General features: G+C 39.6%; 5 protein-coding genes across 15 annotated transcripts; 1 reads left to right on the forward strand and 4 right to left on the reverse strand.

The window, feature by feature from the left end:
* Positions 1 to 11,011: 11,011 nt before the first annotated feature.
* adra2a (adrenoceptor alpha 2A) lies at positions 11,012 to 14,182 on the reverse strand. Its single transcript, XM_079689971.1, has 2 exons — positions 13,077 to 14,182; positions 11,012 to 12,925 (listed from the first exon to the last, which is right to left on the reverse strand). The coding sequence occupies exon 2, from the start codon at positions 12,718 to 12,720 to the stop codon at positions 11,461 to 11,463; it is 1,260 nt and encodes a 419-aa protein (XP_079546097.1). The 5' UTR covers positions 12,721 to 12,925; positions 13,077 to 14,182; the 3' UTR covers positions 11,012 to 11,460.
* Positions 14,183 to 18,091: 3,909 nt separating this feature from the next.
* shoc2 (SHOC2 leucine rich repeat scaffold protein) lies at positions 18,092 to 36,622 on the reverse strand. Of its 4 annotated transcripts, none has more exons than XM_079664685.1 (9): positions 36,510 to 36,622; positions 27,162 to 28,235; positions 26,509 to 26,646; positions 26,269 to 26,399; positions 25,715 to 25,903; positions 24,816 to 24,938; positions 24,227 to 24,364; positions 23,575 to 23,692; positions 18,092 to 22,578 (listed from the first exon to the last, which is right to left on the reverse strand). In XM_079664685.1, exons 2-9 carry the CDS (start codon positions 27,862 to 27,864, stop codon positions 22,370 to 22,372), a joined length of 1,749 nt encoding a protein of 582 aa, XP_079520811.1. In that variant the 5' UTR covers positions 27,865 to 28,235; positions 36,510 to 36,622; the 3' UTR covers positions 18,092 to 22,369. The 4 variants fall into 4 exon arrangements, with proteins under 4 accessions (XP_079520811.1, XP_079520814.1, XP_079520813.1 ...); XM_079664688.1 differs by lacking the exon at positions 36,510 to 36,622 and adding an exon at positions 36,377 to 36,498; XM_079664687.1 differs by lacking the exon at positions 36,510 to 36,622 and adding an exon at positions 36,046 to 36,179.
* bbip1 (BBSome interacting protein 1) lies at positions 36,109 to 40,354 on the forward strand. 3 transcript variants are annotated; one of them, XM_079664745.1, is made up of 4 exons: positions 36,113 to 36,247; positions 37,816 to 37,922; positions 38,918 to 38,982; positions 39,595 to 40,354. In XM_079664745.1, the coding sequence occupies exons 3-4, from the start codon at positions 38,937 to 38,939 to the stop codon at positions 39,750 to 39,752; spliced, it is 204 nt and encodes a 67-aa protein (XP_079520871.1). In that variant the 5' UTR covers positions 36,113 to 36,247; positions 37,816 to 37,922; positions 38,918 to 38,936; the 3' UTR covers positions 39,753 to 40,354. The 3 variants fall into 3 exon arrangements, with proteins under 3 accessions (XP_079520872.1, XP_079520871.1, XP_079520873.1); XM_079664746.1 differs by lacking the exon at positions 37,816 to 37,922 and having other exon boundaries at positions 36,109 to 36,247; XM_079664747.1 differs by lacking the exons at positions 36,113 to 36,247; positions 37,816 to 37,922 and adding an exon at positions 37,964 to 38,150.
* Positions 40,355 to 40,471: 117 nt separating this feature from the next.
* On the reverse strand, positions 40,472 to 48,114 carry pdcd4b (programmed cell death 4b). 2 transcript variants are annotated; one of them, XM_079664724.1, is made up of 12 exons: positions 47,969 to 48,114; positions 47,421 to 47,510; positions 46,758 to 47,072; positions 45,377 to 45,471; positions 44,887 to 45,000; positions 44,529 to 44,750; positions 42,620 to 42,717; positions 42,224 to 42,338; positions 41,582 to 41,689; positions 41,332 to 41,442; positions 41,089 to 41,228; positions 40,472 to 40,983 (listed from the first exon to the last, which is right to left on the reverse strand). In XM_079664724.1, exons 2-12 carry the CDS (start codon positions 47,458 to 47,460, stop codon positions 40,923 to 40,925), a joined length of 1,419 nt encoding a protein of 472 aa, XP_079520850.1. In that variant the 5' UTR covers positions 47,461 to 47,510; positions 47,969 to 48,114; the 3' UTR covers positions 40,472 to 40,922. The 2 variants fall into 2 exon arrangements, with proteins under 2 accessions (XP_079520850.1, XP_079520851.1); XM_079664725.1 differs by having other exon boundaries at positions 47,421 to 48,019.
* A 521-nt stretch (positions 48,115 to 48,635) lies between these two features.
* rbm20 (RNA binding motif protein 20) lies at positions 48,636 to 99,608 on the reverse strand. Of its 5 annotated transcripts, XM_079669333.1 has the most exons (15): positions 94,688 to 94,708; positions 92,147 to 92,231; positions 65,443 to 66,472; positions 64,038 to 64,102; positions 63,590 to 63,699; positions 62,584 to 62,684; positions 56,394 to 56,522; positions 55,752 to 55,883; positions 55,582 to 55,661; positions 53,969 to 54,671; positions 53,782 to 53,868; positions 53,105 to 53,663; positions 52,494 to 52,559; positions 51,035 to 51,156; positions 48,636 to 49,620 (listed from the first exon to the last, which is right to left on the reverse strand). In XM_079669333.1, exons 2-15 carry the CDS (start codon positions 92,158 to 92,160, stop codon positions 49,552 to 49,554), a joined length of 3,267 nt encoding a protein of 1,088 aa, XP_079525459.1. In that variant the 5' UTR covers positions 92,161 to 92,231; positions 94,688 to 94,708; the 3' UTR covers positions 48,636 to 49,551. The 5 variants fall into 5 exon arrangements, with proteins under 5 accessions (XP_079525459.1, XP_079525461.1, XP_079525458.1 ...); XM_079669335.1 differs by lacking the exons at positions 92,147 to 92,231; positions 94,688 to 94,708 and adding an exon at positions 99,404 to 99,608; XM_079669332.1 differs by lacking the exon at positions 92,147 to 92,231 and having other exon boundaries at positions 94,688 to 95,186.
* Between the last annotated feature and the right edge of the window lie 25,187 nt (positions 99,609 to 124,795).

Raw genomic sequence — 124,795 nt, forward strand, 5'->3', positions numbered from 1 at the left:
TTTTTATGTTATACAGTTCAGCTTTGATTCATCATCTCATTAAACCTTGTTTAAAAGTATTATTTTGTTCTGCGAAGGGATGTATGCACTGTACTTCACTTTAATTAATAGTGTATGCTGCAAAGCGTATATATTACTGCAGGATTTTTTGTTGAATAGATTTGAGTGGTTCAAAATTTCGGGTCGCGATCTATTGACTACGGAAAAAGTGGGTCCTGAGGCCTGACCAGTTGAGAACCACTGCTGTAAAGCACATGTGTTTAAAAAGCAGAAAATAAAAAAAGAACTCACCTTGTGATAAACCTGCAAGAGAAAAAGCATTTGAGCTCCATACTGTTTCAGAAATAATCTTTGATGTGTTTTAAACAGGATGGCGTTTTATCACAACCAAATTTAACTTTATCTCCGGTAGAATTCTGATCAGGCATTAGCTCTGCCTCCTCTTATTTATTTTTTTCAAGCTAAGGACCCAAAATATGCGTTTCTCTAATAGGGCTGCAAAGGAGGGTTTGAGCAATATGATGCATGGCTACAATGTGTGATCTGTTTGGTATTATGAAAAAAAATACAGACATGTTTTATATAGGTATGGCCCTACAATATATTTTTCAAATATAGCATGATAGGTCCACTTTAACATAAGGCGATATAGGGCACATAAGGATTTAAAAACAAATGAAATCAGTCTACGGATGATCGCGTAATATGAAGGAAAAAAAATTGTGAGTTGCCCTAATGTGGGACACGCCCTAATGTGGGACACCTAAGCTCAAATGGGTGTAGGTCTTCTGCAAACAAATGAGAGTCAATGAAACTATGGGTAAACATAACACAAGCTGTGATGTCATGCGATCAAAATCACATGACTTCTCAAATGTCCAATCACAGATGAGGCTGGGAAAACATTCAAACAGGAAGTACCCTGTGTGAAGACCACCCAAAAGGTCAGTGACGTAGTGTTTTGACAAATGTAATGTTAAGGTTTTAAATTTCGTTTAAATAAAACAATCTTGGAAGTTTTTAGCAGGATGTGTTTATGATATGTTTGTTCATCAGAACATATTATAATATGGTGTAAATATACTCTATATTTTTTATTTCAATCAAATGTTCCATCGTCCCACTTTAGGAAACATGTTTCGCAAAGTGGGACAGTATGATTTGCCTAATGTGGGACAGTTCTTCAGTTAGGCACAAATGTGTGGAGGGGCATGGATTTTGCAAGAGCAATGGTTATTTACAGGGTTTTAGTCTTCTAATTATTTTAGATATTTAAGGTGATGGGCAAATTATATTAATAATTGGGGGTCTGTTAAAATGGTATGACAAAGTCAGGGAGAATGTTAGGGATAAATGTCTGAGTTTAGAAGATGGCAATGAATTTAAGCCAAATATTCATAGTAATTTAATAAATCCTTCCAACACACGTTTATTCTATGCATTTTAATGATGAATTGAATGCATTTTAGATCACAATGGCAAAGGAGAGAAATAAGATCGGGACAGAGTCGCAGACACGGAAAAAGGCAAAGCAGGCAAAGAATAATGGAGGAAAGGAAGGTCAGGGAAGAAAACTGAATCAGTGGAGGCAGGACAGGATGAGGGCAGCCATAGAAGAATATCGACAGATCATTGAGGATGGTGGGGTTCCTCAGCTGAGGCTGTTGGCCAGGGCCTGGACCGTTCCTAAATCCACTCTCCAGCACAGGGTAAAAGGCAATGGTCACACCATGACATGATGTCCTAATGATTTTAGATTTCAATAACATTTTAACTTTTGTAATTAACAGCAGCATGTTGTAAGCAATTTTTTTACGCAGGTTTAGGTTTTATGTGTTGCCTCAATGTTTGATATGTTGCCTTCAAATACACCTGCAGTTGTATGTGTTCCCTGTGAAATACAATTCAATGATTTTTGAAAACTATTAGAATCTATTGTTGTTTGATGATGTTTGATTTTGTAACAACAATAACATTATAAATAGTAAAATAGCGTACTATATATACTAGTACTGATATGTCTACTATTTATTTTATGAGTGTAATATCTGCATTTTCTCTTTTGGTTTGATTAGGACACATCCTGGGTATTTCAGAATGGTACTGGATGTTGATTTAGGTATTATTCAACGGCATGAGTGTGGAGGACATTATGCACGGTGTCTTGGTCCAGGCCAGGCCGCTTCGTAAAGTTTTATCTCTTGGACATGTCTGACTCCTTCTCGTCTGCTGTGCTTGCTGGCGCAACACAGCACTAGTGAGGGGGGGAGGGCTGTGGGTCAGTAGGTATCTGATCCCCCTCTCCCCTGGACATAATGCACTTATGTTTTTCCCATGCTCCTTGGGGACCCGTGGAACATGGTGCGCAGAAAGCCCCAGGCGGGGCTGGAAGACTCTCCTCGCCTGCCTATGGGCAGGGGGGGAGAGCCTTCCTCACTATTTTTTTCATGCACACTCTTCACGAGTGTGCTCTACCAGCCAAGTAATCTGCGGCCCTGTCTTCTCCACGGTCACAACTGGAGGAGAGGGAGTGGCGGCGCAGTGGCTGTTAACCAAAAGCCGGTCAGGGGCAGTGTGGGGGGCCGATGTTGTTGGACGACAGCGCGTTTATGCATCAGGGCTCCGCCCACTGTACCCATAAGGCTTGTTTGAGACGAGCGAGAAAGACGCAGACCTGCGCAATTGCGATCGCCGTCTTGCTAGTGCGTTGCATGATGGTTAGTCATTTTGTCCGACTTGCTTTGGAGGCTCGCCTACATGAGACGTTGAAATCTCGCGGGACAAAGACGCCCGCAGACTTGAGAGCGAGGCGCGGCGACACGCCGCAGTTCCTCTCCACGAGCAGCAGAAGTGAAAAGGCTTGTTTGAGACGCGTTGCGGCTCGCCTCGAAAGTAGACGAGAATAGCCGATCGCAGCCGGGTGAGGTCTCATAAAAGCTCGCCTGAAGTCGGACAGCTCCGAGTCGGCTTCTTCTTCTTCTTCTACTTCTTCTCATTATAAAGAATGCACACATGTGTTTAATCGTTAATGTCAGATATGTACTAAGTAAATACATTTGTTCCTGCTCAAGATTAGATTCAACTTTATTGTTATTGCACATATTACAGGTACTGAGACAACGAAATGCAGTTTAGCTTCCAACCAGGAGTGCAACAAGCAGTAAAGTGAAAAGTAATGTACACAATCTATAGAATAAAATATAGAATGAATTGAATGATGAATAAACAGTGAGGGGTATGAATACACTAGATATACACAGCAGCCTGTGAGCAGTATGAACAGTTTGTATGAATATGCTAAGATATATAAAGTATGAAAACGGTAAGCAGTGCAAGTATAGTATAACCTATATAGATATTAATTTCATGATGATAAACATTGTGGAACAATGATGAAAAATGTGAATGGAAGTGGCGACGTAAAACTGACACAAAACAACAACAAACTTTTGCCGAGCCAATGGAGAGCTTCATCAGCAGCACTGGGTAAAAACCACCAATGAGCGCTCAGCTCGAGATACCAGCGAGTCGTTTCCCATCAAGCATTTCGCCTCCGCAGCCCGTGGAGAGGAACTGCGGCGCTTCGCCGCGCCTCGCTCTCAAGGCTGCGGGCGTCTTTGTCCCGCGAGATTTCAACGTCTCATGTGAGCGAGCCTCCAGAGCAAGTCGGACAAAATGACTAACCATCATGCAACGCACGAGCAAGACGTTGATCGAAATTGCGCAGGTCTCGCTTGTCTCAAACAAGCCTAAATGCTTGATGGGAAACGACTCGCTGGTATCTCGAGCTGAGCGCTCATTGGTGGTTTTTACCCGGTGCTGCTGATGAAACTCTCCAATTGGCTCGGCAAAAGTTTGTTGTTGTTTTGTGTCAGTTTTACGTCGCCACTTCCATTCACATTTTTCATCATTGTTCCACAATGTTTATCATCTATGAAATTAATATCTATTTATTTTATACTATACTTGCACTGCTTACCGTTTTCATACTTTATATATCTTAGCATATTCATACACACTGTTCATACTGCTCACAGGCTGCTGTGTATATATAGTGTATTCATACCCCCCTCACTGTTTATTCATAATTCAATTCATTCTATATTTTATTCTGTAGATTGTGTACATTACTTTTCACTTCACTGCTTGTTGCACTCCTGGTTAGAAGCTAAACTGCATTTCGTTGTCTCAGTACCTGTAATCTGTGCAATAACAATAAAGTTGAATCTAATCTTGAGCAGGAACAAATGTATTTACTTAGTTCATATTTGACATTAACGATTAAACACATTTGTGCATTCTTTATAAATGCAAACCAAGTCAAGCCGACTCCGGAGGTGGCGGTATGCACCTTAAAGTGGTTTGCAATCCTTCAAAGAACCGAGAGAAGAAGAAGAAGATGAAGAAGCCGACTCCGAGCTGTCCGACTTCAGGCAAGCTTTTTGAGATCTCCCCTGTCTGCAATCGGCTATTCTCGTCTACTTTCGAGGCGAGCCGCAGCTCGTCTCAAACAAGCCTAGTCTCTGTCCTATACCGCTCGCTGAAGAGGGTGTAAGATGACGGTCCAGAGGCGAGGCCACCTTTTATATGATGTGATTGCGCATGCATTCAGGTAGGCCCACCCCGGCGGCCTACAGAATAGGTGTAATTAACGCTATTTGTCTTTCTAGTCGGACCCATTAGAGCAGGGGTCTCCAATTCGCCGATCGCGAGCTACCGGTATCTCGCAAGCCCTCAATAGCCCCCACTTTACAAATATGTTTATATTATTTTTTTAACGCAAGCCGCCATCGCCACGGAGGAGCACACAGCCTCTGTGAGCGAGACAGACAGAATGAGAGAGAGAGAGGGAGCACACCTTTATCTATTTAATATAATTGTAAAAAATAAAGTAAGAAATAAAGTAAAAACAAGATAAGATAAGAATAAACAAGTTTAAATGATTTGTTATTGGTTGTGATCATATTCTAAAGATGTTTGGATTATTGAAAAGTATACAGCTCCCTTTCATCTGAGTGTTGAGAGCTGTATCCATAAATTCATGTTGTGCTCAAAGTGCACCAGATTGATGCATTTAACTTCAACATTTAAAAATCTTCCCGGGAGTGCATGCCCCCGGACCCCCCTAGAGGATGTGAGGTCCACCCCAAATAAAGCAGGTCTAAATAATTCAATTGAATACATGTTCTTTTAGTAACACTGAAACCGGTTCCCACAGACCCAAACAGCACACAAAGGTTAAAGGTAAGCATGTAATAATGTGTAATGAAACAAATACCAATAACTTTGCATTGTTTTCTTATGCGCAATTACTTCATACTGTCTTTGTCTTTTTCGTCTTGCATTTATTGTGCCCCCCTCAGAAAATAACTGGCCCCAGCCTGGCCCCCCCCAGTCAAATTGGTCTAAAACCGCCTCTGGAGTCTGGTAGAGGGCTAGGGTTACAATAGAGTGCCACAGTGACGCGTCCTAAAACCCGGAAGTAAATTAGCTTACTTTTATAACTTTTATAATTTTCTTATCATAAATCTATCGATCATAAATCTATCGATTAGATTTATGATTTGAAAATGATAAAAGTAGGGTAGACATGTGGATATTATCTGGCTGAACAAAACGTGATCTGTCTCCAAAATCCTATGGAGAAATTGCTACTTCCGGGTATTAGGACGTGTAACTGTGGCACTCTATAAGTAACCCCTCGTTTTTACCGGGTGCAAAACATCAACAAAAAAACCCTAAATGGTTAACCACTATTTATGAATGCTCATTATAGTTATGCAGCAGACACCAATACACAAGCATTTTTATGCAGCTGTAAACACATTATACATTTAGGCAAACACAAACTGAAACAGTCAAAGTGACACTGGATAAACAAACTCCAGAGTTGCACTATGAAATATTCAAAGATAAACATCACAACAATTTCACGACAACACAACAGGCTGCTATACAGCAAGCAGCCAAGTCCCTATCATTAAGGGCCGCGGAGATGAAACAGCTGAGTGCTCAGGTATAATCTCCTTCAAACGCCCACCGGCCAGTCCATCAGCGCACACTAGACAGTCATTACAGACACTACAGCTGCCCACTTCCACTGTCCTCGCTGCCTCACGCTGACTCTGCTGCTCCCGTGTCACCAAACAGATATTCTTCTCTGCTGTCCGTCACTCGGGGAGAGAAGGGAGTCCCAGCACTTAGAGCGAGAATAATGGAGAGCTCTACTCTTTGTGGCTTTTATCTGCGCTAATTACAAAACTCACAGTTTGCCAGGAGATGGAAATGTTTCTGTTGTTTTTTTAAACTTTCACCTCTCTTAAATGCTCTCTTGTTATACTCTTTTAACCATCATGCCCACTGGGATGTTTCAGCAGGTTGACTCGTGATTGATGTGTGACGGCTGTGTGCCCATCATGGAGATTGGCTTTTAACCAGAAAGTTCTCCTGGGACACAAATCAGTTTAGTGCTGAATGGATGGCTCAATATATCATTAAGTCAATTGACAGACAATGAATGTTATAACATATGGCTGTTTTCTTGAATGTTTAGTGTGCTTATTTATTTTATATGTATGCATAATCGTTGCTTTCCAATGAAATCGATATGTGTAGATAAATTGAGGGATTAAGTGTTCCTTTACAGAAAAGCACTCACCTACTTATTAAGCTTACTCCTCCAATTATATCTAATTTTATTATCTGGAGAAAATCGTTGTCATAAACCTGACAAAATATACTTTTCCTTCAGCTCATGAAAAGTTTACTCTTCAGAAATATATGGACATCGGTGTGAGTGGTGTCAATATGTGTTGTCTATACATTGATATATGTGTATGTTAATGTATGCATAACTTTATTTAAATGTATTTTTTATAGCCTCCTACTCTTCATATATACATATAGAGTCAAAGTAATTATTTGTTTATTTAAGCAAAATGCTAGACTGTTACTCTGTTCCTAAGTTTCTCCATTTCATTCATATACGAAATTGAGTCCTTATTGCTCCAACTCCACTAATGTTTTTTATGCAGGGCAGCACAACGTCAAACCCTGCACTGCCTCCTTTCTTTAGCAACAGCAAATTACCTCACAGGTCTAATAATCACCTCGTATAATGCTGTGCGGTCTCTGGGACGATAGGATGTGATTGCTCTCGATCCTAATGAGCTCCTGCAAAATAGATTTGTCTCGACAAATTATTTCCCAGGGAAATATCCACTGCCCAGCGTTATTTGTGTCTCCAATCAGACCCAGAGGCCTGACAGCTAATCAGCTGTCATTAATGAGTCTGGGGCACTTTTAGGAGCTGACAGGCAAAGAATAGCCGAATGTTAGAAAATGTGATCCCACTTGAATAATATGTTCTTGAACAGTGTAAAGTGTACTTTAGATGACAAATACAGACCTGTTGAATTGCCGCATTGAAGACAAATAGCAAATAGCAAATAACATTTGAGAAAAACAACAGTGAGTCATCAGTGACGCGGTGAATAATCCCCTACGCTGCAGCCACCTCAAATAGGCGGATGTCACAGTAAAAAATAAAGGAAAGACGTACAGGTGGGAGCATGAGGGGGCCTCCATCAACACTCATAGTCATCATGACCTCTTCAACCCGGCCACCTACATGTGCACAACATAAAACACGCCCATCCTCCCACATCAACACACACACAAACGCATACTGTCATCTCAAATTGCAAGGATGAAACTTCATCCCTCCACAACGCCCACATCCTGCAACTGCAAATTATTGTTTGTAGAGTATGATTTTTTCGCGGCTGCTGACAATTTATCCATGTCTCTATGAATGGTAGTTGCACTTGGCTGCCATGGTTAGCATTTTGAAGATGGATGTGCACTCTATCCTGATGATAGATGCCCCCGATTCCCAGTGTGTGTGTGTGTGTGTGTGTGTGTGTGTGTGTGTGTGTGTGTGTGTGTGTGCTTGCGTGCGTGCGTGCGTGCGTGCGTGCGTGTGTGCGTGCGTGCGTGTGTGTGTGTGGCTCTTTCTAATAAGCTGTCAGCAAGCACATCTGCCTAACAATATCACCGCTGCTTGTTGATGTGGGATGTACAGAGAGGCAACAGAGAGGAAAAGGAGGGCAGAACAGGGGGGGAAAAAAGCATATGTATCACTAAGAGTCCAATGTCAAATGTTCCTGTTCTGCTTTACATTTTGAGAGGACACGTTTTTTCAAATCCGTCCTGAAGCTATACCGACATGCCCATATGTAGATGGGAAGAGTTATTGCTATTACACCTGTCATTGCTGGCCTTGTAAGATCCCTTCTTAGCTCAATTCCAATGAACGTGATATAAATCCACAATCCTTATGTCCCTGTGCCACCACTCAAAATGGAAACCATTTCAATGGAAGCTAGATACCACTTTAAATGAGCTTTTTCTATTAAAGCATTCCTTTTGAACATTTTGATAGACAGGGACCACATTGTCTTGATGCTGGTAAATGGAAAGTAAAAGGTATGACAAGAGACATTAGCTGTTGGTCATAAAGCATTAAACCAGTATTCAATTAATGCAGGGTGATTTGAATTTGAAATAAAAAAAATGTTTGCACTCAGGAGAGATTTCTCGATTACACTAACCAATGACTCTTTAAATGTACTATAAATAAGGGCATGTGAGTATTGTGTCATGAATCATGATATACACAAAAAACGTTAAACTACCCTTAAACGACAGCTTGTCAGTGTAAAAATCTCCTAGTTCGTTTTTTTTATGGGGATGTTTCCCTGCTGAACATCAATCCCTATTCTCTCTATTCAAAACCACTCCTAATGTTTGGAGTGAGTATTCTTGGACACTAAATGAACGTGGAACATCAGCACGGCTGCAGGCTTGTCTGTCAGTGGGAGTTCACCCCATGTGCTTATATGCGCTGCAAACACACGCATATTCCCACATACACAACCTCTTTCTCACAGACTCAACCACTTTTTTAATCGTGCTGGGAAACACTCCACTGACTGAATATACTGGATATACTGTCAGAGAAACTCCCAGGAGGACTATTCAGCTTTCAGAGGATAGCGCTGTTCCCCTGCCTTCCTGAATGTCAAAACAAATGCATTTACTTACCGGCTGTTGAAGAACATTTTCTAAAATAGTTTGTTCTCTTAAGAATCACAGACTCAGTGTGATGAATCAAATCTCTTCACTTCGTGTAGCATAGAGAGAAGACCCATGTGCTCTGAATTACCTTTAGAGCGTCTTGCTTTATGTTTCAATAGTTAAACAATGATACCCTCATGACTAGGGTTGGCATTTGGTACAATGGCTTTTTAATGTTACCTCTCAGTTGACTGTTAGCTGACTCTCATCTGATCACCCTACTACTTAGACACAGTGAATAACATAAGCATCAACGACAGTAATACATTTAATATTACATCTGAAAAGTCCATTCCCGCAACGCCCTCCGCTGGGAAAAGCTATATTCTTTGTTTTGACTGCACGGATGATAGTCACTCTTTTGTTTAATACACACATCTCTCAGACTTGAGCAGCGAGAGGGAGAGAAAGAGAGAGAAAGTAGTCAATCAGGTTCTGGTTTAACAGGCTCCATGTCTTCACATAAAGGTCCCATGACATGGCCATTTCTACTGATCATAATTCCCCCCCTCCCCCACTGTGCTCTGATTGGTCAGCTCGCCCACTCTGTTCTGATGAGTCAACCACCGTTAGGGCTGATCATCAGTGTTTATGTGTTACAGTGACGTTTGCTAGCAACCAGAAAATGACAACAATAATGACAAACAGATGAGAATGCTTCATGAGGTCTGGGTGCCATGTTGGCGGGACGTTGCGGGGCTCGCTGCTCCACCCTTTGAGGCTCGAGGAGCGGACAGTGTGAGCTGGATTACTGGTGTCGTTTCCTGGTTGCTGCGTGGGGTCTGCGAGACAGCGAGACACGGTGAAACTCAGCCTGAGCACACACACACACACTCACAGCCTGAGCTCTGAGTGTGTGTGTGTGTGTGTGTGTGTGTGTGTGTGTGTGTGTGTGTGTGTGTGTGTGTGTGTGTGTGTGTGTGTGTGTGTGTGTGTGTGTGTGTGTGTGTGTGTGTGTGTGTGTGTGTGTGTGTGTGTGTGTGTGTGTGTGCTCCGCAGCGTCACTATGACCAGGAAAAATGGAAACGAGGCGTTCTGGGGGAGCATGGACAGGTATTTTCTGTGTTAGAGTTTTACTCGCTACAGGGTGTACTTTGAGGGTTTGTGACTTTTAAGACCGTTTACATTCAGAAAAAGCTACATAACACACAAGGGGATGGGAAATAACCGGAAAAGCATGCCATGGGACCTTTAATGACGCATACCATGTAACACAAAGCAGCAAATTAACCGTTACTTCTCCACTTCCCGTGCCTCACAATGGAACTGCATTCATCTAGCATCCACAATTGATTCATAAACTGCCCTTGATAGCCTTAGCAAATACACAAGATTTAAAATATCTTTGAAAAAATGTTATTAATATCATTTGGAGAATCTGACATCTCGGAATGAAGACCTACATGATTAATCTGAGGACCAGAGAACATTTGGACATCGAGCTCCTTTTTAATCTCTAGCAAAGGTCAGATTCAACAGACCGTTGTATTTGCACTTTTCTGTCAGAAAGAAACTCGAGGGCCAGCTCTGGTCTACAATTCTCTGAATGAGAACACCTTCACATCAGCTTTGCATTTTGGGGCATCTTAACACCTGATACCTATCTGAAAGCAAATTAAGACTTATTCCTATAACTGATTCTGCTGATGCCTAACATACTGAAGGTATTGTAGCGCGTGTGTATGTGTGTGTGTGTGTGTGTGTGTGTGTGTGTGTGTGTGTGTATGTGTGTATGTGTGTGTGTGTGTGTGTGTGTGTGTGTGTGTGTGTGTGCACGTGCATGTGCATGCGTGCGTGCGTGTGTGTGTCAAGGCAGTGTAAAAGAAAAAATGAAATGAGATAACCTGATGCTTTACCTTTTCATTAAGAGCAGTTCAAGAAAGAGATTTTATTATTTAAAGATCGAGGATTAATCCCAAACGTTGTCATTACCATCGCTATCTTTATCATCATCTGTACCATCATCGTTGTCATTATCATCATATCATACAAAATGACACAATTATGGATCCATAACAAGGACAATAAAGATATATTTTCAGACACTACATACTCCTGTAAAGAACAATACATATCATGACTTCACTTTGGTGGATTCCTTTATAAAAAATAAAAATGACATTTACGATAAAAGCATGTTTTTAACTGTGTTCTGTCTCGACCTCTCTGTGAGGATGATTGACTCTTTGATAAGACACTGTAAAGCCTTTCCAAACATTTAAACACCTAGAGTGTACAAGCCCATGCACAATGGTCTATTAATTTAATAACTTATGTACAATAAAGTAAAAAAAGAAAGTATATACACAAAGTCAGAGTCCATCATACATATCTTCTAGTGTCTCTCCTGCACAGTATCTTTTTAAACGATCTCCTAAAGTCATTGTTGAAGATGGTGTAAATAATGGGGTTCAGAGCACTGTTACAATAGCCAAACCAGAAGAAGAATTTGAACAGGGTGTCGGGGACAGGGCAAGACTCGCACAGTGTCATCAGCATGTAGGTAAAGAAAAAGGGAAACCAGCAGATGACAAACCCTCCGATGACCACGGCCAGAACAAAGGTGAATCGTTTCTCGCGGTTCTGTCGACCCTTCCAGCGGCTACCCTTAGAGCTCAGCGCCCGCCTTGGGACGCCATCATCCCCCGGTTTGATTTGGCTAAGTTTGGTTTTCCCCTTGGACGCTTTCTTTTTGATGGAGCAGGGATTTTTTACATTGTGGTCAGATGAGGACGAATCCTCAAGGTCTACCCCGTTGACCTGGCCCTTCTCCTCATCTGCTCCTTTCTCTCCTCTCACCATCTCTTTCAGCTCTATGTCCTGCTCGCCGTTCAGCTTCTCGTGGCAGAGGCGTTCCTCTGCTCCCACACCGTTGGCCTTCTGGTCGGCTGCAGCCACAGTGGCCGTCTTTGGCATCTCCGTCCGCTTCCTGTCTCCCGGTGGGGCCCGAGTCCTCTTTTTGGCGATTTGGTAGATCCTCACGTAGACAAGGACCATGATGACGCAGGGGAGGAAGAAGGAGCCGATGCAGGAGGAGATGACGTACCATTTGTCGTTATTGATCTTACACACAGGGTCCTCCACGCGATTTTCCTTTTCCATGGTGATAAGAGGAGGGAAGGAGATAACCGCCGCGATGACCCACACGATGAAGATGATGCACTTGATTCGCCGCGGCGTCCTCTTCAGGTTGTACTCGATGGCCTGTGTAATGGACCAGTAGCGGTCTAAACTTATGGCGCAGAGGTGGGCAATGGAGGCGGTGCAGAAAAGTACATCAAGAGCCAGATATATCTCACACCACACCTCGCCAAAGTACCAGTATCCCATTAGCTCATTGGCCAAGGAGAAAGGCATTACGAGGGTAGCTACCAAAATGTCCGCCGACGCCAGAGACACCAAGAATAAGTTCTGGGGAGCCCTCAGGGCCCGGCTTGTAAACACAGCAATGACCACCAGCACATTGCCAAACACTGTCAGCATGATCATGATCCCCACCAGCACAGTGAGCGGCAGCGAGATCCGCAGGCTGTAAGGGGCGACGGCTGGCAGAGTCTGGTTGGTGTCGTTGTCAAACCCCATTGGAGCAGATGTGCCCACTTCCTGTTTGAGTTTACCTGGGTTTAACAAATATCATCACCAGGAAGTACGGAGCTAGTAGCTCGCAGCAGGGCTGAAAAAGGAAGGGACTGAATGACTCCTCTGAGGCTTCCCAGATTTCTTTCTTTCATTATGTGCACGCTCCTCAGGGAGGAACCTCTTAGTATTCATAAGGCTGTCAGTTCATCTGTAAATGTGACAGAGCAATTAGATTAACTTTTCAATCAATTATGAAATGTGTTTATAATTATTACTATAATAACTAACTTAAGCATTATGTCATATTCCTGATTAATAGAGAGGACAAAAAAGACACATAAAGTGCGAAGTGATCTTACCTGAGGCAGAAAGCGGTGGCACAAGCTGTCCAGCGCCAGAGACGCAGGGACATTAAAAAAGCTGTCAGCGGGTAACTTCTTTAAGCAGATCAACAGGAAGCAAAGAGGATCCATGTGGCGGATGAAGCGAGAAGTCTTCTTCCCTCCGCGGCGCCTCTCCCTCCCGACACAATGATCTGGGCTCAGTGGCGTACCTAATGGAGAGCTAATCATGTTATCCGGGCTGCTGTCTGTGTGTGGGGAGTCTCTCTCCTCAGTCTGTATGAGTCTCTCATCGGTGTGTGTGGAGTCTCTCTCCTCTGTGTGAGCCGGGGCGACACTCCCTCTCTTTATAGCTCGCACGCTGCAAAAGGTGTCTCGCTGCGGGGGTCACTGCGCGTTCACTGAGTGACAACAGACATGTGTGATAACAATAATCCCGTAAATGTTCAGTAGGTCGGTAAAAAACTGCATTAAAAAAATTAATGGAAATGTGTTCCAAATAATAGATGAGCACTTATAATAATAAATGCCACATAATCTGGATAATACAAATACATTGCCTTTAATCATTATGTCGCCATTGTTCAGTTTGCATGAAAGTCTTTCTGTTATTGTCTTTCTATTCTTCTTCCATTGTTTGCCAGACTTTTATTATGATCATATAGATTAAATAATAAAAGGAGGTCTCATCGTGGTCATGGCGAGTTTTCTGAACACACACACATCAACATGCTTATCTTATCTTTAGAGGATGACAACAAGTTACATTCAAAGACACAGGCAAAACATATTGAAAGACCAGTAGGCCTAGTTATGTATAAAAGTGCTTTAGAGAAATTAATCATTTATAAGTAAGGAGAACTGCAATGTTTTTATTTAGATTTGACAGAGGGTACATTTGTGCTGTATTTAAGATGATGCAGAAGTTTTATAAAAAAAACAAGTTGGTTGGTTTCATCTCTACATCCTTGTCTTTAATTTAGTTTTCCACCAAAAATTGTGGTAGAAAACAACTTTTTTTTCTTACACTATCTGTTATATTTGTAATTTCAAACAGTTTCTGACTCTGAACTGAAACAGTAAACACACGTTGAGAGACGTATAGAGAACAGATTGTTTTTACAGAGTAAAGTGAAGCCCCTGCAGTGTTGGACATTTCTTGCAGTGCAGCTGTAGACTCCGTTGCTAAGCAGCAGCCAGAGCCACACCACGTGGATGTCAACAGCGATTTATGACTTTGTCCAAACCTATGGTCCAAACTTAATCAATTTAGCCAACTTTCACATGTCATGTCCAACATGAGGGAGTCGTCGAGCTTAGTGAGGAGCAGACTGATTCACAGACCTGGGAGGCTGATGGGGATTTTCAAATAAACATCTGGCCAGGTGTTTACAGATGTGATTTGGGAGCAGCGATGCGTGCAGGCTATTAGTCAGCCTCACTGTATGGCTGAGTACAACAAATTATTTACTTCTTTTTTAGGCAGATTTGGAGCTTCCCTTTTTGTTTTTTGTTACTTTGCGATCTTAACATTCCCTAAATGGGCATGTTGACCATATCTGCACATTTGTGGATAATGATAAAATATGTGTTTACCTTGTATTTTTTAGAATTAATATAAATACATTTAATTAAGCACCTTGTGTCTTAAGTCTTTTGTGTCTCAGGAACAGCTGAAGATGCCTTACATGATGTGTGTTTGTTTAGTTATTTTTGGGGATATAGCACAGCCAAAGAAAGTCAAGAAAGGGGTAGAGGATGATATGAGGCAAAGGTCAGCAGGCCGGACTTGAACCCGGGTCATTGCGGTTAGGACTGAAGACAACCTGTGTCAGTTAGCTGTTTATTTAGATGGCATTAAGCTGTCAGATTAATCATGTCCGTGAAAAACAAACTCCATCTGGTTTACTTTCTCCGCGTTCATGAGGTGTGGCATGGGATGGCAGACATGCACCAATTCACTCTTCAAAACAAGTTTTTACAGTAACAGTGTTTTTCAGTGGATGGATTCATTGGACTAACACTAGCTATATACATCTTAAATACACAAGCAGCAAGATAATGTGTTTACAGAGAATGTACTTACGAAAAAGTATTTTTAACTCATCAACAGTTTTATCAGTGATAACAACTAGCCTATGTGCCATACTAATAAAGAAATGTGGAATGCCCGTTGTCCAAATAGTAACTTTTAAATTGTAATTTTAAAAACACAAAATTGCAGAAAGTACAGAACATGCAAATACTAAATTGGACCCTTATTCCTTTCTTTTTTGTGGATAGAGTACACTGATGGTTATTGATGTGTCATTTCAACAAATAAACCAAAAGGAAACCACACTTCTTCAGATTTCATGCATCAGGGGATTCATCATCATCCAAACTCTCAGTCTTCCTGGAACTGAGGCCCCATCTTACCACAAAAGCTCTCACTCTCAGTCGTACAATTCGATGTGCTGTTTGGGCTCCACTTCTGTGGTGCATTTAAGATCACTCTGGGAGGAGGAAATTCCAGAGGAACTGTGGGAGGAGGACGCGGCGTACACTGGTCGTCATCTTCCTGTGCTGGACGTGCTGTACACGACTCAGTGCCGTGCACTGCATCAAAGTGCACTCGTGTTCTGTAATGACATTGAATCAAATGTTTCTGTCCACATTGGTGTCCTGTCACAGTCCAACCTAATACATTTGCAACATTTCTAAAGAAGATTTATTCGTGACTACTGCAGGTGTTACTGCTGCTCGCTCTGTTTGTAGAGGAAGAATTTTCACAATCTGAGATTCAGACCAGAGGGATGCGCTTACTTCTGTTTGGTTCTATTTCTTAAAAGCATGTTAGCTTCAAATAATGAAGTATTACATTACTTTTAAATATATTTATGAGTCTTTGATGTTACATTTACTCTGATGTTTTTGTTCAATCTCTTTTCAATATTCAATATGCTGTCGTGCTGTAAGTATAAAGTTGAATAATATGAAGAAAAGACTCAGCTTTTTAGATGTTGAGTGCAATTTCTACTTCCACTTTGGAAACTCTTCACTTAACAGGTCCTTTCTTTCCAAATAACTTGCAAGATGTTTCCTGGAAAAAGATACTGGTAAGTCATTTGTTGTTTATTATACACAAAATAAGGATGTGTTCAGTTGAGACTATACCACACATTTATTTATACATTTATATTTTCCAATGAACTGTCAATAAATACTAGTTTTCTTTGTCAATTGATTATGGAGTTTTTCCTTTCAATGAAATTCATATTTTTCCTATAATTCGTCATTCTAGGAAACTTGGGACATAATAATAAAAATAAAACCAGTAAAATAACGCCTAAACTATAACTCTTATAAGAATAGCCCAGTGTATATCATATCATATTATATATCTCTGGGGGTTACTGTCATGTTGTTATTTAAAACATTGTATAATGACTTTTTTACTTTACATTTTGAGTTGTATGAATAGCTTTACACAATAATGTGTAATATCTACAATAGGGTGAGATGTAGATATTGTTTAAAGTGCTGTGCGTGCGTGCGTGTGTGTGTGCGCGCGTGCGTGCGTGTGTGCGTGTAAGAGCGTGACTGACCCCGTTCTCTCCGACTGATATATGGACTTTTAATAATAAATAAATCTGTATTTGACATGCATTAACACTTGGCATGCAATAATAGACTAATGGAGCATTTGGACAAAAGCTATGCGTGAATGTGTGAGGCTTTTAACGGGGACTGACTGTGAATATGCAAAGCACCCACAGTGTTAATTTAATCGTCTTGATAATCCCGTTTTTCCAGGCTGTGGAGAGAGCCGAGCCTGCTCACTGTTTTGGGGTAAACAGCACTTTGTCGTGGCGCTGTCGGTGCATGAGGGCGAAGACGAAGCGCAAGGATACAGTGACACCTGTCGTCTCTTGCAAGAGCCTCCCGGTACTAGAAGGATAAAACAACACTCTTGACATGTATAGCTATGACAATTGAAAGGACAAAGAATTTGAGGTTAGTGCGCTCAGGTTTCTTTTTTTTTTTTTATAACTCACCTACCTTTCTTTTACACAAGATTTTGCTTAGATAGAGCCCCTTTGGGGACAAGGGCGGGAAAACAGGTGGGGAGATAAATCCGCAACTGCACACAGTTTAATAAGGACACCATTTAAAATGTTAGACTTTATTTGCCTGACAAATGTTTCTTCCGATGGTTGTGTTATAATGTTCATTTAGAGTCTAATATAGTGGGTAAAGCTCTATTAGAGAACGGTACGGCTCAATAATAGTTAGACATTCATTTACCAGCAGGGGGCCGTGTTGCACTGGATCAGAGACACCGGCTCAGCCACTAAAATAAAAACTAACAGAGTAAATATTTAAACTGTGTCCCACTTCTCTTGAAATAATATTTTATATGTGATATAGGAAGATTACAAAGTTAAAACATGGTGTAGAACAGGATTATCGACGGAAAGAGTTACCTGCTCTATGACCAGGTTTGAAAAGAGGAGCAAAAAGTAAAAGTATAGGACAGACCTATTATTGTAGGATTGTTGACCTTTTTTGATTTTATATGAATATGTCTGGGAACATGAAGCAGTTTCTTTTTTTGAAAAGTCTAATTTGTTTTCAAGAGCTTCCGTATATGTAAACTAGTGTCTCCAAATCAATGCAGCATTGTAATACTACACTGACATCCTTTTTATTGGATTTTTGTTTTTCTTTAGGATAATTGTCAGACTCAATCTTACATTTATCGTTTGTACGTTTTTCTTTATACTTTGAAATAATTGTTTCTCCACTGGAGATGTAAGGACAGCTAACTAAGAATTGAAACTGTGAATCTATCCTCTGAGGTTTATCACAAAAAGCTTTGAAGATGTTTTTTGTATGGGTCAAAAGGCTTTCTAAAAGGGAAAAATCAAAAGCACTCAAATCCATTCGTGATCAAATCCTTATACTTTTAAATAAAATATCTACCTAATATCTGTCAAAATATAAATGTTGCTTTGTTCTCTTTTTATCGAAATTAATAAACAGACGCATCATAAATTTGTAAATATTTATCGGTTTATTACAGTTAAAAAGATGTATGTACATACAGAACATCACCAAACATGGTAATTTTCACTCATTTGCAAAGTAGCACTCTGCAATAGTTGGTTTCAGGATAACTGTCTTACAATGGGGCGGCATTGATAGAGTTTGTCATTTACAACCAAGCACACAATGTTCCTCTTTTTCATTTGCCAAATAATACTTGTATAGGCGTAAAACCAAAATAAAACAACAAAAGGATGCTAAGTAAAGCAAATTGTGGTTGAATTGCTAGTCCAAATCGAAATTCCTGCTGCCAACACGCAACTTTGTATGTACACAGGTAGAAACACCTCAGACTGGATCTTGGTCGCTGCGGTTAGCAATGAAGACTCACATAGAGGTAGTCATGTCTGCATCTGCTCGTCCAGTCAAGAGACAACTGACACAAAACCTTTGCTTTCAACATCTGTTCAATCTGTAGACCCAGATCCCTTTACTGACATTAAAGAAAGAAAAGAAGAAAATAGATTATTTTTCTTTGTAGTTTAAATCAAATTGTCATCAAAGTTTTGCTTGGTGCGCATAAGGCGGTCAAGCAAAAGTATGGAGATACAATAGAGAGGGTACTGGCGGCTTCCCATTAAAAAGGGCCTTTCCACCAAAAGTGACTTGGTTTAATTACAAAAAGCAGATGTTTATTTAGTAATGTGTAGTAACTTTTACTTCCCTTGATCTTTATTACTCAAACCTGATATGACTTGCTAGGAAAACATAAATCCTGTTAACTTCTGGTGAAAAAGTCTACCTTTTGCAGAATAATTGCAAGCCAGTTTTGGTGGAATTCCTCTTGAATGCCAAAGACAAGTGAGACGCAAGCTAATGCAAACTCACTGCATAATGGCATTATCTTCCATTGCAATGTCTCTTTGTAAAACTCTCATCACATTAAACATTTTGTAGTCTACCGTAATTTCAGATTACTGTACAGAGTAAAAGGAAAAAAACAAGACAGAAAGAAAGACCCAAATGTACATTGTAACGACCAGTTGCTTGTTATCAAGTACAGTCAGCGGCCATAGACACAAGGAATAGCCAAACGAACACATAAAAAGGACCATTAAGGCTGCTTGTCAATGTAGATTAAGTAGGATAAGAATTGCCACACAATGCTTCGATACCCTTTGCAATATACAAAAAGGGAGCATTTGCAGATACACCAAATAGCCACTAAATCCAAGTCCTATATGCAAAAAACGCCCGATTCTGACCCAGACAAATGTGTTCAACATGCTTGTTTCCTGTACAAAATAACCAGGCAAAAAAAGGACATGTTGTATGATCCCGAATAAAAAGCAAAATGAGAGAAATTACTTTGATCTGCGATGCTTTCCATGGCCTAAAAATCACAGACGATAGAAAAATAAACACCAATTATACTCCAAATATTTTGGATGCACCAGTATGCAATACGTTGTCATAATTTTTGATATAACAAGTCAAAACTGAAACTGAATGTGCTAGTCGGTGATCTCCGTCTCCTACACAGCACATTAAAACTACATTCCAGGATCTGATAAATGTTCTCCGGTTCATTAGCCTAGTTCAGTTTGTGCCCCCACCTCCCATCATCCTTTGCATCTTCATACACATGCAGGCCACCTCAACCTTGCAAAATGGCACATGATAAAAACGCAAAAACCACAGACTGAATGTAAAAATGGGTCACAGCACTCTCGCTGCATACCTAATGCACGTCTCACTTTTGAGTACACGTTGAAGGCATTTTTCACACAATTGTTTACAGCTAAAAGTAAATACACAAAAAAAACAACTTCCAAAGCTTTTATAGAAAACCCAGGAACGCAATGCCTCCGGTGTGTTGTTGAGCGTGAACACAGAAAGCCCTTTTTACAATTTGTTGTTGTCTTTTCCGACAGTCTTGTACTGTAACTGCGTATAGCTCAAATATGCACCTTGTTGTGCCGTATCATCGTTGTTTCCGAACGATTTGATCTGTGAGAAAAGCCACCGGGCCTGACACCAAATCAAAACGGTCAGTGGATTTGTGCCTCGTCAGGTTTGTATCAGTTTTTGGAGTGGACCGCTCCCCGCCTCCTGCCCCCCCGTGTTGTACAGCATATGTTTCAGTCCACGAAAGCAGCAACAGATTCTGCTGGTAAATCAGAAGCAGCGGCACATCACTCCCCACCCTAGAGGAGACGAGCCAAAGCCAAGTAAAACACACCAAGCTGCTGCAAAAAGTAGACCCACACGTTTCAATACAAAACAGAATCATGATTGAATATAGAGCAGGGATGCAACACGTTTTCATAAAGAAAAAAAAGTTTGGTTTGATTACCTTTTGTTGGGATTTTTAATGTACAGTCACTTGAAATAATACTAACTAAATACACATTTCATCATTTAGAAAAAAGAACACACTCAATGCAAATTGATTTCAAATAAACAATGCTGATCTGAACTGCAGTAAGCCTTCACTTGCAATGGAGAAAGCAGGATATGGGAATCTTAAAACATCTCATAGCCACACAGACCCTTTTAAGATTGACAGGATACAACTTCCCCAAAGAAAGTTACTAGTATATTCTGAGCCCGCCAAACTCAACATTTATGTTCAATTGATACAAATTTACATGATAAACCGTTTAAAACAGATAAAATACTTTATGAAACAAAATGCCCCCATTCAAAATAACCAATGAGAGGCTACTGTGTGTTTTTTTTTTTTTTTTAATATAGAGGATGCCAATGTCTTTTTAAAAAAGTGCATAAGAGCAGCAGCATTGCTGGGACAGTGTGGGACAAAAGAAGATATTTAAGAAAAAAATATATATAATTACATAAGGAATCTAAATCAAGGGAACATTTTCCATCATGTAATTAAGATTTGTATGCGACCCTGTCAAAAACAAAAAAATACTGAGGAATTAAGGATATTACCAATAGGAAGTGTTACCTGTCAATGATTTATTATCAAACTGTTTTGAAGCTCTGATACACTCGCCACAGCGCAAGACACCAAGATAAGGTCTTTTTCAAAATGCTTAAATGTGTGTCAATGATCAATTGAATGATAGCTATGCAGCCCAACACTGAAGATAATATCAAACCAGTAAACAGAACTAAAATTGCACTCAAGGCAACAACCAGGATTTGTATACATGTATAAAACATCTCGTCATTTATCCCATCACCTCTGTAGGTTTGACTTTTTTCCAAATAACTTTTTGTCACAAAAGCAATATTGATGGGGGTCACCACCCGCACGGGAGAAAAGTCCATCTTGCTTCTTTTTTATGATTGGCATTTCTCATATGTATACGTTACTAGCTTAATGTTTAACAACTGCTGCTGTTATTTGTTAAAAAGATCTCCAATTACCCTATTTGACTAATTTTATCATTTGCTTTAACAGATTGATTCTACAGCAAAAAACGCAAATCAAAAAAAAGTTAAACTAACTTAAAAACAGCAGTAATAAAAAATGAATTATTGAAATAATTTATATCTTTGTATTCTCATGGACAATTGTGTCTAGAAATGAACCACTGGATCACTCTAAACATAGGCACAGTTTTTGAAAATAACAAAAACAGGTAAAAAAAAAATACAAAAAGATATTATAAACATGCCATCATTAGACCTTTGTTCTCTGTGGTCAAGAAGCCGTTAACATAAGTTATCTGGAGCGAAGGTGATGTAAAAAAAAGTGAATATCAAAAGAAAATATAACAAGATGACAACGTTAAAATTACAGCAGCAGCAGTAAATGTTCCAAAGACTTTTTTTGTTTGTTTTTGCATACAATTGTATCCTTGCTCACATAATAGATGCGTGTAATTACTGTAAATACATTGGCAATGGGAGCACGGTTTATATGGTTAAAAGATTTGCCACTTAGCTCACAGTTACTCAATATATATAACTTTATATATCTTCAGTTTTGGCAAAGAGATGGAACCTTTTCCTCTGATAGGGAATGAAACATGAGCAGGGGTGGCCGGGGTCCGAAAATGACCGTGATAAACTCTGGAGTAAAACAGAAGTCAAGTCTCAGACGATTCGCCCCGTTCCTGCCCGAGGATGGTGAAAGAAACATCAGCTTGTTCTCCCTCTTCCTCCATGTGTTCGCCCCCGACATTGATTGTGGCGAGTCGGTTTTCTTTACAGTGTATGATACACTTAATGGGGGCGGGCAGGCGAGAGGGTGCAGAGCAAGTGGAGGGTTTGGAGTTAAGTAGGACTGGGAGTGAGCTGCTTTCGGCTCAGACCATGGCACGGTACGGTCCCTGCATCTTGAGGAACTGGATGATGAAGGAGGGGCCCCCTGCGACAATCTGGGGCGGCAGGTGGCTGAGGGGACAGTTCTCGATGCTCATGATGGACAGCTTGCTGCAGAGGGCCAGCTCGAACGGGAGGCTGCGCAGGTTGGGGTTGTCGTTGAGGTACAGCTCCTCCAGGTTCTCCAGTGTACCTGAGGACAGACGTGACCGTTAGAGGAGGCATGAACCGAAGCTGGTGCTGTCATCAAGGGAGGCGGGTCTGAGAGCCTCGAAAATAATCGTGATTATGATGTGTGCCATAATCGCACAGCCCTAATTCAGATGCATTTGCTTCCACTGGAATCCAGTCTGAAAACTCTAAAAATACACCCACCGTCAGCTACTTTCTCCACCCGTTTTAATCTTTGGCTAAACTCTTAACCTCAGCGGTCACCAGCCAATCACACGCAGGAAGAGTCAAAGGTGTTAAGCTCTCAAATCCGATTGGTTAAGTTGATATTTTTTCAAGGAAACAAAGTCACACTTTAAATAGGATGAAAAGATAAAACTAATTTATAAAGTTACATTTTAAGAACACGGAAACAACACCATAAAAAGACATAAGTTGTTCTTTACATCTGTGATCTTGTCTATTCTACAGTACTGCAATACTACCTGGTACAAGTCAACAGCTTTAAAATCAAAACTGCTCCACCTGTTAAAAATCTGCTCAAAGATTGTTGGTCACCCCTGTCAGAGACTCTATGACTCCGCCTATCAAAATAACCTGGTGAGGCTGTCCAACAACATCCTCTGTGACCCAAACCATGTTCTGAACAGTGAATATGATCTTCTACCATCTAATCGGAGATACAGGATCCCACGATTCAATAAGGTCAGACTGAAGCACTCCTTTGTGCATCAGTCAATCCTCACAGTAAATACAGAGCTAAATCCCAGATCGAATGCACGCTAAAGGGTCATGAAAAGGTTTTCTCTCAGTGATTGTGATATTTTGTTAAATGTTCGTTGTTTGTGTTTCATGTATTGTGTCTATGTGTCTATGTGGGTGTTGGACATGGAGCTGCTGTGATGCAAGTCAAATTTCAGACTTGATCTGACCAATAAAGTGTTATCGTACCGTAACCCTTTACTAAGAGACACTAGTTTCGCATCGTCAGCGAAGAATACTCAGTTGACGTACTTACCTATTTCCTCTGGGAGGTGTTGCAGCAGGTTCTCCCCCAAACCCAGATGAGTAAGGTTGGTGAGGTGGCCGATGCCTCTGGGTAACGTGGTCAGCTGATTATTTGTCAACACCAATTTCTAATGAGAGAGAAAGAGCAATGTTTATAATGTGCTCTAAAAGATGGTTGAATTAGAATGACATAGCATACACCCTTTATCACCCAGTTATATTGTCTGCTGTCATCACACAACTGATTATCTGATAACCTGTTCCTTAATACAAAACTGTCCTACATATAGCCAATGATAAGGCTCTAAATGTTTACGTTTATTCTTATGATTGATTGTTCCTCAGTTTGATATTTCAACACAATAAACAAAGATTGAGTATTGTTTGAACTGTGTAAATACCAAAAGTGTTTTTGCTTCTTATGGTACTCATTAGTTCCTGGTTCTAATAAGCCATATTTATTTAAAGCAATTCAACAGCCATACTATAGGAATGCATCACCATCTCCTGCAGTGTGTTTTATTACAGCAGGATTTGCCAAAATCAGATTTTTTACAAAATGTTCCTATATAAACAAATACAAACCTATACAGCAACAATCTGCAACAAACAATAAAGAGCTTCAGGTATAATGGAGAAAAGTGCATTTTAGGAAAACATACCTGTATATCTTTAAGATAAGCAATTTCATTGGGTAGAGATTCCAACTTGTTTTCCTCCAAGTCGAGCTCCCGCAGCTTTCTCAAATTCCCAATACCATGTGGTAACTTCTTGAGAAGATTATTGGACAATATTAACACCTGTGAAAACAATGACAAGTTGATATACAACAAGAAACAGGGGAGATTGCTTCACTGTTTCAGTAAAAACATGTCAAACAACACATGAAGACATTTGGATATTTGTGTTAATAATAACTGAAACATCTTGTGAAAAAAGGTTTGTTTGACTTTTTAGCCTGTACTTAGGTTACTTCAGTATTGAGGAAATTGGCATGTGCAGTACTTTTCAACCAAACCCAAAACGTAATACCATGAGTAAGAGTTGCTTAGTAAAGCCCTTTGGCCCTTTTGCTATCCATATATGTCAAACAAGGCAAAAATGCCTCAACGATTTACTCATAAGATAAGGGCTGTAATGTCTGGACATATTGGCTCCAACACTTCTATTCATAAAGGATACTCTTTGTACTTGATAAACTTACTTGGTATTGCACAAACTCAATTCTGACTGTGTAAATGCAAGACCCACCTCCAGAGAGACTAAACCACAGACGTCCTCTGGGATCTTTGTCAGCTGATTGGTGGCCAGGTTAAGCTCGACCATGCTCGTCCATGTGCCAAAGTCCAACGGCAGCGATGTTAACTGGTTGTCCTGAAAAGATAATGGCATACCTTTATTAGCAAAGGTGGTGTTGTTCAGGCAGCCTTAGTTCTGAACAACACTATCAGCAAACTGGAATTTATGTGATGCAGCTCCATCTAAGGTGTTGTATTATAATATCGGCATATGTAATTAAATAATATTGATGTAGATATTGGCCATCCCTACCTTCTATAATAGGCGTTATAAAAATGTACGCACAACTAAGATCCTTTAAAACAATTAAATAATTACATTGTTAGACCTTGTTCACTTTTATTAAATATTTATATCCACCTTTACTGTGAGGGTTCAGTTTTATTATAAATGTAGCAAAGTCAACGATTCAAAATGCTGAAGACTGTACTGCTACAAGTGGATTATAGATAATTTGTTAAGATTTAAAACCTTGTATATTACCGATGTACTTATCGTTTAAACACAGTGTCGCTCAGGTAGAAGGTCCAATTCATTCTCACGGTCTAGCTTGATTTTTTACTGAAAATATTTAGACAGGTTACAGCATGAAATTCAGAGGTGTCCATAAATTAAAAAAAATAATCATGGCTGAATTTAGCTAATACCGTTTCAGGGTTTCTGGCCCATTGCCTCACTGTCAAGACTTGATGGGACTTGAATAGAACACAGCCATCTTTAGTGTTATTGGAATCACTTGTTTTCCACATTTCAAAAAGTAAAATATCTGAGGTGAAAATAAATATTCTGAATATCATTCAATACTTTTTCGACACTTTTAACTACAGGCAAACATGTATAATCAAATATACCTTCATGTTAAGCTTGCTTAACACTTTGGCCCTGGAGAAAATGCCAAAGGGGATTTTGTTGATGCGGTTGTGCTCCATGTTGAGGGAGTAGATGGTGGAGAACTGGGATGGTCCCCCCACAGGGTACGACTGGAAGCAGTTCCTTGCCAGTGTTAGACTGGTTAGGTTGACCAAACTCGAAAGTAGGCCCTAGCCAAGCACAGCAAGAGACATGACAAACCATAAGAACAGGACTCTAACAATGTAGGCTACGGTCTTTACTTGGAATACATTAGTGGATCTCGGTGATACACAAGAAATGAAGTGGTTAAGCTCTAAACAATGCAAACAGCAGCTCTTTTGGAGACTTCATTTCAGAGAACAGCGCAGAGGGCTCAAGGCATTAACATGTATCTGTTGTTTGTATCTTTGATACTTTTTGACCTGCAAGATCATTGCAGAAAATATTTGATGTTAGTATAATGCAAATTACGACTGCAAGTGATAATTATTATTATCATTTCTTACAATGTTATTTTTATTCAAATCAACATTGTGTATTTGGTTCCACTTACTTCAGGCAACACCGAAATGTTGTTGTTTTCCAGGTTTAGCTCCTCCAGCTCTCGGCATTGGGCTAATGATCTGGGGATCGCTGACAATCTATTGTATCGCAGCCCTAAGCGATTTATGCTTGCAAGGTTGCCTACAACGACAAAAGACACATTACAACATGTATCAAATCTAGTTGGTGCCACAGACAATAACTTTGCTTTTGAGTAATAATTAAGTACTATATACTGTACTAAATGTACCTATAGTCTCTGGTAGGTCCAAGAGCTCATTGTGCTGCAAGTCGAGGTTGGTTATCTGTGTGCAATTCCCGATCTCCTTCGGTAGGTGTTCTAACTGGTTATGTGCCACATCCAGAGTTATGAGATTGCATAGCTCCCCTGCAGAAAGATGTACACAAAATTGGAATCAACTTTATTCAAGATGAAAGTATTTATAGTAACCCACTCTCTGCTGCACTGAGGAAATCTATCTTTGTCCATCCTTTAAAAAGGTCAGATGACTTTTGTGCATAGCTTAAGTAACTAGCATGTTTACCTAGAACTCTATATTAAAATCACAAAAATACAGCACACAAAATACAATGGGCAGCTGGATTCCCCGCTTTAACATTCAGTAAAATATGTGATTTTGAATAGTAAGATATGTTTTTATGTTGGGAGCTGAGGAAGGGTGCTATTGGTGCTTTTTGTTTTTAAAAATATAAGATTTTTAAAATATTCTATCCACACATATCATTTGGGTGGAAATGAACACTGGCTTAATGCCATAAACCCAATGGTATGCAGCTACCATTATTGGATTTCTCATGACCACTAGACTTCAATTGTGTCTTCTTGATTTGCCTACATTTGGGGATTTTCATTCCCGTCTTTAAAACACAGATGTTGCTCACCTATCTCTGCAGGCAGCTGTTTAATCTTGTTCTCCCGAATGCTGAGCATAGTGAGCTTGGAAAGGTTTCGGATGTCCTTCTCCACGGTTGTGATGCGGTTGAAGCGCAGGTACAGCGTGGTCAGAGATGTTAATCGGTAGACGACAGCCGGTATCTCTCTCAGCTTGTTGTGCCGGAGGTCGAGCATTCGAAGCTTCTTAAGGGAGTCCAGGGAGTCAGGCAAACTGGTCAGGGAGTTCTCGCTCAGGGCCAAAGTGACCAGGCCGGACAGGCAACCAACCTCAGCCGGCAGGCTCTGCAGCTTGTTGCTGTATAAGTAGAGTTCAGCCAGCTGCGTCAACTCCTTAATGGAGGTGGGCAGCATGTGAATGGACCGTTTAGATAGGTCCAGTCTCATTGAGTTCTCCTCCCGGCACTTGTTGAGCTCTTTGATCACCTCGGCATTGCTGGACTTCTTGCGTGTACCTGCTGCCGGGTTTGGCCGCTTGATCGTATTGTCAACCGAGAAGGCAACACCCGGTGTTGAGCTGCTGGTGTCCTTCTTTCCATCTTTGGCATCTTTCCCTTTGGTCTTCGTTTCTTTACCACCATCTTTGACTAAGCCGGCTAGAGCCTTGGCCTCTTTTTCCCTTTCTTTCCCAGCTGGACCACCTTTGGGGTCCTTTTCTTTCGAATCTTTTTCTTTGCCTAAAGTACTACTCATGTCGACGTTATCGAGCCTCCTGCAGAGTTGCTCATGGGAGTCTCTCTTATTAGGTTACTTATTCGGGAAAAAAGGGACACATACAGTCAAGTAGGCTTTTAAAGAAAACATCCCTGTACAGGTCCACACATTTATGATTATCCTTGAAATAAATGCCTTGTGATCCAAAGGGTTTTTTGGATGCTTTTGAAACTTTGTTCCTATGTTAAAATTCCAGGGGAGAAAAGATCCTTTGAAGTAGCAGGACTGTGGCACCCATGGGCCACATGCTTAAGTGTTCGAACTGCATACAATCCCAGGACCTTGGATACAAGTTATTTCGGGCTGCAAAGGTCATCAAGGTTTTTTTTTTTCAATCCTTCGAAGGTTTGCTGTTAGGGAAAAAGAAAAAGAAAATATGATCATTTTCACACGTTCAGATCAGAGTGTGCTTCTACTGCCGTAAAGTGAGGGGACATTGGGAAATGTCTATATCCAGGGGTGCACATAACTGGTACGCAGGTACGCATGCGCGGCATGCATATTGTCTGATATATATATTAGAGATGTCCCGATCCGATCACGTGATCGGAGCCGATTACGTGATTTTCAAAAGATCGGAATCGGGGATCAGGATTTTTTATTTTTATTTATTAATGTTACAAAACAAAAATGACCATGTTCAAGTCTTAAAGTCATCCTGAGGCCTTAGTTTTGGTTTCAAATTACACAACATAATGTACAGTGGGGCAAAAAAGTATTTATTCAGCCACCAATTGTGCAAGTTCTCCCACTTAAAAAGATCAGAGAGGCCTATAATTTTCATCCTAGGTATACCTCAACTATAAGAGACAAAATGAGAAAAAGAAAATCCAGAAAATCACTGTCTGATTTTTAAATAATTTATTTGCAAATTATGGTGGAAAATAAGTATTTGGTCACCTCCAAACAAACAAGATTTCTGGCTCTCACAGACCTGTAACTTCTTCTTTAAGAGCCTCCTCTGTCCTCCACTTGTTAACTGTATTAATGGCACCTGTTTGAACTCGTTATCAGTATAAAAGACACCTGTCCACAACCTCAAACAGTCACACTCCAAACTCCACTATGGCCAAGACCAAAGAGCTGTCAAAGGACACCAGAAACAAAATTGTAGACCTGCACCAGGCTGGGAAGACTGAATCTGCAATAGGTAAGCAGCTTGGTGTGAAGAAATCAACTGTGGGAGCAATTATTAGAAAATGGAAGACATACAAGACCACTGATCATCTCCCTCGATCTGGGGCTCCACGCAAGATCTCATCCCGTGGGGTCAAAATGATCACAAGAACGGTGAGCAAAAATCCCAGAACCACACGGGGGGACCTAGTCAATGACCTGCAGAGAGCTGGGACCAAAGTAACAAAGGCTACCATCAGTAACACACTACGCCACCAGGGACTCAAATCCTGCAGTGCCAGACGTGTCCCCCTGCTTAAGCCAGTACATGTCCAGGCCCGTCTGCAGTTTGCTCGAGAGCATTTAGATGATCCAGAAGAGGATTGGGAGAATGTCATATGGTCAGATGAAACCAAAATAGAACTTTTTGGTAAAAACTCAACTAGACGTGTTTGGAGGAGAAAGAACGCTGAGTTGCATCCAAAGAACACCATACCTGCTGTGAAACATGGGGGTGGAAACATCATGCTTTGGGGCTATTTTTCTGCAAAGGGACCAGGACGACTGATCCGTGTAAAGGAAAGAATGAATGGGGCCATGTATCGTGAAATTTTGAGGGACAACCTCCTTCCATCAGCAAGGGCATTGAAGATGAAACGTGGCTGGGTCTTTCAGCATTACAATGATCCCAAACACACCGCCCGGGCAACGAAAGAGTGGCTTCGTAAGAAGCATTTCAAGGTCCTGGAGTGGCCTAGCCAGTCTCCAGATCTCAACCCCATAGAAAATCTTTGGAGGGAGTTGAAAGTCTGTGTTGCCCAGCGACAGCCCCGAAACATCACTGCTCTAGAGGAGATCTGCATGGAGGAATGGGCCAAAATACCAGCAACAGTGTGTGAAAACCTTGTGAAGACTTACAGAAAACGTTTGACCTCTGTCATTGCCAACTAAGGGTATATAACAAAGTATTGAGATGAACTTTTGTTATTGACCAAATACTTATTTTCCACCATAATTTGCAAATAAATTCTTTAAAAATCAGACAGTGATTTTCTGGATTTTTTTTTTTCATAAAAAAAATAACCTTAAGGGACAACTTGAATGCTTTTTTTCTCTTAATGCATTGCATAAAGATCGGGAAAAATCGGTATCGGCAAATTGTCAAAATCCAATAATCGGAAGCAAAAAAAGGTTATCGGGACATCCCCAATATATATATATGTATTAGGGCTGGGACTCGATTAAAAAAATTAATCTAATTAATTACAGGCTTTGTTATTAATTAATCGCAATTAATCGCATTTTTAATCACATGTAAATATTTGACCTGAGAACAGTGGATTTATAACACATGGATTTTAGTATACCATTGAATAATGACTGAATACATAAGCTTAAGCAACAAAACATTGTTTATTTTTTTCAAGGTGGTTCTTAACCAAGACAAACAAAAAAAGTGCAATTTTTGCCATAAAGTGTAGCAATAGCATATTTAGGAATATAGTACATTTCAGAGATTCAGGTAGCCTATAGGTAGGTAGACCTTCTGTAAACTATAACACTTTGTTTTTTAAGTATAACACAATACTTTCAAGTACATTCAGAACATTGGAAACCCTGACTATTAGAAAACATCTCTCTGTTGCTTCAGAGGCCATAACAGACTTTGTTGATTTACCAACAGTTGATTTAAAAAATCGAATCAATTTCAGTCCAACTCTCTCAATAACCTTGGCCAAAACAATAAACAGTTCAACATAAAGTGCCAGTTGCACCAACAACATAATAAATAGTTCAACATAAAGTGTACTGTACCATTTAAAATAAAAAAGTGCCAGTGATTGACCTCAATCCCTCCTATTCTTCCAATATCCTGATGAAAAATAAAATCTCTCTGTTGCATAGGCCACTGTTTGATCAACGCGAATTGGGTGTGGGTCCTTGTACTCCGAGTCGGGCTAACTTCCACGCTAGCTGCTATAGGTTTTGCATTGAGGTGATACTTGAGGCTTGATGTGCTGCGGTGATATGCAAATTCCTTCTTGCATAATTTGCAAACAACCGTGCTCTTATTGACGCTTCCATCCGTCCGTTTTTTTAAAACAAAATGTCCCATCCACGGGGCCAACCAAAGCGGTCTCATCAGCTTGTTCGTTCATGTTTGACTATTGTTCACTGTGGTTTGTTGTTGTTTGAAGTCATGAACGTTAGTTGGTGCTCCAGTATAATCGGTACCCTTGAAACTCATCCAGTGAGAAACGTTCTGCGGTGCAAAAATAAGTGCGATTAAAATGCGTTAATTTTTTTAACGCGTTAATCTTTGTGTAATTAATTAATCTTAATTAACGCGTTAAAGTCCTGGCCCTAATATATATATATATATATATACATATATATACACACACACACACCTGTATCTCTGTTATTGATCCAGCATTTAGAGTGAATATATTTAACACTGCTAAAGATATTTGGAGAAATAAATCACTTCTTGCAGTTGCCCTAAAGCAAGGACCTTTACGGTCATCATTACAGAGTATGAACCTCGTCTGCAGGACCTGAATAAATCATTTTGATTGATGGGATAGTATAGGCCAGGGGTCTGCAACCCCTGGCACGCGTGCCACCGTAACCAGTGGCACACTAGGAATTAGTGGAATAAGTGTGCAAAATATTAACATTTTATGTTAGGGGTCGGCAACCCCTGGCACGCGTGCCACCGTAACCAGTGGCACACTAGGAATTAGTGGAATAAGTGTGCAAAATATTAACATTTTATTTTTCGGATCCTGAACGAGACCGCCGCCAGAGCGCGTCTCCCCCCGTTACCTGCAGAAGGAAGCCATGCACGCAACGCAGCCCCGCTCTCTTTAACTCCAGGTGACTTTCTGCCGCTTTCCTCCGTGGTGCAGTGCTGATCGTTTCACCACGGAGGAAAGCACTTCACAAATTGCAGTACCCATAAGGAGCTGTACAAATGCCGCAGTTTTTGCGTGGCTGTGTCTTTAGTTGAAAGCCCAGAGGCGATCTGCTCATCTCTCATCGAAATAACATGCTACAAAAAGGGCGGACTGGCCATCTGTGTGTTCTGGAGAATCACAGAACGGACGATGGTCCTTATTATTATGCCGTTTAAACTAATTATTTAACTTTGTTTGTTAAATTCGGCATCATGTAAGTTGCGCTGACAGGTCCACACACTGCTTCCCCGCAGCGAGGCTCCCCTCGCCCTCCTGTTGACAGTTCACGCGCATCGAGCTCCGTTAGCACCATGTCAGGGTTTTGGTGGATTTAATCAAGTCTTGGATTGCAGAGTATGAATGTCCTCTTGCTATTTTCAGTTGATAAATACATGTGTAAAGTTTGGGAAGCCAGGAGGAAAGCTTTCGCAATCACCTTCTCCTCTCCGTTCCTCCAAACCCCTCCCTGAAAATATTGAGTGACAGGCTGATAGTAACCTAATAGAAACATTATTATTCACTTAATCAGTGATTGAGATATGATTAAGCTAACTTAATCTCATACATTCATGGGATTTACGTAACAGTAAGACAGAGAATAAGTACGCACCCACATGCAGTATTTTTGTTTTTATATGCTGTTGTAAATACTCCTGTTGTCTGCTGTGTTCAGACTCAAGTCATGTTAGTGATGCCACATTCAGGACATTCAGTGTCCTTTTGTTAACAGAAGACAGTTGCTAGAAGCTGCAGAAGCATTAGTTTTTAGTTTTTGAGGATGGAACAATTTCCCACACAGATATAGGGAGGCTAGAGCTATACAATTGGTTTATTTAGGTTTATAATTTAATGTCAAGACATTTATGTTATTGATTTCTGACGCACTTTCTAAATAATAAAAAGGGAGTTCATATTTATCTTACTGCATGTATTCATTGATGAAAAATAAGCCATGTGCAGTAATATAGAAAATTGAGGATGCAACGCATTGGTATGCATCGTGATATCGAATCGTTGACAGGATAATCGTAATCGAATCGTGAGACCAGTGCAGATGCACAGCCCTACCATAGACTGTATAAAACATGGATGCTGTGAAACTCAAAATAGCCTTGTTTTCCTTTTGAAATGGGCGATTTATAAAAAAGTCAGTGTGATAATTTGGGGAAAAAACAGAATGATATTCACCCGGGAAGCATTCAAAAGGTGTTCCGCTTTAAAAATGGGCACTGCTGGCGATCACAAACACGTAAGCCAGTAATGCATGCAGTGAACAAAAAAAACATAGGCAATTCCCTCATTTTGCGCATTTTTCTGCAACATTTTGCAGGTTAACCACACATCTGAAGAACTGCTGTTAGTTGAAAACGTTTTCATGCTGGAAAGAAAGTCTGAAACACAACCTATCCACGCCTTCCTGCCACAACCGATCCACACTGACACACTTCTCTAAACAGATATAACTGCTAGAAAAAAGTGAACGATAATATACAAATGTCAATAAACCATCATTTGAATTTATGTTATGTTGTAATGATTATGGTGCGATGTAAGCTGCTTCAAGTGAAAAGAGTAAGTACAATAAAAAAGGTTATGATACCCTCACAATATGCTTCCTTATTCATGAGACAAAAAACCGCAACACTTCAACAGGTTTATTTGGTTGTCAGTACCATGATGTGCCACTCCAAACAAATCTGTTGAACGTACAGAGCATAACCTCACACCAACTTACTCCTGCTAAACAAACATGGCCGAGAGGGTGTTGACATTACTGTAAGCCGACAGCCCCACCTAAACATGCATTCGGCCATCCACTATAAAGCATGAAACATAATAGTCACACTGAATATTTACATTTAAGAGACATACAGACCACATTCTCTACTTGTTGTATCTTTGCATGACAGACTGAGCCATAATGTCTTCTCTATTGCTACTTTGTCTAAAGCTGTCTTGCACTAGTAAAAGCAAAAGCCATGGTAAAAAAGAAAGGCAGTTTTGGCTCAGGACCAGAGCTAAGTGAAAAGGTTAGTACTGCCAGAGAAATCTTTAGAAGTGGCCTTCAAAGCATGAAGTCTCCACAACAACAGGTCATATGACCTTTTGGGTAAAATAAATATTGGGTCAATAGCAGCCCCCTAACATGATAGAATGTTTGACAGTGTGTTCTGTACATAAGAAAGGTATCTGCTGTTCTTTTAGACCATCATAAATAAAAGGGTAAAAAAGCAACAGTGATTGTAATAGGCATAACTGTGCACAAAATAAGTATTACAATTACATGAAAATATCCAGGCCAGCGCAACTGCAAGAGACATCTCAGTCTAACTGTGCCAGCAACTTCCTTTTATGGTTATACTCCCTGGTCGGTTTATAACAAACCACATGTAAACTTGTGATTGCATATAGATGTATCCCTGCATCTAAAAGACTTGATGTTTTCTGCTTGCACCGAATGAAGACCAAACAAGATCAGAGGAAAAGTTGGCAATCCCATAGAGCAAATTCATTTCAGCTCATTAAAAGAAAATATATAAACCAAACCAGGCATGCTCATGGTTGGATTTTTCAAATGTACGCAGGAGTTTCGGCAAAACACAGTGGTTTAATACCAATAGCGATAGCTGTTATTTAAAAAAGGGGGTTCGGGATGTAATGTGCAGTCCGAGCATTAAGTAAAGTGTCTTTTATTTTAAAAACTCAACTATTTTTGGATGCTCTAAATCAATTTCCAATCTTTACATTGGCCTTAACAACTGTCTAGTATCCAGATGTGGGGGACTTATTTAAATATGCCCTTGTGGCATATGTTGGCCAAAAGCATTGGAAAATTTCAATTTAACATAGCAATTTCTCACGGACCAAACCTGCAAGCAGCATAGGGGTCCCCGTTATTCAATATCACTCATTCAGTAGATATACATATTAGGTCACACATGTACACAGCTTTGGATCAAAGCTAACGCATGTGCATCAGCAAACACACAACACCACCATAAAGTGCCACTACATATTTCATAGCACTTGCAAACCACATCGAGACTCATGAAGTTTCCATTAGGAACTGACAATGCCAGAGCATTTAGGCCTTGGCAGAACAGTTTGCTGTTCTCATGCTTTTGTTTGCTCCTTTTAATGCCTTTTGATTAAATAAGAAATGCAGCAATCAGAGAATGCAATTAAACAAATGTAACGAATGAAGTGCTTTTATATAACAACATGTACTACAGATTTCGATTCAGTATGCGTCTAAAAATCAGCTCCTGTGTTCATGTTGACAGTGTGCTACTACCAAACACAAAAATAACAAATACAAATAAAAGCATGAATAACCCTGCCTGTCAGTGACATGGTTATTTGTGTAATATATGGAAGAAATATCAAACGATGTGATGTGGCAGATATCAGCTACTGCTACTACACAGGACTCCACAGGACGCAGCTAGCCTGATGGCTAACGTACGTGTGCCAATGACAAATCCTTGCAAACTGATAACTGACAAAAACTGTACAGGTCAGGATGTGAAGTCACAGTTAGAGATTCATTATTGTACATAATATGGATAATTACGATAAACCCACTTTGTGTTTTGGCACTGATCATTGGTGTGACGTGAACAGTTGTCATGCTAAACCTTAACCCAACATAAACTAACGTTAGCTAAATAACATCGATAGTCGTTACCCAATATGGGTAGGCTAAACTGTCTAATGTTAACCAAACCAACATTTTAAAGTGTTTGTGAGATAATATCTACAATATAAATATTCATCAAGAAATCTTTAAAAGAGGAAAACATTGTAGCTTAGCCGACTAAAACGACTGACAACAAGGCAGGAAATAAAAGGAGCAAAGCTAAACGTCAACAGCAAAGCAAACGTCAGTTATGCCCAAACGCTAACGTGCTAACGTCAGCTAGCGAGCAGGTTAGCCCAGCAGCTAGCAGCATTTTAGCGAGCGACATTAAGACTCAAACGAGTAAAAGTAACGGCAAAATGTAACATTATAATACCAAGACCCATTGTTACGCAAAAAGCACGTTACAAATGGGTCGGTGATTTGCCTGACAAATTAACTCACATCCAGCGGTGAGCTTTTATCCAAGCAAAGCTAGCTGTGTGTAGGCCCGAGCATAGCGGCTGTCGGACCGACCCGTCCGCCGTGAGTCTGACCGAGAGAGAAAGGTCTGCTGCGGCCAGCTGAGCGGGCAGAAGACACCCAAAGAGAACAGCCGGTAGAGGCAGGGGGTATTCCATGAGAGCAGCCATTTAAGAAACACAAGGTAAAAACTAACTGTAACATCGTATATACAACCCGTTCCCGTGTTGAATATTAGCTAAAGAAAAAAAGAAAACACTCTGAAAAACAGCGGCCATTCCGAAGCTGAACAAAAGAGTGCGTTCGTACTCACCAGCTCAAAATGACACTTAAACCATAAACACGCCGCAGCGAGAGACTGGAGGGTGTGCTATCCCTGGCATGATGCGAAACCGTGCTGTGGGGCTAAAACGACCACTGTTAATGTGATAATATAACTGTTTTACCTTCAGAGGTGTGACTCCGCCATCCTTGCTGCTTCCTCCTCTTTTCCTACACTGCTGCTCGGCTCCCCTCCCTCCCTTGCCACCAAACTGCGTCATTCGCACGCCTAACCAATGTTATCACGAGACTTTGAAATACAATCAAATATTCCTATAAACATTGACTTCATTTACATAAACATGCTACACAAGTAAAATACTTGTTTGTATGTGTTTTGTAATAAATAATAAAAATTACACTTGTATTCCATTACAACAAGTAAAAACCCCACAATACAAATGGTGTTTAAACATCCCCTACAGGGGGATGATTACTGGAAAGTAATTACATTTACTTGAGTATTTTTATATTCTGCTACTTAATACTTTTATTCCACTATTTCTCAGATGCAAATGTTTTAGTTGTATTCCACTACAACATAGCCATTCAATTAATGATGACACTATTATATCAAAGAGGCTGCTAATCAGCAGTTTGTAAAGTAATATCAGAATCAGAATCGTTTTTATTACCCACTAAGTTTAAATACATTAAATAACGAAACAAGTATAATGTTCTCCACGTTGATCAGATAGAATATCAAAGATATCAACCCTCAATTATTGTCATCCAATATTGCCTTCCTGTATACAATGTATAATATATCTAAGAGCATATTGATGCCTTTACTCTTTTTCTTTTTCCTAAGTGAAGTTTAAATGCAGAACTTTTAGAACAATGCTCTGAACAACTTTGTGTTTGCTATGATTTCCCCAAAGAATCGAAAAATCCAAGTTTATACGAATATTATACAAATAATTCTAATTTGAAAGTAGAACCGCTGGATCCAGAATTTCTCAAATTTCAAACACAAATATTAAATTTAAGCTGCATGTTTACTGGGAGTTTCACTATTCCTTATCATTTGGGTAAATGAATACATCTCGGTTGGCTTCAAAACTAGATGTACTTGTATGTACACACCTTAAACTAATATTTAAGATAATCAGAGAAACTTTCCTCCTTCAGCAGAGGAGTATGAAACCCACATTGTGGAGTTACAATGTTCACATATGCACAATAAAACGGAAACATCCAAGTAAAATAACAACTAGCACATGTATTACATACTTTTCAGCCACTGTGAACTAAAGATATAAAGGAGTAGACAGTAGGCCTACATGTTGTCATCTATAAAACAGTGGAATATAATAATACATGGAAATAAAGCTGTTAATCTCTAACTACATTCACGTCATGGAAGATATTACTACAACAATTATGCAAAACGTTTACATTGGGACATATCGTCCGCTGTTCTGCCTGCAGGTGTCAGTGCAGCGCTGTGCCTGATAAATAAGAGGCGAAGAACGTCACGTGATTCTCACGCAAGCGTTGGCTTGACAACCACCGTAATCTCTTCCTGTTGCTAAAAGGTGGGCTTTTTTTCTTCCAATTTGTTATGATTTAAATGTGTTCACAAACGACACAGTAAATATAAATAGGCCTAGGTGTATTGTCAGCTTTAATAATTGTATTTGACTGGTAGTTTGATAAAAGAAAGATACCGCTACTATAGCTGGGCATATGTTGTGATAGTACGTACTAAAGCTAGCTAGTGTTTTGAGCTAACGTCGGCTGTTATCCTATACTTTACGGTGTCGGTAAGTGTCGGATTTTAACTCGTCGAACAAAATTACGTAACATCGGAACCAAGGTGGAAATTGGGGTCGAATAAAAATATAAATTACAGATAAAATATTGAAACAGCTACGTATCAGAATCAAAATACCTTTATTCGTCCGACAGAGCGAACATTTACTTTGTTACAGCAAAAGTGAAGAGGCAAAATATTAAATAAGAGTCATGCATACAATCTTAAAGATAGCAATTACACAAATTACAATTCACCAAGGTACCCATTTAAAATAAATAGATACATTAGTGTAACATGTACATGTGATGTGATAGCAGCCAGATAATAGCATTGAAAGTAAAAGTATTTGCACGGTTATTACAGATTTTGTTACATTTGTTACATGTTAAATGATTATTATTTCCTACAGGATGGTTAAGTGTTTTCTTTGTCTGAGTTTTACTTTGTTGTATTGCCTTACTGATGTTACTCTGTTTACATATACTGATATTAAACTAGGTAACTGTTGTAACTTATCACTGCGAAATACATTTAAAATGTTATCTCACTATCCTCCGTGTTCTGCATTAAAAAATCCACTAAAGAATACCCAGCAACATTAACAGGTATCCTGATGAACCCAGTGTCACATTTTTAAATGTTTGTCTGCTCTTTTTTAACCAGAGCTGCTTGCATTAGCAGACACTAAGTTCAGTGCCAGTAAAACCTTGGTTTCATTCATGTATGTAAGATAAATCTGGTTACATTTAATAAACTTAAATGTTTACCTTTCAGCAAGCCACAAGAAGACACAATGCCAGAAGTCAAGTCAATATTCAGAGAAGTTCTGCCTAAACAAGGTGGGTACCACAGCAGCTAGCTATTTGGACAGCAGCACTTACAAACAAAAGGCTGTCTGCGAAACTCAATACATGTGAACTGTTTAGAAATGTGCAAAAGCTTGCAAAATTAGTCAGTGATGCTCTGTGCCCGCTCTTTACAGTCTCTCTTACAGCTCAAAACCATTGACATTGTTGCTCTACAAAAAAGTATATAAATGAATTGTAGTTCATGGCGTTAAAAGTGCCATAATTTCTCACAAGTAATTTATGGGCAGACCGACAGATATGTTACATTTCCAGATGTTTTAATGAGTGATGCAAAACTGACCATCAGTGTAAACATTTTATAAAAACATCAGCAAACAATTATGTAATGATTCACAACTGCAAATATCATGTGGTCCTTAAAATACTAAGGGTTGGAGGCTCCTTGAGTGACACAATTTAACTGCAGACCTGTTTGCCAGTGATGCTTTCACATTTGTAATTTATTTAAAAGTTTTTAGGTAGAACTTTTTCACTGCTTCTTTGTGACGGACTACCATCCAGCCAAGTCTTAATATGTTTGCATTCAAGCCAAGATTAGTTGTTGATAATTGATGTTGTGTTCTATTTTGGCAAACTCCACAGGGCAACTTTCCATGGAAGATGTGCCTACCATGGTTTTGTGTAAGCCAAAGCTGCTCCCACTCAAATCAGTCACACTGGAGAAACTGGAGAAGATGCAGATGGAGGCTCAAAAGGCTGTCAAGCTGCAGGAACTGGCAATGAAGGAGCAGAATCAGTAGATGACTGATTGGAGGACTCATAACAACATGAATGGTCAAACTGGCAGGAAGTCCCTTCAGATGGATGGCACAAACCCAGATTTTTACGCACAGCAAGAAAATGTTTTTGTTAGAACAGTCAAAATGTCAAGAAATGTGTGATGTTTGGCTTCACAAGGTAGATAAGCTTAGAAGGGAGTAGCAACCTGAGCTTAAAAGGTCCTTTGCTCTTTGAAGGTCTAAATGTTTTATTGTTGATTGATCTTCTGCATGTCACCGTTAAGGATTACATCTATCGCACTTATTGTAAGTCGCTTTGGATAAATGCAATGTAATGTTATCGCTTGCCAGTGTGGTTGGCTATTAAGACCTGTGCGCTTCATGAGATTTTCCATGTGTATTACTGCATCTGTGATTTGACATTAACAAGAACATCTTCCTTATCGAGTGAATGTAGAGCAGTTTATTTGTCAGATCATAGAATAAAGCTGTAATACTTTATATTGTGTCAATTACAAATACAGCCTTAGGTTGTTGAATAGTGATTTAATGAACAAACAAGGAGCAATATGTGGTACATTTCACTCCCCAGTATAGGTATAAAAATAAACACTGAAACACAATTTTGTGAAGTTATTTCACTGTTATTTGTTTTTGAAATGTACTCGTGTCTTGATACCTTCAATTAAAAACATCTTTGTGTGATTGAAAGGGTAGAAAGAAAAAGCCAACACAGCATAGAAACAGCAGCTAAATAGGGAGACAGTATTGCATTTTACCAACGTGCTCCCCTTTCTTTATTTTTTGAATACCCTTTTATAAAGCTTTTGACACAAACCAGTCATCTTTGTACAAACACTGCTTTCTACAAAACACAAAAGGAGTGGCAGTGAACTTATAAGAAAATACTGTACAAAACAACATGGAATGACTGACACTGCAAGGTGTGGCACTTTAAGGGTTAGCTTATGTAAATGTTTGTATTGAAACACCTTGAAGACAGTGCTCTACTTCAGGGTCAATCAAAAGTGCAGTCGTTTTTTTAAACACCCCACCTCAATTTCAGAAATGTACATTATTTTGACTGTTAGAAGGGAACAATTCACACCCAACTATTTGGGAAAATATGCACGTAAAAAAGGTAGCTCTATCCTCCGCTTTTCAGGACATACGGCACATGGAAATGGCTCCTCAGTAACTTTCGTGTTTCACAACACCACCATCTCCCTCGCTGACAAATCTCTTCCGGCCTCTGACAAAAGACAAAAATAATCAACATTCAGTTATAATTTCTCTATTTTAAACAGGAGAAAAGTTTTAAGTGTGTGTCTGAGAAAAAACAATAGGCTGCACTTACCGACAGGGACAAAGATCTCTTAACTTTACATCAATGATTCCCATAACGAAGCTCTTATCAACAAATTGCTCCAGGATGTAGTATGCGCGAGGGACATCAATGTTGATTTCAGCAATGTCCATATAAACTCTTTCAAAGCCCTAAGAAAAAAATACACTATTTAAAACAGCATCTTCCAAGGATAGCAAACAATGAGCTGCTACATGGTGCAGTGCATCACCCAGACACCAGGTGGCGCCTTACCCTTCTCATTTGGTCCACAGTGATGACGGAGGAAGCAGAGAGAGACTTGAGAAGCTGCAGAACCATTCTCAATGTTTTCTCTCCTTTGGACTCCAACACCAACACTATCGCCTGAGAAAAATAAAAGTATCCACAGCCATGCATTAGTACTAAAAACATTGGCTAATATCCTATATGCTCGTGATAGGTGATGCTTTAAGGACAGACTGAATGTGGGCTGTTCTGTCTAGAACTAAAGCAAAGTGTTTACCTCATAGACAAACTCATGGTGGAAATGTGGGACCTCCAGATCCCTCAGGCACCTCTCAGCCTCCTTACTGTCCCCAGACAGGATGTACTCCTTCAGCAGCAGGTTCACCTGACAGGACAGAGGAGAGGACATTATTTATAACTCAAATTATGTTTTAAACAAAAAAGCAATCAGTCGTTATTGTAAGGAATTCTTGGACTTTATTTTGTGATAAGGCTCTGTTGGAAAAATAGATGTTCATGAAGCGGATATCACACCTACTTTTCTTAGAAATACCCATCTCAACAGAAAGTAATACTGACATCTACATCAAGAGTGTTTAAAATGTATTATTGTGTCTTCTTGAGCATTTGAAAAAAAGACCATGTTCTTTTTTAGTAACAGGGATTCACATTGACATGTTAGGGCGGAAATATTTGCGAAAAATTGTTAAATTAAGAGTTCTTTGGAATAAATGAAGAGTGAGCATTTTCAACTGTGTGCTACTTTTCACCTGGCCATCAATACGTCTTTCTTATACTGTATATGTTGCCCTCGTCACTGTGGTGAAGTTACCAAACCATTTAAAGCTTTATAACAGAAAATGTTTACTTTCCCATACAGAAAATGTCCATCATCTGTGTGGTTGCTTTTGTAATGTACCTCTTTGATAAGCTGTATGACAGGCCTCTGGCCCCCGCCGGCCCCCCACTGGTTGTCTATGCGTAGGCCCCCCCTACTCATCTTCAGCAGCACTGCTGCCCGGTCGAGTGATGCTCTGCAAGACAAAAAAAGTTGTTTGGGCCGAGTTGTCACACTGCCTTTCATTCTTTACTGTCCCACTTCTCCAATCTGCTCATGATCACACTGTTCTCCACTTGTATACAAAAACGCAAACAGAGAAGCTTTACCAGATCACATTGTTGTTTTACTGAAAAACACGTTGGGTACGACTTGATTCCTTTATGTGATCTAGAACTGTTTGAAACCCTGACATAATGTTGCAGGATTTCCATGATAAAAAGAGAAAAGTTACTCATGGCAGTTACAATCACATACCTTGTGTATTGACAGTCAACTCTGCCTTTGAAGCCCTCGATGTAACTCTTGGATAATATGTTGTCGCTCACAGCACGTGCAATGAATTGGCCCACCAACTGGAGAATTAACACAAAAGGGAAGTGTGTTAACAAAACAAAACAAATTTCAAGGCAACATGTTAAAAAAGGCTATTTATAGAGAACTGTTATTCTGTTAAAGCATTTCCCCTTTAATGTGAGTAAGGCAAAAGGTGACAGATAAAGACTGTAGATTAAAGTAATGCACTTCGTGTTCACATATGACTGACCCTTGTACAGGAAGTGTTCAAGAACAAAGTGAGGAGCGAACATTTTGTTCAGAAAGACACTTCTGTTTGAATGGCTCACTATTTTAGTCTGCAAGTCATATTTAAAAATCATTGATTATTTTAGTTTTATTTACTTACTTAAGTACATATGTCGTTCTACCACAGTAAATATAAAACAGCTTTGTTGCATGGGAAAGCAGGACATTTTATTCACAATGACTTCTTTAATAAAAGTGAAAAAATGTTGTTACTCATTGTTTGACCAAAATCCCTAAATACTTTCATTTTGAAGAACTAGGGGTCCAACAAAAACATGCCATGCTCGATGACTGGCAGTCACGCGTACATGTTTGTTTACAGTAGTGCGAGCGCATGATTCGGGGAAACGAAAGAGCTGTCTTTGCTCTTCTGGCCACCACTAAGCCTACGCTCATCACTGATCATTGTTCCCTTTCAAACAAGAGGCAGCTCAGTCTCCTTTGACCCGTGGCTGTGGCTAGACTGGCAGGCACATGAGGAGAAAGAGAGGAGTGTGAAGTGTGTGTGTGTGTGTGAGTGTGAAACCGAGAAAGAGAGTGAAAGGGGTGAAGGGAAGGAGGTTGGGGGCAGGGCAGAGACATAATGCCCCCTTAAACCCACAGAGGAGGGACAGAAATGACGAGTGAGCCCCAATGAGACGGTGACAGGAGGGGTTGGGCGACCAATAACCCTTTGCCGTCCTATGCTGAGCTTGCATTTTGCGAGCGCAGACAGACAATGGACAGAGATCTCATGTCTATGCAACACACACACACACACACACACACACACACACACACACACACACACACACACACACACACACACACACACACACACACACACACACACACACACACACACACACACACACACACACACACACACACACACACACACACACACACACACACACACACACACACACACACACACACACACACACACACACACACACACACACACACACACACACACACACACACACACACACACACACACACACACACACACACACCATTTGAAAAAGGTAGTGCAACAAGCATTTGATATATATGGTGGTCTATATCACCCCTTGCTGCTAAATACCAATCAACTATGTGCAATATGCGTTATATGTGCAATATATATGCCGTTAATAACTGTGTAATTTATAACTGGCTGCTAAATCCCTAGAACCGTTACAAGGTGTGTTTTTTTGCATTTTGTATCTTGTAAATTGGGTAACTTGCTGCAGTTAAATACCATCATACTATGTGCAATATGTGCTATATGTGCAATATATACATTATATACATATGCCATTAATAACTGTGTAATATATACCTGGCTGCTAAATCCTAAGAACTGTTACAGGATTTGTGTTTTGGAAAGTATTTTTATTTTACTTTTATTTTTTATATTATATGTTTTATTATATCATAACTTAGTACTTTTTTCTTAACATAGGTAACATTAAGCTGTCTGTGGCTCTTTCCTGCTGTAACGATGCAAATGTCCCCTCTGCGGGACTAATAAAGGTATTCTGATTCTGATAAATGGCTCATTGAGCTACATACTGTATGTACAAACGCGTATCTCTTAACCCCTCAGAAGGCTCACCTGCGGGGCTCCGGGTGTGTCCAGCACCAGATCAGGCAGCTGTTGGAGCAGTTTGTCGAAGGAGTTCTCCATGTCGCTGTGAGACAGCACCGGCCCACACAGGTCGGCCAGCAGCTTGGAGGTGAGCTCCCGCTGGCTGGCCTTGGCCTCCAGGGCCAGCGACACGGCCAGCGAAGGAACCTCGCTCCGCATGGGACCCAGGTTCAGTCCGGCAAGCATCTCCTGGAGGGGGAGAGGGACGTCAGCAAGGCAGGGGCTTCAAGGTTGTGTTAATGTCAATTCTTGTTATTCTTAGAGGACTGTTTATGTACACTCTTTGAGCACATTTTACCTACAGGTGGTTTCTCTGCACACTTACCGCTACTTCATTCGTGTCTCCATGTTCAAAGTACTCTTGCACTATAGGGGTGACCGTCTTCTGGAAGTCCTTCTCCTCCAGCGGGGGAACCACAGTCTCATACACACAGTTTTCCTGACCAAATACAGATACATTGCCAGTTAAATGTTTCAAATATGAAATAAGGATGACCTGCCAAGTATGCTGACAATTGTTATCATGCATTAACATTTACTTCAGTTTTGAGTATTTAAATGATTATTTTATCCACAAAAACAGAAAGATTTGGAAAGCGTACACTATCATGCATGTTAGCACAGATACATCACAAACTGCGGCTTCAAAAATTACCCCATAACAACAAATTCTCAATAAAATAAAAACGCACAATTTCTTTCTTTTTGTTTTGCAGGACTGTGAATTGGATTACATTGGATTTAACAAGTTATCAGACTATTCCAAACGTGACATTGATTAGGAAAATGTACAATATCAACGCCTGCATCAGTACCTGAGCTTCGTCGTAGTTGGGGTCTCTCTGATCAACCACCTCCCGTCCATAAACTTCCCCAGATCGGCCCCAAACACCTTTTCCTCCGGCCCCTCCTGTGGACAAAGATCGGTGATAATGTTAGACATGAAACATCTGTATGCGTACATGCACTAAAACCTATATCTAAAAAATGTTAACCCAAGGACCAACCATGTGTTGAAATAATCCCTCCATCTGGGCAGGTGATGCCTTTTTATGTGTTACACAAAGAAACATGCAAAATCTTAGGTCAGCACAAACAGATCGAAGACAGTTCAAGATGTACCAGAAGCTTGTGTGCTTTAAAACCGCTATTCGTTCAAAATGTGGCATATGAAATGCCACTATATTTAGCACAGCCCACACTGGTTTTGAAAATCGGCTCTACTTGTGCACTAAGACATGGCAGATGCCAGTTTGCTTTCGCCAACAAATTCTGCACATGGGGTGCAATAACAGGATTCCACTGGCGTACCAGTTCTGTTATGAAACCAGAAGAACCAACAGACATCATGCCAAGAGAAACTACACTTGCTATAGTTCCACTGCCCATCAGGAAGAAAGCGAATAGACTAAACTGTCCTGCAGACAAAGAAGTGGGCATTGCATGCTTTCAACACGGAGTGAGGACGCACAGTGTGAGACAGCTGGACTATCAAAAGATTTTGGCACTTACTAAATTCTGTTCTGCTTATACATTGTGATGTTACTTCTAGAATATGGTCAAATGTAAGGTAGTTTAGAGCAGCCATCTTTAGTTTGATGAATATATTGGATAAACAAAGTAAGTCATTATGCAACATCAGGTAAATACTTCAGTAGGGTCCCCCATTACTAGACAGTGCACAAAGACACTTAGCAATCTCATACAGTGGGCCATCAACCTTATAAATGTCACTTTATAATAAACTGTTCAAATAAAAGCCAGCTGTCTCTGTACACAATCATGGCAGTCTAAAAGGTTTTATACACATCCAATGACATACCAATAATAATAACAGGAATCTTCTGTTACACTAAAACAAAGGTTACCATGTTACTTCTATACTAAGTATTGCAGAGCAGCCGGTAAAAAAAAAACGTACTTTTAAATCGGCGTGACCTTTTTAAAACCACCAAGCCATTTGTGTACATGCTAATTAGTTTATGGCTCATAGATGAATGCCAACAGATGATAACAAGTAGTTCACACAGTGATGATGATGATGCCGCCCCCCCATGTAGAACTGCAACACCAAAGGCACTTTTATTCACTTTTAGTATCCTGTGTAAATGACCAGCAAAAGGTTATTCTTTGAAAAAAAGAGAAACTGAGACATTTGATCTATTTAGCAGCACCACATCACCATTTCCTACATACCTTTCTTTGGCAGGCCTCTGCCCTTGCCCAGTCGGGACTTCCTGTCCAGCAGCTTGCTCTTGGGGCTGGTGGGGGCCACAGAGGTTCCCCGGACAACTTCCCCATTATCGCTGAGAGAGTCCCCCCGGCCTGAGTCCCTGGAGGAGTTCTTCCTCAATCTCCGCTTGGCCTTCGCCTTGAGACGTGCTTCGTGGATGCTGTTGCTCGACGAGGTCAACCAGTTGCCATTTATCTCATTTTTTATGTTTTTGTTGACAACCAACCCCGCATTGTCTTCTTCTCCAGATAAAAAAGAGTCACTCAGGTCATCTGCCTCTGTTGGATTTCAAGGAAAATATGGGGTAAAGTTAATGTTAATAACATATGAGAAAGTGGATCTCAAGCTGAAATACATTTGATTCTTTCTTGTTTTACATTCCTAGGGGTCATGTGCATACACAATATACTCAGGAAAAGACGCTTAATATTCAAACTTATGTATTGTAGTCAACTTTTATCTGCTGACACTCACAATATGTAGGATGAGCGACAACATGCAATCTATGCCAAAACCTGCAGGCAGTGCAAGAAAAATACGCACTAAAACCCACTTCCGCACGAAAAAGCCCCATTGCCCCATCTCAGACACAGCGGATGAGGCATTTTAATCGTCGTCACACTCACCAATGGGGTTTGCGTTGAGCCAGGCCTCGCAGTCAGTCATATTTTACAATAGAAAAGAGATTTTGCAGAAGAATAACGTGCAAATGATACCTGCAACGTATAACAATACACATCATTGTTATATGCAGAAAATAGTTATAACATGCCCAGACATGTTGCAAGGCAGCAGCCTCCCCTCCCCCGTTCATTCAAAGTCACTGTTGACAAACAATGGCTAGCGTTGCGCTAGCTTCAATGTTGCCTGTCATGATAAAGAGCTGCGTCAAAAGACTCCCGAGTATCTGACTACTCAAATACAACTATTACCACTCAAACATTATATGCTAATCAGCAGTTAAGACTTTATTTAATGTTCGTTTATATCGCTGATTCGACGCTGTTGTTGTATCGGCAGTAAAAGACAATATCTAACTAACGTCAACTGTCCTTTAGCTTGCGACAGCGATAACAAATACCTGTATCCTTCATGACCATGACATATAAAATATGCATTTCAATCTCCTTTGATTTGTCGATCGAATATCTCAGAACAAATACAAATCACTGACCGTCTGTTGCGTCCAAGCCTCAAACTCTGACACAGAGCTTTCCTTTTGTTTTTGTTTTATCTACCCAGCAACGCAGGCACGGAGGGCTGTGTTTTCCTCTTCGGATTGGCTGGAGGTGTGTGGGCTTTTAAACATACAACCAATGGAAATGCAACACGGGATTTTCTTCAAGCATTTTCCGTGTTGTTTAAAAAGTGCTGCCCTCTAGATCTGGTGCTGCAGAACAGCTCTTACTATTTTTGGGACTGCAAAGTTCAGTGTTTTATAATGATGGCGAGGATGATATTGATGAGAAATTGAGAATTATGAGTTTTTAGGAAGTTACCAATTAAGTAACACTGGAAGAGGTTGAACCACAGCAAAGCTAGAGAAATGTAGTTTGGTTTACTATTTCAAATGACTTTAAGTAAAAAGACTAAATGAGTGACAACGACAATTAAAAAAAAAAAAACTATCAGGGTTGATGTTACCTTTCCAGAAAATCAAGAATATCAAACTAAGTTTAAAGATCTTAAGACTCACACATTTAGTTAAAGCACACCGATGGTTGTTCTGCCTCACCACTTGGAGGCACTCTTTTACAACTCCTTCACTCAAGTCTTAACCGTAGCTGATTCCCTGTTTTATGATGACAGTATACTACTATGCCTAAATAAATACAAAAATATGTTATATTCCACACAATTTATTCACGTTTTTCGCATCAAAAATCATATGAAAAGTTTGTCAAACAAAACAACACTATCATTGATGTCACAGGATCAGTATTCACAGTATACAAAAACAGAGTATGGCATGATAACCCTTTCTGAACAAGTCACGGTAAACATTGCATGATTGACTCTAATTAAACACATGGTCCAGTTTAAGGTCTCCGATATAAAGGCATTTACATATTTGGGCAAATATGACTGGGATTGTCTCATGATTTTCAACTCAAAATAAAACGTCACAAAAATAAATATATTATGATATAATATTTCGCAACATTATCAATCCAAATGGTTTACATTTTATTACCTTATTTACCATTGCGCTATTTGTGCGCAAACTGGCACCAAGACTCTTATATAAATACAAATGTAATGTTGTTTTCTAAGCTATACATTACAATCTATTAAACAGATACAACAAACCTGAGAATCAGTCTTAGTTTTTTAACTGAATAAAATATGACTTGCCACATATTTTAAGTCATTTAACAGATGTAAATGTTTAATCGTAGCTAACATTTAAACTCAGAAAATGGACTGAACATTTCCATTATTACAAATAAAAACATTTTATCACACACAATCCAATAAAGTAAGCTTTAAGGAAATGAATAAACCAAATCAAATCAAATTAAATATTGTAGCCTCACTTTACATTACACATCAGGTATGTACAAATTTGAGAGCACATGTGGGGCTGGGATTGTCAGTGCCATCAAACATATTTAGACATTCCTTCTCCCAAAATATCAAAACCAGTGCAATTGTCCACTTCCTCTGCAATTGTCCACTTCCTCTGCAATTGTCCACTTCCTCTGCAATTGTCCACTTGCTCTGCAACACACACACAAATCCTTCGACTGTGAGACGTCACTGTGTAGCGGAGGGTTCAGAAAGTAAGCCCGACAGACCGTCCTCTGCCAGCTGGGACAGGTACTTCTGTGAACCAGAGGAGAAATTACAATCCAAAATAAATATATATAAAAAATGTGGTAATGTTTTCCCCAAATTACAACCCAGACCAAAACATCCATATAGAGGCTCCACAGGGAGGAAATATAAAAAGCAGCGTCTTGCTAAATATCAGATTTATAGTCTGACAACCAGACAAGCTTTTTGGAAACCAGCATGTTGTATTTTACTAAACATTTTTAAAGTAAAATTAAACATTTAATAAAAATGGTTTTCAGTTTATTCATCTGAAGTGAATTGCAGTCAAGAATACTTTTGAAAGGATTTTCCGCATTTTAGTCTTTAAAATGAAGTATATGAATATAAAACCAGCAATCACCAGTCAGTAAAACTGCATCCGATAAGCTCGACTCAAATATCTGAGGATGGGAGCCTAGATTTATCGGAGGCGGCTTTTTTCTCATCTGTTTTTTTTTATTTTACTGCATTTAAATATTTGGGTGAAAAGCTGTGCTTAATGATGTGTTGGAGTTTAAATTGAATTAATAATAATGTATACAAAAAGTTACAAATATCTGTTAATTGATATGTTAAAGATGTCTTTAGATGAGTAAAGTAAAACAAGAATCCTATGGTAAAGAAGGACCAAAAATAATGTTAAACCATTTTAATAGCAGAACACAAACGGAGAATCTTGACGGACAGCACATGTGTTAAAAAAAAATGTTTTCCTCTTGGAATGTAATCCATCAAAGGTTTGAATCCCTGCTCTCCGGCTTGCCTCAGCTGTGCCGCTGGGATGAGAAACGCAAGAAGGCTCAGTGCTGAGTAATCAGAAACTTAATACAGTTTCAAGTTTACGTGCAATGTGTATGTTCTTTCGTGTGTATGTTCTATTTTCTGTGCTCATCCTAATGCCTTCAAGGCCTTTCTTTTGGATTAATCCGTTCATTTTCTTTTCAATTAAGTGTTAGGCTCGTATATTTTTTTTCTTGATTTAAAGAGTTAATCAATTATCAAAACTAACATTATTAGTTTCTTTGTATATTCATTGTTTTTTGCACTGCGGTTTTTAAAACACTATACTTGATTTAAGTAAGATCTATCCCCAAAATGTGACGATCATTGGAACGAAAAGGAAAACAAATAATGTAACATGTGCATATGCTGCATGCGTGTGACGTAATAACTCACCAACTCAACAACAGGTGGTGTAGTCTTTTGTAATCTTGTGAATTTTGCTACTAGACCACACTGACTTTGGACCACACCAGCAGTGTACAGTGTGGGCATACTTTCATTTTAGCAGACACTAACTCCAGCTGGTATAAAAGGTGCGACAGTATATGCACAGAAAATATACAACATATCTACATAAACACAATATGCTTGCTCGTATAATTCATGGACATTTAATTCATCACCAAAGTGCAGTGTGTACCTGGAGGTTCCTGTAGTGCACGGTGCTGCGGCAGTGTGTACTCTTGGCCGTCTCCTCACTGTTATAGAACAGTTCACAGAGCTCACAGTAGAAACCCATCCTCGGCACAATGAACTCCACTCCTGTTAGACAACAAACACAACTATAAGCTTCGTCTGAATTTATCAGCGTTTTGACATTTAAATGATATAGTTAAATAGTACTTTGCAACCGCATCATACAGGGATTCTGCAGGAAAAGTACAATTTAAGAACTTTTAAAGATTTTTAAGATCGTAGCGATTTAAATGTCATACCCATTTGTATTTTGTATACTATCAGAAGTATATTGGAAAATTAGAAGACCTTGAAAGAAAATGAATCCCGGAATTATTTAAGTACTAGAACACGTTAAATAGTACAATAGTGAAATATAACCGCAATCTAAGTCTAAATCTAGTTCAATGTAAAATATTAAGGAGTGCTTGTATAGCATAAAAACACGCTTCAGGGATGTGTTTGAGTAAATTCAATGAATAAACTTCATTTACCCTCTGGAATTCTTTTTTTTTGATGACCAACTTCATTATTTTTTGTTTAACAGAACTATGAACTAATACAATTGTACTTGAGAGAAAATGCACATTGACAATTGAATGTAAAACTTTTTAAGGATCACGGAAACTTTGAACAATGAACAGAGACCAATTATAGTAAAAAGGAAAGGATATTAATCTCTTACTTAATACTTCATATTTACGTTCACAGATAATACATAAAAACTATAAGTTCTACAACATCATTTTATAGCATGTTATTTTCACTCTGTCTGAGCACCAAAGTCTATTTGAACAAAACACATCTGACCGTGACAGTAAGTAAACAAAAACAAAATTGCAACAACAACAACAACCGGATGAGTCATCTTTGTTAAATTTGTCTCAGACGTGCTGTCGATGGATACAGTTTGCTCTGCACACACAAACAGAGACAGCCGCTCGTGAGTCTGTACTGCGGTCTGCTGCTGATACCCGGCTCCACGGCTTACGTAAGTCTCCATGCAGCAGGCCCAACGCTGGCCGTGTCATTCTAGCCGTAATGATAATATAAATACTCATCTCTCAGGGGTGCATTGCACAAACTGCTCACGGAAATAGGTCAGCAAGTGTCCAAGCAATTCCAATCAATTAGAGTGCTAATGCAACAGGTTGTCAGTGCACTTATTAGTTGGCTACATGATAAGAGTTTATCTTTAGGACTTAAACCAAAAGACTCAACGTAGGCTACTTGTCTCTGTGAAAATAAGTCAATACAGACCTGGGCGTAATCCAGCCAGAGTAATCCGAGACCTTAAACTTGACATTTCTGACAGATTAAATAAAGTCACCAAGGATTTCAAATAAAGTGCATACAGTTCTCATTTGCAGTGTATTTTTAAACATTCAAGTTCAAATCAGAGGAGTTATAAAACTTGTGCCTACCCAAAGGGATGCTGTGTTCACTGACAGCTTTGTCTTGCTCACGAGACGGCGAGGGAGCCTCAATATCTGTAAAAGGCATATTAATTATGAGAATGGCAGGACGCACAAAACATCACAAATTGTGCTTTTTGGGGGCGTGATCAGAGAGATCACAGTATTTTAGTTTAGGACACACAAATCCATTTTTCTTTCTTTTTCTTTAAAAACAATCTAATTTCTCATACCTCATATCTTACGTTCGATAAACTTGTCATTCACTTTTACATACACTCCTTTTTTTCATCACAGTGCTATATTTTTATCTCATCATACGTCTTATTGACATTGTATCGTTTTATGATGTGTAAATATTTGAAACTATTTCCTTTGGAAATAAAAAAGACTGGTTGCAACAATAACTCCTGTTTGGAGTATAATCTATAGTTGTGATAAAAACTGCAGCCTTGTGTGTGAACTAGAGACAACCGAAACATAAATACTTAAATGATTGATTCATTATTTGACAAACTCTCTCCTATTTAGACTCTAAAAACGTAAACCATCCCAAATCTGATCACTGGATCTCACTTTGTTCTGCTGTAAACATTTGGCTTCCCTTATCTGAAAAGTACCTTTTTTTAGAATGCCGTCCTTGTGATGAACCCCATTATTGATTTTTTCTGGGACCTTTCCTACTTCCACGTTTTTGCCATCTTCTGATACGTAAATAAGATTTTCCATCAGCTCCTCTGAAGGCCCACTGCGGGTCACTTTGTCCTCTAAACATGTCTCCTCCAGGGCAGCTTTGAACTCCTCACTGGGGAAGTCACTGAGGTCAGTGACTGGTAGCTCAGGAGGCGCTGCACTGAACATCTGCTCTTCAGGACTGCTTGCACTTATAACATCCCCTTGCTTTTTGTTCACAGATGTTTCTTCTGGATGTCCAATATCCCTGCTAGATGTTTCCTGCACCTCCAAGGAGGAGGGGGTAGGGGGTGGTATGCACTCCTCTGCTGCTTCTTCACCTGTAGGCTCTTGGGGGCGGGATACAAACTCTTCCAGCTCGGGAAGGTCGGGCTCAACTATGGAATCATCTTCTCCTCCAACTTCATCTACAGTGACCAGTTCCTCCATGTTCTTAGGGTACCAACAGTCTCCATCAGTATCATCTCCACTTTCCCACTCCTTCACCTTAGAGATTGGACCAAGAAAAGAGTTGATAATACTTCTATTCCAACTGAAGTAGAATTAACCTTCAAATTGCGGCATGAAGGAGTTTGAATGTGTAATAAATCAAATCATCACTTACAGTATTTCTTTCTTTACTACATTCTATCGTCTCTTTTGGCATGTCGCTTTGCTGAGGCGAAAACGATTTTTCTTTTGACTGGCATTCCTGGGAAAATAAATGATTAAGAAGGTAGAAGGATGTCCAATGTGAAGCAGTTTTACACACAACACTCTTACATATAGATATGATTCAAAAAGTTACTCACAGTATTTTCAGTAGCATTTTCTTTATCGTGTTTGTCTGTAGTGGTGTGCCTCCTGCTTGTCTTTTTGCCCCTGGCCCTGTCTGGTGAACCCGGCCTCTTGTCCTCTAGTGTTCTGCGAAGTGGCTCCTCAGTTATCTCAAACACAGAATGCCTCGATCTATTATGGTAGTCGCCTCCATCTCTCCTCTTGGGCTTTGTGTCGTGCCTCTGGTATGGAGGTCTAGGCGGCTTGTCTGACTTGTACATTTGTTCCTTCATGTAGATGTCATCCTCCATGTTCCTGTACGAGTTGAAAGACATGCCTTGAGGGCTGCCTCGCGGTTGCCAGTCTCTGTTGCCCCTGATCCCTTCACCTCCGCCGCCTCCTCGCTCATCTGCAGATCTCGAGCTGATATGATCCAAGGGTTTCTGGTAAACCTTCCGGCGGTCGGCTGCTCGTCCACTAGACCGATCATCATCCACGCTTCCCTCATTTCTCCATGGGTCTTCCCTTTCCCTGTCGTCCTCACCCCTTCTCAAGTGTGACGACCGATCCCAGGAACCCTGGCGGGGGCCCAGGCCATTACTGCCTCTTTCCGGACCCCTGCAGGATGCGCCCTGGGGGCTGTGGGCTGAGCTGCATGATGTAAAACTTGGACTGTGGGAATGAGGGCTGAGGGATCGGCTGATTGGGCTGCGGGAGCGCGCTCTCTCTGGGATGTAGCTGCAAGGAGATGATGGAAAGATTACATGGAGAAATCCCATAAATCTGCATTTTGTGTTGCTATACATATGTACAGTATATATATATCACACTAACTCAACTTAAAGTGGACCCATCATGCTATATTTGACAAATATATTGTAGGGCCATACCTATACAAAACATGTCTGTGAAGTTTTTTTTTCAAAATAACAAACAGATCACCCATTGTCATTGTCATTGTCATACTGCTCAAACCCCTCTTTTGAAGCCCTGTTAGAGAAAGGCAGATTTTGGGTCCTGAGCTTGAAAAAAAGAAAGAAGAGGAGGCGGAGCTAATGCCTGATCAGGATTCTACCGGAGATAAAGTTAAATTCGGTTGTGATAAAACGCCATCCTGTTTAAACCACGTCAAGGATTATTTCTGAAATAGTATGGAGCTCAAATGCTTTTTCTCTTGCAGGTTTATCACAAGGTGAGTTCTTTTTTTATGTCCTGCTTTTTAAACAGTACAGGTTAGCTCTGAGTGTTAGCGAGGCTTGCTAATGTAAAAAAAGTCGAGATTACGTCCAAAACACGTCAGGCATTGTTTCTGATGGCAACTTTCTGACTTTCTGTGGGTCCGCCACCAATTATTCCGGGATGACGTCAGCTCGGATGGAATCTGTATCCGCTCGTTGTACACCCGTTTTTAAAAGATTTGGGTACGGAGGAAAAGAGAGGGTTTTATATTCTGACGCTGCGTGAGTTCCCCGACGCACCGGGGACACATATTTATGAATAAAAGACATCACAAAGTGCATTTTGCATGATAGGTCCCCTTTAAGTTATAATCAGTGACATTTTCTACTCAATGATTTTGTATTTGCTCTTTTAGTGACTCTCAGTAAAAAGTATTCAAGATTAAGAGTCGAAAGAGAAGTGGCCTTACTGTTCGTGTTCTTGCATCTCATCCCTTTCCTGCTGAGAGGTGATGTCGTGGATGATTGTTTGAACATCTTTACCTGGTTTCTAAACAGAAAGGAAATTCACATTTTTACAATTTCTTATTTGGCAGCCTATAACTTGTGTTAGCTGTTTACTTTGTTCATTTAGTCTTACCTTGAGTTGCAGCTCCTTGTATCTCTTAGACATTCGTATGAGAAGTTTTTGATTGTTAATCGTAGCTGGAGTAAGTTGATAGTATTGAACCATGGCCTGAGCGGCTTCAACATATGCCATCTCAAGAAATGCCTGAAGGGAGAACAGAAAATTGCTCAAACAATATTCCATTATATAGTTGTACCCTGTACAAACCTGTTTAATATCTAGGATTTGAGACTGGATTCAAGCTAATGTTTGAAAATCATCATCACAAGTTAACACATTTCCACGCTATAATAAATCACCAGAACAGTTACTTAAGTGCCTGTAACCAATACCACGATTTTTGTTTAAATATGATAGGGGTAATATTAATGACGCGGCAGCAAGAGAGTGAGCTGTCATGTTCTGGTAGTTAAACTGCCAGTAAGATATGGCAAAATATATGATATCACACAACAGCTGCAGAAAAACTGTTGATAATCGCACATTGATACTTTGGTTATTGACAAAAATAATTTCAAATTTAAATATTTGTTCAACTATGTTTTTCTTACTCGACAGGAAAGAACTCTGTTGAAGCCCTGAGAGGTAAAACCTATAAATATGCATTGGTTTATATGAATAAGAAATTAACGATGAATAATAATGTTCTTGTACCTGATGGGTGGAGCGCATGAGGATGTAGTTGGTGACTTTGCCAAAGGGTATTCCCAGGTGGATGACATCATTCTCAGTGCAGCTGCCTTCAGGGAGGTTGCAGATGTGAACGACCCGCCCTATTGTTGCCTGTATGGGTGGAAATGGCTGCAATTAATGGGACATTTATAACCATACATCACACTGATCTCTGAAAAAAAATGTATTGAACATCTGAAAATAACTGTTGTTCAACTGCAGTTCATCTATTGGCCACGTATGGCTTGCTCCAAAAGCATGAAATTCCCAGTGTTAAAACGCAGTGTCTGGCTCACGTCTCTTAGTGCATGTCTGCAAACCATTTGGAGCTGAATCTGACTAGAAGACTATCACCATCAGCGTTTCTGTTGTTTCCCCGGCTCACACTGCAAGGAATCTGGGTGTGACACTGGATGACCAACTGTCCTTTACTGCAAACATCATTGCTACAACCCACTCCTGCGGATACACTCTCTACAACATCAGAAATATACTTTGCCTACTGACCCAGAAGGCAGCGCAGGTTCTGGTCCAGGCTCTTTTCATCTCACGCCTTGATTACTGCAACTCACTCCTGGCTGGCCTACATGCAAGTGCCATTCGATCCCTGCAGATCCTCCAACATACAGTAGCCAGACAGGTCTCTAATCTACCTAAGTTCTCTCATTCATACCAGCCAGTCACTGCTCTCGCATCGGGCAGTTCTACCCCGCAAGTAGGACGCTAGTACCCCTCCAGAAAAACACGGTTGTTTTCTATCCTGGCTTCAATATGTCCAAACAAGCTGCTCCTTCATATTATGACGGCTGATAGTCTACATATCTTGCGTCACAGACTGAAAACCAACCTGTCACGACTGCTCATTGGCCATTAAAAGCTGACACAAAAACTGTGTAGTATTAAAAAAAGGTTTGGAACTAATGAGCCACTAACAGCCCCTGCCGGGCCTTGTCATGCCCTAGCTCCACCCTCTCAACCAAATATGGTGACTTCTTGCTCTGAAAAACAAAACAATATGACTACATCCAACATCTCAAACTAGAGGCTTCAAAACAGGAGCCCAAAACCCAATGGTTGATGTCACAGTGACCAAATCCACTTCTTAATATGGATAACACTTTACAGTCAAAAAAGTATACATATAAAATTGTATATGTGATCTCTCAACAATCTTTGTATTACATCAGAATGATCAGACTGTAAGAAATAAATCTGTCTAACATCAATGTAACACTATCACACAGTATGTCATGTCATTTTCCCTCCTTGATGCAACCCATCTCATTTCATCTATTAATAGTTCCTTGGCAGTAGTGCAGTGGCGATAATGGAAGTATACTTGTTTGGATTTAGAGACTTGTCAGCTGACAGGCCCCAGACATTTCACACATTTGATACAAATCCCTCATGGCTGCCAACTATAGCGACCTGCATAGCTTTTTAACTTAAAGGAGAGTGACTAAATTAGATGGTAAAACTGATACAGACCCATTTGGATATAGATATGTTATATCACTATTTGTGCCTTATTATTTACTCTTAAACTATATATTTTATATTCTATAAGGAAGACAATGTTAAGATTTTATAGTCTTGCTTTCCTTGTGTGCGAAGATCTTATTAAGGTAATAGATAATGTAGAGAACTACATGGCAGGGACTGTGGATGTTGTGGAGAGGAAGACTGAGGTCCATCATGCATTGTAAGCATGCTAATAGTGGTTGTTTCACCGCTCCTATTAGTTTTGCTAGATCATTTACCTACAAAATTACTAACTTTAAAAATGAAAAGACAAGTACCACCTACTGTTTATTTATCATCTAACTAACCGGCGCACATACCGCTTGACACTTTGTGTTCCTCTAACATCATAGCTATAAGAGGTTGTAAATTCAGCATGTCATGTCTAGGAGTCTGATTTCTGCAACCATTGAGCTGCAACTGCATGTTTTGCAGTGCCCCTCCTCCTCCTCCGCTTCCTGCTTCTCCAGCTCACAGAGCTGACTGACAGTTCCATGTGTGTGTCAGACTGGGGTCCTAACTCGGACCAGCGACCAGAGTCTCTGTTTTTATAGGGAACTTGTTCAGGGAAAACCCAACACCAACATAAACTTCACACTGGGTCCAATGGCTGTAAAGTGTAGAATGTATAAAGGGGAGGAGAAGTCACTTTACTATGCATGTTGGAACATAATCAGTGTGTCAGTATTCAAAACATACATGAAGCGCTGATCACATATAGTCTATCAATAACATGTGATTTTATCTGAGAGAAACCTGATAACAGAGTACTCCGACTTTTATTTAAAAGGTTACTTTTTTCACAAGTAGGCAACCATACCCATGGGTTTTGGACGTCCCCTTAACTAAGAATGTTTTGGGATAAAGAATGTGAGGCCCTTAATGAAGTGTTCCTCCAACATGTCACACTAAGGTGGCACTACTAGGAGTCATAACATAGGGCTTCGAGGTAACAGCTAGGAAATATCTTTTGCAAATATTGCTTTTGCTAAGTGGCTTAAACCAGACAATACAATTGTTGGACTGAAAAGGTGTGGACAATCTATCAGATGGAACAAATGTTCAGATTCTCTGAGAATCCAGACATAAATATTTTTTTAAAAGATGGAGTCCTGCAATTACTGTGCTGATCCGGTAAGTTGGTTTCACCACACCTTCTGAACTATTTCAGTGTGTCAACTTCCCAATCGAGGTGTATCTGGCGGCGGTGGCCTGCACATTCACACACTTACATGGGAGTATTATCTGTATTCTTTCCTTTAATGTTATCTTTCTTTGTATCGGCTTTGTGGATACAGCTGAATGGAAATGGAAAAAATAGTTGACAAAAGATTGAATATGTTCTCGAATAGAACTGTAACTGAAATAAAAACGTTAAAACGTTAAAAATACTTTAAGCTCATGACACAATACTACACATTTGAGAAAGTCTTGATTTTTGGAAAGTTCTCTTTTTTTTACATAAATCATGAAAAGCCATATTGCCAATCAACCCCAATACGACCCAATCAAAACAGGATCTGGATGAGCCAGATAATTGAATTACTGAGCCACAAATGAATAGCTTCTGGCCAGCGAGCTGACATCAGCAGCTTCAGATGATGAGTGATAATTCCATTAGCAGCTCTGTGCCACGACCAAGAACACACAAAGGTCAGTGCAGGTTGGGCTCAATAAACACATCCAGAAATAGGCTGTTTATGTCTTTTGAATATTAGAGAGAATAAAAGGCTCTCTGACAGCACTCACTTATGTCTGACCTGTAAAATGTCGTCTGTGTCTGAAAGCTCAGACAGTTTGAACACAGGCTCATGCGTAGAACGGTAGCGGTTTCAGTTAACAGAGGCCGAGGGCTATGCCATGTCACTGCCTACTCTCAAGGAGACACTACACACTCTGCAGGGGACTATAAATGGTTTAAATTGCAGTATAGACTTTTAACATTAAATAAATAAAAGTAATGACAACTTTGGTTGAAACACCTTATCAAAACAATGTCACATCTTTAGGCCTTAATTCACACATACAAAACAGGTTATAAACTAAAATTCCCCAAAACATTAAAGAACACTGCTACAGATATAAATAAATAAGAGTAAACATAGTCAGTCATACTGAGGCCAATTTGCCAAGTCGGCTCTACAATAAATATATTTTAATCGAGCTTAAATTCTGAAGTTAAAGGTAGGGTAGGTAAGAATGGAGAAACCAGCGTAATGAGAGCCAATCTGCACCGCCCGACCCACAGAAAATAGTCATTATAAACTAACAGGATCCGACCCGTAATTCATCAACATTAAGCATTTCAGTGCCATTGTGATACATTTGGACTGAGTTGAAAAGTTTTCTGTTTCTACTTTAACATTGAGTGAAGTATAGCTTGTTCATTTAACAAATTAGCTTCATAACACATTTACATTTTTACATTTGAGTTGTCATTGTAAAAATCCATGGTATTTTACTTGTTCATATTTCTGCAGAAATCTACTTTACACTACAGTCAATAGAGGTGAAGCTCTCAACACCATGACATACTGAACTAGAGCTAAATGGTGTAAAGATAACGACCATATCGCACTGCACTGCTTTACTCCTTACACTGAGAGCGTGTTGACTGACATTAGATGGAATCTCTAATAAAGACATGTTTGTTTATTTGTACAAAGGAAGATCCATGTTGGAGGATCCAGGGAGATAGTCAGTCTGGTTTCACAGTTTCTCCCCACGTTCCTGTGTGAGCTGCTCGCACGCCAATCCCTCAGATAGCTTTACTAGTCTCTCACCAGTCTGAAATGTTACACCGCTGCCTGGGGGTGTGACCCATGGGTCTTAAGGTCTGTGCTCCTCACAGCAGTTAGCTCTAATCCCTTGTTTATCTCAGCTTGAGTTCCCTTATCACGTAAAGCTACTGTGTTATTTCAAGGTGGGATGCTGGAAACTCCAGTCGTGGGCTGTTGTGCATCTGGTATGTTTGTATGGGCGAGTTTTTCTGTACAGGATGTAGACTCTGGTAGTATCGTTAGATCACAGATAACCTATTGATTATTTTCAATTAAAAGTTTGGAGTCTTAAGTTTTGAATATCCAAACATACACGTATTAAACCTCTGAACAAAACTTCACAAATTAAAACTGCATGTGGTTGTGTGTGTGCATTTGTGCTCTGAGTTCACCACAGGGTTTAAAGCCAGTAAATCCCCACCTGTTCTGCTTCGACAGGTGTGTGTTTATAGCAACCAACATTAGCTCATGTAGCACAGCCTTCACATATTTCCCCACTCATACAATAAAAACCCATTGTTATTAACCAACCTTTGAGGCATATGACTTTCACACTACTGATGTTAGGCTCCTTTTAAATTGGCTCCCCGGACAATGAAGAGAAGAACAAATGGCTGAAAAAAAAAAGTCATGCACGTTTGTGGGAACTGAAGAGGGGGTTTGACAGTGGAAGAGATGTTGTTTAACAAAATGCAATTCCGTATTCTCAGATATCCCTTAGTGCCCGAGTATTTTAATAATTGTCTTTACTATAATAATATTTTACTATAAACTACTATCTTTTTATTTTAGTTTCTTATGTCATATGTACAAATGCATGTGATATGTATGTACAATATTTGTATGCCTTTTAGATTTCTGAGAAAATCCCAAAATGTGTCCAAAGACATCATATACATCAGGTTGAAATATACACCGGAAATCATGTGAAAATGTTATGAAATATTAATTAATTTGAATTATTTGTAATGCAACATTAAAATTGCCCAAATTGTTTATACTGTGACTTTATTAAAAACGGAATGACTTTTGTAAGAGGTTGCTATATAAACCATAATGTACATTGACTACACTGTGTATCTCTGTTAAATATAACACGAATCCCCTCTGACAGAGCTCATTTTCACCTCGCTTATTATCTGCACTGTGCTTTCCAAGAGACCTGCCTTTGTGATGGTTGTCTATGAACAGCTGCAGGTTTTCAACCTCAGTCGAGAGCCAACACTTTTGGCCAGGAAAACTGAGTGTAGCGCATCAAGTGCTGCTATATAAACTCTGAGAAATACTGATATTTATTATAAGCCAAAGTCAAGTTGAGGCGATACCATATCTTCCTCTAAAGTAAGCTTTTATTTCATATTATGTCATATATCATGGGCTAGATAATCGTACATTTCCATACATAGTTTCCAGCCACCATTTTAATGACACACTTTACCAGGCTATAGAGTTGTCAAGCCCAGACAAAGCCTTCTGTCGCCCCAGCAGTTGTCAACAAGAGGATCTGTGTCAATTCATTAAGCAAAAACCTTCTGGTTTCATTCATCACACACCTTATACACCATTTAAAGTATTTAAAAAAACATGGAAGAGCGTAATCGTATTCAGCAATGAAGAGATACTAACATATAGTATTACTCGGCACAACCCCCCTTCCCTCCATGATGTGTTATAAAAGTAGTCATTAATTTTAAGTGAAATATTAATCTTTAATCATTTTGAACATTTCCATGAAACATGATATAATTGGATGTGGCTGGATTCGTGTTGAAGGATTACAGCTGTTCCTTATTATTTCCTGTCACAACATTTGATTTATATGTCTAGGGCAAACTCTAATAATCCTGCAAAAATAACATAGTTTGTCTGACCTTTGACTCTGGCTGATGCGAGGAAAATCCCGTGTCTGACGTGGGATAAGTCTTCATGGCTGCAGCAGGCAAGTATGATGCATTAGCTCCAGTGGATACATCTGTGGAAACCATTAAATTCAAAATTGTCTGCATCAGTCATCAAGTGCTCGATAAAGTTACATTTGTTGACTTCAAAGCTCCATTTTATAAATATTACCCACAAAGTGTATAATTTGAAATCATTATTAGACATGGTTGCTTTCTAGTTGTTCAATTTGTACTATTAAGGAACTAGAAAGCACTAGGTTGGAATAACAGAACTCAAAACATGCCAAATAGCTAACAACTGACATCCAAGAATATTTGCTTTACTATATGGACGATAAAGACAATGTCTTTGGTATTGTTGGTCTTTACAGTGTACAGTTCCTTATGAAATGGGTTAGAGGTATGTCTTTCTCATACAAACAAATATTAAGATTATTATTCATATTCTATAGACATCATTTGCATTTAACCCTAAAACTAGTTGAATGTACTGTCATTTTAATGATATGGCCCATGCTGCTGGATATGTAAAATAGTATAATGGGATTGTTCTCCTTGTTTCCAAACACTACATTCTTAACTGAAACAAGAATAAACATAAAGTTACATTTGTACCAGTAACTATAGGTTATCTGAATGAAGAGACAAACTCCAACTAAAGGCTTCTCAAAAAGTTAGGCATCTCTTCAAGCTGTTTGCAGCCAACTATAGGTAGTTTGTCTTAAACCAAAAGGCAGTTGCCCTCAAAAGCATATTAAGATTTGGCTTAGTGTTGCTGTGCACCATATTTTGGATACTCTAAAAGCATACATCAATGTGCGAAAATACACTGTGTCAAGTAATAAAAACATGCCGCCTCACATAACTCTAGAAATACTCCCTGACCACCTATCACTCACGTGTTTTTGCAAACAGAAAACATCACTAACACTGAGAACAAAAAGAGAAACATGTGATGACAAATATTTTATCCTACCTTGACTTGCAGAGGAGTATACCATTGAGTTCGTCCCTCCAGCGTTCAGACCGCCATCAGAAGGCCTACCGACAGAGTAGTGAACAGCTCCAGCTGATACCACTGCGGAGCTGCAACAATCAGAGAAGGCTGATTTTAGCTGCCTCTCCCCTGCCTTGCGCACTCATATCTTATGACAGAGCTCATATTCATAGAAAGATTAAGACTGCTACATATAGATCAAGGAAAAGCAAGATAAAATCCTTTCAACACTTGCTATAACAAACACATTTAAACACGAGCAAGGGGGGAAATGAAAAAAACATGGCCATGGATAACAATTAAAAACATGTTCACGTATTATTATCTTGACGAAAAAAAAAAAAGTGAAGTCATTTGCTTTGAGATTATTTTACGTTGCCAATCAGGAGTAAAACCAACATTTTGCAATTACAACCAAAAAACGCACCTTTCATTTGCGTACAAGGTTCGGTTCTGTAGGTGTAGTTTTCCCTTCACGTGCTGGTCCCAGTCCTAAAAAATACACGCACACACACCATATAAACAAAGTCTCAGAAAGCTTGGACAAACTGGAAGCTCGCTACGATGGTGGCTCTACCCTGTTGTATTGGTTATTGTATTTTATTTGTTTAATTATTTCTCTGTACAGCATTTTGGTCTGGAGGTTTAAAAGTGCTTTACAAATAAAGCTGAATTGTATTGTAATTATAGAGACAACATCTTGGATTTACTTACTTAGTAGCTGCCCCTCTAATCAACCATTTAGCTGTGTTTAGATATGTTCAGGCTGAAATGCTAGTTTCTTTCAAAGGACATTTACCATTTACAGTTATGTTTACAAATCAACCAAATCCTCATTCATTTACGTCCAAGCATTGAAATGTCTATTGATTAGATTAAATTACTTTATTGTCATTACATACATTTCATTACAAGCAGAGTTTTATGAAATTAAGAGGGTCTGACCAGAGTGCAAACAGTCAGTTATATACAGTGGTGTAGTGGGGATATTTTTACTGGGGCGAGGGGGGGGGTGGACGGAGACACAATGTATGGACGCGCTCGTGAACTGTCAACAGGGGGGGGGGTACACTGTGTGTGGACCTCTGTGTCGCCTGTCAGCGCAAATTACATGATGCCGTTTAGACAATATAATAATAAAGGGCGGTACCGGCCCTAACTGTCACTCAAATGCGGGAAATACTCTCAATTTGTGGGATGCGGGACAAATAATAAAAATTCTGTGTGTGCACAGTGCAGGACACCTGGTCACCCTACACACACCTACACCTACACCTACACACACACACACACACACACACACACACACACACACACACACACACACACACACACACACACACACACACACACACACACACACACACACACACACACACACACACACACACACACACACACACACACACACACACACACACACACACACACACACACACACACACACACACACACACACACACACACACACACACACACACAAATGCTTGAGCTACGTTTTTATTATAATTACTTTGAAATATGCCTATTATGTTTTCGTCATTATTACAACAAATACACACTTGCAACTGATAACACTGGCAATTATTTTGTACTTATTAGACTATTAAAAAAAAATCATGCTTCAAATAAGTGGGGGTACGGCGTACCCCCGCATCTAACGCCCACTACACCACTGGTTATATACAGATCTATCAGCAGTCTGTACAAAATAAATGCACTATACAAATATACAAGTAAAGGTATATAGATGTAAGATGTATAAATACACTGAGGCGTAAACACAGTATATACATCAGTATATGTGCTTCAAGTGTGATGGGTCCACTCACCTTGAGGTTGTAGACCTTCTTGTCACAGATGCTACACTGGTGTGGCAGTTGAGTGGGTGTGACGGCATGGTAATCATTGACTTGGTAAGGCTGAAGTGTCCTGGTACCTGAAGATAGGGTTTCATCATTTCCATGCAGGGGTTGGTAGCCCCCAAATCCCTGTGTACCACTTGAAGAAAAAGAGGAAACTCCACTAATGTGATTGAACTTTGGGTCAGGGGTGGGCTCCTCTGGGTTATACAGTTCTGTTCTGGACCAAATTGGCTGCCCAGCTGCTGTCCACATGTTGGCGGCATTAGGAACAATATCCACCTTTCCAGTGTGACTCAAGTTAGCCGGGCCCTTCCATTGCTCCTTGGAGTTATAAACATTCACCTTCTGGTCATTGACACTAAACCCAGCTTGTTGCCCCAGCATATCATGCCCATAGAAATCTCTCTGAAAACCAACATTGCTCATGTTTTTTGCCTGTGTGTTGATCATTGTGTATTGTCCATCACCAGCAGTGGCTGATGCTGTAGATGTCGCTCCACCTAAGTTGTACTGAACACGCCGGTCAGTGTCAGAAGGGTAAGTTGAGCCTGACGTTTTACCATACTCCGCACCCTGTTGGCCCACTGTTCCCCCTCCACCAGGATGGTTCAGTCTTACATTTCCTGGGTTTTGGTTGAATCCCCCACCCACCAAGGCTCCCAAGCTTGTATTTGAAGAGGAAAAACCTAGCACCCCAGTAGGAAAGCCACCCTGAGGGTTTCCAACCATACTTGAAGTCCGTAGCTGATTGAACAGGGGTTGGGACATGGCGACATTGGAAAGAACCTGATTGAGAAGAGTAGCTGCATTGGCTGAATTACCCCCCTGAGCCAGTTTCAGGCGATGGAGGGTAAACTGAGCTTGGAGCTGAGCAAGCTGGAGGCTGGCTGGTGTCAGGAGGAGCTGCTGGTTCTGCTGGTGTGGCCCCGAATGCACACCGCTGGCCCCTACCTGGAAACTCTTCTTTTCACCGCTGTCCAAGGGCAGTGCATTGATGCTTTGAGAAAAAGAAAAAAAAGAAATCACAATTCACTCAATTAATTATAAAGTAAAAAAACAGATGAAAATTGTGACCCTAAATAAATGTCACATTGAGCAAACACGCTCTTCAATTATAAATCAAACCATATGGCTTCTCTTCATTCTCAGTATAGATTCAATGCAGATTACAGTTTTCTCAATTGCTAAACCCACTATTTAGAATCAAAATTAATTTCTTCAAAACAAGAACATAGCCATCTAAACAGAAACACACTTGCCATAACTCTGAATATCTTTTGCAAAATGCACTTACATGACCAAAACTGAAAATACTGGTCACAAAAAAGAATAAGTCGATCGAAACAGAACAAATTGTCCTCTAATGAGACAAATGTGTTTTCATAACTGAAACTCCGGTCACCATAATAACCCATTCTACCATAACAATATACATTTCTTGCAAAGTGCTCTAAGGCACTCAAAACTAAAAATACCCCTTCCAAAACCAGATACCTTCTCCAAAAACAAACATTTGTCAGCTCATGAGAAGACTATTTGAATAGTCATTACTAAGTGGCACACTAAATACTGAATACAATCATCAATACACAAACCTTAAGCTATCGATATTGGAAACTGAACGGAAAACTGACAAGTTGGGAGAAACAAACTTACATATAGGAAAAACAGTGTGTTACTGTAACTATGTCATTGTTTTTATGTCTCATTTTCAGTAGAGCACCGTAACAGAAACAAAAGATGAATAGCAATACACTGGAAAAAAAAGATGTAAATCATTAGTAAAGCAGACAATGAGATCTATATAGCTTTACTGATCTGCTCTTTGCCGTCTGTCTGGCCACATAGCCTCATCTACGTCACAGCGTATGTCTTCCCTTGCAAGGCAGCGTGGGAAATATCTCCTTGCGTGTCGACACCACCCTTGACAAACATCTTACTGAAGTGAGGGAGGTCTTTTATAGGATTCTCATTACAGTAATTACAATTACTATAGGAAATTCATTGATGTCAGCTGTGAGCAATTCATTTACATGGAAGTGAAGTACTCAATTCACCCCAATACAAAAAAAAACATTTCTCAATGTGCAAAAAGGAAAAGACCACAATTACTGACTGTAAAAATGTTGGATCAGCTATAGCTAATCCTCCCCATATGAACATCTCAAAGAGCTATGCAAGTCATATCAACACTATTATAGCTTTACCGGCACCATTTAAAAAAATATTTTAAGTACACTCATGCAAATTCTATCATGTAAATGTTTTCAATGTAACATCATTACTGTAAGGTATACAGTACATTCCATGGAGTTACCTTTTTCAATGGGGTGATTGACTGATAACAAGTGTTCATATTTTGCACATCAAGTGTCAATTAGTGTAGCTATGGTCTAAGTTTATGAGGAAGTGTTATCCACTGTGAGAAGATTATTTTTGTTTTGTAGACATGAGTTACACAAAAGATTTTTGATCTTTGTGTAGAGAATTGTAACTTCAGTTAGAGAATTGTGTGATCTGTTTTGCAAAACACTGCTTAGCATCTGCATTTTGTGTGATATCAATGATAAATGGTATACTGTTGTAGAGAAATGGTTTACTGTTTCGATGGCTGTGCTGTTGGTTTGATGAAAGGAATTTTGATTCTAAATAGTGGGTTTAGCGATTGAGAAAAACTGTAAGTGTGCAACTCAAGTTTGATATACCAAGCTAGTTGCATGGATCCAAACAATTCAAACTGGAGAATAAAAATGAGTGCAGAAACAATGTCAGCAGGAACCGATGGGACCAAGGTATTTGGGGCTAACAATTAAATACAAGCCATTTAATAACAGTCCTTTGAAAGGCCGCGAGAAACAAGAGAGGCAGCCATTAACCCTCGAAGAAAACCCCATAGCTGCTTTCAGCGCAAAGCTATCCCCCAATTTATGCTGAGGAAAGAAAACAGATTATATCATCTAAAGTCAACAGCAAATTGTTAAAATTATAATAAATCATTGTTATGCTTTCAGCTAAGTCAATACAGTTTTAAATCATTAAACTATTTGAATACCGTCATTGACTCCTAATGTCAGACTACTTTCATTCATCTTTGAACTACAGAAAAAAATATATATTACTGGAGACAATACTGGACACTACCCATAATATCAAAGATATCTTCATTTATTCATTATACGTAACACAGCATTGCAAAAGGATAACACAAGGCCAATTATTGTAGTTCAAATGTAATTTAAATTCATTAAATCAGAATATATAATAATCAGAAGGATATCTGCCTACTTCCTACAACACAAACTGCTAATAAAACCACTAAAACCATATCGCCCACTGGTGCTGTGACCCTGTTTGACTGGCCTGTCCCTTTCTGATGAATGCTCTCCTCTCACATGCTGTCTAAACTTAGTCGACTTAACTATTCATCACATTATCTGTATAAGCATTTGACACTGCTCTATCTAGAAACTCCTTCTACCAACCGTCAGCCATGGAGTTGTGCATGCAGGGATACCGATGTACTCAATTATGGTGTGTGTGATAATGTTTACACAAATCCTTCTTTCAAGGTTGTACTGCACATGCAGGGAAATGGCTTATGGTTGTGGCAGTGCTTCTAAGTACAAAAAAAGTTCATGGGACATTTTAATATGAAATTATGCAACTGAATCTTGTGGAAGATTATCACCTCCAAGTTTGTGTTCCTCCTGGCTTATGTAGTTGGGATGCGGTCATGCGATTACATTGCCACATCATAAACTCATCATATTACAACCATGACTTATACTCTAAGCCATACAGATCTATAAACTCTGACGCTGTAGACATATGTTCCCCAAATCCCACCCTGGAGATTAAATATAAAAAAAGAAAGAATTTTTAGAAAGCGGAAAAACGTAACACTGCCTTACAGACATAATAACAGACATAATATTAACATATTATATTAATTAATACGTTTTTAAGGTTGTGCAATTGTAGTTGATCTATACAACTCAACTTTACAATGTGATATAATGGCTGGCAGTTAAGAGATATCAAAGCAATTCTAAAACCTCAGTAGAAGCAAATGAACCAAAATTAGTTTGAATACAACTGATAATGGATCAGCTTTGCATCGAACATGTTTTCTTTAGAATAATTTCTCTTTGCCTTTAGCATACTTGAACCATTTAAAAGTTATACCTCATATTTATTCATTCTATCAACTACTGTATGAAAGAGACTGGAAGTCAGGCCGCTCACCACTTTAAACTTAAAAAAAGCTTATTGTACTTTGAAAAGTCTGACAGCCTTCAATTTAAAATAACAGAACAGCTCTGTTCTGGACCAAATTGGCTGCCCAGCTTCTGTCCACGTGTTGGCGGCATAAGAAACCAATAAAGGTTATTGAGAGTTTGACCTAATTATAACATATTAATCTTCAAGGGCAACATTGGATATTACATTCACTGAAGCTGCTGTATTCATATCAAATCTTACACTCTTATTATTTATCTGGAAAAAATTTAAAAACCATTTTATAACTTTCATGTAGTGTTGCTCAACAAATTCCACACATGGAAGATAACATTGTTTTTAACATCACAATAAGGGCAACATTATTCAATTAAATTGTCACCAAAAACTAAAAAGCTATTCAAGGTACTGATGTTGGAGTTTTTAACAATCAGTTTGCTAGGTTTGCACTTCTTCCTCTTGAGCACTTGCTGAACATTTTTGGCAGTGTTGTATACAATAAAAGTTATGTTATTATACATTTTTAGAACAACTTTGGGCAAACTAATTTGCAATAAGATGAAGGGATTACATACTATAGGTGTTTTTGCTTGGTTTAGGATAAAATACAAAACAAAAACATAAAGACACATTACAATTGCATCCCACATTCGAAGGAGTTACACATGTAATTAAGATTATTGACTCACTTTTGACAATTGACAGTTCCAAGTTTCACGGCTGATTGTACACACTCTTAAGTGAGTAAGCATGCTGATGGACAGATACACTTACACCATTCCAGCTTATGACTCAGAGCTATAAATACAGGAGTTGTCCTTTGCCTTCCTGACACACACTGTCCTTAATAGACTAATAAGGACTCTTGGGCTACTGGCACACTGTGCTAAACACTTCATATCTATCTTGTGATGAAGATAGACACAAGAAGTGTCAAGGTGGATGGCAAGAGAGAAGCCTGCTAATGAAATCATTGAGTAAATTAGTGAAACTGTGTCTTACTATGATTAAATCTTATTTTGCAAATGTCCACACGACCTGGGGACATACCTTCTAAAACTGCAGTGGAATTTAACTCTTTGAAAGAACATAATAAACCTTGTGTTAATACAATTACATTATACAGTATAAACTGAAATAGTTGCTCTTGGTGGAAAATGGCAAATTGATCAACTCAAGCGATTATGTCATTGGTAAAACCAAAAACAAGGAGCGTCGTTTGGTGTCTGCAGAGAAGTAACATGTCATTTAGGCATCATCTACTTTTTTTTTTAACATGCATTCAACTGGGGAAAAAATTGCATTTTAAAAGTGTAATGAAAGATGTGTCATTTATTGAGCAACCCAGACAGTTTACTTTCAATAATATGGAAGACATCTTTTTTAAATCTTGCGGAAAACATCCAATTCAACAAAACTCCAAGTTGTACCAGAGAGTTCACATTGTAATATATGAGTGTGTAAGTTCCCAGTTTGTTGCAGTTACACTTTTGTATTGTTGCATCACAAAGAAAAACTGTTAAATATTTAACATTATGTACGAGATAAGAATATGCAGATCTTATTTATAGCTGTGATGTTTAATACCAATCTGTTTTTCATGTGTAACTATTGCCGTGGTTTTCTGGAATGAAAAATCCTCTTAACGTCAAGGCCATGTCACAGCAGAGTTAGCTCATTTTAAGAATAGCTTCATGTGGTCATTAAAAGTCTCCTGCATTTTAATGACTATCAATTGGTTCAATACAAATGGTACCAATTGATAGTAAAATGTACACTATCCACTTTAAAATAGTGAGTGGTAGAATTTGCGTAATTTGTAAATCATCTGTAGGTTTCAGATTACAGCTAACAATGTATAAACCTGCAGCTTCTGAGGTTCAGAAAAGAAAATACTATAGTCAAGTCATATTTTCCATAGATTAATCTATTTTAGTTTCAAACAAGAATGTACATCTGTCCATTTGAGCGGAGTGACATTTTATGTTCTTTATGATTAGTCTAATTTTATTTTACCCAGTACAGACAAGCAATGCAACTTCTGTTGTTGCTAAATATACCTGTTCAAACTTGTTTTCTTTTTCTTTGACCAAGTATTTACTACAAGAACATTGTAAATTGTAAATGCTTACATTGCTTTGATAATATGTCAGCTCCTGCATTTGAACTCAACTGTTCAGTGTAGGTCTAGTTATACATTTATGCAAACCCAATTATAATTGAACTTTCAATACATCTAAATAATTTAAATATCATGAAGAAACGGCTGCAATATTTAAAATTACTCCTAACTCCAGTCTGCTCCCGAGAAGCAGTTTTGTCATCCAAAACCAAGTCCGAGGTAGAAAGCCTGACAAGAAAATTGCCTTAGCATATTCTTATGCCTTCTAAATTAATGTCCTAATCAAAACAACACAAAACTAGTGAATACAAGTTATTATGTCAAGACTCAAGACTCCACCCGACTAAAGGTAACAATATTAAGTGAACATTTACTGGAAACAATTGGCAATTAATACAGACGTGGCTTACTGCTGCATCATTCGGTTGGGAGAAAATGAAATTCTTTGGGATTAAATACAGACTAAGTGTAAACAATAAAATGCTCAAATTAACACCAAAACATACTGATGGACAATGGTTTGTTGAACAAGTCTTATTCTAAGCCACATTGTTTTGATCAAAGTAAAATAGCCACCCGCCCCACATGCACACACTCACTTTGACAAAGCTCAAAGACAGCTCCGTAGTCACAACAAAACACCACATGGGCCCAATCAGTCCTCAGAGCCTCATTGTAGGAAGTAACAAATTAGAAGTAGGAGTTGAGTCCTGCTACAGGATGGCCCTCCATCAAAAACATCCAACAAAATATTCCACAGTCCAAACACGCTGCAGCACCACAGACGGCTATAAATCCTGCCTCTATGCAGAACCCCCAACACAGCACAGCTGACAAGACTTACCAAGAGATACACTGAGCGAGGTCCCCATACACATCTGACTCTAAACTCTGCACTGCTTTTGCCTGACCTCTGCCCAGGAGCTGAGTATGACGTATATCTCTACCCTCTAACAGGACGACTAATGCTAGCACATGTACAGTAGCATAACATCCCTGCTAGCGATTTTCACCCGATTTTGTGTGGGACTTTGTTCCCCTGTGTGACTGACCACTGGAGAGACAGAGGAGACTCATGTGATGAAAAGTCACAAGTGGTCAGCATGTGTGTGTGAGGACGGGGGTAGATATTTACAGACGAGGCCTTAGGGTAATGCTGTGCAACCATGAAGCTGTTACTTTGGCCCCACATAAAGTTTAATGCAGAGTCGCCTGTCAAGTTCAAGGCAGTAGAGAACGGCAACTATGTAGCAAAATTACCAAATATATACCATACCAAATCCATCTTTTGAAGTAACACATTTAATAAAAAATCTCATCCTTCTTCTAAAAGCCATAACATTGAATATTACTTAAAGAGCAATCACCAATATCCTTCCAAAAGCCCATTAAGTTAGTGAGATAAAATTATGTTTAGGGGATTGTTCCTGCGCCGAGATAAAAAAACAAAAATCCTCAGAATGCCTGGTGAGTTTTTTGACACAAAACATAATGTCATGTCCAACCGAAGTACAAGCGGCTTCCTCTTTACTCTCACCAAAAGGGGAAATGTAAAGAGGAGTTCCCCGATGACTGGCACAAACTTAACAAGTTATACTGACTTTACTCTGCCTAGTTTTAAACAACTACTATGAAATGTACATCTGAAATGTATTAACTTGCAAAACACTGAGTGTTTGAATCTATTTAACTTACTGAGGTTATAGCTAAGATATCTTCTAAAGTAAACTTGTTCAAGTTTCAAGTCAATATGTGAGGTTTCTGTGCTTTTAATATTTCAGTAACACTTTCTATGACGCCCATGTCTATGACACATTATAAACACATGTATTACTTATTGTACTTTTATAGCACTGTATACATATTGTCATTATCAATCACAAATATGCACAATGCTTTATTTCAATAATACAACTACATAATGTATAAGGAGGATTATGAATGAGTGATTATAACTTCTATTATACATTGGGAATCGGACAATATGTTTTACCAACATTTCGGATATAATTTATAATATCAAGAAATCTGTCCTTCAGTTAACTGTATATCACTTTTCTTTAAAGATTTAACACATTCAACAATTTAAAATGAATTGTTTAAAATACCAGACATTATTTAGTTACAAAAAGGGTATTTTGAAATTCTAATATTTAACACACTCATTTCTAACACACAAGCTATGATGAACATATTTGGTTGACTAAAAGATGTATTGTGTGTTTCTGTGTTCTTAAGTCCCTTATTGCCTTGTGTATATTAATTTAGCACATTGAATAGAACTTTTTTTATTTTACCGAAAGAATGTCATCTTTTTTATTGACAACAGGATATGATGCAAATGTTCCGATTAAAAATAATAAAATAAAACCATAATGATGTCATTTGTTAGCAAAATGTGCATTAACCAACATTTTAAATACAGAATAACTTATTTTAATTTGTGGCGTGCTTCTAAATAGCTCCATCTGTAGATTTTAGCAATCGTAAATGAGCGCTTTACCTTATCACACAAGCATTTATCTCACTGTGACAGATTTACAGTCAGTCCATCTGTTAATATCACACCCAGTCGGCAAAGAGAGAACAAGATGGTTTTTATCCTATGCCAATACCATACTTAAACGATAATCATAAGGTTTTTTTATATGCATTTAGTTTCTGTTATATTTTCATTCTTTATTTTTCTAAAGAAAAAAAGAAAAAGTTGGAAATGTTGTAGAATTAAAATGTATTGTCTTATAGTCTATTGTACAGTGGCTGAGAGGTGCAATCGACAATTACAAAGTGTGAAACACTTTAACAAAGCTTGAGACAAATTTACATTCTATAAAACACATTTACATTTTATAAAACAAATGTATATTTTATAAAACAAAATTACATTTTATAAAACAAAATTACATTAGCAAAACACTTTTACCAAAGAAAAAACTATTTAACATTAACAAAAACAAATTAACAAAGCTAGAGACACATTTACAAGTGTCGAAACACTTTAACATTTCCCAAAACACTTTAACATTTGCCGAAACACTTTAACAAACTAGAGAATCAAACCAGAAAGGTAATGCCCATCATACCAGAAGTGACGTGCAAGTGATTGACACAAACGTAAGTTTGCTTTGGGGGATAGACCGCGAGTACCTATGGACCTTTTGGTGACATGGTTTTGCTCATCACGATGTACTTTCTCTTTCGCAAGAGACACGTTCTCGTGCACACAAGAAAGTTATAGGTTCGCCAAGTAGAAAGAAAGTATACCGTGATGAGCAAAACCATGTCACTTGGCCCAGTTGGTTTCCACAGAACGGACAAAACATGTTTAACGACCATAAACACACTCCTACCGTCCATAGGTACTGGCGGTCTATCAGCCAAAACAAACTTAAGTTTGTGTCAATCACTTGCACGTCACTTCTGGTATGATGGGCTTTCCCTTTCCGGTTTCATTCTCTAGTTTGTTAAAGTGTTTCTGCAAATGTTAAAGTGTTTCGGGAAATGTTAAAGTGTTTCGACACTTGTACATTTGTCTCTAGCTTTGTAAAAGTGTTTCGCATCTTGTTAATTTGTTTTTGTTAATATTAAATCGTATTTTAGTTTGGTAAAAGTGTTTTGCTAATGTAATTTTGTTTTATAAAATGTAAATTTGTTTTATAAAATGTAAATTTGTCTCAAGCTTTGTTAAAGTGTTTCACACTTTGTAATTGTCGATTGCACCTCAGCCACCGTACTATTGTCTTGACAAATGAATCCTCTTTTTGTAAGCTGCCGGGAGTTAATTTCTTTTTATTAAATTGTATTGATCTAAAAACAAGAAATATCAGATTCAGAGATATCACTGGTCTTTACCTAAAAACTCTTTTTAGATTTCCCTCTATTTAGCTGTAGAATTATTTTTTGTACATTCATGGCTTTGTTCTTTTGTTGATTAGCCAATCTGCTGTTTTCCTGCCACTGGTAGGAGAGGAGAGTGTATATTCATGGGAAGGGACAGAACCACAATGCAAAGGTGTCTGACAAAACTCTTATTCCATGGCCCACTAGGTGGGGCCACAATGCCATTACTGGACCTGGCAGGTCTGACAGAATTGTACTGCCTGCCATAGGAGGGCAATATACTTATTTTAAATGAACCGCTTCTATCCAGCCTGAGAATGGGATTCACAACGCTTAACTTTTTCATACTGGGATTAGATACTGTGATTTATAATGTAGTGTTACTTTGAAATAATGAACGTGCTTAAGATATAATTTTAGCCATTTCCTTATAAATAGTTGGCTTCAACTTATACATGGATCGAGTGCTCATTGCAGACAACAAATGGACAGACAAATGTAAGAGAGAAACATGCATACAATTTCACATGAACTTCAGAATACAGTATGTGACTCAAGACACAAATCAAGAGGACACCATGCAACTCTAACTCTTCCCAATTATGGCAAAACAGTTACTGACATTCCAGATCCTTAATTTAACTTTTCAACAAATCAGACACGTAGCTGTGCCTGCATAGTCGACACATCATGCCATGAGGGATGGTTTCATGGGGCGAGGTATGGGTGAGGAAGCAGGGTCAGCTTGCTCCACATTTGGCACAGTTGCAAATGGGAGGTCCCTGATTTATGGCACTCTAGCAATGGGTGAGGTATCTTAGGGAAACACGGTCTGGCCCCTCATGACCACCATCAGGTTGGCGCATGAACATTAAGGCATCAATTTGATTCTTCTTATGTTTCTCTGATGAGGGCTGTAAAATGGTCAGATTTATGACAGGGATCAGTCACAGGTTTTATATGATATTAAAATTTTGTGAGGCAACTAATCCTGGCCTTGGCCTATCACTGTCAAATAAACCTATAAGTTTACATGTCTCACATTAAGTAATTCATCAACTTACACACAAAAACAGGTTAGACCAAGATACTTGAAATTACATCCAAAGAGGCTAAGATGGAAGTATTTTTCTCCTTTAGTGTCTCGCTTACATATGGTAGCTGTAGGTGATCTTGTTTCAACCATTAGGACAGCGTAACATGGGATATTGGGGTCACAGAGAAACATACAGGTCAAAGAAACCTACTGACTTGGCAGCTGCCGCCCAACTGTGAAACTGTAAAAGCATTCCAAAAAAATATGTACCCTAGCAGGAAATCTGCTATTAGTCTATAACGCTCTGCTGACACAGTGCCCACGTCAGGACTTTAGAAAGACACCTGTTATACATATTATAGTGTCCAACACACAATATGTAGTGTTTTGCCTGGATTGAAAATGTGCTCACCGTGGACTTTTCTAAGGTAAACCATCATAGCCTTCATGTCACCCATAAATTCCAGCACCCGTTTTTCTGACAGATAATCATCACTAGCTCCTCTATTCAAGCCTATCAGGTGTTCTGTGGTCAGTTTTAAGATGAGTGTGCTGACAAAAGCTAAGAAAAAGCCCTCCAGTTACCTGGGATCTGCTGACATTGAGTGTCAAACTGGGTGCTGAGAGCTGGGGGCCAGGTGACTAAGTCGATGAACAGTTTTCTTCGACTAGACAGGGTGACATCAGAGAACCATCTGGCTTGTCAAAAATGCTGCCAGCAAAAAGAATGATGGCGACCTCACAGGCGGAAGGGAAAGATTACACCCACGACATCTAAAAACTCATCACAGCAGCTGGAAAAAAATAACAGTCCCTTTATCTTCTAGTCATCAAAAGAAATTGGCAACAGGTAACGTCATAAAAGGGATAATTTCAGGAAAAATGGTGAGCCTATACAGTATATAAATCATCTAAAGAAAGAGAATTTAAAAAAAGAGAATTTCTCAAGCAAATTAATGGTCAAGTTGGAGTATTTGCCAGGTAGGGATTCAAGCACAGGAAGCGTCAAACCCAGAGGTGAAGTAATATTGGGAATAGGGGAGGGATTTTGTCGGCTTTGACAACTGAGCCTGACCAGCCATTTTTCTTGCTGCTCTGAAATAGTTATTTATAGCACTGCCTGGGTGTAGACATACATTTATTTTTCATTACTGGCTGCTGTGCAGTCCAGTGACACAATCAAAATCTAACATTTTGTTTAAGAAATCCTGCAATTAAATATATATTCACACAATCAATTACATCTTCGCAATGATACTAATTTGTTTTATTTGCGAGCAGCTGCAGGGTACAGTAAGAACACCCAACGGGAGTCTTCCCAAGCAGTGGTTAGCAACATCGGAGCTATATTGGTGTACAGGGTGACGTTGCAATGATTTCCAAAACCCCTCCTACAGTTCTTCTTCCCTTCCTTCCTTTCATATGCCCCTATCTCCATGTTCTTACCTCACTTTCACACATCTCCGTCCAAAGCAAGCATTGCATTTTACCATCTGTCACTGCTGTCATGCATTCTCATACCAATCAAACCTAGTTGTGTTATTCCTCTCACTGACTTTCCAGCCAATAGCAGTATGACTCCCTTCTTGCCTCCAATCATTTAAAAAGAGAAAAAAATGCAATTAATTTAATTAAAGAAAAATTTCGGCTAACCTTATTGTTTCCTGCCCTAAATCAGTTGTCAAACTAAACGCATAGTTTAGCTTTTTATATATCTGAGAATATAGTGTTTTACTTGCATGGTATTATTTTGGTACCTAAGGTTCAACAAATAGAGTCAGCGCTATACTTTATGTTGAAAACTACATCTTGAACATCACATTTCTACAATTTGTATGCATGTTCGTCTACAATATTGGTCCAATGCAAACTGGTCTAGATGAAGATAAGTAAAAGGATGAATGGCCTATTATTGGCCAATTATTGATTTACATACATTATTCAAGTTCCATATCTGAGACATTTAGGTGACTCATATTCAATATTGAAAGAGCAGAGGTTATGAGAGTAAATAATACATTTTCTAATGCTTTTATTTTAGAATAGGTTGGATTGGTAGTACATTTTAAAAGCATTTTAGAGGTTTGTTTCTTCTAATAGTGAAGACTGTCAGTAAAGATGGATTTCACCCAAAATGTGTTTAGTATATTTCAGTAATCTTAAATTAACAATGAGAATGGATTAGCATGGTCGTCTACACCATGTCTCATCCCAGGAAACTGCCGGCATCACAGACTGCTCAAATATCCATTAGTGCAAATTACCCAAACAATGGAAGCGAATTAACTCAGGGACATTTCCAACAGATGCACAGCAGATCCCCCAAAATGACGCAGGTGGAAAAAGGGAAAAAGAGAAAGTCATCCAGCCAAGAGAGAAATCCGCTTGAAAGCTGGTGGACAGAATGGGTTGGCTATGCCCTGATTAATGACCATCGAGGGATTTATCTGTGCATAAATAATACACATTCATAGAAAAGTAACAATAAAATGAGACTGCTCATTTAGTTTTATTTTATGACTACAGAGTTACGGTTTTAGAATCTAGCTCAACTTTCATACACTGATAATTCCAAACTTAGCTCAAATTAATTATTTTTCCACGAAGAAACTGGGACTGGTGGAAACTGCCATAGCTGCCACGGATAGGGGGTTAGGGGTTTTGTGTCAGATCTGAAGAAAGATTACATGGTAGGATTTTATTTTTTTTACACTATTTATTTAGGAAGTGCTCATGCATTTAATGGCAGGTTTCTGCACTGCCTGTGCACGAGAACACAGAGCCGATCTGGATGAAGAAGTTTTATCATCAGTTTACTATCTGCAAGGGGGAAATGGTCACATCTTGGAGGAAGAAATACATTTTTAGTACACCATGATCTTCAATTTTCTTATTGATGAGCCATTGTCAGCTGTTCTAGACCCACACATAAACTTTTTTTTTTAAATGTTCCGTGTCGTGTTCATTGCCTTTACCGGTTTAATACAAAACTACTTGTGTTACTCAGAGAAAGGTGGAAGGGAGAGAACATATTCATAACGGCAGTACAGTTATAGCCAATTACTTTATAACAGCTATCTTAAAAAGGGAAGTCAGAAGCAATCACATGTGCTCGCCAGACTCCCTGACGTGCAATTGATCACTTGGCAAATTATTCGGTCGTGGTTTTGACCTTGTGCTGACAAACGGAAACCTTCCAGGCCACTTCCCTCATCACACTGTGTATTTTAAGAGGCCTATTAGCATGACTGATTTCGAATATGTTCCTCAAACTGCCAGGGATGAAAGCATTGCTCTATCATTTTTAGTTTCAGTCTCATTCACCGTTTAAAAGATTTGAGTTAAAAAAAAAACGTTGCAATATGTTTTCTTTAGCCCTGTCTTCAAACACAAACAGACAGATATCTGTTCAGTCTTACATGATACTTCCTTATAGTGTTTTCGTAGTGCTGATGGTAGGGGCCAGAAATAGATGTTGACATAAGATGGTTTCTATCGTGGGCCAAGCACCTTAAATGTTGGAAATGATTTAAGAATGCAAAGATGTCTATACGATATAGAGGAGAAAAGTAATTGAACTCCTATTCGTTGTAGAGCCATGCGCATGGACAAAACATGAACATGTTAATACCAAGCATGTTAGCTGTTGGTTTTGTTATGTAGGCAGGGTAAATGATAATAAACTAGTGTGAAACAAACTAATGACTTATATATGATAGTTTGTTATTGTGTGGTCTGGCATAAAGATTTCAGAGGGTGTACTCTGTCCAGTATGGCTGCCTAAAGTAAGCTATAAACTATAGCCCCCGCCAAAAATCTCAAACCAAAAGCAAAGCAATTATGTGGAAATATACAATTACACTCTGCAATCTTTTCCTACATTATTTGGACCAAAGAATAAGTGTGCTCACACCTCTTTGTTTTCATCCAACCTAGTGTGGGTGAGTATGAGTACACAAATATGCATGCATTTGGGAAAGTAAAATTAGAGGGAAATTATGGTAAAAAATACAGCGATTAATGAATTGTATTGATAGAAATTTGATTATGAATCACTAAAGTGCCATTCACCCACATGATCAATAAACTGTAAGAACAATTATCACAGCAACAAGTATTTTTTATTAAAAAATATTAACATTGCAATTAAAGCTCTAAAGTAATTTACTAGAGACTATCTTCCATTGAAATCAAACCAGCCGCAACTCTAAATGTTCCTCCTTACCTACAAGTCCCTCCATGCCCATGCCCCCCAGTACCTATCGGACATCCTTCGCCCAAATGCCCCAACCCGGAACCTGCGGTCTTCAGACTCTGGCCTGCTTACCACCCCCCGCACCAAACTGCGAACCTTCGGGGACAGAGCCTTCAGTGTGGCAGCCCCCACCCTCTGGAACGCTCTCCCTGCGGAGATCCGCAACATCCCCACGCTTGACGCCTTCAAAAGGGCCCTCAAGACCCATCTATTTACTAAGGCTTTTGGCCCCTAATCTATTTGTTGTTGTGTCTGTCTGACTGGTTGTCTGACTGCCTTTTGTTTTGTTATGTTTATTTTGCCCCTGTTCTTCTTTGTAAAGCGACCTTGGGTCTCACGAAAGGCACTATATAAATCCAAGCTATTATTATTACATTGGGCCAGTAATGTATAAATGTGGGGCCAGTGGCCCTTTTTCCATTCCAATTCTCATTCTTAACTTTGGACTTCATTTTGACAACTGGCATCATGCACGATTGTGACTCCATTACAATGACAATGTCCACATACAATATATTACCACCTGTACTTAAAACAGCTTGTTTTAGTTCCCGCTGCAGTAGAGGACTCATGGAGCACATTTTGCCATTACTGTATGACAAACACAGACTCACAATGTGAAATCAATACCAACATTGCTGTCGTGGCTGAAAATGATAATACTAACTCCAAAATATCTGATTTACTTTGATCTCAACCTTGTTATTACATCAACAGCATGATAATAGATGTCCTAGTTTCCGAAGTAAATATTTTGTGTTATGTAAAGTCTGTTCTGCAAAACAGCGCTGTGACTCCAGAACAAGTAATAACGTGTTGCGCCTCTTTTTCTATATGCATGGACATTTTACGTGAATTCAACCAAAGCCTGCTTGAACATAATAAGGTCAATACTACGTGGACCTCAAACGGAAACTAAATGCGTTGACTACATAATCTGCATTGATATGCGAATATTTTGTTGTTGAAATTACTGGTCAAGAGATGCATTGTGAATCCGTTTTTTTGTTTGGAAAGCATTTACTAAGGCGTTCCATTAATTCATTTTCGTTAATGGCAAATACATTTTGTCATGGTGCCATGGTGTTTGATTACAGAAAAGATTATACAAAGTGGTCTTGGTGAAAGATTGAATGGCTCTTACTGGTGGCAATGTGGTCTCATGATAGTCCCTCTTCCCATTGCTGTCCTTCTCAGTCCATTTAAATCTAATCCATGAATATAAATCTGTTCAAAAGTTATTTGGGATCCCACTGGTGTAAATGTGTTAATGTAGCTGCAGTATTCCTTTAACACAGAAGTTGTATTCTATACAGAAAGCCGGACATACAAATGTCAACATAGAACTCTGCTCTCACTTCATCAACAGACAGACACTGAACACAAAATAATCAACATTAAACCAACTTACAGAGGGAAATCTGAAAAAGGGCCTTGCTTGCAGCTGTTTCGAATTCAATCACTTATGCACGCTCCTGACCGTCACCATTTCCGGAGGCAGCAGTTGTGTGAAACAATAACTTGACTGGTGAAGACAACCATCCCTACATGAGTTAGTGAGCAAATGAAATGCAGATGTCCTAAATCTTTAAGGCTTGTTGTGGCTTATGACCACAATTACAGCACAGTTGCCTTATTTGTGTTTTTTTGGTAATTGTCCTGCTTGATTCTCCTAAAATTGGGGGCTAAAATAAAGCTACGAGTCCTGCACTTCTCACCTGATCTGAATGTCAATATCATGAAAATTGCAAGTCATTTCTACATCAAATATCATAACATTATTTCTAATGTAAAGGGGGAACAAAATTAAAACAATATAAGACAATATGGATATATATGTTTTATGAATGAACTGAATGTAAATAACTAAAGAAAAATCCTTCAGGCATTTGTTATTTATCTACTATCTACCTTTATTGTATCTGCACACAGGATGCTGTTCTCAACTTTCAATAACTTTACACATTGTCCTGTTCCCCTTCGCGGATATCAGCAAATTCTCATTCTCATTAACATTTGCATAAACCGTATTCAATTTCGGAATTGAAATATATCAACCTCTAACTCACTAGAAGTCCCTCCTTTACAGTATTAAAATATGTCTGCTGATAAATGAAAGTAGGGAGTGTTGGAGGGTGTGTTGGCGACATGACATGTCCATAATTTATATACCGCCCACCTGGTGCCCCCAAGACAGCCTACCTCTGTATGTGTCAGACAGAAAGCAGTCTTTACAATCTCTTGCCCCATCCCAGCTTTCCATTTCACCTCAGCAGGGGGGAAACAAATAGGAACAGTTTGAAAAGCAACAAGAGCAACCCTATTACTGTACATGTCCAACTGAATCCGAATACAACCACAGATCACCAGACCTGTTCAAACTGCCACTCATTGCAACACATATACTGTACATGAGTGTGGAGAAGTGTGAACATTGCTGATAAGACATCATCTGATCAATGTATATGTGAGTCTCATACATACTGTAGAGTTAAATAATATGGCGAAAGGCGGTTAATTCCATCCATAAAGACTAAAGATGGTAATGGCAATGCTTTGACGGAAAATAACCTGTCTGTCCTTGTGTGACACTGCTGAATTCAGACCCATACATCTGGATCTGTAAGACATGCCGAACGAAACACGTGAAAGCTTGTTTTAGAAACTGTCCATGTCCCTTTACTACCAAAACAACAAACAAGTCGGTTAAGCAATACTAATGGAATAATCACACATGGTCTAGCACCACTATTATGATGAACCTTTTTAATGAACCTATATACCTACATATATACTGTACATGTAATGCTCAACGGCAAACTACCTTAAGCTGATGGAAAATGTGCCTCCAGTAGCTGTCAAACAAACTCAAGTGATGCAAGCATCTTGAACTTCTGTTCTGCTACAGTCTACTGGCCCTGAACTCATAAAGTCCATAGGCTGTTATATTTACCAGTATATGTAATAATATAACATATAATGTTGGTGAAAATACCAAATTTGGATGGCTGACATTGACCCGGGTCAAAAGATCTTAGATTACATGACAAAACCTTTTATATACTTCACAGTTTATCTATTACAGTGATTTCATAGTAGATCAACTTGCGTGTAGCATTGCTCAGAAGAAAATATGGCTTGGTGACCTACATGAATTTGCCAAAATTACTTTTTAAGAAGTTGCCAAATTGCAAGGGATAAAACTGTTGACCTTGTGGCCAGATTTTACTACGTGGGTCAAATACCAATGTTTAATCACCTTCACCCTTGGGCCACATATTCCCTTAAATGCCAGCTTAACACAAACAGACAAATGTATCTCAAGGCAAAATAACTGCCCCTCTCGTGGTACTGATAGTTGTGTATCAATGCTACTATCAATTGTTTAAGCAATTCAGAGTAAGATGGAGGCACAAGGCATTGGCACTGAATTGTGTCCAAGTTTTTAGCGCACAATCTATCACACCATCAAGGAATAAAACCTATTGACAAAGTTTCAAATAGACTTGACATTTAATCAACAATTAGATAAAACCTCAACCAATTTACTTTTTCCTCCCTATGGAAAGATGACTAAAAGCTGGTTTAAAGTACTGCCACCCCATGAATCATATTTTACTGAAAGTTATCATTTAGGTGGTGATTATGAATAACTTTAGGACGTAATTATCACACCCGTCTTGCTTCCTTGCCTGCATGGTTTTCCCTCCCTTTCATGGCCGAGAGGATGAGCCTGGCATCTCCACTATTACGGACCTATACATAGCCAGCCCTGCTGTTGGGATGATGGCCACTTGACAGTAGGGCTGAACGACTAATCGATTTTAAATCGAAATCGCGATTTTTTACTTTTTTTTTTTTATTCTTGTGTGTCAGTCATCCACACCAATCAGAAGTGCTGTGCTCCACATGTACCAGCCATTGTTAATCAATCAGAAGTGGCCCATGATAGAAGGTGATAGACAGATTGATCCAATCACCTGCCAAGTATTTTTGAAAGTGCCTGCCCTTTCCAAATGGCTTCCAATGGAGCTTTCCTAGATGGTTTGGTGAAACAAACCGTCTGAGTCAGGGTAGTAATGCTCCATCACATGTTTTACATCTATTACAGGGTGAATCTTAAACTGAAGCTTGACTTTAAAGCAACCCAACGGAAGTTTCATGTAAGTTTAGTTCTTTCACTCGTAGCTCGGGCTGCGGGGGTGCTAGAGACGGGAGTACGTTGATACGACCTTCCTAGCCGGAGTTATGGCCGCATTTTACAATAAACTTACGTTGGGTCGCTTAAAAACAAATATCGCAATTTGAATCGCAATATTTTTCTGAAAAATCGCAATTAGATTTTTTCCCAAAATCGTTCAGCCCTACTTGACAGTGATAACATTTAAGCTTTAATTTAATATCACTGTATATTAGCTCTTTTGATTTATGTTCCAGTTTTATTTGAAATACTTAATTTATGACGGAGTGTTTATAGTCTTGACGTCATGTGTCTTATATCCGTATATTCATATGCCTGCCTACATTCCAGTCATACATTTCTGAGCCCCATCTTTTCCAAGATGAGAAAGAGTTACACCATTATAGAACTGTATTGATAGTAATAGTTTGTGGCAGATAAGTGTACAGAGTCTTAAGCATAAGCATACACAACAACAATACAAATACAAAAACACACCCACAAACCTAAGTATAGTCTTTGGTATATTCATTTGTCTTACGTGCTAGTGGTTCACTGGACATAAGACTAGTGCTAGTGGTTCACTGGCTAGTGGTTCCCTGAGTCATTAAAAAAAACTATGCGTATAATACATACAATTATATTTTCTAAGGACAGACTAAGTATGTGGATTAGTGATGTATTGGCTGTGGTTAGGTCATTTTAAGTTTTTTCTTTTTACTAAACAGTTGCAGGGCTTTTGCCATCACAAAACCTGCACTTGCAGAGTATCCCAAACTAGGTTGCAGTTTTCCAGTTTTTTTTGTAAAAAATGTGTTTCATTACATTTTGAATGTGTCTCTTTGTCCCCTCTGAGCCAAAGCAGATGTTACAATGAAGATTTTGATAAATATACAGTTTGAAGTATAAAACAGTGTTAACAACTTCATAGATTAAATGCAAAAAATAATCCTGGGTTGAAGGACAGTCGAAAGGGGGACTGACCAGAACAGCGCACATTTCCTTTGGTTGATGTGTGTTAGTGTGTTGCACCTGTGTCTGGTGTAGGTACTGTACATTTGATTTCCTGTTTTCTGGTCCTGTCACCGTGTGGACCAAAGCAAAATGCCTTTGGGGTGAGCACACGTGCTACAATCTCCCCGTCCTCAGCTGTTGGTGCCGGCCTAACAGAGCAGAGCGGCTGCGTGAGACTTTAAACAGGGGGTGGGTTTATGTGTCGCTAAGATGCCCTTACTCTTCTGCTGGTAAACCTGGAGGGCAACATGCTTCCTAAACATTCTCTCTCAAAAGGCTTTTACAATAGCGTTGTAGAGAGCTGATAATAAGCACATTATAAAAACATCTAAATAGTGGATTTGATCACTTTTACAAAATGAAGCAGTCTACAGAAAATTGTTTTGATTTGTAAATAACTAAAGCCTTAATTTCCGCATTCGTATAGGTACATGGGTTAATGAAGGCCCAAGTTATATGACATTTTGTAATCTGCACATGCTGTGGACAACATCTTTGAACATGCAGAATGTACGTACAAGCCTTCACCTGTCAAATATGCCCTTGTGCATCAAACTTATCTCTTAAAAATTGCCCAGAAGTGGCAGTATTGTTTAGATCTTAAAACAATCTCTTACTACTTATGATTCATGGAACTGAATGTGAGATTTAATAATGTTGAGCTCAATGAAAGGGCCTGCAAACACCTCTGTATACTTACATTAACTTGTAATTATGGAACCAGGTCAACATTATGGTGAAAAACTCAAGACGACATTTAAGGGAAAGCATGTTTTTTCTCCTTCTACATTTGTTGTAATTTTTCAAGTCTCACTAACAGATTTACCTTTTCCAGTCGGGTGGTTAGGATACAGGATGTTTGCAGTTAAAAAATACAACCCCTCGACAGGTTAATATAACACTTAAAAAAGTAAATCTCTGTAGAGACCTGAGCAAAAGCTGCTATTTTGACAGCCTTTATGCTAAACCAGGGGTGTCCAAACTAAGGCCCGGGGGCCAAATGCGGCCCGCAGGACATTTTTGAATCGGACCTCAGCAAATTAAAAAAGTATAAAGAAATATGGCCCACAAATGAAACTTGTGCTTTCCATATATTGTACTTCTTAAATATATATGTAAAAATATATTACACAGTAGTATTCACGTGTTAATAAGCCCAGTTATGAAATAAATTCACGTCAATTCATGTTGAAAACATTTTCTAACAAATCTTAGTTGATAAAAAAAAGCCCAATAACTTATTTAGATAACAAGCTTGAAATTGACCCTTCATATTTCCCCTTATTATAATCACTCTGAGGCCTCTGTTTTAGGCGATGAGCTGCCAACAAGATAAATGAAACCCTAGATGTGGTGTCTCGTCAATTGTGTTAGTTGTGTTTGTTTTAAGTCTGTCATTTCATGTTTAGTCAGGTATGTAATTCAAGTCTTGTCAGGTTTCCATGTAGTCAGGTTTTCTTGTTACTTGACGTCTTATCTGTCATCTCTAGTCAAGTCCCCATGTTTCATGTCATGTCTCTTTTTCCCATTTCCTGTTTTATTTTTTACTTACCTCTTGTCTTTCCTTTCAGGTCCTGAAAGGAAAGTTACTTCCTCACTTTGGGGTTTTTTCCGCCATCGTCAGCGTCTGCCCCGCCCCTGATTGTTTCCACCTTTTCCCAATTCCCTCATGTTTAAATAGTCCTTGTCTCCCTTTGTCTTGTGCCAGTTCGTCTTGTTTCAGTGTGCTTCTATGTCCAGAGACCCAGCGTTAAACCAGAGAGGAGAGTTTTATTTTGTTTGAAATCCAGAAGTTTTGTTTTGTCCTCGCAAGAGTGATTTTTTGTTATAACTTTGTTTTATTTTTCTCATTAAAATATCAGTAGTCGCATTTGAGTACAGTATTTTTGTACCCCGTTCTAACACTAGAGAGCTGTGATGTAGGCTGTTTTTTTCTAAAAGCATAATTATGTATCATGCCTAATTTACCTACATTTTGCTAAATTATAACTTAACTTACAAGGCAATATACCTCACCTCTATAAGTGGCCAAGCCCTTCGTATATTTTTCTGTATGTGGCCCTCGGTGAAAAAAGTTTGGAAACCCCTGTGCTAAACAGTTTCGTCCTGCTTTTAAAAAGTAAGCAGTTAAAACATTCAAAGACCAATTGGAATAATTTGCCATAAGTCAGAGAGGAAAACACTGACACTGCCAAAAAGAAGACTTTATGTGTATGAAATGTTCAAAAATAATAAGCAATAATGTTGTTCGCCATTTCTAAGATCGTATTTTATCTGACCTTTAGTCTTTCAAAAACAAAGTGCTTATCCATACACAGATATAAACCAGGGTTTCCACTAGGATTTTTTTCTCGCCGGTCAAATGTCCGAACAGAATTTATTTTACCGGACAAATTAAAAACTTACCGGTCATGTTTCAATAAGAATAATAAGAATTGTGTAGCAGAGTTTCCGTTAGCAGGTAATTACCGGACTATGACCGGATATGCTGATGTTTAAAACTCAGTTAATGGGAGTCATTTTTATATTGCTTCAGTTTATAATCGTAACAGATCGAAAAATTCAGATTCATTTTTCAATAAATGAATCCACAAACAACAAACAACATAATTATTACATTCAAAGAAACTACTTGTAGTAGATGAAGTATATTATTCAAAAGTTTACATTAACTTTGAATAATAACACGGGAGAAACGGATCCTCTCTTTTCCTCTCTCTCTCTCCTGACAGCTCGTCAGTTTCTAATGCAGCGCGCTAAACAGAGGGCGGGGCTTCAGGTCAGACTCAGCAGCTGTTCTGATCTCTCTCTCTAGCGTCCGGTACTTCACTCGCGTATATGTCCATATCTATCAGATCCAGCTCTCCTGATCGGCCTTTATAGAGATCATAGATCAAACTATTAAGAGTGAATATCGGCCGATAATGACCGGCGGCCAATCGATCGGAGCATCGGACATTTTGACCGGCAGGTTTTGAATTTACCGGTTTTTATTCAATTTTACCAGCTAAAAAACGGTAATTACTGGCTAATGGAAACCCTGATATAAACATAAAAACACATGAATTTAAGTTCTATTGATTTAAATAAGTTATCACTTACATACTTATATTTCTATACTTATATACGTATATTTTTCTAATTCCTAATATTTACCAAGGGGCAGTGCATCTCATTAGTTTCATATGAACAAGCATTTCTATTTAGATTTTGCTTACACCAAGACCTTTAGATTCTGCTAGCTCACATAAAGTCTTAAGAACTACGAAGCTAATGATGAAGCGCTGATCCCCAAGGACCTGATTGATTGTCTTCTATAGTTTGAGCTGAGGTCAACCCCAGGATTTTCCAGAGAACCGAAATGTCACAAAGGTAACTCAATGACCCTTTAGCTATAACTATACATTTTCATTCTAAAAGAAGAGATATTATAGATATGATATTCTTACAGTAGTTTCACATTCTCAAAATGTCACAGCTGCACTGACAAATGATTCCAGTGCAATAAAATAAAACTCAACAGAACTACAGAAAGAGGCGCTATTTGAGGCTGTGTACTAAGAACTGCAACATGCTGAATATTGTAGTAATCTATAAATACATAACTGGTTTCATGATAGACATCACATACATTACATCAAAGACTCATATTGTGTTAATATTGTACAAGCTACATTTTTATTGCACCATATCAGAAGAATATTGTGCCACTTGAGTTACATTAGAGCCTAATTTATGGTGGCCCCAGAACAAATCCCTGAAACTATTAAGATTTTGGATGAACTTGTGTATCCCACTCAAGCCCTTCCAAACAATGTGCAAATCTCATTGATAAATCTATACGGATGGAAATATTTGACAACAATCATATCTCATTGCTTTATTTTAATGTCGTACGGTGTATAAACACATTTAAGCCTCTTTAACTCTGTCAACTCCCATTGTTCCAGATAGTTAAGTCTGCTAAGTCTACCAACTCAATGCCTGTAAACCCTGTTCCACTGCTACATAATAATACTGTCTGCTGCAGGGTGAGAACCAGAGACAAAATCTACAGTACTGGTAGATATTTGCTGAAGTTAACAGAGGAAATCACCACAAGCTTAATAATCTCTGGTATAGCATTAAAATGGTAGCCAAAAAACTTCAAACTGTTTATTGATGTATACGATAATAAACCCACCAAAGAATATACAGAAGAGATAACACGTTTCCAGGAGCCATATCAATTTAAAAACGAGCCCTCTTTTGTAAGTTCTCTCACCATTTGATAATGAGGATGGATAATGGTGTTTTTTAAAAGTATATTTTTGAACTGTCTGATGGTTAGCGAATGTACATTTAATAGTTTTGGTGATGGAATCATGGAACTTGATGCAAGAGCTTGATGCAGTGTTGCTAAGTTGCCAACCTTAACACTATCTTAAAAACTATTTGGACCCACTTTGCACCTTTTTTTGAACAGCAGAAAATCAAACAACACTCAAATGTTTTGTCTGATGTTTTTCTACCTTTTTTAAATGACTTAAGTTGATCTGCCCATGAATGCATAAAGTCACCCATATTAAAATTTGAGTATGATGTCACCTGGAAACGTAGCAAATGGTGCTGGCAACTTTCATTACACAAAAGTTGGCAATAGTGGCTCAAAAGTAAAAATGCAATCCTTCCTTATACAGAAAGGCACCTGCCACTAGAATTGAATTTGGGCAAAAAGATAAGTCAAGTTGAAGGAAATGGGATATGATTTTTCCACAGCACATTGTTGTGATTTAGGCTGATAATAAGAATATTTCTTAAAAAATGTTATTACAGGATGCACCTAGACTTGATTTTTGTCCCCACGAAAAAAGACAGACCTGGCCCTGGTTACGACGAGGCCTTGGAGGCACCTGCCTGGTGCCGCACAACTGTCAGCCATTTAACATCAAGATTAGCAACAGTTGTTGCCACGTGTCAACACAGCAATGAACACATGCTTAAGGTGGTGGTGTGGGAGGACATAGTAGTAAGTCTACAGGAGGTGACGCAATGAATGTATAATTCCTATAAGCAAAAGGAGAGAAAATTCTTCTCACCTAAAAGTAACACCAGGCCATAATTAATCTGCTACATCTAAAGTTAACTAACGATAAGAACTGTTGCTGAAGAAGCGATTAAATCTAGTCTCTTAAAATACTTTTTATTTAGGAGGCAATAGACACATGCAACATTGTTTGTACACTACACTGCCTTTCCTTTTCATAAAACCAACTAGCCTGTATGGATAAAATGCAAACCAGTAATGACTTTCAGAACTAAAGCAAAAGAAATGTGTGTTCAACTCTAAATAAAAAAATAAAAGACTCACTGCATTTGTTTTGCTTAGCCTTTTTCAAACGAATTCAATGAATTTCAAAGGAGACCCCAATGTCACAGAGCAGTGAAGCCAGCTCAAAAATCAATCTCAACATCTAAGTCCAGGCAAGCTTTAGGGCAGAGCCACATTAGGTGCAGGAAAGCTCATCAGATTAGCTCTTGTTAATGACCTGCTGTGGGATGGGAGTGTTAAAAGCAAACAATCTTCAACAATGATACCAAACAATTCAACCAACAACTAATATCAAATTCAATTAAAAAAAGGATAAGGGTAAATCCAGTGATGACATTTTTTTTTTTTAAATAATCCATTCATTTTATAGTATGGGTATTATTTATTCATAAATCTCAGGACTGAAGAAAAATAACCCATTTTTGAAAGACACAAATAAGAGCTAAATAACATCAAAAATATGTTTTATAGTGTTTTACAGCAAAAGGCTCCTTTGACTCAGAAGGGCAATAAAACAGCATTTGTCGCCCTTAGGTTGCGCCATGAAATGTAGCCGAGGCTTTTTGCTGTTCCACAGCTCGAGAAAACACTCTACCCCATAAACACAAAGTGCAACCCCCAATAAAACCAAATAAATGAAAAAAAAATGCAATGTCTCAATGCAAGAGATTTACCTTTCCTGTGGCATCTTCACGCGTCAGTGTTCTAATGAAGAGCTTCACATATTGTAACACAAGGTACAAGTTGCTCCTTCGCCTCCTGTGACATGTTGCCAGAGTGATATAGAGCCGGCAGGTGGGAAATAGCAGTAAGAGGAGGAAAGTGAAATAGGAAAAACAGGGAACGGATAAGTGCAAATGTGAATGACCAGACAATCTCTTTGACCACAAATCTGTTCAATCATTCAAAGATTAATTATCACAAAACCAAGGGAAACACAAGACTACAATTTTAGCAACTTGGAGCTTTCAGTTACCCTATTATTTGATGGCCTGTTCAGAGAGTGACAAAGGACAGGTTTTTATATAATTTACATGTAAAAAAAATGTGGACCACACATTATCCGGTAACAAGATCACTAAAAAGGGCCAGAGGTGTTGAGACGGAAACTATGCAACTCTGATTTTACACTGAAAATACAAGAAGGTCCTGGTTATACAGTAAAAAGGGGATACTAGGAGAGGACCGAATAAAACGGTAAGTGTGTTAATAAAAGAGCAAGTTTGTCTCTCCATTCTAACTGCTATTGGACTTTTTTATGATTAATGCAACTACTTACTATGGGCATATTTGATTTGACATATAATATTAATTTAGTTATATCTAAATTCTGCTTAGTATGATATTGTTTGTCTATTTGTTATAATTGTTATGATATTATAGGATAATTATGAAATGTTATGCTTTCTTTTATCAAGCCTAGCTGCAGTTGTAATCTATTAATTTTCAAATGAATAATATTGTAATCCTTTTCTCTCACTAACAAGAGTTGAGAAATCTTAAAAACAAAATTACTTTCAGGCTATATTGCAAGTGAAGTGTATTTGCGACATCAAATCCAATCAAGCCATTCATTAAGTATGAGTGCAACTGTATTTTTTGCAATAACAGCAACTAAAATGAAATGGAAACTGACAGATTCAAATTATAATTGCATAAACATGTTACCTGGTGTATATGATTTTGAGCAGCTTTGTGTTAACAGAACTGTTAATACAAATATTTCTCAGACAAAACTCTTGTTGGCTCACACAAAATCTTAGAGAACCATGCTGAATATCATGTGTTGCTGCATATCCTTAATTAGTTGATCTAAATTAAGCAGCGGAATGAAAAATCCATGTATGGACCACTGTAACCTTTTATTTTGTCGCTTAGCAGGTAATATTATGAAATGTTGCTACAAGAACACATGCTCTTATTCCCTCCTGCGAACATAGCAAATATTTGACCAATAAAGCCAGTTTACAGTAGTATCAAGAATAATCCAGAATACATTATACTCAACAGTACGGCTGTTTGCCACCAATAATGTCTGCTCAAAGAGGTAACTAAAGTAATTCCTATAATACACAATTCTGCTAAGTAAAAATTCAGTTGGATTGCGATTGAGCTGCAAAATGTGTTAGTCGCCTTATGACCTAATACAGTGTTAAGATACAGCTTTATAGAAAAGCTGCGAGACTGAACGTACGGCCTGGACTTTAAAGAGGCCGGACTTAAAAGACTTTACCAGATGCATTTTTGTTTCGCGGACGTTACAGCATGATTTTGCAAAATATATACTTTTTACATTTCTACAAATCTTCAAGACAAGACATAATGTTTTGAAAATGACTGGTGATTCTTTTGCCTTTCAGTAACAAAAAAAAGGTTTTCGCATATTCTTTTGATTTAACTAAGACAAACAATTTCAATAGATCACCACATTCACCTAAAAAGTTGCTTGTGTTTAACATAGTTTTACAGATTGAATGATGTTGATTTCTGTATTTTGAATAAATAAGATCTATTCCCTGTGGGCAAAAATGTTTAAGAAGCAAGTAGTACAGTAGTTAGACTTCTTATATTAGAAGACATCAAACATATTTAAATTCTCATGTGATAAGTGTTTAAAAATAATTATGTGCTTGAACCATTTTTGAATTATGTTAGCTTTTTTAATCAACATAGTAATTGTATTATATTCTCTTGCACAATGCATGTATGCGTCCCAAATGTATCTCTTGGGAAAAGACGATGACCAAAGATTGATTCAGTGGCAAATATCGTAGTTTGTACTAAGGATTTATAGGTCATTTTTGGTCAAAATGTTTAGGTACTAAAAAAAGTCTCACCTTTAGAGTGGAGAACTAGGGGCCAGTATTTATAATTGAAAATTATTTAATTCAAATTCACTTAAATACTACTTAATAGGACATATCTAAATACTTAATTTTGAGGCATACTGCAGAATAAAGTTTAATTGATATATAAATTAAGGCTTGACACTGCGAGAGATTTCCTGCAAGTTGACATACATTCTAGCACATGTAAAACTTATTTTCAGCAATACTTCCCATCACTATCGAAAGCACTGGGAGTTACTGTGTATTCATGAATGCCATCACCCAAAGTTCTGTGGAACAAATACATATTTCATACAGTAAGCACCAGACATGTGCTTTAACTGGACACACCTTGGCCTTTTTAGGGTGGATCTAACTTTCTCTTACCTCTGCAAGAGTTCACTGGTTGTCTCGGGGGGATATCCACCACTTTGTCCTTTTCCCAGCATTTTTGTATGATCTCTCTTGACCCTCTCAGTGCTACTTGTCCGATCCCAAGCTTGCTGCATGGCAAAACAAACTCCCTAGCACCACCTGCAGCCTTAACACCCCCCTCAAAAATAACCACTACAGTTAAGACAGCAAATCCTGATGAGTCAACCTTCTGAGCCAGCTATGTTTTTCTCTCCCCTTACTTGCATGTTCAGATGACAGAAAGCCCAGCAGGAAGGGAAAGAACGGCTGCTGAGCTTCAGCAGGGGTTCTTCCACTCAGCTACTCCTGATCGACAGCTGCAAAGGCAGCAAAGCGCCCTTTAGGCTATTTAGGCTTTAGGCTTTCCCTAGAAAACAACCCAATCTACAATTACAGGACATTTCTTCACTTCCCCTCTTCTCTCCAGTTTCAAAAGATGGGAAAACCAGATCAAAGCCTCTTCAAAGGGAAACAGAAGGTTGACTGAGTGAAGTTTAAGAGGGAAAAGCAGAAGAGGTGGGCTCAGGGGACGGCAAAAGGGGGGTGAGTAGAAAGGGACTAAATGGGAGTCCCTGCCCGGGACAGCTTCACGCGGCACAACAACAGGGAAAAGAAAGTCCCCCCCTGCCACAACTGATTATCACCTCCACAGTCCTGCACAAACACACAGCCACAGACACACACTCCTTCACATATTCTGGCCAATGAAGGGATTCACTGGGGTTCTGGGAATGCAATCAGTCACTCAGTAGGTGTCGTGATCAATTTAGCTGCTGAATCATCGGAGCGGTCCGTTCTCCTGCCCCTGGAACACCGCGTCAGATTATTCACATTTTGTAATGGCCAGGCAGTCTTGGGTTTCACATCTATGAGCCAAAAGGTGGGGCGTGCGTGGTAATAAATCACCATCAGGGGAAGAAAAGTACTGAGTGAGAGCATATTAGTAATCCTTTAAGGATATACCACACCTCAAAAGCAAAACATAGGGTCTAGCTTGGTGTTTCCAGGTTGAATTATTTTTATAATATGTCATTTGGCAAGGTGAATGATTTTGAGATTGAAACGTATACTGTTTCCAAAGGATCGGTTCGAGAATCGCATTTGTGTTTAATACAAGAAACCATAACTGTGCCTCAACAATTTTTTATTTAGGACAAATTGTTACACCTTTTAAAGGTTACCAAATACAATTCAAAATTGAAATAACAAGAATAGAAAGATTACAAACATCCAGTTTTTAAGTTCCAAGAGGTTTGGCTACTTTGCTTTAACTTAAAAAAAGTTGTGGAAAATCAATGAATTGGTTTTATAAAATGCTAAAATGTGGACCATGTAAAGAGTGGCCTAACTCAAGCATTCTAACTGTTTAATCAGGCTTTTTGACTTATCATAGTACTATGAATACATTGATTAATCTACAGCGCTGAGTTTACTGGTTGGCACGTGGCCAAAAATTGTTTGCCATGTGCCGCTACCTAACTCACAGATTATAAACACCGAAATCACAAACAGTCCAGCATTCAAATTTGATTAAATAAGGCAAGGCCATCTGGCTGAACATAAATTAATGCTGTTTTTAAATGTCATTTTGCTCTGTATTTAAGAGTAACTAACCTCTATAGATAAAAGCAGAGTCAATATCATGCCAAAAGAACTTTATTTAACCAACCAAGAGATCTGATATTATCTACATCATCGCATTGTATGCTTTAAAAAGGCAACATTCAAAACATATCTAACAGAATCTGAGCTAGAAGCAACAAGAAACTATCGCTATGCGTTACGTGTTTGCAAGCGCATGCATATACTCATGTGACAACTCTACATAACAATCCCCCAGCTTATTTTTGGCCCTGTGAGAAAGCAGATACCACTGTAGCAGTAGTGGTTTCTATAATGGTGCATGTCTGAATGACTCAGTGTTAAGCATGGCAGAAACAAAAGTGAATTACAATGAAACCCTTTGTCCAGTGAACCTCCTGCAATCTTTGAAAACCATCAAACTCCATAGCCACGATACAACAAATACTTCCCAACAGTTCCCTACTCTTACATCACCATTCTCTTTAAAATTATACCATATGAGCAACCATGCTGTAGCCACTGCAATTTAAGGAATGAAAAAAAGTTATTTGAAAACAAACATCTACATACAGACAGAAGAAATGAATACGCTAATTATACCTTCAAACATATCACAGTCGTACCCATGTTAAAATCTAGATCATGCAGCTGACTGAGTCTGTGCATGTCTGTTGACTGTTTGCAGTCCATGGACAAATGTTGTCTAGTTCTAACCATTATGGTATTAGTAGTCAATCAGCATATGGGAAAAGCATTCTTACTACTATGAAAGTCTGCCATCAAACCACATTTCCCATAATTCACCTATGGCTAACATTAGCGCAGTCATGTGAACAGAGAACATGCTGAGAAGTGATCCGTCATATTCGTTGTAGCCAGCTGTGGTTGAAAAGCCAAGTGACGAAAAGTCATTTTTAATGATTGAGAGTGTCAGCAAGAGGCCTTGCAAAGAACTATCCACTGACAAAGTGTGGAAGTCCGAGTAACAACTTATCACCACTCAGAGGAGCAGGCTCTCACAGATACAGCTCTCAGTTGCAAAATGATTTACCTGAAGCTAGTCATGCAAACAAATGCTTATTCCTTGACTACCATTGTGCTTTGTTTATCAATATTTGTCTGTTAATGTGCAAATGTGTAAGCCTTAAACTTTTGACGCATGATATCTTATGGTAACTAATATTTGGAAGAAATCACATTTTCAAAACAATAATGTCAGTGCTAAAGAATATTTGTGTATGTCACAAAACCATCAAATATCCTCTATAGCACTGCTGCTGGTACAAACTAAAAATAGAAATGTATATTCTACATTGCTATATCAGGAGCAACGTTGTCTGCCTAAAGTAATATAAATATTTGAATGAAATATTTGTATATATAATATATTTTGACAAATAATTTACTTTAAACTGCATTGTTATGAGGCCAGAACTTTGTATCTTTGTGTGTGTTTGTGTGCTTAAGCTTACAGTGTGTGCCCAGATTGAATTGTGTTGAAAGCAGTATAGTATATCTTACCATGCATGCAGTCAATTAGGAGGTATTTAGAGTGTCTCAAGTTTTACGGGGATAATAGGAACAGGGAAATGGTTTGTCCCTTGTGATAATCTTGTTGGATGAAAAATGTAATGGCTCCACTACCTCTCCTATATCAGTATCACCATTATATTTTATGACATAATATTTCAGTAAAACAAAGACAACCATGACAATTCATACTGTATGTGAAATGCCAAAGTAAGACTGTGCTAAGTAAGAACAACTCCCTTTCCAGGCGATCAGTTTTCCAAAGAACTGCTCTGGGTGCAGCTGGGAATGCCACTCTGGAGCTGAGCATTCCCATGAAGAGGGGAATGTTTATTTTGTAGTGGCTTTAAGCTGACATGTGTGAAGCCATTAAGCAGGCTTAGCCTGTTAATTAAAGCCATTCTAATATTCTACCTTTAGCCTCATTAGAGAGAGACCTTTATGTAGAGCAGTGAGTAGGCTATAGTATGTGACAAACCAAAGCTCACAAATTCATTTACAAACCCATGTGACACACTTTCACACACCCTGAAGGTCAAATGTGGTTTTGGTCATTGCATGAGAAGAAGGTATCTATTTCAGCAGGCCTCTTTCATTATGTGCACACTAACAGGCACAGCAGCTAGCACCTTGGACTTACACAAACAATAGTGTCTTCAACTTTTAGGTTGAAGCTGTTTAATTGTATCTATTTAAATAAACTTTATCCTAGGAAGTATATACACAATCAAATAAAAACAAAAAAATTCACCATTAATCCCATGCAAAGAAATTGTTCAGTTGCATGCTTTCATTAGAGGGCATCCAGATTTATATGCAGGTGTTTATATCCTAAAGCTCCTTGACTTTAAACATAGCTTCACTTCTCTTAAATCATGAGAGGGCCAAATGATCAACTAACAGATCTGTCAAAACATGAACATACACCTGAACGGCCAGGGCAGGGAGACATAGGCACACACCCTCATTTCAAAATAGTAGGCTATATCTGATTCACACCAAAAAATAACTTTTTAATTTGCAGTCCAGACATTGGTGTCCTTGTGGCTAACCCAGATTGCAGAGAAGTTATGACAAGCTATCAGCATTTGGCCAAGGATTCAAAGAACATATGATCTCATAAAACCAGCTTTAAAAAGAAATCACAGACAACAACAGCCTGTAAATTCCTTTGACAGCAGTTGCATTTTTTATTGTTGAACTAAAATAACACGGTGACATACACAGCCACGGCACCACATGCAGAACCCCTATCTTCCAATAATGTGACTGGTTTTACGGAGCAGAGACAAAGAAGCAGTCCAGAAATAGTTTTATGAGCACGTTTATAAACTGTTTTATAGACCTGAATGACACGAACACCACAATTGGAACCTGGTCAGATCCTGTGTAAATGCATTGAGTCCAAAACCTGAGAAGCTTTAAACAGCTGAGATAAGAAAAGAGTTTGTTAACACGTTCACATTTTATAGACTTGAATAGCCCCTACAATAACTTGAAAATAACTAAGTGGCAAGTCTTGTAAAAAGATTAAATAGTTTCTTCTCAACTGTGAATTTACAACTTCACACTTACCCTAAAATTGCCACAACTGCTCTTTGATGGGCAAGAGTAAAGACTTTTTACTCAGTCGATGGTCCTGTCAGAGAAGAAAAGAGTATTAAAACACTACTTGAACTGCATGAATCAAGCTGAATGAAAATAAATTCTTATTCCAAATCAAAAAGATAAATTACCATACATTTTCATGACAAATTCCGCCTATGTTGCTTTTGACAACATGGAAATTGAAGTCCAAAAAACCTGACAACCAATACTGCTCAGTACGAAAAAATATATAAAATGTAAAGCAAATTCTTGAAGATTAACCACTTCAAAAAATTGCTTTTGAGTTTTTTTGTCAAAGACGACCCTCATTTTATTGAAATATAGATTATATCACAGAAAATTGAAAAGTAATGTATATCATTACATTACATTAAATTGCATTTAGCTGACGCTTTTATCCAAAGCGACTTACAATAAGTGCGTTCGACCAACAAATAACAAACTTGAAGAAAACAGAATCATATAAGTACATCAGGTTTCATGGAGCTAAAACATTTCAAGTGCTACTCAACTGGCTTTGGATAAGACAGTCCTTCATTAGTATACAAGTGCTTTGTTAATAGTTCTATTGATCGAAGTGGAGTCGAAAGAGATGAGTTTTCAGTCTGCGCCGGAAGATGTGTAAGCTTTCTGCTGTCCTGATGTCAATGGGGAGCTCATTCCACCATTTTGGAGCCAGGATAGCAAACCCACGTGTTTTTGCTGATGGGAACTTGGGTCCCCCTCGCAGTGCGGGTGCAGCGAGCTGTTTGGCTGATGCAGAGCGGAGTGCACGTGCTGGGGTGTACGGTTTAACCATGTCCTGGATGTAGGAAGGGCCAGATCAATTCACAGCATGGTACGCAAGTACCATTGTCTTGAAGTGGATTCTAGCAGTTACCGGAAGCCAGTGAAGGGAGCGGAGGAGCGGCATGGTGTGGGAGAATTTAGGAAGGTCGAAGACCAGACAAGCCGCTGCATTCTGGATGAGCTGCAGAGGTCGGATGGCACATGCAGGTAGACCAGCCAGGAGGGAGTTGCAGTAGTCTAGGCGTGAGATGACGAAAGCCTGGACCAGAACCTGCGTCGCTTTCTGGGTCAGCTGGGGACGTATCCTCCTGATGTTGTAAAGCGTGTATCTGCAGCAGCGGGTTGTAGCAGCGATGTTTGCAGTGAAGGACAGTTTGTTATCTAGGGTCACACCCAGATTCCTTGCAGTCTGAGTCGGGGAAACAATAGAAGTGCCAATGTTGATTGTTAGGTCAAGAGTGGGACAATCTTTTCCCGGAAGGAAAAGCAGTTCAGTCTTGTCAAGGTTGAGCTTGAGGTGATGAGCAGACATCCACTGAGAGATGTCTGCTAGGCAAGCAGAGATGCGTGCGACGACCTGGGTCTCTGAGCGGGGAAAGGACAGAATTAATTGGGTGTCGTCAGCGTAGCAGTGGTATGAAAAACCATGCGGGCTAATGACTGATCCGAGCGAGTTTGTGTACAAGGAGAAGAGGAGGGGACCAAGAACAGAGCCCTGAGAGACCCCTGTAGTTAATTGACAAGGGTCGGACTCGGACCATCTCCAAGTTACCCTGTAGGTGCGGTCTTTGAGGTATGAGGTGAGGAGGGAAAGTGCAGAGCCTGAAACTCCAAGTTCTTGGAGATTGCGAAGGAGGATCTGATGGTTCACCGTGTCGAAAGCAGCAGACAGGTCCAGAAGGATGATGACAGAGGAGAGGGAGGCTGCTTTAGCCGTGTGCAGTTCCTCTGAGACAGCAAGGAGGGCAGTTTCTGTTGAGTGACCTGCCTTGAAACCAGACTGGTGCGGATCCAGAAGGTTGTTCTGATGGAGATAACAGGAGAGTTGTTTAAAGACAGCGCGTTCAAGTGTTTTAGACAGGAACGGGAGGAGAGAACAGGCCTGTAGTTTATAACATCAGACGGGTTGAGAGTGGGTTTCTTTAGGAGAGGGTTTACTCTTGCCTCCTTGAGACTGTTTGGAAAGTGACCAGAAGTTAGAGAAGTATTGATGAAATGGGCGAGAAACGGTAGAATATCAGGAGCGATAGTCTGAAGGAGGTTTGAGGGGATAGGGTCCAGAGGACAGGTGGTAGGGCGGGCAGAGGTAATGAGGGTAAGAACCTCACTTGGAGAGAGAGAGGAAAAGGAGGATAGTGTGTGGGTGAAGGGAGGGTCTGGTGGTCCAGCGGTGAGTAAAGGTGAGTCAGAAAAAGAAGAGCGAATATCATCAACCTTTTTTTCAAAGTGGTTAACAAAGTCGCTTGACAGAAGGGAGGAGGGGGAAGGGGCTTTGGGGGGGTTCAAGAGGGTGGAGAAGATAGAAAATAGTTTTGTGGGATTGGAATATGAAGATTGGATCTTATCTTGAAATAAAGTGCTTTTTGCCTGAGAGATCGAAGCAGAGAAAGAGGAGAGGAGAGCCTGATAGGTTAGGAGGTCGTCATGGTGTTTGGATTTCCACCATTTCCGCTCTGCTGCCCGAAGGATGGTTCTATTAGCACGCAGTGCGTCATTTAGCCAGGGAGCAGGAGGGGACTGACGAGCCTGCCGAGATGTGAGAGGACAGAGAGAGTCCAGAGAGGATGAGAGAGTAGAGAGGAGAGTTTCTGCAGCAGAGTTTGGAGGCAGGAGTTGGAACGAGTCAGAGGAAGGGAGGGCTGAGAGCACCGATGAGGCAAAGGTAGAGGGGGAGAGGGAACAGAGGTTGCGGCGGACAGGTGCCGGATGAGAAGAGATTAGTTTGTTATGTTTGGAAAGGGGTAGAGAGAATGAAATGAAGAAGTGATCGGGTGTGTGAAGCGGGTTTACAGTGAGGTTAGAAGCAGTGCAGTTCCTTGAGAATATGAGATCAAGGACATTGCCAGCATTATGAATTGGTGGGGATGGAGACAGTGAGAAGGCAAAGGCGGTTAAAAGAGATGTTAGTTCAGATATCTTCCCTGTCTGGAGGTTGAAGTCTCCGAAAAGTACAGCGGGAGGGCCAGTTTCGGGGATGTGTGAGAGGAGATGATCTAATTCCTCCAAGAAGTCCCCCAAGGCGCCTGGTGGACGGTAGAGAACAACAATGGTTAATTGTATAGGATGGGTTACTGTGACGGCATGGAATTCAAAGGTGGAAGGAGTGAAGTTAGGTAGCTTGAAGAGGGAAAAGCTCCAGTTGGGAGAGAGCAGGAGACCAGTGCCACCTCCTCTGCCAGAGGGTCTGGGTGTGTGGGAGAAGGAATATGCTGTGGAGAGAGCTGCTGGGGTGGATGTGTTGGATGGAGTAATCCAGATCTCAGTGAGAGCAAGGAAATCCAGAGACTGCAGGGAAGCGTAGCCAGAGATGAAGTCAGCCTTAGGAACAGCTGACTGACAGTTCCACAGCCCCCCTGACACTAGATGTTGGATCTCAGTGGAGCATGTGGGATAGACGAGAGCAGGCCGGTTATATCGATTAGGAGATACACGGGGCCAGTGATAATTGCGAAAATACACATGACTATAGCATGAGGGGCTAAAAAAAAACAAATAAAATAAAATACTAGAGATACTTAGCTCAATCAAAGTAGGATTTGCCTCCTCTTTGCCTCCCTCGTGACTCCAACAGGACTCTAATGTCTTTGTCAGTCTGACGCTGAAGCTGACTGACGCTCCAGGAAAGTGCTGCCTAAAATGGACACCTGATTGCTGAGTTCTCACAGTTGTCAATCAATCAATCAATGTTTATTTATATAGCCCAATATCACAAATGTTACATTTGTCTCAGTGGACTTCACAGTTTGTACAGAATATCAGTATGACAATACGACACCCTCTGTCCTTAGACCCTCACATCGTACAAGGAAAAACTTCCAGAGAAAACCCAGTTTAAAGGGAAAAATGGGAGAAACCTCAGGGAGAGCAACAGAGGAGGGATCCCTCTCCCAGGACGGACAGACGTGCAATAGATGCCGTGTGTAAATTGAAAAGATAATACATTTGCAACATAGGTAGTCCAAATGTTTGGAAATGCATGTGTGTATAATAGGAAGATGAATCCATGAGTATATCCATCCAGGACTTATGATCCAGGACCACAGCCACGACTCAAGATCCAGGACTCGCAATCCATGACACAGGACCGCAGGATCATCCATGACTCCGGATCCCGGCGTATATAGACACCAAAAAGAAAGACATTTGGGGAAGCTGGGTTAATCGGAACATGAGAGTACACAGGTATAGACAGAGAGAAGGAAGAAGTAAGATGTCCCCCGACAAACTAAGCCTATATCAGCAAAACTAGGGGCTGAATCTAATCAGCCCTAACTATAAGCTTTATCAAAAAGGAAGGTCTTAAGCGCACTCTTAAAAACGGATAGGGTGTCTGCCGTCCGAACACAAACTGGAAGCTGATTCCACAAAAGTGGAGCTTGATAAGAAAAGGCTCTGGCTCCCATTGTACTTTTAGAGACTCTAGGAACAACCAACAACCCTGCATTCTTGGAACGCAATGCCCTAGTAGGACAATAGGGTATAATGAGTTCTTTAAGGTAAGATGGCGCCTGCCCATTAAGGGCTTTGTAGGCGAGAAGAAGAATTTTAAACAGTTGTGGGGCCACGCCCCTTTAATTAGTTAACTCTCTGCAGCTGGTGGCCCTCAAAAGAGACTGGCTCCCTCCTGAGTTGTTATTGTATTTTCAGTGTCACAATGGTTTTCCAATAACATTAAACCCTAAGTTATAAAGTTATGAGTTTAACCCTTAATACAGTTACACCTACTCAATAAAGCTCTTAGTATTCTACAAATGTTTAAATCAAAGTTTAACCCTAGCAGTCAGTTAGTTCAGTTTTAAGGTGCAATCAAATTACTTGTCCCAAGTTTCTGCCTGACAGATACTGTAGCGGTTTTGAGATTTAAAATCACAATTTCAGTCAGATCAACTACAGAGCATTTATACAGAGTACACACACTGAAACAGAGAAGTCTAAAAACAGAATGTTACTGACACAATTCTAGAAGTCACCAGTTGTTATTCTGTCAAAATCGAGTTGCACACTATATCAGAAGATAAGCTATGAAAACAACACTAAGCTATCAAGCATCTCACACGTAAAGCCTCATGCCTGCAGGTTGGGTCATGTAGTGAATTTAGGGGCCAGATTGGCTGATGACCTTTGGTTCCTGGGAGTCTGAGCCAGGTCCTCCTGCAGGGGCTCCAGCAGCTCAACGGCAGACCAATAGGAGTAAATGTATGTCTGCCTGTCAGGCTGATTAGTGCCAGCTAAATAAACATTACTTTGAAAGGACCCCTGGAGTCTTATATTAATCCTTAATGTAAACCCTACCTATATGAATAACAAGTAAATAGTGTAAAACTAATGTTAAAGGTCCCATGTCATGGCCATTTCTACTGATCATAATTCCATTGTTGAGATATACTAAAAATAGATTTATATTGTGCAATTTTCCAAAATCACATTGGTTTCTCATACAGCATCTCTGTATAGTACAGTGTTTCCCCTACCATTGTCTTGGCGGGGCGCTGCGCCCTGCCAACGGAGCCCCGCGCCCTGCCTGAAATTCAAGGTTTTTGTTTTTTTGTTTTTTAATAAAAAGAAAAAAAGAATATTATTTAAAAAAAAATATATATATATATATATATATAGCACCAAATTGCAACTGAAGGAATCTATATACGGTCACGTTTCACATTGAACATGTGCTCTTTTATTAAATAAACTAAACGCCTATGTTATTTATCCAATGTGCATGTTTCACATACACACGCGAATGCACACACTCACAATCAGAGACAAGAGCAGAGGAAAGGAGGAGAACAACAGCTCGAACGGGCTCTTGACTGTGACTGGATGAGAGATGGCAGAGGGAAGTGACGGGGCAGGAAGCGAGTTAGGAGACATGGAAGGAGTAGGCGGGAGTTATGGAAATGGAGAATGGGATATAGTGAGGAGGAATAAACGTAAAAAGCAAGGAAATACTAATTCGAATGAGAGTAATAGTGAGGGTGAAAGGAGAGAAAGAGTAGTCGGAAATAGGCAACAGGAGTTCATGGTGGTTGTGAAACTTGCGAAAGAGGGAGCTTCGTTTGGCGAGTGGAACCCTATACGGTTAACTAAATCGATCAGTAAAGTAATCGGGGAGGTAATGAGTGCCAAAGTATTGAGGAATGGATCAATGTTGATCAAATGTAGGGATAGAGAGCAACAGGGGAGGGCAATAAAGATGAGTACCGTGGAGGGTAAGAAAGTGGAGTGTTCACTGTTTAGTGGTAAAAAGCTAGTCAGGGGAGTGGTGACAGGAATCCCCGTCAGAATTACAGCGGATGATGTGAAAGAGAATATAACAAATGCAAAAATAAGTGATGTCAAACGCATGAAAGCAAACCACAATGGGGTTAAAGAAGATAGTCTTTCGGTTCTGATCACCTTTGATGAGAAAAGGCTTCCGGAAAAAATACTTATTGGATATATGTGTTATTATGTGAGACCGTATGTTCCACCACCAATAAGATGTTTTAAATGTCAGAGATTTGGACATGTGGCGGCAGTGTGCAGAGGGAAACAAAGGTGTGGCAGATGTGGTGGAGATCATGAATACGGCTAATGTGAAGAAGGGGTAAAGCTGAAATGTTGCAATTGCGGAGGGGAGCATAGTTCAGCGTACCGTGGATGTGAGGTTAGCAAGAAAGCAGAAGAGGTGCAGCGAGTCAGGGTGACGCAGCGAGTAAACTATGCAGAGGCAGCAAAGACAGTTTCAGGAGGAACGCAGGTTACAATGGAAAACAAGAATAAGAGCAAAGAAACAGAAAAAGTCCACAACTGTGTTAAGTTGAAGGAGGACATTCTGATAGTGAGTAAAACCGAGTTTGTATTGTTTATGGCAGAGATTATCAACTGTTCAGCGCAGACTAAAAGCCGGAATGAAAGAATAAAAATAATTGTCAGATCAGCTGAAAAGTACCTTGATGTGAAAGGGATGCAGTGGGAAAGTGTGAAAGGTATCCTAAATGATGATGTTCAACAATCTCAGACATGCAGTGGATCAACTTGATGGTGTTAGTTGTACTGCAGTGGAATGCCAGAAGTTTAATTACAAATGGACAAGAGTTTAAAAAATATAATGACAATCTGGGAGAGAAACCTAATGTAATTTGTATTCAGGAAACATGGCTGAAACCACAACTGGATTTTATTGTGAAGGGATATACTGCAGTTAGAAGAGATAGGGACTCTGGCAGAGGGGGAGGAGTTGCAACATTCATACAGAGTGGTGTAAGTTACAAAGTTATGCATGTAAGTACAGATCATGAAGCAATAGTTATAAGGGTAAGGAATGATAGAGGACCTATAGATATAGTAAATTATTATAATCCGTGTGGGAAATTAGATCAAAGTATATTAGAGGATGTCGGGGGTTTACTGCAAGGAAAAGTCATATGGTGTGGGGATTTTAATTCGCATAACTCACTATGGGGTAGCAGGAGCACAGATGCAAATGGTGCAGTAGTTGAGGAATTTATAGATGACCATGGGCTAGTGTGTATTAACACTGGGGAAGGAACAAGATATAATTGTACAAAGAATATAGAAACAGTACTCGATCTGACATTTGTGTCTAGTGATATAGCAGGTATAAGTACATGGAGTGTGGTAAAGCATACTACAGTGGGCAGTGATCATTATCCGGTAATGATTAAAGTTGGGACCAACATACGTTTTGAAAAGTAGAAGAAAATTCCTAGATGGAAATTGGGAAAGGCTAATTGGGATGCTTTCCAAGTTGTAAGTACGAATAGATGTAAAACACTTCAAGAGGAAAATGATGATGATATAAATAAATTGAATGAGGAGCTCGTTAAGGTTATCATACATTCAGCTAAAGAAACAATTCCGGAAGTTGAAGGAGTTAGGCGCACCAAGAGTGTACCCTGGTGGAATGGTGAATGTAACAAATCCATTAAAGACAGAAATAAAGCATTCAGACAACTCAAACAACTCCATTCTCAGGAAGCTTTGAATCAGTATAAAAGGGCCCAGGCTATAGTAAGGGCGACGATACGAACGCAAAAACACACTTTTTGGAGGCAATATTGCAATAGCATTGGAAGAGAAGTACAGCTTGCAGATGTTTGGGGCATGATTAGGAGAATGGGGGGAGTTCGAAGGAATTATGAGTTGCCAGTTTTGAGCAGAGGGGACATAATATCTGTCACAAACTTAGGAAAGGCGGAACTTCTAGCTCAGACATTTAAGAAAGTTCATAGTTCAGATAACCTTACAGAGGAAGCCAGGCAGTGCAGAGATAATACATTTGAGGAAAACCCGAGAATATTGGATAGAGTAGAAGTGTTGGGGGATCAGGTGGACCTGCATTTTAGTATGTTTGAGTTGACGAAAGCAATTATTAGTGCTCGTCAAACCACTCCTGGGAAATATGGTGTTTGCTATAAAATGTTGGAATATATGACGGATAACTCTCTAGTCATTGTGTTAAGATTGTTTAATAGGGTGTGGGATTCTGGCCAACTTCCTTCGGTTTGGAAACAAGCGATAATAGTGCCCATACTAAAGCCAGGGAAAGACCCTTCAGATCCATCTAGCTACAGACCTATTGCCCTGACATCGCATTTATGCAAAATCATGGAAAGAATGGTTACAGAAAGGTTGACATATATCTTAGAAAGTAAAGCTCTGTTGTCCCCATATCAATGTGGGTTCCGTAGGGGTCGGAATACAATGGATTCTATATTGTGCTTAGAATCAGACATCAGGAAAGCACAGACCAACAAGGAAGTAGTGATTGCAGTCTTCTTTGATATTGAAAAGGCTTATGACATGCTCTGGAAGGAAGGACTACTAATCAAGTTAAAATCATTGGGAATTGGTGGTAAAGCATATAATTGGGTTATGAATTTTTTACAGGCCAGGAAAATACAAGTAAGAGTAGGTGCAGAATATTCAAGTGTGTATGATGTGGAAAATGGTACTCCGCAAGGTAGTGTGTGTAGTCCGTTGCTGTTCAATATAATGATACATGACATTTTTAATCAAGTTCATCCAAGTGTGGGAAAATCTTTGTATGCAGATGATGGGGCTTTGTGGGCAAAAGGCCGCAATGTAGCACATGTTGGGAAGAAAATACAAGCTGCAATAGTTGAAGTGGAGAAATGGTCAAATAAATGGGGATTCAAACTGTCAGTAGCTAAGACGCAAGTCATTTGTTTTACAAAACGGCATAAAATTGCTCCTGTTACATTAAAATTGTATGAGCAACCTCTTGAACAGGTAAATACAATAAGATTTCTTGGTGTTTGGTTTGATGGAAAGCTAACATGGAGCAATCATATAGGAAAAGTTCAAAGTAAATGTAAAAAGGTCAACAATGTACTTCGGTGTTTGGTGGGACAGGAGTGGGGAGCGAGTAGGTCATCACTACTGAACATATATTGGGCACTCATGAGACCTGTATTCGATTATGGGTGTATAGCGTTCATGGCAGCAGCAGAATCAAACCTTAAAAAGCTGGATGTCCTACAAGCTCAGGCCCTGAGGATTTGTAGTGGAGCTTTTAAAACATCTCCAGTATCAGCAATACAGGTAGAAATGGGAGAAATGCCTTTAAGGATAAGAAGAGTAAAGTTAATGTTGGCATACTGGGTAAACCTTCAGGGGCATGGTGATAGTCATCCAGCGAAAAGTATTTTGAAAGACTGCTGGGAGCACAATGAGTCACATTTAACAAGTTTCGGATGGATTGGTGATGTTAAAGCAGCAAGTATAGGATTGAATCAAATACAGTATTGCCCTACAGTTGCAATGTCGTCCATTCCACCCTGGTTATTCCCATTGCCAAGTGTAGACCTCAATATACAAAAAGAGTTGAAGGAAAAGAAAGAAATACCAGTAAGGTGCATAGTCCAGAATTATTTTGCAAGATATCACTCAGACTCAACAATCATATTTACAGATGGCTCCAAAGATCCAGAGACAGGGCGTGCTGGGGCAGCCGTTTATATCCCATTGAGTAATTCACATATAAAGAAAAGGGTAACAGACCATGTGTCAGTATACACCACAGAGTTGTTGGCATTGGTATTGGCATTGGAATGGATAGAGGAGAAAGGAATACATAATACTGTAATTGCATCTGACAGCTATTCAGCTTTATCGAGTATACGATCAGGCAGATCTTCATTTAGAATGGACATAATAAATGAAATATTTCTAATTTTGTATAAAATGCAAATCAAAGGAATAGCAACTCGTTTCATCTGGGTTCCTGCTCATGTTGGTGTGGAGGGTAATGAACAGGTGAATATTCTGGCCAAAAAAACACTCAGAATTACGAATATAGACATTGAAGTTCCGCTCAGCAAAGCGGAGGTTAAAACATTCATACATATATATGCGCAAACAACATGGCAAGATCATTGGGACCTTAGAGACACAGGAAGACATCTTTATAACATTCAAAGGTATGTGGGTGATGGAAGGAAGGTGGGGTTTAAAAGAAGGGAGGAAAATGTCATTTCTCGGATGAGAATAGGTCACACAGGTCTCAATCATACATTAAGGGTAATAGGAAAGCATCCAACCGGAAAGTGTACACACTGTAGCCAGCCAGAAACGGTTGAACATGTTTTGCTGCATTGCAGGAAATATAGTATTCAGAGGAATGTGCTTTTCCAAACACTGGAGAAAGCAAAATACATTGACTTTTCGCTATCAGGGCTGTTAGGGAAAACATCAGGCAATATGTATTGTGAGCTTATTACGTTTCTTAGAGAAATTGATAAATTTAAAATAATCTAGAGTTTTGGTTTTATTTATTTTTGATGTTTTTTGTTTGTTTTATTTTGTTTATTGTTTTTTGCATAGTCTCTTGTCCATACTCCAGTCCAGTTGGTGGCGGTAATGCACCTAAAATTTGGTTTGCCAACCGCCAATAAACACTAAAGAAGAAGAAGAATAAGAAGAACAACAGCTCTGCTGTCTGCCCGTTTGTGCCCCCCCCCCCCAGTTTCAAATTTGTTTATTATTATTTTTTAACCGCAAGCCGTTATCGTCACGGGAGAAGGTTATTTTCATGTATGTAATTGTTTTTCCTGCACAGTGTAGAGTCTTGTTGTGATGAGAGGGATACAGGTATTTCATCAAATAAACGTGCTCCCTGGAGGTTAGCTACAGAATTGATATCACAATTTAATCGGAGCTGATCACAAGTTGTCATGACTGATCCAGTCATCTCGATGAGCGTTCGGGCTGTGAATAAACAACTTGTGTTTTACTTTTAGGCTGTCTGAAGGTATGGACAGCTATCAAAGCTACTATACATCACATTAAGAACGATGAACAAATGAAAGTCGGACACAAATATATAATTTAAATGATTTATTGAAGTTTGCAATGTTTTGAACAGGCATCCACACAGTCACCTACTTTGTAATGTTCGATACCTCCCTGTAAGCGTCACGATATCGGCCTCTCACCCACAACCTCATATACGAGTACTGAATGTGCAGCAAAGTGATCTTAGGAAGGCAGATATAGCAAAAGATGAACGTAAACGACAAACGATGTTTCTTTGCCGGTAAGTCAACAATGGGTCCTCAATGTACACGCCCCGGATTCCTATGACGAAAATAATAGAATGTCGCCAGTTGTCATGACTCAACTTATACTGCAACACCGGCATTTAGCGGCAGTGACTCAACAAATTGCCACTTAAAATGTATCGTCAGCAATGTATGACAAGCAGACTGCTTGTTTAATGTTAGACTCACACCAATAGCTCAATATGATCATAACACTATTGCTTTCATATCAGAGATCAGATGAGGTGGAGCTGCCTCCAGCAATAGAGAATGAGGCAGATAGAAGCAGCAGCAGCACAGGGTTGCAGCAGGTATGTTATATGCTGTAGTCAGGTGATTTAAATGTATCAATGAAAGGAAGAAGTGTGTAGGCCAGAGTCCTGCACGGGTCTGATTTTCAAGACCCGCTCCCGCCCCGCACCCGCGACGTGCAATACCGAACCCGCCCCGCTACCCGCACATATTACCAATTAGTTCCGCAACCCGACCCGACCCGTCGCCACAGGATCCGCAACCCGACCCGAACCCGCATATATGAGCAGTGAAAACGTGCAATTATTAACACACGCAGTTGCATATTTCTCTCAAAAAGCGTGGGATGTTGGTTATTCTCTCCATCTAGGAGGACACCAAAAGCCTCCCAGACGTTGGATTTCGCTCTTGAGGAAGTGTTGGAAAATGCTGTATTCTCCGCTATAGAGAGCTTCACCTCAGCCATTCAGAATGTGGCGCGCTCAGAAGCAGATTGATGCGCTGCAGAAGTTATGATTATGCACGGTCCCGCGGGGGAGAGGTCTGAGGATTTAAACTAAATTATTATTATTTAAATATATTTATTATGCAACACCCGCGACCCGACCCGCATCATCTTTGTTTTACCCAGAACCGAACCCGGAAAAAAGTGTTTGAAAAAATACCACCCGTACCCGCGGGTACCCGACCCGATGCAGGACTTTGGTGTAGGCTACATGATAAGAAGGGAATACAGTTTGAATTAAAGTAATAAAGTACAGTGTAACACTGTAATTTATTTTTTAATGTACAAATACTTTGTTACTGTACGATATCAATCACCATACCGTTCCATAGGGATGGGTACCGAGAACCGGTACTAAGTCAATACCGGTACCTGATTGGACGGTATCGGTATACCGTTAAGCCGCTGGACAAACGGTGCTGCTATCGGTATATATATTCCGTCTACTTCCTTAGTTTAACTTTAAACCATTCTGGTTGGTTGGGAACCCTCATCCCGTGTGATGTAACCGGTTTGAAACCCCTCTGATTGACCACTGTAAATGCCACTCCTCATCTCTCTCAACAGCGCTCTTATTATTGTTGTGAGACTCCCGCAGGCATGGAGGACAGAGCGAAGCGATCGAAGGTCTGGATGCACTTTTAAAAAAATGTAGTGGCGATCGTGCAAGGTGCAATCTATGTACTCAATTAGTTGCTCGTAAAGGGGGTAACAGAAGCAACTTAATGAAGCATTTGCAAACGAGACACTCATTGAATCTTAAACGGTGCTAGCGATACTGCTAGTGCTAATAGTGCTAATAGTGCTAGTGGGCTTCAGCCGCGCCGCGTGTAAATGTGACCTGAGCGAAGGCTTGCAGGCAGGTTAACTGCTGCGCACGGGTAATATGTTTTGTTTACCTGGGTGCAGTCTTGCAGGCACATCGCCTTGTCTTTTTTTTTTTTTATTAACACCAAATTATTGAAAAGTATCGATAAGAGTATAGAAAAATACAGATAAGCGGTACCGGTATCGATAAAATCCTAACGATACCCATCCCTACCGGTCCATGTAGGCATACAGGCCCATTCCCAAGAGACAAACATCAAGAAACAGGTGTAATCCTCTGCTTGGTTCGCTGTGCCGTTGTCAGGCTGTGGTGGTTTGAGGCCAGGGCAGGCTGTTGTTGATAGCCTACATGTGGCGCTTCTGAGTGGTTGTGTATGTCCGTGCGTGTTTGAGCGCATCATGTTTGGGGCGATGGGGGGCCCAAAACAATATTTGCATCTGGACCAATCACAACCTTGTTATGCCACTGATGACAATAAAAGCCTTGAATCTTGAATCTTAAATGCAACATGACTGAAATGATGGCCAACAGTTTGGTTAATACAATAAACTAATCTAACATTTTAACTTCTTAACTGTTTGGCAGCAGTGGTTCAGTCAGTAGGGACTTGGCATGGGAACCGAAGGGTCGCAGGTTCATGTCACAATCACCATCTCATATCCTACATGTGGTTCTGTTTCTGCATATGTTCACATATCAACCTGCATTATGTAATGTATGTGATCAAAGTAATTTGCCCATTGGGGATTAATAAAGTAAGTCTTCTTCTTTTTGTATTCACTCATGTCAGCAACTAGGTATGTTGCAACAGTAAAAAGCCTTGAAATGCCATTGATTGCAGGTTGAATATACAATACATTATTAGGGAGACTTGACTAGAACAGAGCCATCGTTAATTGGTAACACCTGTGGTTTTCCTGACAAATCAATATGAATATGGACCAGTAGTGAGGACCTACAGTAGGCCTTCTCTAGTTTAAGTTCAGTACAATGTTTTTTAAGTTTACCAGTTAGCTGTTAGCAATGAGGAAATGTGCAACACACACAAACAACACTTTAACACTTCTAAGTGTCTGTGGTTAAAGACGTTTAGTAAACTATAACTTACCCAGGGCTTTTTTTTCATTTTGTCTCCAGAGTCCTTTGCTTGGCTTGAAGTCCTTTGCTTGCTTGAAGTCCCTTCCAAGAAACATTTAATTTGTTTATCTTTAGCATTGTTCATTCAGAGATGCCATGTTAACTTACCATTAGGATTTTAAATTAAGACATGTTTATTGACTAAGTTGCAGTAATGCAGTCTTACCAACAGACCCATGTGTTTAGCTTAACATTAGCGTTAGCAAGTTAGCTTCAGTAGCACAGTTTACGTTAGCTACATGTGAGCTACTACAACATATCACTAGCTAATGTAAACGTAGTTAGAAGCGTTGTGAATAAGAATGTAACCTAAACTAAAAATAAGGTTGTGGAATAAATTATCACTTAAGTGGTTTAAATATCGGTAAAGTTCTGTGTGTTACCTTGAGAGGAAGAGTGGTGGGTGTTAACCGGTGGTAACGCAGAGCAACAGAAGTGTGATGCTGCATTCATAGGAACACAGAAATGTTGGTTATTTACAGGACAGAGTGAGAGGTTTTAATTATTTGTTTTGACTAAAATCAGAGGAAGAAGTACTGTAGAAGTAAGATATTTTATGTGAAAGAAGAACTACCTACATGTAGTGTAGTAATCTTCTGTTACAAGTAAAAGTCCTGAATTTAAAGTAAAAGTACAAAAGCGTTAGCATTGAATATACTTATAGTACCAAAAGTAGGCTACTCATTACGCAGATCGGCCTATTTCAGATATATATTTTGATTATAATTACTGATGCATTAAAGTGTTAACAAAGCTGGTAAAGGTGCAGCTAATTTTAAATAAGTTGTATACTCATGAGTAGGCTACAAGTCTAAAGTGTTATTTGAGTGTTGATTATATTTCACATCAATAATCAACATTTGCAAAGTAACTAAAAGATACACGATATACCTTTGAAAAGTAGCCTACAAAGTAACAAATAATTGAAAAACTCAAGTTAAAGAGCAACTTGCAGGTTAGAGACAACAGTGAATAAATGTGTAGAAAATGATGAATACACTACATTTTCCAAAAAATATACAGAAATATACACTATCAATCAATCAATGTTTATTTATATAGCCCAATATCACAAATGTTACATTTATCTCAGTGGACTTCACAGTTTGTACAGAATATCAGTATGACAATACGACTCCCTCTGTCCTTAGACCCTCACATCGCACAAGGAAAAACTTCCAGAGAAAACCCACAGTTTAAAGGGAAAAATGGGAGAAACCTCAGGGAGAGCAACAGAGGAGGGATCCCTCTCCCAGGACGGACAGACGTGCAATAGATGCCGTGTGTAAATTGAAAAGATAGTACATTTGCAACATAGGTAGTCCAAAGGTTTGGAAATGCATGTGTGTATAATAGGAAGATGAATCCACGAGGATATCCATCCAGGACTTATGATCCAGGACCACAGCCACGACTCGCGATCCATGACACAGGACTGCAGGATCATCCATGACTCCGGATCCCGGCGTATATAGACACCAAAAAGAAAGAAATTTGGGGAAGCTGGGTTAATCGGAACATGAGAGTACACAGGTATAGACAGAGAGAAGGAAGAAGTAAGATGTCCCCTGACAAACTAAGCCTATATCAGCAAAACTAGGGGCTGAATCTAATCAGCCCTAACTATAAGCTTTATCAAAAAGGAAGGTCTTAAGCGCACTCTTAAAAACGGATAGGGTGTCTGCCGCCCGAACACAAACTGGAAGCTGATTCCACAAAAGTGGAGCTTGATAAGAAAACGCAAGATGACACTACAGTGACATCTGGCGTCGTTTTAGTAAGACATTTTCACTTCCGCATAAAAAAGCCTCCGCACGTGACCTCCCGCGTGTGACGTAACATGGGGGAAACAAGGGGGAGAGCGGCCGGTCTAACGTATGAATAAAAATGGATCACAATGCTAGTTTTGACACAGAAGAGGTTGAAAATATATATTCGAATGCATATGATTATAATTATGAGCCTGCTAGGCGTCCAAGAGACCAGGAGCAGCCAAGGATTAGAACAAATAACGGTCATCGGAGAGAAATGGAGCTTTGGTGTGTGGATAACCAGTGGAGAACAGAGCAGCTGTCTTGGTGAGTGACCGGCGTTAGCATGTTAGCTAACGTCAGTCACATCACAACATTGTAAAGTTAGCAATCATATATCAGGCTATAACTAAAGTAATAATGATAATATAGTAACGTTACTGGCAGGACTGTTGATACTGATCCATAACAGAAACTAATGCGCAAGTATCAGCCGTATCTCGCGTTACCTAATGCAACTCCACACTACGGTGCTGACCGGAGGGGAGAAGCGAGATACGGCTGATACTTGACGATCTGGTTGTGGAGCCTCCGTTGATATGCAGTTGTAAATGGCTTGATGGAAAGCAGGTGTGTAGTCGGAGAGGGTGCACAGCTGATTGCAGCAGGTGAGTGGAGGTTGAGCCGGGAGCCAGGAGTGACAGCCACCACGCCCACACAAACAACACAGACAGGGGGAAACAAACAAACACAAAGGAGACGGCTGGAGCAGTACAGCCACCACAGCGTTACCTAATGCAACTCCACACTAGTCTTACGGTGCCGTGTACCGGAGGGGAGAGAGAGCAGCAAAGGGGGGGAGAGAGATGTAATACGGTTTCTTGATAAAGCTGTTGAGACGGAGTATGTGCTGCAGGGAGGTGGATGCACAACGCACCCAGGAACGAACGCTAGCTCCGGTCCTTTTCCCGTGAGGGAAACTGTGGACTCGATGCCCTGACAGGCTTGAGTTTGTGCAACCTCCACAAACACAAGCTCACCATGATTACAAATGGTGAAATGCAATGTAAAATTACCGAAAAAATACCAGCTCACTAAATCACAACCGCTCAAACCAACTACAAACTGCTACCGCGGATTGGGCAGAGAACGAGTCCGAGAAAGTTAACTCCTCCATGTGACGTAATATGACGCGTTTGACGTATGACGTTAAAAAAAAGCAGTTTTTAGTAGCAGAGCTCAAAACGGCTCCTTTTCCTCTGAATTCCTGCCCTTATGTTTTGTAAAACATATCAAATCCTGCATTAACATTTTTAATTGTAATTTTCAGGCAAGGTTAGGCATAAATGTAGTAAAAAAAACAACCTGCAAGTTGCTCTTTAAGTAGTCCTTCAAAGTTGTACTTAAGTACAGTAAAAATAAAGTAAATCTACTTAGTTTATTTACACCACTGACTAAAATTAAGCCTATAATAATGTGTGAAAAACAGATAATAACATGACAGTCAGGGAGTCAATCTGTTAAACCCTGAGCCTGTTTTTCAGGTTTCAGGCTCGAAAATGACATTCCCAGAACAAATGACCATATCTTCCCTTCTAAAAGGGTTAAATTAATAATCATTTTTCTCAAAGTAACAATAAACCTGTGAGTTGGATGTAGAAAAGTCAGAATCAATATAGATGTTTTTTATTTTAAAGAAAATTCAGATTGAACATGGTAAAAAACTGTAAATTAATATGTTGTACTTATAGTGAAAACTAACTTTGGATGATGGGTTAGTAGACTAAAAGCTTTAGGAATCCATAGTACAACATATAATAAGTACCCTGTATCAAGATTGATGCAAAACAAATATTTGACCTTTTTAGACAGATTTAGCCAAAAAAAACCTCTTCTGGAGCCATTTGGGTGGATTTTTCATATCTCTGGCCCCCCTTGCTGGATTTTGACATGTGACATCTCTTTCTAACCGTCAGAGCCAATGGAATCGAGGGGAACTCCCACATAGTCCTTATTTGGTCATGTGTGTGTGTTAGACCAGGGGTTCCCAAACTTTTCCATGCCAAGGCCCCCCAAAAATCATTAGCTTCTGGCCGGGGACCCCCTTTGCAAACCCACCAACAATGCTACAAAATATGTCACACATCAACTTTAAGAACGTTTTTGTTACTTTTATTCTCTATTCAATACTGTAATTATTACATTTGTTTAGCATGAGAATAATATTAACAATATGTTTTCAACACAGAATAAGATTTGTATGGCAGGGCATCTTTGTTCCACCACAATGTTTTTCTTATTATAGACACTATGTTGCAATACATTTTACCCTACAGAAAATATATTTACATATGCAAGAGTTTTTTTTTTTTGTCTTTCTTGCATTATGTCTTCAAAAGTTTTCAGTCAAAAAAGAAAAAAAATCTATTAAACTGACTTGGTTCTGTAAGTTCAACACTATATTCCCACTGAATAACAAACCTTTCAACAAACTGTTGATGATACAAAAACAGAAAAAAGAAACCAAACCTCTCTGTGTGTGTGTGTGTGTGTGTGTGTGTGTGTGTGTGTGTGTGTGTGTGTGTGTGTGTGTGTGTGTGTGTGTGTGTGTGTGTGTGTGTGTGTGTGTGTGTGTGTGTGTGTGTGTGTGTGTGTGTGTGTGTGTGTGTGTGTGTGTGTGTGTGTCACACAAGTAAGTTGTTGCAAAAGGGAGAAGGCATTTCAGTGCCCTGTCAGCCAAGGTGGGATAGTCCTTTCTTACATGTAGCCAGTAGTTAGACAGGGGAAGAGCCTCAAAGTTTAGTTTTAAATCCCCTGAGTTTGTCATCTCAATCAGCTCCTCCTGTGACTTTATGTCCAAACTAGAACCGACACCGGGGGAAAAGGGGTTCCTAACCCAGTTTAAATGTGTGTTTTCAAGGTCAGGGAAATAGTCTTTAAAATATCCTTGGAGGTGCTCCAGGTGGGACTGGATCATTGGAGAGATGGAGCCCAAATCATCACATGACAGCAGCTCCTGGTGAAGTAGTGGGAACATCTCTGTGACTCCCTCCTGGAGCTTGTTTGACCACAGCATAATCTTTTTGGAAAAAGCACGCACTTTGTCTTGCACCTGCAGTATGTACGTGTCACGTCCTTGCATGCTTTGGTTCAGTACATTTAGATGCAGAAAAATGTCTGACATGTATGCAAGTTTGCGGATCCAGGTTGCATCAGTGAACCGCTCTGCCAGCTGATGCTTTTCAGAAGAGAGGAACTCTCCAACCTCCCTCCGCAGCTCATAGACACGGTTCAAAACTGCGCCCCGTGACAGCCAGCGCACGTTTGAGTGAAGCAGCAGCCCCTCAAAACGGGCGCCCATCTCATTACAAAGCAGGGTAAACAGTCTGTGTTTCAAGGGGCGGGCTTTAATAAAATTCACCACTTGTACAACCTCCTGTAGTACCTGATTCAACTCGTTATCCATCCTTTTTGCGACAAGTGCCTCACGGTGGAGCATGCAGTGTGTGGCGACTACATGCGGGGCTTTCTGCTTAATGAGAGCGGTCACTCCACTGATCTTGCCGGTCATTGCCGCGGCTCCGTCCGAACACACCCCCACACAGCGGGCCCAGTTCAATCCGTTAGACTCGATGTAATCGTCCAAAACTTGAAAAATATCTTTCCCAGTGGTTCTTCTTTCAAGTGCTTTACAAAACAGTATTTCCTCGACAAATCTCTCCTGGGAAATAAATCGAATGTACACAAGCAGTTGGGCCTCATTCGATATGTCTGTGCTCTCATCTAGTTGAAGAGCGAAGTACTCGCTGGCTCTCACCTGCTCCAAAAGCTGAGCAGATACGTCCTGCGCCATGTCACCAATCCGTCGGCTGACGGTGTTGTTCGAGAGTGGGACAGCGTCAATTTTTTTAGCAGCATCCTCGCCAAGCAATTCTCGGACAATGTCTTTGGTAGCTGGTAAAAGCAAATCCTCTCCGATTGTGTGAGGTTTTTTTGCACGAGCAATGTGGTATGAAGCTAAAAATGATGCCTTTAGGGCCCGCTCGGGAACGGTAGCTTGCTGTGTGAATGCAGCAGATTGCCTGGCCAAATGCTCCTCTTTACGTCTGAAGAAGTCTGCCGTTTTTTCGGCCTCTGCCGGATGTTTTTGCATCAAGTGACGCTGAAGTTTCGAAGGTTTTAAACACTCGTTTGAGAGGGTCTCCAGACAGAGCACACACTTCGGGCAATCATGGCCATTTTTCTGTATGGCTGTAAAGCCATACTTAATGTACGCTGCCTCGTACCTTCTGATTTTAATTGGCCAGGAGTTCTTAGGTTTTTTTGCAGCAGTGTCCTCCACAGCAGGGCTGTTGGTCGGTTCCGTTGACCTGTTCTTTGTCAAAAACCTGTCCATTTTGAGCTAGCTAGCTTGCTCGCTTGAGGAGCAAAGCAGCTTGATAAATGGCGCAAACCGCCAGGTCTAAACATGACGTCATGGCGTCGTGAACGATGTTTTGACTGGTAGGCAATCAGAAAGATGACTATGGCAAATTATATGTTCCATTATTATAAATTATATTTTATAATTATGATTTTTTTTTTAAAATCAGATTTAAAATATTTATTAAAAAATAATTAGAATTTTTTTTTTTTGTCTTTCCTTTTTTTTTCTTATCTTCCCTCCAATTTTCTGAGGCCCCCCTAGCGCCCCCTGGCGGCCCCCCAGGGGGCCGCGGCCCCCACTTTGAAAACCACTGTGTTAGACTGCCGCAGCGCCATATAGATAGAAGAGTTACGACATCTCCGTTCACTCCAATGGACCAGCTTTTTACAGCAATGGCGGATCGCGGAGCCTCTTATTAGTTCCCCGGAAGTTAGCTTGCCCGCTAACTTCCGGGGAACTATTGAGAGGATCTGCGACTAGCAGTCTATAGTTGCAGCATAATAGACCGTTCGTGATGGACTTTTAAATATTTATATTGCGGATATTATCAGAACATCTGAATCAAATTAACTACACATTGTGTATTAAAGGATGTTAGTGGATTATCCCTTAAATCATATGTTAGTGGATTATCCCTTAAATCAGTATATTTTACGTTTACAGATAAGGCGATGATACCGGATAAAGTTAGCAACACACGTTAACCACGAACAGCCTATTAATCCATTATATTAATCCGTTCTCCTAATGTGATTTCCTCCAACGTTGTGGAATTAGAGAAAAGGGGCTTCTTAATGTGCTTTTATCCGGGGTGGAGGGAGTTAAACATTAGTTAAATATAACATTGGGACGTGTGATTGTAGTGGGTGGAGGTGGTGAAATGAGGATATCCATCTTGGAGTTCAAGCTAGTATAATATAGTTAACGTTACACAATAATAAGGAAGAGAGCTATATTAACAGGTTAATAATGCCTGGAAATAAACAAACATATGGTGGCCGAACAACCCATACAAATACATCTTAAAAAATTGCAATGGGATCACACCTGCCTCAGCACTAAGGGTTCAAAAGTGGGGGCCAATACAATTATGAATTCGACAATGTGAAGTCATGACGGGCCTACTCTGCGTTTGATTGGGCTCTTTGGTTGGGTTGGTTAGGTACCCTATTATAAGAGATAATTGTTAGTTAGCATAAACATATCAGGATAAAAAGAATATTGCTAAGGTATAGAACCCTTTATTTGTAACTTGGAGTGGGGGTAACTTAATCATTCATTAAGGTTAGTGTTAACTTAATGAATGACATGATTTAAGTTAATGAAGGAGATCATTTTTCCAGAGAGATGCCTATGAAACCACAACGCATCAGTGATTATTTGTCTTGCCGCCTGCAACTCATCTGTCATCACCTTTCCGGAGCCAGCTCCAGCTTTGGGACAGTAAAGTGTTTATATAGGGAATTCCACTCAGACCAGAATCATATTTCTGCGATAGGCAGTGAGACAAGCTGACAGATGACACACAGACCTATAGTCTGACACGCAGATAACCCAGACGGACATGGAGATGACTTTGGAGCAGCAGAGAGATAGTCAGTCACTGTGTAAGGCCTGCAGGCAGATGGACCACCATGAAGTGCAAGGACAGAGACAGTCTGTTCATGGGATCCCCCTTCCTCCTCCAACTTTGCAAGCAGTTAATACACACCTGTTGGACAACAAATGAACTTGTTGGTCGTAAAAACCAAGACAGCTTTATGCATGTTTTTATGATAAGGACCTTGAACATGTGAGCTAGCGTCATCTGTTCCTCACTGCACTCCAAATCCTGATATCAGAGGGCAGAGGAGCAAGTGGATGGTTGATAAAAATGTTGTTGATTGTTTTTGGGGAGATGGAATGCCAAGCAGGAAAGGGTAGATTAGATTGTGGAGGAAATCATTTATGGGCGAAAAGAGAAGAGGTGTCAGCATTTAAAAATAAACTAATAGTCCGCTTCTCTGGTGCGCACCAGACGACAGTTTGTTTCATTTTTCAGAAGGTTCGGTTTGCGTTCACACGGGCAAAAGTCAAACGGACTATAAACTTTAAACACAAGTCATGTGTACATTTACTAAGCCACTTAACATACTTACATTTAAATGTGTATTGCCTGGATTCAGCCATTTTCCACCAAAGATTTGGGAAATTGGTCCTTGCGCAAAGCATTGTTGGGATTTTAAGACCGCGGAGGATACACATGTGCAGCCTCGAAATTTCCCGCTACGAAGGACGCCGGACTCGGTAGAATTCCAAGGAGCCGGGACATTGGAACAGTCCTTCGGCGGGACTCGATGACGTAGCATCCTTGACATGCATGTGGGTGGGCCTGGGCCCACCCACATGCATGTCTGGCCCACCCACAGCCAATCAGCGTGTCACAGCAATTTTGACGTTCCTGACTGCTCTCGCGCTCTTTCTCAGCCAGTAGCTAGCGCAACTGTACAGTACCAAGTTGATTGCAAAATGGCGAAACAAACTAGTTTGTTTAAATTTCTAAAACGAGTTCGCACAGAGGATTCTGCTGAACTACAGGCGTCTACCTCCGAATCCATCCAGACACCGACTGCAGCTGCCGCTGCTCACAGTGGTTCTTCCCAGCAAGCGCCAGAGTCAGCATTCGAGATGGCTAACGTTATCACAACTCATCCTCCTCCACTCCCTTCCTCTGCTGCAGCTGCTCTCGAAGAACCTACAACATCGACCTCAGCCTCCACTCCACCTGGTTTCAAAGAACCTACAGCATTGACCTCAGCCTCAGGTGGAATAGACTTAAAGTTAGCAGCACCATCCGACTTGTCAGTTATAGATGAGCCCCCGACACAGCCCAAACACAAGGTGTTCCCAGCCACCAATTTTTTGTCAGGCAAAAGTAGGAGTTTTTCTGCCCGGTGCTATGACCGATTTCATTGGATTGAATACAGCACATCCAGAGATGCAGTGTTTTGTAAGGCATGTCGCCATTTCCCTGAAGTGACAGGCGAAGATCGATTCGTAAGAGATGGATTTAAGGACTGGAAGCATATTTCTCAGTTTTGTGTAAAACATGAGGCTAGCAAACAACATGTTTCAGCATTGGCAAAAGTAGAAGGCTATAAACAATGCCACCAGTCAGGGAAGGGAAATATTATTAACCAGCTTAACAGGGATGCTGCTAATCGATCATTTATAGAACGAAATCGAAAACACATAAAAGTTGTGATAGACCTCGTTTTATTTTGCGCCAAGCAAGATATACCTTTGCGGGGGCACCGCGAAAATAAGGAGGCATTGAACAGGGGGAATTTTTGGGAGTTATTCAAATTAATTTGTACTTATGACCCCGACATAAAAATGCGCCTGGACGAACTACCGAAGAATGGTAAACTCATGAGCCCTGACATACAAAATGAGTTGTTGGAAATAGCTGCATCTCTACTCATCCGGAAAATAAAAGGTGAATTACATGATCAGCCGGATACATATTATGCTATTCTCGCAGATGAATGTAAAGAACTCTCCAAGAGAGAACTGGTGGCTGTCTGTGTTCGATACCTACACAAAGGAGTGTTGAAGGAGAGGGCTGTGGGTTTTGTAGAGACAGGGGACATGACTGCAAATGTAATATCAGAAAATATTTTACAAGTACTGGAGGCACTAGAGCTTGATCCCGCGTTATGTGTTGGATTTAGTTTCGATGGAGCATCGAGGTGGGGTTCAAGTAATTCTGAAGCAAACGTTCCCCCACGCTGTTTATGTGCACTGTAACTCGCACCGTCTCAACCTTGTGCTTTGCGCAGCATCCAAGGCATCACCCAGCGTCGCAACCTTTTTTGATATTTTGAACTCCTTACATAGTTTAATGACTGGGTCACATAGACATGCAAAATGTATAGAAATCCACATAAACCAGCGCTAGAGCTTGAGAGGGGCTCCGCCACGCGATGGACTTCCAGGTCTGGTTCAGTCAATAAGGTTTTGAGTCTTTTTGATGCAACATTAGAAACGCTTGCCGAATTCTCTGAGAGCACTGGTCAGACGAAAATCGAGGCTGACTCTCTCTTACAACAAATCCAGAACAAGACATTTGTATTTCTTCTCGTAACATTTAATATGTTGTTTGAAATGAGTGACTTCGCCACGAAGGGCCTGCAATCCGCCACTATATCTATAACAGATTGGATACATCTATCGAGGGACTTAAGGAGAGCTTCAGTGCATGCAGGGATAATTCCAAAAATGACATGGACAAAGTAATGAAACTGACGGAGGATTTGATGTTGAAATACGACATTATGAACTGGGACGTCACTGCCTCCCAAAAGAGGAAGATGCCAGCCAGGTTGGGTGACTCTCATGTGGAATCGACAATGGGCAAAGCGACCGCTGTGAGGGACAACTCTGATTTAAGAAGATTATATAATGACATCTTGGACAGGCAGATAATGGAGCTAGACACTCGTTTCCAAGCAGACTCATATGGGCTGATGAAAGCCGCAGCGGCCTGCATGCCCAGTTCCGAGACATTTGGCGAGATGGCAGCAATACAGTCACCCAATGCCCACTTTGGAATAACAGTGGAGGCTGCAGAACACACTGTTTTTGTACAGCAGCTAAAGAGAAAGGAGGAAGATGGCAGGCTCTTTCCATCACTCATGGAAGTTATCGACACCTTCCCAAATGACATATTTCCAAATGTGAATTGTCTGCTGAGGGCACTCGTTACTCTACCGATGACCAGTTGCTCTGTGGAGAGACTATTTTCTACAGTCAATCGAATCAAGACAGACAACAGGGCATCGATGATGACTGGCTGTCTGATTAGTTTATCGCTCCTGTAATTTGAAAGAGAACTGGCCAACTCTTTG

This window comes from Notothenia rossii (assembly GCF_949606895.1).
Source record: "Notothenia rossii genome assembly, chromosome: 1".
Lineage (NCBI taxonomy): Eukaryota > Metazoa > Chordata > Actinopteri > Perciformes > Nototheniidae > Notothenia > Notothenia rossii.

Bases quoted from the DNA above. Each gene is read 5' to 3' on its own strand.
- adra2a (XM_079689971.1), bottom strand. From the start codon at position 12,720: ATGGGGTTTGACAACGACACCAACCAGACTCTGCCAGCCGTCGCCCCT.
- shoc2 (XM_079664685.1), bottom strand. From the start codon at position 27,864: ATGAGTAGTACTTTAGGCAAAGAAAAAGATTCGAAAGAAAAGGACCCC. The intron at 24,939-25,714 runs GTATATTTGATT...TTATCTTTTCAG, and splicing joins TAAGCAAGCTTAACATGAAG to GACAACCAGTTAACATCGCT. The intron at 24,365-24,815 runs GTGGGTCTTGCA...TTGTTTTCACAG, and splicing joins GTGGTTTAGTCTCTCTGGAG to GTGTTAATATTGTCCAATAA.
- bbip1 (XM_079664746.1), top strand. From the start codon at position 38,937: ATGCCAGAAGTCAAGTCAATATTCAGAGAAGTTCTGCCTAAACAAG. The intron at 38,983-39,594 runs GTGGGTACCACA...CAAACTCCACAG, and splicing joins AGAAGTTCTGCCTAAACAAG to GGCAACTTTCCATGGAAGAT.
- pdcd4b (XM_079664724.1), bottom strand. From the start codon at position 47,460: ATGACTGACTGCGAGGCCTGGCTCAACGCAAACCCCATTG. The intron at 42,718-44,528 runs GTGAGCCTTCTG...TTAATTCTCCAG, and splicing joins ACACACCCGGAGCCCCGCAG to TTGGTGGGCCAATTCATTGC. The intron at 41,690-42,223 runs GTACATTACAAA...CTGTCCTGTCAG, and splicing joins TCATACAGCTTATCAAAGAG to GTGAACCTGCTGCTGAAGGA.
- rbm20 (XM_079669332.1), bottom strand. From the start codon at position 94,809: ATGCAGCAAGCTTGGGATCGGACAAGTAGCACTGAGAGGGTCAAGAGA. The intron at 54,672-55,581 runs GTAAGGCCACTT...ATCTCCTTGCAG, and splicing joins GAGATGCAAGAACACGAACA to CTACATCCCAGAGAGAGCGC. The intron at 53,664-53,781 runs GTAAGTGATGAT...CCAATCTCTAAG, and splicing joins GTAGTAAAGAAAGAAATACT to GTGAAGGAGTGGGAAAGTGG.